The 144,179-nt window shown below is 41.0% G+C and overlaps 2 protein-coding genes and 1 pseudogene across 4 annotated transcripts; 2 read left to right on the plus strand and 1 right to left on the minus strand.

Annotated features, from left to right (window-relative positions):
* The first annotated feature begins 283 nt into the window (after positions 1–283).
* LOC123850732 (regulator of microtubule dynamics protein 2) lies at positions 284–83,874 on the plus strand. 2 transcript variants are annotated; one of them, XM_064572127.1, is made up of 12 exons: positions 284–773; positions 7,897–8,364; positions 34,201–34,375; positions 35,416–35,518; positions 43,814–43,874; positions 51,318–51,393; positions 52,269–52,346; positions 57,330–57,428; positions 66,588–66,641; positions 67,171–67,251; positions 77,307–77,356; positions 80,474–83,874. In XM_064572127.1, exons 1-12 carry the CDS (start codon positions 400–402, stop codon positions 80,475–80,477), a joined length of 1,623 nt encoding a protein of 540 aa, XP_064428197.1. In that variant the 5' UTR covers positions 284–399; the 3' UTR covers positions 80,478–83,874. The 2 variants fall into 2 exon arrangements, with proteins under 2 accessions (XP_064428197.1, XP_064428198.1); XM_064572128.1 differs by lacking the exons at positions 77,307–77,356; positions 80,474–83,874 and adding an exon at positions 72,010–73,730.
* LOC135361823 (uncharacterized) lies at positions 16,911–18,117 on the plus strand (annotated as a pseudogene).
* Positions 83,875–108,528: 24,654 nt separating the features above from the next.
* On the minus strand, positions 108,529–117,805 carry LOC123850994 (cytochrome P450 1B1). 2 transcript variants are annotated; one of them, XM_064572129.1, is made up of 3 exons: positions 116,561–117,805; positions 115,132–116,268; positions 108,529–112,281 (listed from the first exon to the last, which is right to left on the minus strand). In XM_064572129.1, the coding sequence occupies exons 2-3, from the start codon at positions 116,172–116,174 to the stop codon at positions 111,693–111,695; spliced, it is 1,632 nt and encodes a 543-aa protein (XP_064428199.1). In that variant the 5' UTR covers positions 116,175–116,268; positions 116,561–117,805; the 3' UTR covers positions 108,529–111,692. The 2 variants fall into 2 exon arrangements, with proteins under 2 accessions (XP_064428199.1, XP_045740394.1); XM_045884438.3 differs by having other exon boundaries at positions 115,132–116,175; positions 116,561–117,804.
* Between the last annotated feature and the right edge of the window lie 26,374 nt (positions 117,806–144,179).

The raw sequence follows: 144,179 nt of genomic DNA on the forward strand, positions 1-144,179 counted from the left end.
TGCAAGCCTAAATGTAAAGCTCAAAGTGGGGGCAATACAGAAAGAGTGTTTTTGTTTGGCAGTTTGTTTTCATCGTACAACCCACAGAAAAGTGAAGTTGGGTGAAATCTCTTATGTTAGGGATCTGAGAAGCCTGTGGTTTTCAGCTAAAAGCAACTCAGAATGGTGGGGGTATGAAGAGGTTGGGGATTTTAGTCATTAAGATGGAACCTGAGTTAAAGTTAAGAAACGTGGTTTCGGACACGATTACTTATTAGTGTAAGACGTCTGCGCTACCCTGTAATGCAGATCAAACTTCAAGGTTGTGCCTAGGAGGGCAAACAAAGAAGGGTATACAGGGCGAGGGGTGAGTGGACGCGGGAGCGAGCCAGGGGCAGGCGGGTTTGGGGAGCTGCAGTGATGGGACGAACGCGCTGGGCCGGGCGCCCGGGGGAGACGGGCTTGGAGGGACGGCGGCAGCCCGGCAACAATATGCGGTGCGGGCCGAAGCGCCGGCGGAGCGCATTCTCCTTCTGGAAAAGGTGCGCCGGGCGCCGGCCCGGGTCTGTCGAACCCCCGCGGGAAGAGGCGGGAGCCGTAGGGCGAGCGGCCGCGGGCTCCTCCCCCGGCGCCTCCGCTCTCTGGGTCAGGACGCGGCGGGCCGCGGGGCCGAAGGTGGGGACCCGCGGGCTCCGGGCTGCTGTCCGCCGTCCGCCGCTCCGCTCCCGGCCGCCCGGCCGCAGGTCCCGGGTCCCCGTTCTCCGACCGCGGAGAGGCCCGCGCGGCGAACTCAGGTGCGTGCGGAGGTGGGCACTGGGCGGCTCGGCGGGCAGAGGCCCGACGCGCCCGGGGTGCGGAGGGCTGAGGCGGCACTTCCGGCGGCCGCCGCGGCACTTCCGGGTCCCGCGGGCGTTCCCGCCGCCAACTCCCTGCGAGGCGTCCTTCCGCCGGCCGGCGCCGCGTTGCGCCCTCGCGGTGGCAGAGTCGGCTGGCGGGGGCTTTCCCCTCCCAGGGCAGCCCTGTCGAGCCGGCATCTGGAAGCTTCAGTCCTGGAGCTCGCAGGTGTTCCCACGCAGGCCGCCCGCCGTGGGTGCTTGGGGAGCTGGCGGTGTGCTGCCGGCCCGGCGGCCCCCTGCAGACCCGAGGAGTTGCAGCCGGAGACACTGGGTCGCCTCGTAGCCTCCGCTCCTGGGTCTTACCTTTCAGCCTCCGGCAAACATTTCCGTTGTGCTGTGTTTTGCTCTGACTCCGATCCTCTACCTATTTTACTACAAAAGGAAGGCCAAATTTTCAGTGCCACAAATATTTGCAAATAAGGCAAACACCAGCGAGCCCTGAGTTTAAAAGAAATTATTAAACAGGGAAAATAGTGAGAACCTGATGAAATAGGAGTATTAGAATTCACTTAGAAAGTACTAGGCTATCCAGGTCGCCGTGAGGAATCTGATTGCCAGTTCAAGGTCTCAGAGGTAATCCTTTGGGAAACAAACCGCAGGCCTGCGTGTAACCCATGATGTTCCTTTCCCCTTCTTGCAAAATTTTTCATACATCTTCCAAGTACCAGAGTTACATTTTTATGTGCTTCCCCCTAGGATTCTGCCGATGAGTTAAATGAATATATATGCTAGATATTGCTGAAAACATTGTAATTTGATAAAGCACAATTTCCATTTCTAAAAATTAATTTTAACGTAGAAATTTCTTTAGCGTTAACATTTTGGTGATTTATTACTTCAGTAGGATTCTTGGTTCTCATCTGCAAGTAATTATGTATTACCCATTAATTTTAGATGCCAATATTTTTTATTAAAATAATGTCTCATTTTCTATCATTACTAGCACCTTACAAACCAAACTTGTAAGGGGAATAATACTTAACATTTGATTATCTAGTCAATATATTTTTTAATTACCGTTTTTATATTAAAGTAGAGTGTACACTAATTTGATAATTAAACATATAAAAGTTACATAAAAAATGTAATATAACCTTTGAAATTATACTGCAGGTAAGCAAGTATTCTGATTTATTACTTTGCTAGCTACTTTTTTTTTTTTTTTTAAGATTTATGTATTTTTAGAGAGAGTGAGTGCAGGGGACAGGGGCAGAGGGGAAAGGGAGAGGGAGAGTCTTAAGGCTCCAAGGTAAGTCTGAGGAGGGGCTCGATCTCACTACCCTGAGCTCATGACCTGAGCAGAAACCAAGAGTCTGGCACCTAACCAACTGCGCCACCCAGGTGCCCCTGCTAGTTACTATTTTTAATGAGTGGCATTTTTCAGATTGGTGGCTTAGAAGCAGGTGTATTTTATACTGATATAAAATTGAAACATAGCTTGCTCTATTAGTCTCTAATTGTGGTTATTCAAAAGCAATACCTGCTCCACTGATTGATTGTTGTTTTTCCCCCAGTTGATTTTTATAGTTCTGAAATCCTGAACATCTCTGCCCAGTTCAGCATCCTCCTTCGTATCCTTATGGATGCTTTCTGAATCTTCCTCATGCAGCAGTACATCCAGGAGTTATCAGGGTAACAGTTTTCTTGTCCTAGTCAGATGGCCCCTTGACAGCTGTATGCCTCAGTTTGCTTACCTGCAATAGAGATAATAACAGGACCTGCCTCCAAGAGATAATTTGGAATCGGTATAATTCCTAAAGAAAAGGTCAAACAAAAATTCATGCTCCTGGCCACCTATTTATACCTGGGACAGTCTCAGGGATAAGATCACCTTCCTAGGTAGATTTTGACTTCAATTTATTTACTTGATTAAATGAAAATAATTTCAAACTAGGCTATGTTTTTTCATGTAAAGTTCAAGGAAGACCCAGCAGGAATGAGCCAAGAAAGCAATCAGAATAGGAAGATTTCTTTTAATAGACCTCCGGATCAGCATATGAACATTCTGCATTAATCTTTTTATTGACAAAAAGCCAAGAAGATCAAGTTTGATGCATGGTTATTAGATGTAATGCAAATGGAAGTCATGGGCACGTAATGACTTTTCTTAATATCTGTTGCCTTTTTGCAATAATCAAAATAATTTAGTTTGGTGATAAATTTTTTGTGCGTGGAAATAAGTATACAGCTAATAATAATTACCCACAACTTCAGCTGCACTGATCCCAATCTACTGCTGGCCTGTCTCCTGTTTGGGATAGGCGAGGACAAATGGTTAGACTTACAGTTCCGTTCTACCAATTAGGTAAAAATGCTTTTTGCTTAAAAAAAATTAATTCCAGGCAAACTTCCCTGAGGTCAGGCAGGCCAGATTAAGCACACAGCCTTTCTCCTAGAATCTTTGGCTTTAGAAGAAGGGATTCTTAATTCTCTTGGATATAATATTCACCAACATCTGAGGTAATTTCTGGAAAGTTACTATTTTAAAATCATTAGTCCTCTTTTACACTGAGACCTGTAATGAAATGGAGCATCCAAATAGGATCCTCCCTGCATTCAATGCATATCCTCTATTATATTACTTAAGGAATCTGAGAAGACATTCTCTTAGGCAGACTTCTTGGAAATAATCTTCTTATTCACTCTCCCATGTGGCACCATTTGAAACACCACATTTAGTTGCTCATTTAGAGTATAAGAAACAATGACTTGCTCAAGTATGTGAGATCATGGGATAGAGACCATAGGAAGGTACGTTTCAGGTATGCAACTGAATTCAGAATTCGCATCTTTCCAGTGCTCCTTCCCCTGTTCTCAAGCTCAGCTGTTTATTTTGTTTCCTAGTTCACTTGGAACAATGAAGCACCCACAGAGAACTTTCATAAGCTCCCACTGTCACATCTACCCACCTTCCTGAATCTGCTCACATAATCTGCCTTTTCTTTCATTCCTATGAATGAACGGTTTGTGTTTCCATCAAAGGTCAACGTCTGTGCCTGGGTACTGCAGACCATCTGTCCCTCTGCCTTCTCAAGGTTACTGCTGCAGTGATTCTCTGATCTTTTACTTCATCATTTTATCTTCCTTTTAAAAAAAAAAATTGGATCTTGTCCATGCCCAAATAGAAATGCTATTATTTCTCCATCTTTTTGGCACCATTTTCCAATATAGTCATGACATTTCTTCTCTCCTTACTTGCTGTTTGCCCGTTTGTTCTTTTTTCTCCCTCTTCTGACTTCTTTTGGACTAATTGAGTATCTTTACTATTACATTTTTATCTCCACTCTTGGCTTATTATTTATACCTTTATGGAGTTTTTTAAACTGTTCTTGTTTGTTTAGTGTTTGCCCTTGGATTTACAATTGTACATCTTTAACTTACTATTATGACACTGCATTATAATCCAAGACCCTTAAAACAGTATGTCCTATTTTATCCCCTCCCATACTTTGGGCTATTGTTGGCCTCATTTTTTACTTCTACATATGTTATAAGCCCCATAGTTGGTTAATATCATTTTTGCTATAATAAGCGAATGTTTTATAAAGAAATCTTAAAGTGAGGAAAATGACTTTTCATATTCACCCTCGTATTTGCCACTACTGATGTAATTCATCTTCTCTGTAGATTCAGGTTTCTATCTGTTATCATTTTCCTTCTGCCTGAAGAACCTCTGTTAGCATTTCTTGTAATGTGTGTCTGATGGCAATGAATTCTCTCAACTTTTCTTTGTCTAAAAAAGTCTTTGTTTGGGATGCCTGGGTGGCTCAGTCATTAAGTGTCTGCCTTGGACTCAGGTCATGATCCCAGGGTCCTGGGATCGAGTCCGGCATTGGGCTCCTTGCTCAGCCAGGAGTCTGCTTCTCCCTCCGCCTGCTTGTGAGCTCTCTCTCTCTCTGACAAATAAATAAATAAAATCTTTAAAAAAAAATAACCACTTTAAAAAGTTTTTGTTTTACCCTCATTTTTGGAAACTATTTCACTGGGTATAGAAATGTAAGTTGACAGTTTCTTCCAGTACTTTAAAGATGACACTCCATTGTTTTTTTTGCCTGAATAGTTTCTAAGGTGATTTGCTGAGACAATGTGCGCTGTAATCTTACCCTTTTTTCTCTGTACACATGATGTCATTTTTCCCCACTGACTACTTTTAAGATTCCTTCTTTATCACTGGTTTTCAGTGTTTTTGTCTAATTTGGAAATTTTTTGGCCATTTTTCTTTCAAATACTTTGTATACCCCTTTTTCGTCCCTATAACTTGAACTATATATGTTTTAGACTGCTCGATATTGCCATAGGCTGTGCTGGTTTTTCATTTTTTTGTTTCTTAGTCTTAATATGTGTGTGTGGTGTATGTATATACACATATTTTTAAATTTAATTTATACACATTTCTGTGTTTCATTTTATATGGTGTCTTAGTCCATTGGAGCTGCTGTAACAAAATACCATAGACCGGGTGGCAACAGAAGATTTATTACAGAACAACAGAAATTTATATATCACAGTTCTAAAGCTGGGAAATCCAAGATCAAGGCACTGACAGATTCGTTGTCTTATGAAGGCCAATTGGTTCATAGACGGCACCCTCTCCTTATAACTTTACAGAGTGGAAGGATGGAGGGGTATCTGGGGGTTCTGTTTTATGAGTGCCCTCATCTCATTTATGAAGACTCTGCCTCCTGAAGGCCCCACCTCCTAATACTATTACCATGGGAATTAAGATTTCAACATATGGATCTAGAGGAGACACAAACATTTAGTCTGTAGTAGATGGTTTCTGTTGCTTTGTCTTTGGGTTTGCTGACTTTTTTCTCCAGAATGCTTTTTCTTCTATTAATCTCATTCAATAAAATTTTATTTCAGATATTTTATTTTTCATCTCCAAAAGTTCTATTTGGTTCTGCTTAATACCTTCTATTTCTCTCCTCATCATGTTGATGTTTTTCTTTAACATATTTTTAATATTTATATTAAATAGTGAACATATTTGTAATAGTTGTTTTAACATCCTGTCTGCTAATTACATCATCTCTGTCATTTTCCTGCTTCTTTATGTATTGAGTAATTTTTGATTGGATGATCAACATTGCGATTTTATGTCATTGCATTCTGAATGTTTTCAGTTCCTTTAAAGAGTTTTGGACTTTCTCTTGGATGCAGTTAAATTATTTGTGAATTAGTTTGATCCTTTGGAGGCTCGTTTTTAATCTGTTTTAGAGCAAGTCTAAATAAATCTTAACTCTAGGATTAATTAGGCCTCATTTCCAAGGCATCACCCTTCTGACATCCCTACTGAAAGTCTCAGATATTTGGTAAACACTCTCTAGTCTGGCTGGTGGGAATTTGTGTAATCTTTAGGAATAGTTAGGTTTATAGCTTCCTGGAAATTGTTCATTTGCCTGGCCTGATGGGGTTTGACTGGTATTCAGTTAAAGATTTAAGGAGACTCCTATGCATATTTCTAGAGCTCTTTCTCTACATACTTTCCACATCTTCAGTACTGTGCCACACGAATTCTAGGTCCTTCAGTTTCTCTGAACTCTGTTCTCTGTTCAGCTCAATAGACTACCAGGCTTTGTTTGGTTTTCCCCTTCCCGTGCCATAGTCCAGAAATGCCTCCAATTAAAAACCCAGGGAGATCATAGGACTTCCCTCATTTGTTTCCTTTTTCTTGGGGATCATGGGGAGCAGTGCTATATCAGTCTGCTCCTTGAGAAAGTGTCAAGAAAAACAAACCAGAAATTTCATGAATTTAAATTCCTATAACAGACAGTTTACCATTATTTGTAACATTTCTCTCAAATTGCTAACAAAATTTAATAAGGGTGTTTGCAAACTACTGGATATTGATGGTAAGATAATTTGGGGAACTTCAAAGTCTGTAAAGAAGCCTCACTATATTTTATTCTAAACACAGATGTTTATTATAGTACTAACATACTTATTGCCATTTTAAAATTTTGGAAGGAAAAGGACTTTATATTATTATAAATATTATATTTATATTATTATATTTTATATACTTATTTATATATTTAATATTATATATTTGTATATAATATTATATATGTTTATTTAATAATATATTATGAATTATACTATTGTTTTCCATTAATGGTCTTCTGATTTTAAGAACAGAGATAAACAATAAAACTTGTGAAGATGGGATATACCAAAGAAAAATTATGGTGCATTTAGTCAGAGTAGCTGAGTTTATGTGGAATTAGGCAGGCTAACGCTTGAGCCTTGAATGTAAAACAGTGAAAGTTCAGATGGAGAGAAGAGTCAAAGAAAGGACATTTTTGCTACTTTAAAAAAGAGGAAAATTTGAAAGAAAATAAAAACATTAAGACCTCAGACAGAAATAGAAATGTAAAGAGCAGAGGCATTCTGGGTCAAAAGGAGAAAGGAGATGAAGCCTGCATGTGTTAGCATTTTTGCTCTGCGTGCTGAAAAAAAAAAGAGATGAGGTGGGTTATAAACTTGCCAGAGCTCTCTGATATATTTTATATTCCAAATCCTTGGGCTTTTAAAATGTTTATTACTCTAAGTATATGTGTGAACTGGGTACTAAGAAAAAGCTCCTTGGACTTAAAGATTGGATAAGACTCAGAAATCAGCATACTAATTTTATACAGATAAAGGGTGCAAACACAGTTAAGCACAATTTGAATTCTCAAATAGCTTTTTTTTTTCAGAAATGTATAATGATGCTTTTACCAATATACATCATACTCTTTAAAAATTCAGAACAGTCATGTAGAATACAAATTCTGAATTAAAATTGAAACTTTACACTGGACTTCAGTGATATCCTTAAAGTAAATCTTTCGATGGGGCCACATACATTTTAGGGGTAAATATATTATACTTATTTATAAATTTTAGTTTATGATTTATCGTGTGTGTGTGTGTCTATGATGTAGACTTGACTTCTCTTGATTGAGAAAGCTTTAATATTTTTGTCTTGGGCGAAGACAGAAACAACATTCATTTACATTTATGCTTTCAATTTTAGAAACAAAACCCAAGAAATGCCTCATTCTACAAACAAAGAACTGATACTTGGTATCATGGTGGGAACTACTGGAATCAGCTTGCTTCTTTTGTGGTACCACAAGGTTCGTAAATCAAGGACAACATTGAATTTACCTAACTTTCTTTCTCTGGGTAATAAGTTTGATTCTGTGACTTTTCAAGATGAAATGTGTAATGGTCAAGGAACAGCTGCAATCTTTCAAGGAAGGCAGCTTCAGATATTGGAGAAGTTAAACGAATTACTGACAAATATGGAAGAACTCAAAGAGGAAATCAGAGTTCTTAAAGAAACGATTCCAAAGCTGGAGGAATATATACAAGGTGAACTTGGAGGGAGGATAACTGTTCATAAGATAAGTCCTCAGCACAGAGCTAGAAAAAGAAGGCTTGCCACAGTTCAAAGTTCTGGAACAAGCAATAGTTCAGAGGAAGCAGAAAGTGAAGGAGGGTAAGTTTCTTGATGATGTTCCCATGCTGAATTGATTATTTATCTCATTATTGCTATTATTTAGATACCTTCATTATACATTTCCAGTTATGAATTTTGCTGCGAATAAGATTAAAAAAAGAAATGATTTTTTGGCTTACATCATAATTAAAACTATATTCAATAGTGGTCTGTATTTAAGATAGTTTAGACTGCAATGACAAAAAGAATATAAGTGACTTACTAGCACCAGGTGCCATCATGTGAGTAATAAAAAAGTCATTAATTGTTTGCCAAAATGTGTAACCTATTTTTATATGTGGCCATGGTGTCACCCCTTATATAAGAACTGTACAAGAAGTGCTCTCAGCTAGAACTTTCTGTGATGAAGGAAAAGGTCTAAATCTATGCTGCCAGTACGGTAGCCATTAGCCACCTTAGCCATTAAGCACCTGAAATGTAGCTAGTGCAAATGAGAAACTGAATTCTTAATCTTATTTAATTGTAATTAATTGTAATTAATTTAAATAGACATGGGACTAGTGGCTTACGGAATTGGGCAGTGAAGACCTAAAAAGATTTGAGAAGGTACAAGTGATTCAGTTTCATCCTCACCATCCTCAGTGGTAAACCTTTGGATTCTAAAACCAAGAACATAAAAAATATTCTTTTAGAAGAAAAGCAAATGATTTATGAGTTTAAAAAAACCTGTGCCCAGCTAGTGTTTCTGAGGTGTAAAATAGGCAAGTAAATAAAGAATCACTAGAGGTTCTTTAGGGCAGGGACACTATGTTTATTTTGTTATATTCTTAACACCTTGCTCTTGTACCTAGCACAGAGTAGATGCCAATAAATATTTCACGAATGAATGAGTGTTCTGCTAAATCACCATGGAATTGGGAGAAGAGAGGGGAAGGGAGAAGAGAGGAAACAAAGGGTAGGGATAAAAGTGTGATTTCATAGATAAAGAAATGTAAATGGTGGAGCAAGTCTTTGATATCATGCTAGGACTGGAATTACTTAGCATTTTTATATATGAACTGGAGACATAACCCTATGAAAAATCTTTCAGATAGGGAAGAGCCACAAGTGGTAGATCTAGATAACAGGAAGATTTTAAACATTTGTGTTCCTGAACAGTGACAAGTTGTAGACTGATTTTAAAATTGGCAGTGGAGTCTTTAAAAGGAATTGAAAAGAGTTCTAAATATTCCAGAACTGTAAATCTGAAAAGGCCCTGTAAATTATTAAGGGTATAGGGAACAACAGCTTTGTACTCTAATGAGGACAAAGATCCCAACACAACATTGGACATCGATGAGTTATTGAAGACCAGCAATGGTTATCATACCTTTATGTAAATCTAGGGCATTTCCTCATGAGGAATCCTGTGTGCAACTTTGGCAAGCACATCTTCAAAAGGACATAATGGATCTTAAGGACTAGCCAGAGAAGATCCCCTAGACTGGGAGGAGAGACGGCAGTCCCGGTAAAGGAGTGGAGGCCAAAAGGCTGAATATGCCCTTCATCTAAAAAGACCCAGGTTAGATTGAGCACAGGCTTGTTCAAGAACTTCTAAAATTCTAGGAAGAGAGGCAACCTTTCATAAGTTTAAGATAAGTTTGGGACAATCAGAGAAAGACAATTATCATATGGTTTCACTCATATGTGGAATACAAGAAATAGCGCAAAGGACAGTCAGGGAAGGGAGGGAAAACTGAATGGGAAGAAATCAGAGAGGGAACCAAACCATGAGAGACTCTTAACCACAGGAAACAAAACTGAGGGTTGCTGGAGGGGAGGCGGGTAGAGGGATGGGGTAACCGGGTGATGGGCATTAAGGAGACCCCGTGATGTGATGAGCACTGGGTGTTATATGCAACTGATGAATTATTGAATACTACATCTGAAACTAATGATGTACTATATGTTGGCTAATTGAAATTAAAATTTAAAAAAAGGTAAGTTTGGACAAATGAAAACAAGGTAACTGTGGGACTTAATTAACTTCAAGTAATGGTATAGGTATTCACTGTTTATGTGAGTTCAAGAAGGATTTGTGAAATTTCTAAGTAAGAGTCACAGATGGCTAATAAAAACTTTAAGACTGATGTCAGGTAAGACATTCCCTCTTCTTGCTCGATCCTGGGTGCTTTTGTTAGCAGTAGAATACTAGGATAGAGGCAAGGGAGCCCTAATGACTTGGACTAGATTACAGTGAATGGCCCTTAACACAGCAGAGGGAAACTTTTTCCTGTTTAGCTATACTTCAATAAAATAAACAAAACAAGCAAACAGACACTTAATGTGGATTTTTTTTGAGAGAGGAATAAGATACAGAAAGATTTAATACCTCTTTCTAAATAAAAAACCTAGAGACAAAGTTTTTAAATAAATAATGTACTTTTTAAAAACAAGGTCTCGGGGCACCTGGGTGGCTCAGTTGGTTAAGCGTCTGCCTTCGGCTCAGGTCATGATCCTGGAGTCCCGGGATCGAGTCCCGCATCGGGCTCCCTGCTCGGCGGGGAGTCTGCTTCTCCCTCTGACCCTCCCCCTTCTCATGCTCTCTCTATCTCATTCTCTCTCTCAAATAAATAAATAAAATCTTTTTAAAAAAAATAAATAAAAACAAGGTCTCTATAAAGTATATTTGTGTAAATTTTAGATTGCCTGTCCTGATGAACCTCCCAGGGGACAGAAATGACTGGTCATGGTAAGATACAGTCCTAGCCCCATTAACATATTTAAGTTGAGATGTATACATCTTAGTGTCCTTGACAGCAAAATTAAAACATCAAATGATAATTGCATGTTCCATATGTAAAGTTTATCTTTTACCAAAGGTTCCTGGAGCTTTTGACTTCTTTTAGTAAAAAAGGTGCCAGTCACAATTTGCTGACACTGTTCTTTTTACACAAAAAGAGGGAAGAAATGAATTATATCCTTAGATGGTATCCAAACCTTGAGTGGGTCGATCAGTAGAACGCGTTTTCTGCCAACAGTATGTTCTGCATGCCTGTCTTCATACACAGCATCATTGTGGACATAGGGATTTATGCCTTTTTTGGACTTAGCTAATTTCATCTACTTCATGGTGGAGGTGATGGTGCCAGAGGCTCAAATTCTCATAATGTGGCCATCAGAGGGCCTGTCAAGTTTTTCCTTTTCCTTCTTAGCACTAGCGAGAACATCTTGGAAGGCATCTGTGCTTCTTGGTAATATTATGTTTTGACGGATTTTGTTTTTGTCCCTGCTCCAAGACTTGGAGTCAGCCACTGCCTTGGCAGCGCTGGTTCCTTTCAGGGACAAATAGTACTAGACAGTAGCAGCTGGGTGTGCAGACACATACTGTCTGTGGGCAGGATGATACCAGAGCTTGTTTGGGCCCATTTAGGGTCAGGGTAAAGAAAAATAGTTTTAAATATTTTCCACATCATGAGTTCACATTGGTGTTTTCAGCTTAAACAGAAGTCCTTCCTTATTTCTGAAAACTTTTTAGCTTGTTTTCCTTTTCAAGCTGCTCACTGCTCTTTTTTCTGCCAACTTTTATCTCTATTGCTCTATCGAACCATGGGTTTAAAAAGTTATTTAAATCACAATGTTATGTGGAGGTGCCTCAAAAAATTAAAAATAGAGCTACCCTATGACCCAGCAATTGCACTCCTGGGTATTTACCCCAAAGACACAGATGTAGTGAAAAGAAGGGCCATAGCACCCCAATGTTCATAGCAGCAATGTCCGCAATAGCCAAACTGTGGAAAGAGCCGAGATGCCCTTCCACAGATGAATGGATAAAGAAGATGTGGTCCATATATACAATGGAATATTACTCAGCCATCAGAAAGGATGAATACCCAACTTTGACATCAACATGGATGGGACTGGAGGAGATTATGCTAAGTGAAATAAGTCAAGCAGAGAAAGTCAATTATCATATGGTTTCACTTATTTGTGGAACATAAGGAATAGCATGAAGGGACATGAGAAGGAAGGGAAAAATGAAGGGGGGGAATTGGAGGGAGAGATGAACCATGAGAGACTATGGACTCTGAGAAACAAACTGAGGGTGTTAGAGGGGATGGGGGTGGGAGGATGGGTTAGCCCGGTGATGGGTATTAAGGAGGGCACGTACTGCATGGAGCACTGGGTGTTATATGAAAACAATGAAGCGTGGATCACTACATCAAAAACTAATGATGTATGGTGACTAACATAACATAATAAAATTTGAAAAAAAATTTAAAAAATCACAATGTTATGTAAAGCTTTAGAAAGCTCTCTTTCAAAAGATCCATCTTGTTCCACTTTAGATTAAAGTAATATCCCATAATAAATTCATAGTTCTTCGTTTTAAGTGAGCTTTATGAAGAATAGATGTGTTTCAGGAAGCTTGGGTGGCTCAGTCTGTTAAGCGGCTGCCTTCGGTTCAGGTCATGATCTTGGGGTTCTGGGATCGACCCCCGCATCGGGCTCCCTGCTCTGTGGGGAGCCTGCTTCTCCCCCTCCCTCTGCCCCTCTCCCTGGCTTGTGCTCACTCTCTCTCTCTCTCTCTCAAATAAATAAAGTCTTAAAAAAAAAAGGACTAGATGTGTTTCAAAATGAAACATTTTTATTAGATAAATCAGGGTTGTATAAAAATCCTACAGGCCTTCTTTCTTTTTTTCTTGACGTAGGTATTTTCCTTTTAGTGTTAAGTTCATATGATAGCTTCAGATAGTATCAACAGACACACGATTATTTGAAAAGAAAAACCCCACAAATCTACCTCCAAAAGAACACCAAGCTATAATACAAGCCACAGTACCTAGTACCTTAGATATTACTCTACAAATAATAGAGGATGGTGATGCCGGCAAGACCACAGGCAGAAACGGGCTTTTTGAGATTTTATTTAAAACTACTTAAATTTTCAGGGCGCCTGATGGCACAGTCAGTTAAGCATCCAACTCTTGATTTCAGCTCAGCTTATGATCTTGGGGTTGTGAGATCGAGCCTTGCCTTGGGCTCTATGCTCAGCGGGGAGTCTGCTTGGGATTCTCTCTCTCCCTCTCCTTCTGCCCCTCCCCTGCTCGCTCATTTGTGCTCTCTCTCAAATAAATAAATAAATAAATCTTTTTAAAAATCCTTGAATTTTCATTTCATGAGCCAAAATGTAGTCTTTGCTTTTTGTTCATTTGCATTTTTTATTCTCACTATTATTTACTTCTGCCAAGTCAGTTTTACTGTTGGACTTCAATTTCTCAAGCCTTTGAAAGACAAATTCAGATATTCATGATGTACTTCTGTATTCTTTCATGTTGTAGAAGAGCACATTTGCACACAAAAAAAGTTTTCTGTTTATGATTTTTAAAAATAAAACCTTACCACATAAATGAAATCCTTTTTGTAGTCCTTTCTCTTGGAGGTAACCATTATCTTAAAGTTGGCACAGATTCTTCCTTTGAAAGTTTGAATGTTTCTCCTATATGTGTGTGATTATATCAACAATGAATAAATGGTGCTTGGTTCTTAAAATTTACATAAATGGCATTATATGGTATATAACATTTTGTAACTTGCTTTTGCATCAAATGTTTCTTTAAGATTTTTCCAGATTGACATATATAAATTTATTTCATTCTTTTCAGTTGCTATTTTGCATTCCATTGTATGAAATGCCTTAATTTATTTCCCTATGGATGATGTTTATTTAGGTCACCATCTTTTGGTTCTTCTAAACAATGCTTTATTGAACACCTTCATATTTCTTTAGGCACATGTGGAATAATTTCAAAGTTTACACTTAGAAGTGGATGCTGAGTTATAGATCAAATATAGTGTTATGATATATTACTAAACTATTCCTCAGAGTGTGCCAGTATATGAGAATTCTTATTTTCCCATACAAATTTTATAGTTAGACTTTTTAATTTTAGGCAACCTGATGGAGATGAAGTAGTAACTAATCATTATTTCCGTTTGCAATTCCCCCGAACACTAATAAGATTGGGCATCTCATCATAGTTTATTTGTATTTTGGTCTTCTCATCTATGAATTTCTTTTAAAAATGAAATAATAAAGGAAGGTAACACCAACAGTTGGTGTCCTCTTTATTGATTCCCTGAGAGTGTCCATTAAACCATGTAACAGAATGTTAAAGAGAGATACTGTGTTCTAATTTTAACCAGAGTCCCAAAGGCCAAGAACAGAGTGATAAGGGCCAGGTCCCCTTGCATTCTAGACCCTCCTGGGCAGAACTTGCCAAAAGATGGAAGCCATTGCCAGTGTGAGCATTCACCCACCAGTAGCCTGTGAAAGGAAGCATTTCTTCTGGGAAAGTCGTTCCTGTGCCGGGCATCCCACCAGTATGTGTATGATGCTGAATGCTGTAGGAACAGATGCCATTGCTCAGGCAGAATGTGTCGCACGGGAAGAGCGACAAGGTAGAGTGCAGAGCCTCTTGGCACGAGCACCGAGGGAGAGGGCAGAAGTGGGATAGCATGCCTTTGGTGTTCTATCTAAAAAGTCATTGCCAGACCCAAATTTATCTAGGTATTCTCCTGTGTTGTCGTCTCAGAGTTTTACAGTTTTGCGTTTTATATTTAGGTCTGTGTTCCATTTGGAGTTAATGTTTGTGAAGCGTGGAAGGTCTGCATGACTGACCACTCTTTGTCTAGGCCATATGTCAGGATTGTGGGGAGAAACCCTGAGGAATGAGGTGATGTTCCCCTCCAGGACCAACAGCACATTTAGCAGATTTGCTTCTTGGGCTAAGTGTAGTGGGTTCCCTAAGCTCAGCGTTCCTTTCTTTGTAACACAAATCAGTGCAAATGCAGGAGTCTCCAGGCCCTCTGCGTTGCCCTTGTGGGACCTGGGGTCTGGGAGAACCAGCACAAATATACCAGTGATCATACTGCTGGATTTGCTGTGCATAATAAAGTCCTCTTCTTCTGACCCAAGAACCATGTGTGAGACATTAACTGATTAAGGTATTAGCTTATATGTAGGGTAAAATCAGATCACCAAACTGACAATTAAATGATGAAAATGAGAGAGCATTAGGCCTTCGAAAACTAATTTGTTCAGAGGTTTCCCTAAGAAGATTGTTAGGAATGGAGCAAAATCAGAAGGTGGTAGCAGGGTATTTAGGATATCGAGAAGTAAAAACGTTTATATTTGAGGCAGTGTTTTATGTCATCACTGGCTTGACACACATACCTGTTATATGGATAGGGCTTCAAGTTGGTTTGGAAAAGGAGACGACAATATTTCTTTTCTGATAACTCTATTACCCTTGTCTTTAAATGGATATAAGTTGTTTCAAGGAGTTAGAAACAGTAACACAGCAGATCTCTGTAATCTGTGCATCTGGCCCACATGATCAGATGGCATGCTTTACTGCCAACATAGATAAAGCTTATCTCATTCTGGGGAGCAATGATGTTGGCTATTTCGGTTTGTTGGTTTGTTTTTTTTTCCTTCTCCACATATCTTTGGACCAAAGTCTGTAATGGTGACTTTTCCATATCACTGGAGGGTATAAAAACCCGGGGTGAAGAGTGTTCATGTGAAAGTAGAATGAATTAGTAAGCCAGGGGTGTGTTGGGCGGCCAGTGAGAGAGACAGTCCCAAGCAAAAGATCGTGCAGATATTATATATGTTACTGCCTTCATCCTGTTTTCTCGTCCCTTGATTTATTGGCTGACACCTTGAACAAGGTGAAGTCAGAATACGCATTCCCCCGTCACGTGAATTGCAGCTTTTCAGAAAGGCAAGCCACAGAACAGTTTTATCCAAACCTGATGTCATAAGATTCTAGAGTCTGCTGTCATCACATTCTGTGTTATTGCCATGTTAATTCCACACGCAGCTTGAGTGTTCAGTCTTCTGACCTGTTCCACCTACACAGGGCATTTTATGGCTTAAGGATGATGACTTAGGAAGGAAGGGAGAGATTTACTTTGGATTAAATTCAATATGGGAAAATGCTTAAGGTAAGCCTTTAAAAAGAAAAGAAGAACCCCCCACTGTTCCATATGTTTCATGTGCTAAAGAACATTGACATGTTCATGAACCCAGCTTTAATGCTTCCTTTAGTTGCCCACAATAACTGAGTATGAGGACTACCTGGATGTTTATCTGAAGTATTCTCTCCAGAGAGGTCCTACTTCATCCATGGTTAATATTTTAAAATGTATTAGTCAACAGGGCATACATTTGTTCTACTTATCTCCTTTAAATATAGTAGTTTGAGAGTCTCAAACAGATACTATGATTTACTATTTTTAAAAGAGGAAGCCCTCTCCTCTCCTTCAGGGGATATTTTGTTCTTGTGCCTTGTCATATGTTTCCCCTGGTTTCATCTGATCTTCCCAAGGTTTAATAGATTGGGCAGGTACTGTGTAGGTAGAGATAATCTTTCAGACTTGGGCATTTTGGGAGGATACATCTATGTGACCATCAATTCCACTGCCATAATTCTCTCATTCCCTATTGTTTCCATATTGATAAAGTGGATATTACTCTCCAGGAGGCTTGGCAGGTCTCCACCTCTGCTCCCTATTTTTTTTTCCTCATTTGACACTTTTCTCACTCTAGCCGCAGCAAACAGGACCAGAACGTGCAACCAAATTATCCTGCAGATCCAGTTACTTCAGACCCCCTGCAGCATGGAGCCTCTTCTTTCACTCATCGAACTCGATCTCTTGATCCTAAAAGAGCTCATCTGTCTGTAATATGTAGTGTCAGTTCACGTAGTGAAAGTAAAAATTTATCTTCTTCATCAAATTTATCTACTCACTCATATTTCTCTGGAAGAAGACATTATTTACTTGCTAAACTTCAGAAAAGCTGTATTTTCCCCAACCATCAACACAGTAGAGCTAACTTTGATTCTCAAGAACAAGGAATCTTCAGTGATTTAAAATCAGACCATCTTGGCCTTCGATTCCAAAGTTTTTTCTCTGCCCCTAAACTAAGTATAATTTCCTGTTACGAGAAAGCTAGTTTTTTTGATCTTCAATCAAGTGGTCGTAGCATCTGCGTTCATCATAATACAGATGAAATTGAAAGGGTTTGTAAAAACTCAAGTATTACTGGTGCTGAAAAATATCTAAGCTCTTGTTCTCCTGAATATAACATTACACATTTTATGAGTTTTGGAACAAAAGCTAATCCTTCAACCTATCCACACACCGTTGGTGGAAACACCTGTCAACACAGCACAGCAACCTTAGTTTCTTGTCCAGCTGTTCTTTCCTATACCTGTCAACAAAACGAAACAGCCACCGATATTGAAGAAAGAGGCCAATCAAGGAAAGTTACCCTTCATCCTGTTCTCAAAGTCACCATACAGATCATTCTCCACCTGTGGTTCAGCAGCATCCCTCTCAAAGAGTAACTTCCCCTGTTTTCTGTAATGTTGGATTTTCACTTTATAAAAAAATGCTAGTCACTTTATCCCACCTCAAAAGGACATTTCTTTAGATTCCTTTGGAGATGAAAACATTGCTATTCCATCTTATGATGAAGACACATCTTCATCCAAAGCAATTCCTAAAATAAGGTCGCCTCAGACTTTCCACTCTCTTAGAAGGGTAGCTCAAATCAGAAAATTTTTCCACAAGGCACACTCTGTAGAAATCACGGCTCAGCTCTCCTAGAAGTCTCCCATCTCACTAAGCTTCACTGCCTTTTCAGAAAAAAAACCCTCCACATTGCAGTCTAAATTTAACTTTAATTGCTATGTTTTTTTTGGAAAGATAGCTTATTGACATTATTGGAATTTGGAAGTCAAAGGTTATTAATCTTTTTCAGGCTTTTAACAGATTGACTGCTGACAGTTGACCAGCCTCAGATTTCTGGATGATTATTATAATATTTCTGTGGTCTGAAAAATACCATCAAGCATTGATATATAAGTCTTCTGGATGTATGACATTCTCTGAGAGTTTTAACATCTTCTTTTATCCTACTCTAGTCATTACAGACAGTATTCCTACCTATGTTACCTATAGAGTTATACTTAGCAATTTACAAATTTTCATTTGTATCAGCCTTGTTTAGCTTCATTTCTCATGCCAGATAGCCTGGGGACAGATGATACTTTTACTAATACAAGGATCAAATTATAAGTAAAAAATATTGTAATAGAAATATAGAGAATATATTGAAACCAGGTATTTTAACTAAATAATTTTAATACACATTTGTGTGTGCATGTCTGAGACTTCAGAGAACTCTGAGATCAGAGGTAATAAATGCGTATATTAGTCTTTATTTTTCAAAGTGAATATTTTTTAGATTTTTTTCCAAAATTTTCACTTAAAAATATTTTTAAATAAAAATTCTATTTTAGAGCGCCTGGGTGGCTCAGTTGGTTAAGCGACTGCCTTCGGCTCAGGTCATGATCCCCGGAGTCCTGGGATTGAGTCCCACATTGGGCTCCTGGCTCAGTGGGGAGCCTTCTTCTCCCTCTGACCCTCTCTCCTCTCATGCTATTTCTCTCTCTCTCTCAAATAAATAAATCTTTAAAAAATTTTTTATTTTAAAAAGTATCTCCCAAAACTTTATTCTTGAGTATCTTTCAATTTTCTCCCACTATATTAAAGTCTATAGATATATTTATCAGAATAACTAATGAATGAAAAAATGCATATAGACAACTAAAAATACTTGTTAGAATATAGTCTTTGTAGAGGAAAGAAATTGGCATTATGTTCAATTATTTATCATGATAAAATGCCTCCTAAACCTGTATCATTGGGCTAAGATATTACTTTTACTTTTGTGTTTTTCTCCAAGTTTTAGCATGTATCTTAAAAAGCTTTTTTTCTACTTTGTTTTTTTAAATTGTGGTAAAATATACATCACATAAAATTTACTGTCTTAACCATTTTTAAGTTTAGTGACATTAAGTACATTCATATTGTTTTGCAACCATTATCACCATTTTTCTCCAGAACTTTTTTCCTCTTCCAAACTGAATTCTGGACCCATTAAAATCACTCCACACTCCCCCCATTCCCCCCAGCCTCTGGCAGCCACTTTTCTACTTTCTGTCTGTGTGAATTTGATTCCTCTAGGCACCTTAAAGAAGTGGAATTATGTCTTTTTGTAACGGCTGTTTCACTCAGCGTAACATTCTCAAGGTTCATCTATGTTATAGCATGTGTCAGAGTTTCTTTTTTAAGGTTGAACAGTATTTGTATGTATAGACCACATTTTACTTATTCATTCATCTGTTGATGGACACTTTTGTTGCTTCTACCTTTTAGCTATTGTGAATAATGCTATGAACATGGGTGTACAAATATCTCTTCAAGACCCTGTTTTCAATTCTTTTGATTGTATATCCAGAAATGGAATTACTGAATTGTATGGCAATTCTATTTTTAATTTTTTTTGAGGTACTGCCTTATTTTTTCCATAGCAGCTGCACTATTTTATGTTCCTCCAAGAGTTCATAAGGATTCCAGTTTCTCCACATCAATGCCAGCATTTGTTCTTTTCTGTTTTTTGACAGTAACCATCCCAGTTGGTACAAGGTGGTTTCCCATTGTGGTTTGCATTTCCCTAATGTTTAGTGACACTGAGCATTTTTTCATGTGCTTATTGGCCTTTTGTATATCTTCTTCGGAAAAATGTCTATTCAAGTCCTTTGCCCATTTTTTAACTGGGTTGTTTGCTTTTTGTTGTTGAGTTGTAGGAGTTCTTTATATATCTCGGGTATTAACCCTTTACCAGATATATGATTTACAAATCTTTTCTCCCATCATGTGGGCTGCCTTTCACTCTATTGATTATGTCCTTTGATGCACAAAATTTCATTTTAATTTTGATATCTAATTTATCTAATTTTGGTGTCTAGTTTACCTATTTTGCTTCTGTTGCCTGTGCTTTTGTTGTCATATCCAAGAAATCATTACCAAACACAATGTCATGAAGCTATTCCCCTATGCTTTATTCTAAGAGTTAGAGTTTTAGGTTTTACATTTAGTAAATGATCCATTTTGAGTTAATTTTTGATTTTTGCATAGAGAGAGTCCAATGTCATTCTTTTGCTTATGAATATCCAGTTTTCCCAGCACCATTTGTTGAAGAGACTACCCTTTCTCCATTGACTGGTCTTGGCACCCCTGTCAAAAATCATTTGACCCTATATGTGAAAGTTTATTTCTGGGCTTTCTATTCTATTCCATTGATGTATATGTCTGACTTTATGTTAGTCCACATTATTTTGATTACTGTAGCTTTGTAATAAGTTTTAAAATCAGGAAGTGTGAGACCTCCAACTTTATTCTTTTTTCAAGGTTGTTTTGTCTATTCAGGGTCCCTTGAGATTTCACATGAATTTTAAGATGAATTTTTCTATCTTTACAAAAAACATTGTTGGGATTTTAAGAGGGATTGTACTGACTCTATCAATTGCTTTGGGTAGTACTGACACCTTAACAATATTAGTCTCCATATCTATGGCATGGAGTTTCCGATTGTGTCTTCTTTAATTTTTTTCAGCAATGTTTTATAGTTTTAAGTATACAAATCTTTCATCTCCTTTGTTAAGTTTACTCCTAAGTATTTTATTCTTTTTGATGCTATTATAGTCATTTTTTATTTGCTTTTTAAATTGCTTCTTGTTAATGTATAGAAACACGTCTGATTTTTGCAAGTTGATTTATATTCTGAAACTTTGCTGAATTTGTTTATTAATTCTTACAGTGTGTGTGTGTGTGTGTAAAATCTTTAGGATTTTCTACATTTAAGATCATGTCATCGGGCGCCTGGGTGGCTCAGTCATTAAGCATCTGCCTTCAGCTCAGGTCATGATCCCAGGGTCCTGGGATCGAGTCCCGCATCGGGCTCCCTGCTCGGCAGGGAGTCTGCTTCTCCCTCTCCCACTCCCCCTGCTTGTGTTCCCTCTCTTGCTGTGTCTCTCTCAAATAAATAAAATCTTTAAAAAAAAAAAAAGATCATGTCATCTGCTAAGAGATAATTTTATTTCTTCCTTTCTGATTTAGGTGTCTTTTATTTCTTTTTCTTGCCTAATTGCTCTGGCTAGGACTCCTAGTACTGTACTGAATAGTAGTGGCAAAAGCAGACACTCGTGTCTCATCCCTGATGTGAGAGGAAAAGCTTTCAGTCTTTCATCATTGAGTATGATGTTAGCTATGGGCTTCTCATATATGGCCTATATTATGTTGAGGTAGTTTCCTTCTATTGCTAGTTTTTTACACATTTTTTTTTAAGTAGGCTCCACACCCAGCATGGAGCCCAGCATGGAGACCAACATGGAGCTTGAACGCACAACCCTGAGATCAAGACCCAAACTGAGACCAAGAGTCAGATGCTCAATCTACTGAGCCATGCAGGGACCCCAGTTTGTTACACATTTTCATCATGAAAGGGTGTTGAATATTGTCAAGTGCTTTTTTCTGCACCAATTGAGATGGTCATTTGGGTTTTTTCCCTCCTTAATTCTGTTAATGTGGTGTATCACATTGATTTTCATATGTTGGACCATCCTTGCATTCCACTTGGTCATGGTGTATAATTGCTTTCAAATCCTGTTTGCTAGTATTTCTTTCAGAGTTTTTGTATCAATATTCATCAAAGATGTTGGTCTAGTTTTCTCTTATAGTGTATTTGTACAGCTTTGGGATCAGGGTAATAATGGCCTAATAGAATGAGTTAGGAAATGTTCCTTTCTCTTCAATTTTTTGGGGAGTTTGAGGAATACTGGTTAATTCCTTAAATGTTTGGTGGAATTCACCAGTGAAGCTATGTGGTCCTCGGCTTTCTTTTGTTAGGAGGTTTTTGATTACTGATTTAGTCTCCTTACTAGTTAGATCTGTTCAGATTTTCTGTTTTTTCCTAATTCAGTCTTTGGTAGGTTGTATGTTTCTAGGAATTTGTTCATTTCATCTTGGTTATCCAATTTGTTGGCATATTATCCTTCATTGTACTCTTATAACCCTTTTAATTTCTGTAAAATGGATAGTGATATTCCTCTTTCATTTCTGTTTTTAGTTACTTGATTTTCTGTCCTTTTTTCTTAGTCTAGCTAAAGGTTTGTCAATTTTGTTGATCTTTTTGAAGAACCAACTCTTGGTTTCATTGATTTTCTTTCTTTTTTTTTTTAATTCTCTATTTTCATTTCTGCTTTAATCTTTTTATTTCCTTTCTTTTTCTAGCTTTGGGTTTAGTTTGCTCTTCTTTTTCTAGTTTCTTAAACTATATATTTAGGTTGTTGATTTGATATCTTTTTAAAGATAGCATTTACAACTATAAATTTCCCTTTACCACTGCTTTCACTGCATCCTGTACATTTTGGTATACTCTGTTTTACTTTCTTTTGATTCAAGGTATTTTCTAATTTTCCTTGTGATTTATTCTTTGACTCATTTGTTAAGTGTGTTATTTAATTTCCACATATTTATGATTTTCTAGTTTTCCTTCTGCCATTGATTTATACTTTCATTTCATTGCAATCAGAAAAGATGCTTTGTATTATTTTAATCCTTTAAAATTCATGAAGACTTGCTTTGTGATGTAATAATATATAATGTATGCTGGGGAATGTTCCATGTTCACTTGAGAAGAATGTGTATTCTTCTATTGTTGAGTGGAGTATTCTGCATATGTTAAGTCAAATTGGTCTATAATGATATTCAAGTCCTCTGTTTGCTTATTGATCTTCTATCTGGTTGTTCTATCCATTATTAAAAGTGAGATATTGAAGTCTCCTACTATTATTATGTTACTGCTTGTTTCTCCCTTCAATTCTGTCAATGTTGGCTTCAAATATTTAGAACCTCTAATGTTTAGTGCATATATGTTTATTATCGTTAACATACTCATGGTGAATTGAATCTTTTATAATTATATAATGTCCTTCTTTGTTCTCTTGTAAGTTTTTGACTTAAAGTCATTTTGTTTGAGGCTAGTATAGCCAACATTATTATTTAGATGAAGCATCTTTTTCATCTTTTTACTTTCAATTCAGATGTGTCTTCAGTTCTAAAGTGAATATCTTATAGATAGCATAGAGTTGATCCTGACTTTTTAAATTTATTCTACTAACCTGTGCTTTTTTGATTGGAAAATTTAATCCATTTACATTTAAATAATTAGTAATTTAAATGAGTTACCAAAAACTACTACTAATTTATTTTGTTTTTTTAAAGATTTATTTGTTTATTTGAGAGAGCGAAAGTATGACTGGGGAGAGGGACAAGGGAAAAGAATCTCTAGCAGAACCCCCCCCAGCCCCCCACCACAGAGCATGGAGCCCAACATGGGGCTGGATCTTACAACCCTAAGATCATGACCTGAGCTGAAATCAAGAGTCAGATGCTTAACTGACTGAGCCATGCAGGCACCCCCAAATAATTACTAATTTAAATTTATTAATAGAGAATAACTCACTATTGCCATTCTATTTGTTTTCTATGTCTTATGGGTTTTTGGCCTTCATTTCCTCTGTTACTGCCTTCTTTGTATTTACTTGATTTTTTGTAATGACATATTTTGATTTACTTCTCAGTTCCTTTGGTGTGTATTCTGTAGATATTTTCTTTGTGTTTACCATGGGCATTGCATATAACATCCTAAGGTTATAGCAATCTATTTTAAACTGATACCAGCATAATTTCAATTGCATGCAAAAACTTCTTTAACAGCTCCACCCATCATTTAGTTACTGATGTCACAAATTATATCTTTATATATTATGTAGCCATAAACAGATTTATCATTATTTTATGCTTTTCTCTTTTAATACTATAAAAGAATAAAAAGTGGAGTTATGAACCAGAATTACAATAATGCTGGTATTTATATTTATCCATGTATTTAGCTATGTCAGAAAACTTTATCTTTTCATATGGCTTCAAGTTGCTGCTAATGTCCTTTCATTTCAACTTGAGGACTCTATCATTTCTTGTGGAACAGATCTAGAAGTAAAGAACCCCCTCAGCTTTTGTTTATCTGGGAATGTCTTAATTTCTCCCTTATTTTTGAAGGACAGTTTTTGCTGGATATAGAATTCTTGGTTGACAGTTTTTTTTTTCTTTCAGCACTTCAAATATATTATCCCACTGCCTTCAGGCCAGAAGATTTCTGCTGAGAAATCCATTGATAATCCTACAGGAGATCCCTTATATGTAATGAATAGTTATTCTCTTGCTGCCTTCAAGATTTTTAAGATTTGCCTTTAAGTCTCTACACTTTGAGGATGTGTCTTAGTGTGGATTTCTTTGAATTTATCCTAGTTGGAATTCACTGAGCTTCTTACATTTGTATATTCATATCTTTCCTCAAATTTGGGGAGTTTTTGGTCATTATTCCCCAAAATAAGCTCTCTATCCCTTTCTCTCTTCTTCTGGTATTCTAATAATATGTATATTGGTCTGGTTTATGTTATTCCACAAAGTTTCTTAGGCTCTGTTCACTTTTCTTCATTTCTTTTTTTTTTTTTAACTTTTCAGATTCAAGAATTTAAAATAATCTGTCTTCAAATTTGCTGATCCTTTATTCTGCTTGTTTGAGTATGTTGTTGATTCCCTCTAGTGAATTTTCCAAGTTACTTATTTTTTCAGCTCCAAAATTTGTTTGATTTTAAAAAATAGTTTCTAGCTCTTTGTTGGTATTCTCATTTTGTTCATATATTCTTTTCCTGATTTCCTTTTGTTCTCTCTTCCATGTTTTCCTTTAGCTCTTTGAGTACACTTACAACAATTTTTGTTTTAAAATTGTTTTAAGTCTACAGCCTGTATTTCTTTAGAGTCAGGTTCTGGAAATGTATTTTGTTTATTTAAATAGTCCATTTTACCCTGTTTCTTTGTATTGTTTGTGATCTTTTGTTGCACATTTTGGGGTGGCTGGGTGGCTCAGTCAGTTAAGTGTCTGACTCTTGATCTCAGCTCAGGTCTTGATTTTGGGGTCATGAGGTCAAGCCCTACATTGAGCTCCATGCTGGGCATTAGCCTACTTAAAAAAAGAAAAGAAAATTACACATTTGAAAAAACAGCCATATATCCTCCCTTTGTAGATTGGCTCCATGCAGTGGAAGACCCTCACTAATTAGCCCAGTGTGAGGGCTTAAGGATTTCTCAGGTCTTTTCTAGGCACTAGTTTTCCCTGGGCCCGTGTGTGTGTGTTTTCCCCTAATTATCCCATATAGCTGACTGTTTTTAAATATCTTAATTTCAGTGATCTTACCGCTGTTCTTAGATGTCTCATTGTATTCCTCTCCCCATAATCTCTTGCACAAAGGCACCCAGGAGTTTGCAGTCCCCCTCTAATTCTCACATGCCACAGTGCCTGCCACTGCTTTCAGTGACCTTCAACCTGATGTCCAAACGATACCTTCATTTCTGTCTGACCTCTGAGGCAAGCAAAACAGAAAACAGTCTCTCAGGAAGCCATTAGACATGCCAGAACATTGCAGATAAGATCCACTCTTTCCCTTCTGTCCCAAGGGAGGAGCTGGGAATTGCAAACTTCTCATCAATACTATATGATGCCAGGGAGGGGTGAGGCAAGGGTGAACAAATACAGCATGAAGTTTCCTACCATTTTGAGTATGTTTTTTTCTTGATTTGGCATTCACTTGGTTGCTACAAATCCTTGACTAGCTTCTAAATCTCCCATGAAGCTGTTTCATTCTGTCTATTGTCCATCTAGTGTTTCCATGTGGGAATGAGGGCCTATAGCTTCCTCTCCACCATCTTGCTGACATCAGTCTCTCTTGGCATGTATATTTTGAAAAGAAAAAAAAAAAGTTGGGGGAAGTGATGTATTGGATAAGGCTGAGCAAAAGGAACTGAATCAGGGTGCCTGATACGGCGAGATGGCACAGTACTGTAACCAGGCATGTTTTTGCCTGTTCTGATGGAACTCACTATGGATTGACTTTTGTAAATACACTACTTTATTTTCGTAGAAAATAATGTCATTTTCTCTTTAAATAGTGCAATGATACCTTCAGAGATGCTATTGTTGCTATTGAAGCAAGTAATTGATTATGCAGAAGAAATGAAGGGATAGGGGAAATGGCATAGTTCTTATTCAAATTGGGAGCAGAAAATAGGGCCAGAAAAGTACATGAAGTTGCAAATGTTTGTAAGTAAATTTGACATTTTAGAAAGGTGAATCTCTCCAGACCTGCTAAAAGAGTGTTGGAAAATTCTGTTTGACATCAGATAATCTATGAATTGCCTTTTTTTTTTTTTGCCCCTGTACAAATCTCTGCTTTAACCCAAAATTAATACATATGTTTGATTTTCCCGTGCCTATTTAGATATGCCCTATTTATAAAATTTGCTTTTAAAACTTCCTTATAATTTTTGATAAATGTCCAGTTATAAGTAGAAGATTCCTGTCCAAAGTAGGAAAACAGTTTCCCCACACTTGAGTGTTTCTAAATGTGGGGAAGAGACTGGCTTAATGTTCTCTTTTGTTTTATTGGCCAGTTTGTCTATTGTTAATGTCAATACCACTCTGACTTCTTATAGCTTTATCCTTTATGCTATAGTCCTGATAGCTATTATTTAGAAGTGTCTTTGCTCTTCTTGCACTTGCTCTTCCATATTAATTTTAGAGTCAGATAAGTTCCATAGGAAAAACCATTGTGGTTTTGGCTGGAACTGCATTAAAGTATAGTTAAATTTGGGGCCATGTGAAATTGGTTTAATGTTAAGTTTTTCTATCCATGGATATAGTATCTTTGTCCATTTATTTAGATATTCTTTAATGTCCTCAAATAATATTTTTAAATTTTCTATAAAAACGTAAAAAAAAAAAAAAACTATGGGGAATTTTTTCCCTAGGTACTGTGTATTTTTCCTGTAAATGTTACATTTTATGAAATTACATTCTCTAGGGTTTCCTGGGTGGCTCAGTCAGTTAAGCAGCTGCTTTCAGCTCAGGTCATGATCCCAGAGTCCTTGGATCAAGCTGCGGGTCGGGCTCCCTGCTTGGCAGGGAGCCTGCTTCTCCCTCTACTGCTGATCCTTGTGTGCTCGCTCTCTCTCTCTGACAAATAAATAAATAAAACCTTTAAAAAAAGAAAAAGAAATTACATTCTCTAACTTGTTTTATAGATATAAGGACATGATTGATTTTCAAAAACTGATCATAAGTATTGATTAGCTTTATTTACTTATCTGTAAATTTTGATAGGATTTTTATTCTATTGCATAAACTTCAAATAAAAATAGTTCTATTTCTTCTTTCCCAATTCTTATAATTTTTGTTTTCTTTTAATATTGTGCTAACCTGTAGTACATTGTTGAATAGAAGCAATAATATTCAACATCCCTTTCTATTTCTTATTTTAAGGAGAATGCTTCTAATTTTTCATCATTAAGTGTGAAATGTATTATAGTTTTGTCATATAACCTTGTGTTCAGAAGTCCCCTTCTACTCCTTGTTCATGGGTTTGCTATTTCTTTGTCCTAAAATGGAGCTGAATTTATTGAGAAAAAATCTGTAATCACTGAAATGATCATGTATTGTTCTCATTCTATCTGTTGTGCTAAAGAAATGTTCTAATGTTAAACTGTGCTTGTAATTCCTGGGAGAAATCCAGTTTAGTTATGATGCATTCTTTCATGTTTGTTACAGTTTTTTGATATTTTTGATGTCTGTGATATCTTTCGTTGATATTTTTACATCTATATTTACGTGTGAAATTGGTCTATATTGTTCATTTCTTATACTATCCTTATTTGATTTTGGTGTCAGTTTTACCAGCTTCAAAAAATGAGCTGAGGAGTATTCCCTCTATTTGAATTTCTTGGAAGAATTTGGGTAAATCTAATTCTTTGGATATTTGGTAAAGCCTGAGAGAAACTGACTGTCTCTAGATCTCTCTCTCTCTCTCTCTGTCTCTCTCTCTTCGTGTGTGTGTGTTTTGAAATGGATATACAGATTCTGGTTTAATTTATTTAATGGCTATAGGAATATTCACATTTTTGTTCTTTTTTCTTATAAAAATAAAGTCTTTATTGATATATTCTTCATATGCTGTATAATTCATCCCTTTAAAGTGTACAGTTTGGTGGGGTTTAGTTTATTCACAGAGTTCGTTGTATAGCCATCACCGCTATCTAATTTCCAAACACTTTCATCACTCAAAAAAAGGCCATGTACCCTGTATCCACTCATTCTCTATCTCTCCGCATCCCCAGGCCCTGTCAACCATTATTCTTACTTTCTGTTTCCATGGCTTTGCTTATCCTGTACATTTCATGAAGTGGAATCTTAAAATATGTGGCCTTTCACTAAGCATAATGTGTTCAAGGTCCATTCATGTTGTATCATCCAACAGTACTTCATTCCTTTGTATTACCAAATAACATTCCATTGTTTACTCATTTTGTTTACCCATTCATCAGATGAAGAGCATTTGGGTCATTTTCATTTTTTGGCTATTTTGAATAAAGTTCCTATGTACATTCCTATACAGGTTTTTGTGTGGACATAGGTTTTTCAGTTCTTTTGGATGTGTACTTAGAAGTGTAATTGCTGAGTCATATGATAACTCTATGTTAAACATTTTGAGGAACTACTGAATTGTTTTCCAAATTAGATGCACCATTTTATCCCATTAGCAATGTAGGAGGGTTCCAGTTTTTCCACATCTTTGTCAACGGTTGTTATTGTCTCTTTTATTTTAGCCATCCTATAAGGTGTGAAATGATAATTCATTGTGGTTATGATTTGCATTTCACTAATGACTAATATTGAGCATCTCTTCATGTGTTCTTTGGCCATTTGTCATCATCTTTTGATGAAATATCTATTAACTCCTTTCTTCCATTTTTAAATTGAATTATTTGTCTTTTTATTATTGAGTTGTAAATCCATCTGTATACTTGTTAGATATACATCAGTATATTTGTCAGTATACTTGTTAGATATATGTCAGTATATTTGATTTGTAAGTATTTTCTTCCATTTTTGAATTATCTTTTCATTTTCTTGATGAAGAAAATTTCCTTTAAGCACAAAAGTTTAAAATTTTGTAAAATCTATTTTATCTATTTTTTCTTTTGTCACCTGTGCTAGACCATTGCCTAGTCCATGATCACAAATGTTTACTCCTGTGTTTTCTTCTAAGAGTTTTATAATTTTAGCTCTTACATTTAGGGTTTTGATCCATTTTGAGTTAATGTTTATATATGGTGTGAGGTAAAGACCCACCTTCATTCTTATGCATGTGGATATCTATTTGGCCCAGAACCATTTGTTGAAAATAAAATTGTAATCCTCCACTAAGTTGTCTTGGTATTCTTGTCAAAACAAATTGACCATAAACATAAAGGTTTATTTCTGGACTCTAAATTCTTAATAGGTCCTTAATCCCTATTCCATATGTCTATCATCCTTATGCCAGTACTGTCTTTTTTTTTTTTTTTTTTTAAGATTTTATTTATTTATTTGACAGAGAGAGACATAGCGAGAGCAGGAACACAAGCAGGGGGAATGGGAGAGAGAGAAGCAGGCTTCCCGCCGAGCAGGGAGCCCGATGTGGGACTCGATCCCAGGACCCTGGGATCATGACCTGAGCCGAAGGCAGACGCTTAACGACTGAGCCACCCAGGCGCCCAGTACTGTCTTGACTATTGTGGCTTTATAGTAAATTTTGAAATCTGGAAGTGTGAATTCTGTAACTTTTTTCCTCTTTTACAACATTATTTTGGCTGTATTGGGTCCCTTGCATTTCCACATGAAATTTAGGATCAGCTTGTCAATTTCTGGGGGAAAATGTTGTCAGCAGAGATTTAATAGAAATTACTTTGAATCTGTAGATAAATTGGGAGAATGCTGCCATCATAATAACTAAATCTTCTGATTCATGCGCGTGAAACTTCATGTACTTAGATCCTATTCTTTAATTTCAGCAATGTTTGATAGTTTACAGTATATAAGTCTTGCACATATTTTGTTAAATTCAATCCTAAGAATTTTATTCTTTTTTTTTTTAAAGATATTATTTATTTATTTGACAGAGAGAGACACAGCGAGAGAGGGAACACAAGTAGGGGAAGTGGGAGAAGCAGGCTTCCCGCAGAGCAGGGAGCCTGATGTGGGGCTCGATCCCAGGACCCTGGGATCATGACCTGAGCCGAAGGCAGATGCTTAACGACTGAGCCACCCAGGTGTCCCAAATTTTATTCTTTTTTAAAAAGAGTATTTATTTATTAGAGAAAGGGAGAAAGGGAGAGCGAGAGAAAGGGCATGCACATGAGTGGGAGAGGGGCAGAGGGAGAGAATCTCAAGTAGACTCCCTGTTGAGCGTAGAACCTGACCCGGGGCTTGATCTCACCACCCATGAGATCATGACCTGAGCCAAAATCATGAGTCTGACACCCAAATGACTAAGCCAGCCAGGTGCCCCAGAATTTTATTTTTTTTAATAATATTGTAAGTGAAATTGTTTTCTTCATTTCATCTTTGGATTGTTCATTAATAGATGTATAGAAATACAATTTACTTTTATAAGTTGATCTTGTATTTTGCAATCTTGTTGAACTTGTTTATTAGTTCTAATAGCTTTTTATGGATTTATTAGGATTTTATATGAACAAGATGATGTCAAATGTGATTAGAGATAATTTTACTTCTTTCCAATCTGGGTACTTTTTATTTCATTTTCTGGACTAATTGATTGGCTTTTCCTTGAGCAGTTTTAGCCAATTATATTTTTCTAGGTGGTTGTCTTTCAAAGTTTAAATTTATTAGCATAAAATTGTTCATCATAGTCTGTTATTTAAATCTATGCTCTGTCTTTAGTAACAATGGTTCTTTGTTTCATTCCTGATGCTGTTAATAATGACTTCTGCTTTTCTTTCTTACATTCTCTTATGTATGAGATATATCTTTTTAAAATTCTTTTTAAACTTTATGACATACAGAGTACATGTGGAAAAGCATACAAATAACAAGTACACAGATGGATTTTCAAACTGAATACAATGGTAAAGTCAGCACCCAGATTTAGAGACAGAATATTATTAGTACCTCAGATATTCCCAACATGCTGTTATCCAGTCACTCCCTGGCACCAAGAGGATAACCCATCTTGATTTCCAAATGCATACATTAGTTAAAATTATGTTTCTACTTTATCTAAATGAAATAATACACTACATACTCCTTTGTGTCTAGCTTCTCTCAGTTGATATTAGCTTGTGATATTCATCCATTTTGTTGTGTGTGGTTGAAGGCCATTTATCCTCACTACTAACTACTCTTCCACTGTGTTAATATACCACAATATGTAAGCTTCCTATTCCTTTTTTTTTTTAAATTTTATTATGTTATGTTAGTCACCATACAACACATCATTAGTTTTTGATGTGGAAACTTCCTATTCCTAATAGGCATTTGGTACTTTCCAATTATAGACTATTATGATTGGATAAATATCTGTACACATTTCTTTTGTGTATATACCTAGGAGTGAAATGACTAGATCCATAGAGTATGTGTATGCCAGCTTAGGATATATTGCCAAACATATTTCCAAAGTGGTTGTTCTAATTTATGCTCCCATCAGCTATATATAAGAGCTCCATTGGCTCCACATCCTCACCAACTTTTGGTATTTTTTGTCTTTTCATTTTAGCCATTCTAGTGGGCATGTAGATGGAAATGTTTCAATTATTTTTAACTTTGGAAGTTTTCTCACCTACTTTTTAGTGGTGATTTCTGACTTAGTTGCATTGTGAACAGAGAATATGTTCTACACCACAGATTGCTACCATTTGTGGCTTGCTTTGTGGCCTTGTGTATGTGGCTGTTTTCATAGATATGTCATAGATACGACATTGTTTTCCAGGGGCTCAATGTCTAGTTCTATATATGTTAGTTGGATTTGAGCTTGTTAATTTTGGCATTTAAATAGTATCTTTACCTTTTCTTACACTTTATCAATTACTTAGAATGTTGTGTTAAAAATCTCCCATTCTGATAGTAGATTCAATTTCTCTTTGTATATGTTAATTTTTGTTTTCTGTGTATCTGAGACTTGTGTTTTTAGATGCATAGAAGTCTAAAACTGCTCTTTGTTTATCATAAATTGAACCATTTAGTGTTGGTGTCCCTCTTTAAATTTAATGCTTTTTGCTCTAAAGAATATTATGTCTGATGTTAAACTAGTTACTTCCTTTTGTTTATCATTTTTTAATTATATCTCAGGTATGTAGAATTGGATTAAAAACTACTTTTAGCTCTTACAAACTCTAAGGACTGGTCCATGCATGTGCCACTTTTATTCATTTAGCTAGTTATTATGAATAATGTAAAAGCATCCATGAAACTACCTCCTAAAACAAAGGATAGGACCTAGACAAGAATCCTCATCAAACCATTTGGCTCCCCTGCCTTCCCTCATCTGAAGGTAACGGTTACCCTGAGTGTATAATCTATATTGTTCATTCCTTCCTTTTTTAATAATATCATTTTATTGCAGGTGTGTGTATATTCCTTAAGATGCACATTTAATTTTGATTGTTTTTATGGAAAAGGGATTGTGTTGTATATAGTTTTAAGAGCTTATTTTTCCACTTAATAATAAGTTTGTTAAGTTTCCTTCATGTTTTGCACATCACTGTATTTCTTTCATTTTGACTGTTGTATAATATTCATTCACTCTTTGGTGGGCATTTAGGTTGTTTCCTGGTGTTTGCTATTTGAAAGTACTGCTGTCCCTATTATACATATCTTTTTTTGCACATATGCAAGAGACCGGGTTACTGGGTCCTAGGGCATGTGGAAGTTCACTATTAAAAGATAACTCCAAAGTGCTTTCCCAACTGGGTTCACCAGTTTGGATTCACATCAGATCCTGTGGATTAACTTCATCCCCAGCATTTGGTATTGTCAGACTTTTTACATAATATCTCTCTGTGGTCTTTATTTGTATTTCTGTAATTGCTAGTGAACATTGAACATCTTTTCTTATGTTTATTGACTATATGTATTTTCTCATTTGAGAAACCCTATTTATATCTCTCAAGCATATTTCTATTGAGTTCACCACGTCTTTTGTTACCTAATTTTAGGAAAGCATTTATGTGTTCTTGACATCAATGTTCTCCATGTGGGTGTGTTGCAAAACATCCATTCCTGGTTTTTAATTTGTGTTCTTATATTTTTGAAATTGTCTTTTGATTAGCAGCAGTTTTTCATTTTAATATAGTTAAACTGATTAGTCATTCATAATTAATCATTTATAGTTAATGCTTTCCTATCTTGGTTAAGAAAATTTTTTGCTCCTGGATGCCTGGGTGGCTCAGTCTGTTAAGCGTCTGCCTTCGGCTCAGGTCATGATCCCAGAGTCCTGGGATCGAGCCCCGCATCGGGCTTCTTGCTCCGCAGGGAGCCTGCTTCTCCCTCTGCCTGCTGTCCCCCCTGTTTGTGCTCTGTCTCTCTCTCTGACAAATAAAAAAATAGAATCTTAAAAAAGAAAAAAGAAAAAAGAAAAATTTTTCTCCAAAGACTGAAAGATATTCACCTATAGTTTCTACTTAGAGTTTAGAAAATTATTTTTAAAACTTAATTCCTTTTATCATCCAGAGATATTTTTATATTATTGTATGATAGAGATTCAATTTCATTGTTTTCCATAGGAATAGCCATTTTTTTTCCTGGCCATTCCCTGACTTTCCCAGTGATCTGACAGGCCAACTCCATCATGCACCACAGCTCCATATATATACAGATCTGCTTCTGGCCTCTTATTTCATCAGTCACTTATCTGTTCTTGTATTCATAGCATACTGGCTTGTATTTTAAAAGAATCACTCTGCCTATTATAATATAACTTTCAAGAGATTTGATCATTATTTATTATTTCTGAATTTTAGGTATATTACAGCTAATACTGACACAGAAGAACAGAGTTTTCCAGTCCCTAAGGCATTTAACACACACATAGAGGAATTAAATTTAGATGTCCTTCTTCAGAAGGCTGATAATTTACGTATGAATGAATGTAGCAAAATGGAGAGTTTTGAACTACTTTGTGATCACAAAGAAAAGGTAAGAGATATGAGACAATAATGTTTGTATAGTTTTAATTTTTAATTTAATCTCCTGTCCTATTCATGTTATGACTGTAACATTGTGTTACAGTTTACACAAGCTAAATGGTTGATGCAAATTTTTCTATAATCTAACTGAAACTTTTAAAAAGTAAATTATAAGAGTTTATTAGGCTCTAAGATCATGAAAATGAGAACCAGAGGTATGATTATACACATCTATTTTTATTTGATTATTAATTTGCCATATTTGATATGTACTTTATAACAAAGAATAAGACCTACTGCTTCTGTTGGGGCAGGAAAAGCTACATTTTAAGTTTACTGTCTTAGAGTTATTAGAATAACAGCCATCAGTTTCAATGTGTTTCTACCAATGGTCATTTTTCAACATTTAACGTTGGGCTGAATTGAGAAAGCCCATCCCTTCCACTACTACCACCAAAGAGAAAGAAAGAAAGAAGGAAAGAAAGGAAGGAAGGAAAAGAAGGGAAGATAAGGAAGGAAGGGAGGGAGGGAGGGAGGGAGAAAGTTCTCAGTATCCCAAAGAGCAATCAATCTTTCTTTCCTATGAGCAATTTAAGTCTTAAATCCTTTGTCTGAGGATTTAGCAACTCCAAACACAAGGATTATGATTATATTTGTAGGTAAAAAATGTGACTGCTCTTTTGAGTATATGTGATCTTTAATGCTCACTGAGGCATTATAATGAAGGTAAGTAACTTAGAAAGGAAAATAAAAAGAGGATACTATAATCCAGGGAAAACTCGCAGATTCTGGCCTATCAGTTCTCTCTTATATGTTGGTGTAGAGCTAATGTCTGGGTAACACTCCTTAGTTTTAAGATCTAAATGTAACACTATATTAAATCACATTTTGTAGCCATGAGTATTTGAATTTAAAATGTATGCACATGAATAGATTCAGTCATCCATAAATATCAGTTCACCTGCCTAATTTTTTAAAAGTTGCAGTGGAAAGCATTTATAGTCTGGTCAAGTTACTGAGTTAATCTAATATATTGTTCTATCTTTTCAGTTTAGAGATGAAATAGAGTTTATTTGGCGGTTAGTTCGTGCTTACGGAGACATGTATGAGCTATCTACTAACGCACAAGAAAAGAAACATTATGCTAATATCGGTAAGTATTTTGTAAAGATTGATTATCCTCAAGTGACAATCTATCCTCAAGAGACAGGCATTATCTATAACAACCCATTAATGAATTTTAATTAAAGTATCTTAGCTAAAACCAATATGTTTAATCCATTTTAATATATCCTAGTACTGAAAAATATACATAGTCTAAGGACAGAAAGGGTTTTTTAGGACTAAAGTATATATTCTTTAAAAATGTTTGAGCATATTAGAATAAGCAACTGGGGCACCTGCGTGGCTCAGTCGGTTAAGCGTCTGCCTTCGGCTCAGGTCATGATCCCAGGGTCCTGGGATCGAGCCCCATATTGGGCTCCCTGCTCGACAGGAAGCCTGCTTCTCCCTCTCCCACTCCCCCCTGCTTGTGATCCCTCTCTCGCTGTCTCTCTCTCTGTCAAATAAATAAATAAAATCTTTAAAAAGAAAGAAAGAAAGAATAAGCAACTGAAAAACTCAAATTTCAGATATTAAAGTTTATAAAATCACAGACAGACAAAACATTCAGAGGTAATATTTGAGGAGCAAAAGAGGCAGAGGATAGTTGTCTTCAGCACAATTAAAATAACCCTCCCTGATTCCTGTAAGCTAGAACTTCAGGTGCCACAGAGAAATAGCTACTCAGGGTTCAATGCTTTTTTTCAAAATCCATCTTGATAAAACAAGATTAGCCTTGAGTCAGTCCTCATTTATGCTAAGGGATACAGCATATGGTGGTTTATTATACTGTCCTCTATACTTTTTTGCATATTTTTGAAATTTTCCATAGTAACAACAAAAGTATAATAGCTGGAATGTCAAATCTTTTATATATATCTCACCTTGACTCTCACTGAATATCAAAACCCTTTCTTGCAAAAAGCCCCGTAGCTGCCATTTCTCTGAGCTTCAGCATAGTAATCTGACATCAAAACTTCTTTAATTCTTCTTTTATTCCAAACCTCCTCTTTTCCAAGCTTTCTTTCTCTAAGATAGCATAAGGAAGAAACAGCAAAACATAATGATACCACAGACCTCATTCCAGTCTTGTTCACTGTCATTTTTATTTCCAAGAAGGTAGTATCTCCAAACTCCTTGTAATTACATTCCTTCCACTTGTCGATTTCCTTGCCCAGTGACTTTTGCACAAAGAGAAAAAACTGATTTATGTTTGTATCTACTGAGAAAATCACAGGATATCTATGTAAACTGTTTCAACATTCATCCATATTACTTTTATTTCCCATAGACATCATGGGCATCAGGGCTCCTCCTGTGTGTGATAGGAGGTAGAAATGATAACAAAATCACATGTTCTGGGGTGCCTGGGTGGCTCAGTCGTTAAGCGTCTTCCTTTGGCTCAGGTCATGATTCCAGGGTCCTGGGATCGAGCCACGCATCGGGCTCCCTGCTCGGCAGGAAGCCTGCTTCTCCCTCTCCCACTCCCCCTGCTTGTGTTCCCTATCTCACTGTCTCTCTCTCTCTGTCAAATAAATAAATAAAAATCTTAAAAAAAAAAAAAAATCACATGTTCTCAGCCTCTACACAAGCTGATGGCTTTGTGGGGAAGCAGTATTATTGAAATAACCATACATATAAAGAAACAGACGGAAATCCATTGTGAGGAAGGAAGAATATGGGACATTAAGGGTGATAACACCAAGGATTTGAAGGCAGGGGCTGGGGGCTGATGAAGAGAAGGCTTTCCTGGGGAAGTAAGAGTCTCACAGAGGTGAAATTACTGGGGATCTCTATTTTTAAATGGAGTAGAATTGTAATTGAGTTAATGTATGAGGTGGTAAAAATGGAAAAAGAAATAGGCTGGAGGAAATTGGCAGACAAAAATGGAGCGTAGATTGGAATAGGATCTATTTAAAAAAGAGAAACGTTTAAGATGTCAAGAAAAAGGAGTGAAAGCCTCAGAAGCATTCATTCATATATTGAAATATATTAAAAAAGAATTATTTTTCCTCTCCATTTAAGAAATATTTATTTGAAATTACCGTGTCCAGGAACAATGTTAAAATGAGGGGTGGAGGGAAGGAGAGAAGGGAGAGAGGAGGGAGGTGAAGGTGATTAAGACAATTCTACACCAAGGAACTTGCTAGAAAGATCAACATAGAGACAGCCCATCATACCTCAGGGTTCCGGTAGTAAGTGCTTGGGAAAGGTGATGACAAAAATAGGTTCGAGCTGAGCCCAGTGTTGGAGGACACTGGAACTCAGCATGAGGGAGGAGGAAGTGCGAAATATTATTCCCCATAATAGCATACTTAAAATTCTTTAAAAAAAAAAAAAGAGTGGGGGGTGGCACCTGGGTGGCTCAGTCAGTTAAGCATCTGCCTTTGGCTCAGGTCATGATCTCAGGGTCCTGGAATCGAGTCCTGCATCGGGCTCCCTGCTCAGCAGGGAGCCTGCTTCTCCCTCTCCCTCTGCCTGCCACTCTGCCTACTTGTGCTTTCTCCCTGTCATTTAAATAAATAAAATCTTTAAAAAATAATAAAACTAAAAAATAAAATTGTTATGCCAGGGGAAGAAGATGTGATCGCTGAGGAGTGCAGAATTCTTTCAGGGTACTCATGCTGGGGTGGAGCATTATGCAGCACATCTTTTGAAGTACTCTGATCTTAATTTGTATTCCAAATAAAATATGAATCCTATATCTAAAGGAACATTATTATACTTTCCAGAATTAAATGATCAATACAAGTGCCTCAAATAGACCACAAAGTACAGTGTTGTAAAGGAAACAGCTTTCCTTTCAGACTTCTGGTGCATGGGTGAGGCTGCATGCTCCCCAGCTTCCTTTTATAGTCTCAGGGTAATGGACTCTCTGTTTTAGGCTCGAGAGTGTGCACCCAAAGCTATTTTTGTTCATTTGGCCAAGTAGCTAAAATATTGATTTTGTTTCTTATATTTAAATGTATGTTTAAAATTATGTTTTTCAATCATTTATTTAAAGATTACTCTTTTAAGATATGTGTACGATAAAATGTCAGTTAGTATTAAAACACTTCACTTTTTTTTGTTATCTTATTAATAGGCTCTATGAGCTAATTTATTTATTTATTTTTAAATTTTATGTTATTATGTTATGTTAATCACCACACAGTACATCATTAGTTTTTGATGTAGTGTTCCATGATTCATTGTTTGCATATGACACCCAGTGTTCCATTCAGTACGTGCCCTCTTTAATACCCATCACCAGGCTAACCCATCCCCCCACCCCCCTCCCCTCTAGAACCCTCAGTTTGTTTCTCAGAGTCCATTGTCTCTCATGGTTTTCTCCTCCTCCGATTCCCCCCCTTCATTTTTCCCTTCCTACTATCTTATTTTTTTTTAACATATAATGTATTATTTGTTTCAGAGGTACAGGTCTGTGATTGATCAGTCTTACACAATTCACAGCGCTCACCATAGTACATACCCTCCCCAGTGTCCATCACCCAGCCATCCCATCCCTCCCACCCCCCATCACTCCAGCAACCCTCAGTTTATTTCCTGAGATTAAGAACTCCTCATATCAGTGAAATCATATGATACATGTCTTTCTCTGATTGACTTGTTTCGCTTAGCATAATACCCTCTAGTTCCATCCACATCATTGCAAATGGAAAGATTTCAGGGTTTTTTGATGGCTGCATAATATTCCATTGTATATATATACCACATCTTCTTTATGCATTCATCTGTTGATGGACATCTTGGCTCTTTCCACAGTTTGGCTATTGTGGACATTGCTGCTATAAACATTGGGGTGCACCTTCGGATCACTACATTTGTATCTTTGCAGTAAATACCCAGTAGAGCAATTGCTGGGTTGTAGGGTAGCTCTATTTTCAACTTTTTGAGGAACCTCCATATTGTTTTCCAGAGTGGCTGCACCAGCTTGCATTCCCACCAACAGTGTAGGAGGGTTCCCCCTTCTCCACATCCTCGCCAACATCTGTCATTTCCTGAGTTGTTAATTTTAGCCATTCTGACTGGTCTGAGGTAGTATCTCATTGAGGTTTTGATTTGGATTTCCCTGATGCCGAGCAATGTTGAGCACTTTTTCATGTGTCTGTTGGCCATTTGGATGTCTTCTTTGGAAAAATGTCTGTTCATGTCTTCTGCCCATTTCTTGATTGTGTTATTTGTTCTGTGGGGGTTGAGTTTGATAAGTTCTTTATAGATTTTGGATACTAGCCCTTTATCTGACATGTCATTTGCAAATATCTTCTCCCATTCTGGCAGTTGTCTTTTGGTTTTGTTGACTGTTTCCTTTGCTGTGCAAAAGCTTTTTATCTTGATGGAGTCCCAATAGTTCATTTTTGCCCTTGCTTCCCTTGCCTTTGGCGATGTTTCTAGGAAGAAGTTGCTGCGGCTGAGGTCAAAGAGGTTGCTGCCTGTGTTCTCCTCTAGGATTTTGATGGATTCCTGTCTCACATTTAGGTCTTTCATCCATTTTGAGTCTACTTTTGTGTGTGGTGTAAGGAAATGGCCCAGTTTTATTCTTCTGCATGTGGCTGTCCAATTTTCCCAACACCATTTGTTGAAGAGACTGTCTTTTTTCCATTGGACATTCTTTCCTGCTTTGTCGAAGATTAGTTGACCATAGAGTTGAGGGTCCATTTCTGAGCTCTCTGTTCTGTTCCATTGATCTATGTGTCTGTTTTTGTGCCGATACCATACTGTTTTGATGATTACAGCTTTGTAATAGAGCTTGAAGTCCAGAATTGTGATGCCACCAGCTTTGCTTTTCTTTTTCAACATTCTTCTGGCTATTTGGGGTCGTTTCTGGTTCCATACAAATTTTAGGATTATTTGTTCCATTTCTTTGAAAAAAGTGGATGGTATTTTGATAAGGATTGCATTAAATGTGTAGATTGCTCTAGGTAGCGTTGACATCTTCACAGTATTTGTTCTTCCAGTTCCATGAGCATAGAACATTTTTCCATTTCTTTGTGTCTCCCTCAATTTCTTTCATGAGTATTCTATAGTTTTCTGAGTACAGATTCTTTGCCTCTTTGGTTAGATTTATTCCTAGGTATCTTATGGTTTTGGGTGCAATTGTAAATGGGATCGACTCTTTAATTTCTCTTTCTTCTGTCTTGTTGTTGGTGTATAGAAATGCAACTGATTTCCGTGCATTGATTTTATATCCTGCCACTTTACTGAATTCCTGTATGAGTTCCAGCAGTTTTGAGGTGGAGTCTTTTGGGTTTTCCACATAAAGTATCATATCGTCAGCAAAGAGTGAGAGTTTGACTTCTCCTTTGCCAATTCGGATGCCTTTGATTTCTTTTTGTTGTCCGATTGCTGTGGCTAGGACTTCTAATACTATGTTGAATAGCAGTGGTGATAGTGGACATCCCTGCCGTGTTCCTGACCTTAGGAGAAAAGCTCTGTTTTTCCCCCATTGAGAATGATATTTGCTGTGGGTTTTTCATAGATGGCTTTTATGATGTTGAGGTATGTACCCTCTATCCCTACAGTGTGAAGAGTTTTAATCAAGAAAGGATGCTGTACTTTGTCAAATGCCTTTTCTGCATCTACTGAGAGGATCATATGGTTCTTGTTCTTTCTTTTATTAATGTATCACATTGATTGATTTGCGGATGTTGAACCAACCTTGCAGCCCAGGGATAAATCCCACTTGGTCATGGTGAATAATCCTTTTAATGTACTGTTGGATCCTATTGGCTAGTATTTTGGTGAGAATTTTCACATCCATGTTCATCAGGGATATTGGCCTGTAATTCTCCTTTTTGATGGGGTCTTTGTCTGGTTTTGGGATCAAGGTAATGCTGGCCTCATAAAATGAGTTTGGAAGTTTTCCTTCCATTTCCATTTTTTGGAACAGTTTCAGAAGAATAGGTATTAATTCTTCTTTAATTGGTATTTGGTAGAATATCCCTGGGAAGGCATCTGGCCCTGGGCTCTTGTTTGTTGGGAGATGTTTATTACTGCTTCAATTTCCTTAGTGGTTATGGGTCTGTTCAGGTTTTCTGTTTCTTCCTGGTTCAGTTTTGGTAGTTTATACATCTCTAGGAATGCATCCATTTCTTCCAGATTATCTAATTGGTTGGCATATAGTTGCTCATAATATGTTCTTATAATTATTTGTATTTCTTTGGTGTTGGTTGTGATCTCTCCTCTTTCATTCATGATTTTGTTTATTTGGGTCGTTTCTCTTTTCTTTTTGATAAGTCTGGCCAGGGGTTTATCAATCTTATTAATTCTTTCAAAGAACCAGCTCCTGGTTTTGTTGATCTGTTCTACTGTTCTTTTGGTTTCTATTTCATTGATTTCTGCTCTGATCTTTATTATTTCTCTTCTCCTGCTGGGTTTAGGCTTTATTTGCTGTTCTTTCTCCAGCTCCTTAGGTGTAGGGTTAGGTTGTGTTTTTGAGACCTTTCTTGTTTCTTGAGAAAGGCTTGTATTGCTATATACTTTCCTCTTAGGACTGCCTTTGCTGCAAAGATTTTGCAGCAGTTGTGTTTTCATTTTCATTTGTGTCCATGATTTTTTTCAATTCTTCTTGAATTTCTTGGTTGACCCATTCATTCTTTAGTAGGATGCTCTTTAGCCTCCATGTATTTGAGTTCTTTCCGACTTTCCTCTTGTGATTGAGTTCTAGTTTCAAAGCATTTTGGTCCGAAAATATGCAGGGAATGATCCCAATCTTTTGATACTGGTTGAGACCTGATTTGTGACCTAGGATGTGATCTATTCTGGAGAATGTTCCATGGGCACTAGAGAAGAATGTGTATTCTGTTGCTTTGTGATGGAATATTCTGAATAGACCTGTGAAGTCCATTTGGTCCAGTGTGTCATTTAAAGCCTTTATTTCCTTGTTGATCTTTTGCTTAGATGATCTGTCCATTTCAGTGAGGGGGGTGTTAAAGTCCCCTACTATTATTGTATTGTTGGTGGTGTGTTTCTTTGATTTTGTTATTAATTGGCTTATATAATTGGCTGCTCCCATGTTAGGGGCATAGATATTTACAATTGTTAGATCTACTTTAAGTATGATGTAGTGTCCTTCCTCATCTCTTATTGTAGTCTTTGGTTTAAAATCTAATTTGTCTGATAGAAGGATTGCCACCCCAGCTTTCTTTTGATGTCCATTAGCATGGTAAATTGTTTTCCACCCCCTCACTTTCAATCTGGAGGTGTCTTTGGGTCTAGAATGAGTCTCTTGCAGACAGCATATCAATGGGTCTTATTTTTTTATCCAATCTGATACCCTGTGTCTTTTTTGGGGGCATTTAGCCCATTTACATTCAGGGTCAATATTGAAAGATATGAATTTAGTGCCATAAAACACTTCACTTTAATTTTTTCCAGTTTAGGTAGATTTCTACACAGGATGGTTCTCTTAATGGATAGAGCTATAAAATACAGAGTGTTCTGCTGTAACAAATTCACAAATAGAATAATTTTAGAATAAAAGATCCTTATTTATAAAGATTATCTCATCCACTTATTTAGAAGAACATTTTGCAGATCACTGGATATTCTCTTCAAGGCAACAACAACAAAAATGTGGAGCAGGGTAAAAGGAGATGGTATAAGACAAAGCAGCCCATTTTTTAAAAAGATTTTCATAATGTTGCTCAGTTTTGTTGCAAGCATTTTGACTTTTCAGGCCAATAGACAAACCTATCCAAAGTAATTATGACCTTATGAAAAGTTATCCTAAAACTAAGGGAAATGATTTGGGACGATTATTTATGTACAGAGCCTGTTCATTGTTGTGCATGATTAGGTAGGCACTTCTCTGGGAAGCCTTCTCTTTAGATGGACTTAGTTACTCTGTTCTCTGCCTTGCTCTCTCTTTCTTCATCTCGCTTTTAGTTTTTGCATGCATTTTGTTTGCTTCTATACCTCCTTTCTACTGAAATGTGAACCCTTGGAAGTCAAAAACTGTCTTAATTTGACTTTTTATTCCTAGAGGTTATGATGTGGCACTTAGAAGGCACACAGTAAATGTTGGTTAATTACAGAACAGTCTTTATTAATGCTTTCAAATAACGATTGAATGACTTTTCCTGCACTTGGTTACATCATTTAATCCAGTGAGCTTAAAACTTGAGCATACATCAGAATCTCTAGAGGCTAGTTAAAACAGATTGTTGAGCCCAGACTTTGTTAGGAAATGGGTCTCCCTTGTAGCCCCATATTTGCTTTTCTAACAAGTTCCCAGGTGATGCTTCTGCTTTGGGGACCATATTTTGGGAACCACTGACTTAATTCAGTAATTCACCTCCCACCAACTCGCATGAAGGTACTAAATGTAAGAACATTTGTCTTTCAGGAAAAACGTTAGGGGAAAGAGCGATCACTACAGCACCCACAAATGGACATTGTCATCTGTGGTAAGTACATAGAACTTACGCAGTCTTTTAAAATTTTCATATACCTCTATATAAGTTACAATTGATTTTTAAGGTATAATTGACTCATTTTACCTGTCACATTCACTGAAAAATCTATTTAGTAGATAGCACAGTAACTGTTCTTATTCTTATGTATTTTGTAGTATGTACATTTTAAATACATTCACTGAAAATTTCATAAGTGAATCTACCAAGTGCAGCACCTTTGAACATGATAAATTCTAATTAAATATAATTTAACGTTTTGTTTGGAAACAACTACTGAAGTGATATCATGTTCCTAAATGAAATGTTGGAAGAATGCTTCAAAGAATAAAAGCATGTCACTCATTTCTTATACCTTAGTGAGTCCATGTGTACAAATTCTACAGGTCAAAGAGAAGCCACTTTTAATATAAGAAATATAATATAAAAAAGCTCAAAGGGAATTTAATTTGTGGGGTAGGTGAATATCCTTGGGGAAACGAAATTATTCTTGAATATGTTTTGTTTTAGATCCTTTGTATATTTAAAATTATAAAACACAAATAAGAAGAAATATATTGTTTTATTTTTTTTTTAAAAGATTTTATTTATTTATTCATGAGAGAGAGAGAGAGAGAGGCAGAGGGAGAAGCAGACTTCCCGCAGAGCGGGGAGCCCGATGCGGGACTCGATCCCAGGACTCCAGGATCATGACCTGAGCCGAAGGCAGACGCTTAACCATCTGAGCCACCTAGGCGCCCGAAATATATTGTTTTAAATTAACACTCTGTGGTTGCATTTTTTTTAAAGATTTTATTTATTTATTTATTTAAGAGAGAAAAAGAACATGAGCCGGGTGAGGGGCAGAGGGAGAAGCAGACTCCCCACTGAGCAGGAAGCCCAGTGCGGGGATCATCACAACCTGAGCCAAAAGCAGACACAACCAGCCGAGCCACCCAGGCGCCCCTGTGGTTGCATTTTTATATCTTTTAGTTCCTTACAGCAATACTGCTACTTCAGGTGCTAGGAAGATAACAATAATAAGTTAATTTGTGACCCTTCTCTCAGACCTAGGCTTCCAAAAATCTACCTCTCTTCGGGATTATTTTTATTCTTCTGGAGCACTTTTAGGCAAAAGTCTCTCTCAAAATGGCTCCCTTTCTGCAGGTCCGCATTTGCCCCATAGGAAATTCATTTTCATTCCACCAGCTAACTCTGAAATGCAAACGATTTTCCCAAAGCAGACCTGTTTCTTTACTCTGCCACCAGCAGGGGGAGCTCCACTCACACGCTCATCTTAAAGCTTCTCTGGTTCGGAGTCCCGTAAGGGACACGGGCCAAAATAATCAAGTCTTTTGATCTGCCCTCACTTGGCTTAAGATGAGGCGCAAACCTCCCTCCTGCCCCGTCCCATGAGAAGGTGGGAGGTAGAACCCACAGTCCCCTAACAATGCTATCCACAGGAATCCTTTACTTTCCCTTCTATAGCCTGGAGAAGGGTGAAGGGCTGAGCCTGGCAGAACCTATGAATCATTTCCTTAGCATGTCATGTACTGGCAATAGAGCATCTTGCTTTAGGAATGGGAGCACCTAATAAAGTATTGTTCTATGCCCCTGGTACCTCTGCCACAACTCTAGGAGAAAGGCAGTTTTGCAGTTAACATCCTGGTACATATCTTTAAGATCATTTTCCCAGGATGCAAGGGTCTTGGCTATTATTTATATAGCCAAATATACCTTCCCATCTAATTTGCACATTAGTATTAATAAATTAACATATGTATGCATTAAGGTACTTCTGTTCTTCCACTTTTAGTCGTAACTAATGAATTTGTGCTGATAAGCCACACGCTCTTCATCTCCTTTGATGCTGGAGCTGTTTGGGAGCTGGTTGGCCAGGTTTCGATGCAGAAAGAACCCCCAAGCCCTACTCTTTTTTTTTTTTTTTAATTAAAACATAGGCTTTATATTTTCATCACAAAGATGGCTGATATTATTAATTTTCAACAGCTATCCAGGAAGAACAACAGTTTATATGCTGTTTCAGTGAGCTATTGTCACAATAATGCTGAATGGTGCATATGGTTTTAAACCACAGTCATCTATCCTTCGGGATGTGCATGGCTTGCACAGCCCTGCTGTACACCTCTCAGCCTCTTTCTGAGATGAGCCACCTGGATGGGGCATGTTCTTCTTTTTTTTTTTAATTTTTTTATTCTTATATTATCCCCATACATTGCATCATTAGTTTTAGATGTAGTGTTCCATGATTCATTGTTTGTGCATAACACCCAGTGCTCCATGCAGAATGTGCCCTCCTCAATACCCATCACCAGGCTAACCCATCCTCCCACCCCCCTCCCCTCTAGAACCCTCAGTTTGTTTTTCAGAGTCCATCATCTCTCATGGTTCGTCTACCCCTCCGATTTCCCCCCCTTCATTCTTCCCCTCCTGCTACCTTCTTCTTCTTCTTTTTTTTTTTTCTTAACATATATTGCATTATTTGTTTCAGAGATACAGATCTGTGATTCAACAGTCTTGCACAATTCATAGCGCTTACCAGAGCACATACCCTCCCCAGTGTCTATCACCCAGTCACCCCATCCCTCCCACCCCACCCCCCACTCCAGCAACCCTCAGTTTGTTTCCTGCGATTAAGAATTCCTCATAGGGGCGCCTGGGTGGCTCAGTTGGTTAAGCGACTGCCTTCGGCTCAGGTCATGATCCTGGAGTCCCTGGATCGAGTCCCGCATCGGGCTCCCTGCTCGGTGGGGAGCCTGCTTCTGCCTCTGACCCTCCTCCCTCTCATGTGCTCTCTCTTTCTCATTCTCTCTGTCTCAAATAAATAAATAAAATCTTTAAAAAAAAAAAAAAGAATTCCTCATATCAGTGAGGTCATATGATACATGTCTTTCTCTGTTTGACTTATTTCGCTCAACATAATACTCTCCAGTTCCACCCACATCGTTGCAAATGGCAAGATCTCATTCCTTTTGATGGCTGCATAATATTCCATTGTATATATATACCACATCTTCTTTATCCATTCATCTGTCGATGGACATCTCGGCTCTTTCCACAGTTTGGCTATTGTGGACATTGCTGCTATAAACATCGGGGTGCACGTACCCTTTCAGATCCCTACTTTTGTATCTTTGGGGTAAATACCCAGTAGTGCAATTGCTGGATCATATCCCCAAGCCCTACTCTTAACTCTGAGCTCCTCCTCCTCCTCCACATCCTCCCCCTCCCACTGCATTGCTCTTCCTCTGTTGTCCTCTTCCTTGTCCCATACATAGATCTGCATCCATGAAGAATCACATTTAAAATGTACAGTGGATTTCAATCCTTAGTTTGAGGGCATTTATCTGTGTAAGCTTCAAATTTTCATAGAGGAACAATGTTGTGTCTTCTCTGGGGGCTTCATAAGTACCTTGAAATCTATCTTGTAAGAAGAAATTATACATAACTCTGCCCTAGTAGGCTACCCAGTCTGTCGTACGCTAGTCTGGCTACTTTTCATTTGTTCATCTTCTTTCACTTTTTGTTGTGAATGGATTGCCTTGTTTACAACTATGGTATTTGACTCCAAGTTTAAATCTTACATATACACACACACACACACACACACACAGTAATGATCTGTGTTGCACATGATATCTTATTCAGTATCAGTTTTAAACTAAAAAAGAATGTTAAAATCTATTCAGTTGATAAAATTTAACAAATTCAAATGTCAATTTATCTTAGTTCTTAGAATGTATTATAATGTATGTAGTGAATACAAGAGTTTTCATTCAGTTACATAGGAGAGGTTTAGGGTCATGATAAAAGAGAAATTAAAACTTTGACTTGAGAAGCAGTGGTTAAAATTTAGCTTAACTGATTCCATGATTAATTGTAGTAAAATATCATTTAAAAATCTTTTTCAGGATGTTAAGACATATTCTCATTCATTCAGCACAAATGACAAACTACAGTCCGGGGCCAACTGCCTATTTTTGTAGTTTTATTGGTGCCCAGCCACACCTGTGCATTTGTGTATAGCAATGAGGTTGAATAGTTGCGACCTTGACTATCTGACCCCAAAGCTTAAAATGTTTGCTACAAATTCTGTTGTTTTTGTTGTACCCAGCCTAAAATACTTCTAGAACCAAGAGAGTAAAGTCACTGTGGATTTACAGTTTGTTAGCACAATAGGCCTGACCTTAATTACAAATAATGTCTTACATATTTGTTGTGCTCTACTGTTCACAAATTATATCCACATGCCTTACAGCACATGAGTCACAGAACAACCTGTTTCCATTTTATAGATAAGGTAGTGTGTCTAGGGGGCGTATGGGGGGAATATGCTGATTGGTATGCAAGAGTCACACAATAAATAGAAAAACAAAAACCAGATCTTTTATTCTTACTCAGTATTTTTTCTATTACATTATTTTTCCACTGCTTTCCCACAGTATAAATAGCATTTGTGCTGAATCAGAAGTATGCAGGGAAACTAACGGGGTTATTTTAGTAATTGTTAAAACAAGAATGTTGGTCATTTATTAAAGATATATTCAATATCAATGCAAAGAAAATCAGAATTTTTGTCAAAGCCTGTATGGTGAGAATGACCTCTAGGTGGAGGTAATAAACCATATTGTGAATTAACATTCTTCAGAGTTCCGGTCCACTTGAGATGGTTCACAAAATAAAATTTTAAATTACATGTTTAAAGATGAACAGCATAAAAGAACAAAAACACAGAGATACACAGAGACATAAGTGGAACTGATCGCCAGAAAAGAAGTGATGATGCTTTGAGAAAAAGTGGTCAGATGAACTTTGAACTTAGGCTATGTAGGAAGATAGACAATATTTTAGACTTTAAAGAAACAGACTTCAAGGGGTGCCTGGGTGGCTCAGTCGGTTAAGCATCGATTCTTGATCTCAGCTCAGAAAAAAAAAGAAAAGAAAGAAACAGAGTTCAAAAAAGATTATGAAAAGCATTAAGACTGATTATTTATAAGGGAAATACTCATATTTCATATAATGGTATTCATAAGTCCTAGGGGTTTTTTTTCCCTTTTGTCCTCACTCGGAGTAGCTTAAAGAGAGTTTGCTGACAGAGCAGTGTCTGTGCCTAATGCTGCGCACGAAGTCATTCTGACGCTGACGTTTAGCATCAGTAGATAATGGATCCCACCACTCCAGATCAGTGAACATACATTATTTTCTTTTGATTCCAGCACAGATATTTGAGTTGTTCTATAAATCTCTGGATTAGAAAGTTCAAATAGATCCTTCAGATTTTTCTAAAAATGTGACATGATTTGGTTTTTATTTCTTTGCCAGCATGTAGAGTAGGGAAATTGAGCTAGTATATCTGGATTTAAGCAAGGCATTCATGTAAGTTTACCAATAACATTCTTGTGGACAAGATGTAAAAATGTGGGCAAGCCTCTGGGTTACCGACATAGAGAGAAGGGTTCAAGCCTCAGCTATTCAACAGAATAACTGTTGGCAACATCATTGTCAAGCTGGAGGTGATTCTAGGGTTTCAGATCTGTATCTTAGACACTAGAGTGTTCCATAATTTTGTCAGTGGGTAAAGATATAATAGGTATGTTTATAAAAGTTGCAAGTAACACAGAACTAGGAGGAAGAGGATGTATGACGAATGACAATAATAATTCAAAAGATTTTCACATGTGTGAATTAATAGGGATAAATGTGGAAGGAGGGATGGAGAGAGAAGTGTCAACATTTAACTTAGGGAAAAACAGACAAGAATTTGAATAAAGCATGGAGTTTAGTTAATAATAATGTACTACTATTGGTACATTGTAAAAATTATGTATCAGTATTGTTTGACAGTATTGGTACACTTGTGATAAATGTACTCTAGTAATGTAAGATGTAAACAGTAGGGAAAACCCAATATGGGTATATATATGGGAACTCTCTGTAACATCTTTGCAATCTCAGGCTATTTTAAAATAAAAGCTTATTTTTTTTTAAAAGTGGCCTAAGGTTTTAAGTCCAAATGCGTCAGAAAATGATAATGCCCATAACAAAAATGGGAGAACTTGGGGAAGTAGTTGTATGGAATTTTGCTCCACTTTCTGGAACTCCCCGGGAGGAATGATAGAACAAAATGCCAGAGAGCATTTCAAAAGAACATGGTGAGGCTGGAGGTGACGATAGCAGTTTTACAAGGAAACTCATGAGTCTTTTTCCAGTCATCTTTTCCTACATGCTCGATCTCTGGTGGGTGCAGAGATGTATGTGTAATGTAGTCTGATTATGGAATTTGTGAATAGTAGTATCTCCTAATCTAGTTAAGTTCTCAGATCACTTTTGATAGGTTGGTTTAGTCATCATTCTTGTTTGTACTCTAGCAGATTTGGTTGATTATATAGAAACTGAAAATTCAGAGGTCAAACTAGTCATAACTGAAAAGTGACTGTTTTATTGGTTGTCGTAAGTTGTGTGAATTATGTGATCTTTTGTGTTCAGGAAGGGTCTTACTGTTCCAAATTAAGAAAATCGTTCACTTCATTTTTGTACTTGAAAGTTATGCTTATCTACAGAAATGATTGAGATAAATACCCAAAATTACATCTTTCATTTCAGTTATGACAATGCAAGTAAAAATTAATACTTACTCTTGAAATATTTAGGTAAATGAATATTTTGTCTCAGACAGAAACACTCTGAAATACTCTGGAGATTTTGCACAGACAGAAACATTCTAGATATAAAAAGTAATATATCCCCAGATTTTGGAGTGAGCAAATTGCTGAACAAATATTGCACTCAATTTATGTCAGATAATTATTGATGTAACTTTTGTATTCCCCGTGGGGGGGGGGAAGTAAACAATTAATGGGATGCGCTATTCTAATATGCAGTGTTTCCAAGGAAAGATTGAAGGTCATGGGGAATTTTTCGGGAAAGTATATTCTGAAATTACCTTTGACATTGTTTTAGTCATGATATTTATTTTTGTTTTCAGATGACGTTAAGGGAGGCTGTGAAATTTTTCTTTTTCTTTTTATTGAGGAGGAACAGGGATATCATGATACAATATATTTTTCAATTTATTACTTGTGTGACTAGACTTTTTCAGAGAGCCTCTTTGTGACTTTGCTGTTGATGATGGTGATAGCAGAAGCTCATATTTCTTGGAACTCACTATGTGCCAGGTAGTAGTCTAAACACTTATGTGTTTTGGGTGTTTTGCCCTCACGACATACATATGAGATAGATGGTGTTAGTCTCCCCAGTTATAGGTGAGGAAACTGGCCTCATGTTCATGTCAGATGTTTTTTATTTTTAGGGCCCTTGCATCTATATGACTACTTCTCTCAAATATTAATGAATGCTTTAGAGATATTTTTTAAATGTTACATTTGGTGGTATTTGATTAAAAGTTCACACGCTATCCACTGTTTTTACCCTTTTCAGGTATGCGGTTTTGTGTGGCTATGTATCTGAGTTTGAGGGCTTACAAAACAAAATCAACTATGGACATCGCTTCAAGGTATTTCTTGATATTAAAAATATTTTAATGTAGCTGTATGTTCCCTTAAAAGATATAAATCAAATTATTCAATGAATTAATCTTAAGGAATTTATCTTTTTTATTTAAATGAAGTGACAGTTTTTTCATCATACTGTGTGAAAAAGAATGAAACTATATGGGAGATTGAGGATTATTATTATTCTGGATCTTGACAGAAGTCACATAGTAGATGAGTATTACTTTTTCAAAGACTGAGGATTAGTCTTTTGGTCATGAACTCACCAACATCATCAACATGACTGGAACTAATTAGTTAACACTTCTTGCATATTGATTTGGTGGGAGGAATAGAATCCAATCTAAGACTTAAACTTAACATGATAAGTGAATAAAATAAATAATGTATATGTACATCATTTATAATGTACCTCTAGCTTTGATAGCTCAATATAAATGGTCAGAGTTTGCCTTCCAGCTCCCTATAACAATTATAATAATGTCAGGGGAATAGATTCCTCCACCACCTAGCTCTGCTATTCTTTCCCCCGTTATATCCCCATCACTTGATATTTGCAAACATGCTTCCTAATAGTAAGTATTAGCTAGGCAAGGCATGGGAAGACAAAAATGTCACTCGGATGTTTTCTATTTTTATAGTGACATTTGCCTTTAAATTATCCATAGTTTAATTAAATCATAGTCACAATCTGGTTCTACTTGTGAGCAGTCATTCCTGATAATTGAATTATTGATAAGACTTACTTGTATTAATGATAGGGATTGAGGAGGAGAACCAAACAACAGTGTAAAGCCCCTTTGAACTTACTAGGCATACTTCCATTCAATGCTGCCTGGAATCTGAGTGATGGTATTTGTTTTGGATTTTTTTTCAGGAACATCTAGATAAAGCAATCCAATTTTTACCTGAAGAACCCTTTTTGTATTACCTCAAAGGAAGATACTGTTATACTGTGAGTTGAATGTTTTGATCTATAAATCTTGTTTAAATATACTATGATTACAGGATATATTTCCAATGAACACTTATTCTTTAAGTGTTTTACCTAGTGCCTACTGTAGGGAAAATGATAAAATCAGTACATATTTTATGAGTTTATGATTGATTTGTTTATATACTGTGTTACATACAGTATATGATTTTATATATATGTGTGTGTGTGTATGTGTGTGTGTATATATACACACACATATATATCTGTATTTTTCGCCTGACCACCTCTCTGTTTCCCCTGGCAGCAATCACATGTCCCCTCTGTGCTCTCAGTTGGTGATCAGCCACCTACACACATGTGTACTACTCTTTGTCTTGTGAGAGGACTTTTTCATTTATCAGAGCATGTTGAGCATAAATTATGTGCCCACTGTTCTTGTCTTCAAAGAACTGAGTTTAGAAAGACACATGAAACATATAGAAATAAATCAAGGCAGCTAGCTAGTCTAAGATCCAGTGTCTTAAATGACGTTAGTTTATAGAGAATTAACAGAATGTGAAAATCTATCTTAAGAGATGCATGAAAAATTATTCTGAAGAGAAATGCTATTTCTGAATGAAAAAATTAGCATAAGCAAAAGAAGAAGCTTTTTAATTGAGGTTTGAGGATTAAGAATGGAGAAGGAAGCTCTTTTATTGAACACCTGCTATGTATCAACTGTGTGTCAAATCCTTAAAACATCCCTGTAAGCAGTTTTTATTATGCCAGTTTTAAATATTAGGAATCTGAGTCTTCATTAAGGTAGAAGACCCCTCAAGCTTAAAAACCATTGACCCAACCTCACATGAGTCTGGGGCTTGAATGTACATTATTTGTTTAGGCTTAAAAGAAATAAATCTGGAAAGACCACATCTACATGGAGGTTAAATAACATGCTACTAAACAGTGAATGGATCAACCAAGAAATCAAAGAAGAAATAAAAAAACACATGGAGACAAATGAAAATGAAAACACAATAATCCAAAATCTTTGAGATGCAGCAGAAGTGATTCTAAGAGGGAAGTGTATAGCAACACAGGCCTACCTCCAGAAACAAGAAAAATCTCAAACAACCTAAGCTTACACCTAAAAGAGCTAGAAAAAAGAAGAACAAAACCCAAATACAGCAGAAGGAAGGAAATAATGATTAGAGCAGAAATAAATGATATTGAGACTAAAAAAAAAATAGAATGGATCAATGATATCAGGATTGGTTCTTTGAACAGATAAACAAAATTGATAAATCTCTAGCTAGACTCATCCAAAAAAAAAAAAAAAAAAGGACTCAAATAAACAAAATCAGAAACAAAAAAAGGAGAAATAACAACTGACCCCACAGAAAAAGGATTATAAGAGAATATTGTGAAAAATTATATGCCAACAAACTGGACAACCTAGAAGAAATGGATAAATTCCTAGAAACATAAAACTTACTGAAACTGAAACAGGAAGAAATAGAAAATTTGAACGGACCAATTACCAGCAATGAAATTGAATCAGTAATCAAAAAACTCCCAACAAAAAAAGTCCAGATGTCTTCACAGGTGAATTCTATCATATATTTAAAGAAGAGCTAATACCTGTTCTTCTCAAACTTTTCTAAAAAATAGCACAGGAAGGAAAACCGAATTCATTCTAATAGGTAAGCATTATCCTGATTCCAAAACCAGTTAAAGACACAACAACAAAAAAGAAGTACAGGCCAATATCTCTGATGAACATAGATGCAGAAATCCTCAACAAAATATTAGCAAGACAAATCCAACAATACATTCAAAAAATCATATTCACCATGATCAGTGGGATTTATTCCTGGAATGCAAGGGTGGTTCAGCATTTGCAAATCAATCAGTGTGATACATCACATTATTAAGAGAAAGGATAAAAACCATATGATCATTTCAATAGATGCAGAAAAAGCATTTGACAGAGTACAATATCCATTCATGATAAAAACCCTCAACAAAGTTGGTTTAGAGGGAACATACCTCAACATAATAAAGGCCTTATATGAAAAATCCACAGCTAATGTTTTATACTCAATGGTGAAAAACAGAGCTTTTCCCCTAAGATCAGGAACAAGACAGGGATGCCCATTCTCACTACTTTTATTCAACAAAGTACTGTAAGTCCTAGCCACAGCAATCAGATAACGGGAAGAAATAAAAGGTTTCCAAATTGGTAAGGAAGAAGTAAAAAATTTCACTATTCACAGATGAGATGATACTATATACAGAAAACCCTAAGGACTCCACCAAAAAACTACTAGCACTCATAAATGAATTCAGTAAGATCATAGGATACAAAATCCCCATGTATAGAAATCTGTTGCATTTCTAAAAAGCAGAAAGAGATATTAAGAAAACAATCCCATTTATAATCACAAAAATAATAAAATACCTAAGAATAAACTTAACCAAAGAGGTAAAAAGACCTGTACTCTGAAAACTATAAAAAATTGATGAAAGAAATTAAAGATGACCCAAAGAAATAGGAAGACATTCCATGCTTATGGATTGAAAGAACAAATACTGTCAAACTGTCTATACTACCCAAAGCAATCTATAGACTTAATGCAATCCCTAGCAAAGTACCAACAGCATTTTTCACAGAACTAGAACAAACAATCCTAAAATTTGTATGGAACCACCCAAATAGCCAAAGCAATCTTGAAAAAGGAAACCAAGATTGGCAGTATCACAATTCCAGGTTTCAAGTTATATTACAAAGCTGTATTAAACAAAACAGTATGTTACTCACACAAAAATAGATGCATAGATCAATAGAACAGAATAGAAAGCCCAGAAGCAAACCCACAATTACTTGGTCAATTAATCTTCGACAAAGGGAGACAAGAATATACAATGGGAAAAAGAGTCTCTTCAACAAATGATATTGGGAAAACTGAACAGCTACATGCAAAAGAATGAAACTGGACCACTTTCTTACATCATATACCACAAAAACTCAAAATGGACTAAAGACCTAAATATGAGGCCTGAAACCATAAAAATCCTAGCAGGGAGCACAGATAGTAATTTCTCTGACATTGGCCATAACAATATCTTTCTAGATGTGTCTCCTGAGGCAAAGAAAACAGAAGCAAAAATAAACTATTGGATCTACATCAAAATAAAAAGTTTCTGCATAGGGAAGGAACCAACCAACAAAACTAAAAGACAACCTACTGAATGGGGAAGGTATTTGCAAATAACATATCCAATAAAGGGCTCATGTCTAAAATACATAAAGAACTGATACAACCCAACACTCAAAACCAAATAATCCAATTTAAAATGGGCAGAAGACATGAACAGACATGTCTCCAAAGAAGAAATACAGATGGCCAGGGCACCTGGGTGGCTCAGTCATTAAGCATCTGCCTTCAGCTCAGATCATGGTCCCAGGGTCCTGGGATCAAGCCCCACAATGGGCTCCCTGTGCAGTGGGGAGCCTGCTTCTCCCTCTCCCACTCCCCCTGCTTGTGCTCCTGCTCTCACTATCTCTGTCTGTCAAATAAATAAATAAAATCTTAAAAAAAAAAAAAGAGAGAGATACAGATGGCCAACAGACACATTTGGAAAGATGCTCAACATCACTCATCATCATGGAAATACAAATCAAAATCACAATGGGATATCTCGTCTCTCATTGTGAGATACCTCACATCTATTAGAATGGCTAAAATCAAAAACACAAGAAATAACAAGTGTTGGCGAGGATGTAGAGAAATAGGTGCCCTCATGCACTATTGGTGGGAATGCAAACTGGTGCAGACACTGAAGATAGTACAGAGGTTCCTCAAAAAATTAAAAATAGAACTACCCTATGATCTAGTAATTGCACTACTCAGTACCCAAAGAATACAAAAACTTTAATTCAAAGGGATACATGCACCTCAATGTTTATTGTAACATATTTTCAATAGCCAAATTATGGAAGCAACCTAAGTGTCCATCAATAGATGAATAGATAAAGAAGTGGTATATTATACCACATAATGGAATATTATTCAACCATAAAAAAGAATGAAATTTTGCGATTTGCAGCAACATGGACCTAGACTATAATGCTAAGCGAAATAAGTTAGTCAGAGAAAGACGAATACCATATGATTTCACTCATATGTGGAATTTAAGAAACAAAACAAATGAACAAGGGAACTAAAAAGAGACAAACCAAAAAGCAGACTCTTAACTACAGAGAACAAATAGATGGTTATCAGAAGTGAGGTGGGTGAAATAGATGAAGGGGATGAAGAGTACACTTCTATTGTAGAGCACTGAGTAATATATGGAATTGTTGAATCACTATATCGTACACCTGAAAAGAATAAAACACTGTATGTTAACTATACTGGAATTAAAATGGGGGATAAAAGGAAGCAAAAAATAAATGATAATATGAAATTTAATTTTGGTGGTTGCTGGTTAAAAAAATTTTCTCCTGGATTGTAAATATGTATACTGGGCCCTCACTCTATACTCCCTCTGGGTTAAGAATCCTTCTTCTATTTACACTTCTGAGATGCTGTGTTCTGGGTCAGGTTGGCAGGAAGGAAGCAAAGTTGGGGTCTCCTCCACTCTGTGCAAAGAAACTCTGTGCAAAGAAATACTGTGTGGTCATCTCAGAATCTTGAATCACATAAACAAACAGGATCAGCATTATTCCCCATCCCTTTCTCTGATTGAACACAAATCTTATCATGAGTATTTCAGATTGATTTGGTAACCAGTGCTTTTAGAGCTCATAGTTTATTAGAACTATAAAAAAAGGAAGGTAAAATATTAATACCATAAAGATGACCTCTGTCATGTATATTATGTATGGATATGTTTATATTTATATATTCTATGCATATACATACATATACACCTACACACACACGTCTAATTGAGGAGAGATGATTCTTTCAAAAGGGGAACCACTTTCTAAGAATGATGTCGCCTCCATGTTTGCAGGTCTCAAAACTGAGCTGGATTGAGAAAAAAATGGCTGCTACTCTGTTTGGAAAAATACCATCCTCAACTGTAGAAGAAGCTTTGCAAAATTTCCTTAAGGTATATTTTGTCTGTCTGTTATTTTAGTATCTAACTGGCTACTACCTGCACCAATCCCTCCTACCCTTCTCCGTGTGTAGATCTCTAACACAAGCCCCGGGTTGAATCCTAGTTTTGGCGTGTCCAGACTGCTTCCCCGAGCAGCTAGTTATGCCCTAGGTCCCATGTGCACAGCCCTTGCTACCAAATCCAAGAGCAGCTCTCCAGGTTGTGTGAGTATGTGCAAAAGCATTCATGCCCTGATTATTAGACTTGTTCCCCAGTAGTCCCAATTAGCCTAATATAGAAGCAGTTTGATCTTGAAGAACTAAAAGATACCAAAAGGGAGAGTTATATTTTAAAAGCCATTCCATAAGTTGCAGACAGTTCTATGGAACATGGGCATCAGACCAAACCAGTATTTTCATTCCTATCTTAAAATGTATAATTGCTAGGCTAATAAAACTCTAAACAGTAATAATGTATGTGTGCATATAATCAACTTCCTGATGGGCTAATCTCTTTATCTTTCTCTGGAAGCAATTATAGAATCTTATAGACACTAAGATGTCTTTTCTGTAACAATATAGACAAAATCAGGCTCTAAACTGTATTGTCCAACATATTATACATGCTCATACTTTTTTGTTGTATCTCAGGGTTTGATTTTGTAGAACTAAGAGGGAATTTAAAGAACATATATTCTAAGAGCGGAAATAGGTTTCATTGCACTTTCCATTTCTGAACAAATGAATGGTTAGCAGCTACCTACAATGCCCTGTGGAAAAAATAATTGTTCTGAGATCAAGCATGAGCCCAGTGGAAAAGATTGCAGGATGTAAAAGCACAGGGGCCAGACATGTCTTATTTTTTATTTAACGTGATCTTTTTTATTTTATAAAAAGGAAATCAAGACCTCAGGAACTTAATTTTTTCTAGTGTCACACAATGGCAGACCGAAGATATGCATGTAGTCCAAGACTGTATCATCACCATTTCATCACCTTTTATCTACCACTGAGAATTAGTTCTTTCATTTTACATTTTATAAGAATATAGATCATGGTATATTTAAGATAGTTCATAGATGGTGCTAAGCTAATTAGGAAAAATGTCATTTGGACTTGAAACTCATTTCTTCATAGTATCAAAGTTATAAATGGGAGCTCAGGTTTTCAGGATGTTACACAGAAGTTCTTAAGGTGCTAATGTACCTGAAATATTAGCCAGATAAGATAAAAAATGATCAGAGGCCCAGTATTGTAGAGGTAAGGATTGCAACCTCTAGAACCAGACCACCTGGTTAAATCTCAGTTCTGCTGCTTACCAACTGATTAACATTGGACAAGTTTCTGTTTTTTTAATTTAATTTTATTATGTTATCTTAATAACACCCAGTGCTCCATTCAGTACATGCCCTCCTTAATACCCATCACCAGGCTAACCCATCCCCCCACCCCCGCCCCTCTAAAACCCTCGTTTATTTCTCAGAAATCCATAGTCTCTCATAGTTCGTCTCCCCCTCTGATTCCCCCCCTTCATTTTTCCCTTCCTACTGTCTTCTTTTTTTTTTTTTAACATATAATGTATTATTTGTTTCAGAGGTACAGGTCTGTGATTCATCAGTCTTACACAATTCACAGTGCTCACCATAGCACATACCCTCCCCAATGTCCATCACCCAGCCACCCCATCCCTCCCATCCCCCCACCACTCTAGTAACCCTCAGTTTGTTTCCTGAGATTAAGAATTCCTCATATCAGTGAGATCATATGATACTTGTCTTTCTCTGATTCACTTGTTTCACTTAGCATAATACCCTCTAGTTCCATCCACATCGTTGCAAATGGCAAGATTTCATTTTCTGTTTTTTTGATGGCTGCATAATATCCCATTGTATATATATACCACATCTTCTTTATCCATTCATCTGTTGATGGACATCTTGGCTCTTTCCACAGTTTGGCTATTGTGGACATTGCTGCTATAAACATTGGGGTGCACGTACCCCTTCAGATCACTACATTTGTATCTTTGGGGTAAATACCCAGTAGAGCAATTGCTGGGTCATAGGGTAGCTCTATTTTCAACTTTTTGAGGAACCTCCATATTGTTTTCCAGAGTGGCTGTCATTTCCTGACTTGTTAATTTTAGCCATTCTAACTGACCTCATTGAGGTTTTGATTTGGATTTCCCTGATGCCGAGCAATGTTGAGCACTTTTTCATGTGTCTGTTGGCCATTTGGATGTCTTCTTTGGAAAAATGTCTGTTCATGTCTTCTGCCCATTTCTTGATTGTGTTATTTGTTCTGTGGGGGTTGAGTTTGATAAGTTCTTTATAGATTTTGGATACTAGCCCTTTATCTGACATGTCATTTGCAAATATCTTCTCCCATTCTGGCAGTTGTCTTTTGGTTTTGTTGACTGTTTCCTTTGCTGTGCAAAAGCTTTTTATCTTGATGGAGTCCCAATAGTTCATTTTTGCCCTTGCTTCCCTTGCCTTTGGCGATGTTTCTAGGAAGAAGTTGCTGCGGCTGAGGTCAAAGAGGTTGCTGCCTGTGTTCTCCTCTAGGATTTTGATGGATTCCTGTCTCACATTTAGGTCTTTCATCCATTTTGAGTCTACTTTTGTGTGTGGTGTAAGGAAATGGCCCAGTTTTATTCTTCTGCATGTGGCTGTCCAATTTTCCCAACACCATTTGTTGAAGAGACTGTCTTTTTTCCATTGGACATTCTTTCCTGCTTTGTCGAAGATTAGTTGACCATAGAGTTGAGGGTCTATTTCTGGGCTCTCTGTTCTGTTCCATTGATCTATGTGTCTGTTTTTGTGCCAATACCATACTGTTTTGATGATTACAGCTTTGTAATAGAGCTTGAAGTCCGGAATTGTGATGCCACCAGCTTTACTTTTCTTTTTCAACATTCTTCTGGCTATTTGGGGTCGTTTCTGGTTCCATACAAATTTTAGGATTATTTGTTCCATTTCTTTGAAAAAAGTGGATGGTATTTTGATAAGGATTGCATTAAATGTGTAGATTGCTCTAGGTAGCATTGACATCTTCACAATATTTGTTCTTCCAATCCATGAGCATGAAACGTTTTTCCATTTCTTTGTGTCTTCCTCAATTTCTTTCATGAGTATTCTATAGTTTCTGAGTACAGATTCTTTGCCTCTTTGGTTAGATTTATTCCTAGGTATCTTATGGTTTTGGGTGCAATTGTAAATGGGATCGATTCCTTAATTTCTCTTTCTTGTGTCTTGTTGTTGGTGTATAGAAATGCAACTGATTTCCGTGCATTGATTTTATATCCTGCCACTTTACTGAATTCCTGTATGAGTTCCAGCAGTTTTGGGGTGGAGTCTTTTGGGTTTTCCACGTAAAGTATCATATCATCTGCAAAGAGTGAGAGTTTGACTTCTCCTTTGCCAATTCGGATGCCTTTGATTTCTTTTTGTTGTCCGATTGCTGTGGCTAGGACTTCTAATACTATGTTGAATAGCAGTGGTGATAGTGGACATCCCTGCCGTGTTCCTGACCTTAGGAGAAAAGCTCTGTTTTTCCCCCATTGAGAATGATATTTGCTGTGGGTTTTTCATAGATGGCTTTTATGATACTGAGGTATGTACCCTCTATCCCTACAGTGTGAAGAGTTTTAATCAAGAAAGGATGCTGTACTTTGTCAAATGCTTTTTCTGCATCTACTGAGAGGATCATATGGTTCTTGTTCTTTCTTTAATTAATGTATCACATTGATTGATTTACAGATGTTGAACCAACCTTGCAGCCCAGGGATAAATCCCACTTGGTCATGGTGAATAATCCTTTTAATGTACTGTTGGATCCTATTGGCTAGTATTTTGGTGAGAATTTTCACATCCATGTTCATCAGGGATATTGGTCTGTAATTCTCCTTTTTGATGGGGTCTTTGTCTGGTTTTGGGATCAAGGTAATGCTGGCCTCATAAAATGAGTTTGGAAGTTTTCCTTCCATTTCCATTTTTTGGAACAGTTTCAGAAGAATAGGTATTAATTCTTCTTTAAATGGTATTTGGTAGAATATCCCTGGGAAGGCATCTGGCCCTGGGCTCTTGTTTGTTGGGAGATGTTTGATTACTGCTTCAATTTCCTTAGTGGTTATGGGTCTGATCAGGTTTTCTATTTCTTCCTGGTTCAGTTTTGGTAGTTTATACATCTCTAGGAATGCATCCATTTCTTCCAGATTATCTAATTGGCTGGCATATAGTTGCTCATAATATGTTCTTATAATTGTTTGTATTTCTTTGGTGTTGGTTGTGATCTCTCCTCTTTCATTCATGATTTTATTTATTTGGGTCATTTTTCTTTTTGATAAGTCTGGCCAGGGGGTTATCAATCTAATTAATTCTTTCAGAGAACCAGCTCCTAGTTTTGTTGATCTGTTCTACTGTTCTTTTGGTATCTATTTCATTGATTTCTACTTTGATCTTTATTATTTCTCTTCTCCTGCTGGGTTTAGGCTTTATTTGCTGTTCTTTCTCCAGCTCCTTTAGATGTAGGGTTAGGTTGTGTATTTGAGACCTTTCTTGTTTCTTGAGAAAGGCTTATATTGCTATATACTTTCCTCTTAGGACCACCTTTGCTGCATCCCAAAGATTTTGAACAGTTGTGTTTTCATTTTCATTTGTTTCCATGAATTTTTTAAATTTTTCTTTAATTTCCTGGTTGACTCATTCATTCTTTAGTAGGATGCTCTTTAGCCTCCATGTATTTGAGTTCTTTCCAAATTTCTTCTTGTGATTGAGTTCTAGTTTCAAAGCATTTTGGTCCGGAAATATGCAGGGAATGATCCCAATCTTTTGATACAGGTTGAGACCTGATTTGTGACCTAGACTGTGATCTATTCTGGAGAATGTTCCACGGGCACTAGAGAAGAATGTGTATTCTGTTGCTTTGGGTTGGAATGTTCTGAATATACCTGTGAAGTCCATTTGGTCCAGTATGTCATTTGAAGCCTTTATTTCCTTGTTGATCTTTTGCTTAGATGATTTGTCCATTTCAGTGAGGCGGGGTGTTAAAGCGTTGGACAGGACAAGTTTCTTAACCTCTCTCTCAATTTAATCAATGACATGGAGATAATAGTACCTGACTCATAGTGTTGTCAAGATTCAATAAGTTAATACAAGGAAATTGCTTAGTGAGTGCCCATCACCTAGTAAGCTCAATAAAAGTTCACAGAATTTTAACTCCATTAAATTGTAAACATGCTGGCAAACCATCTTGGGGACCTCTCCATTCAGCATGACTTAGATTCTGTCTGAAAATGCATTTTGTGGTGTTTGTTGAGGGAGTGAGAAGGCATCAAGAAAGCCTCCCCCTGTACTGACTGCCACAGCTAAGAGTCCTTAGGAGCCCAGGGTGCTAAGGGCGAAGGCTGGGGAGTACGTAAGAAAACTGGGAGGTGGAGGGGAAGGAACTTGGCTCCCACACTCAAGGGGAGTCTGCAACCCTTGGTCCCAGCAGGAGGTTGTGGTTTTGGACCCGACTCCTGTCTCCAACTCTTTCCCTCCAAAGAGTGTTCACAGGGGCCAGGAATGTGTCCCCAGGCCATCCAGCTCAGTTCTGTAGTGATCCAGAGCACTGGCTTTAGAATCAGTTTGAGACCTGAGCCTTTTCCTGTCTATATGACCTAGCCATGTTTCTTTATTTCTCCTAATCTTAAATTCTTCATCTGTAAAGCAGGCATAATAATACCTACTTTATATGGTTTTTGTGAAGATACATAAAATAATACATGTAATTTTCTTAGCCCAGGGCCTAGCACATAAAGTACTCTAACTAAAAGTAAATGTTAGCTGCTATTATTTTGCTCTTATAACTGGTGAAATCTGATCCTCCACAGCATCACAGCATCTGGGAATGTGGTTTTAGACAGGAGTCATCTGTGAATCCCCTGTGGGAATTCTTTCAAACTATTGTATGCTTCCCACCTCATCCAAAATTCTGGCATGATTCCCTCCGGCAATGGTTCTCAACTTTAGGTATACATTAGCATCATCTGGAGAGCTTTAAAAAATGCCAGCCCTGGCCACCACCCAGACTAATTATTTCAGAATCTTTAAATATATTAAGGTATAGTTTATATACAATAAAATGCACCCATTTTAAGGATACAGTTCACTGAAGTTTGACAAATTTATATACTCATGTAACCACCACCATTTTAAGATATAGAACATTTCCATCACCCTCAAGAGTTATCTTTGCCCCTTTGCTGTCAATTTCCCTCACCTTCTGCCCCTGGCAACCACTGATCTGCTTTCTGTCACTATAGATTAGTTTAGCCTATTCTATAATTTTATATAAATGGGATCATAGAGCTTGTATTTTGTGTGTATCTGGCTTCCTTTGCTCAATGCAATGTTTTGAGATTCACTCATTTTATTGGTGTATCAGCAGTTCCTTTTTACTGCCTAGTAATATTCCATTTCATGGATATACCGCAGTCTACTTATGCATTTGCCTATTGGTAGACATTAGAGTTGTGTCCAGTGGGCTGTTGGAGTTATTATGAATAAAGCTTCTATGAACATTCATATGCAAGCTTTTATGTAGACATGTTGTAAATTTTCTTCGGTAAGTTACCTGGGAATGGACTTGGGTCATAAGGGAAGTATTTTAAAAGCTTGATCAGCATTTTTAAAGCTCTCAAAGCTCTTCCTGTGCAGCCAATGGCATGGTAGAGATCCCAGTGCCTTGAGTGTGTGTAGAAGGATAACAGGTGTAGCAGTGTTGGGAGATCGGTGGCCCTGGTGTCCCCCCACTGTTTGCAACATATGATCCCTGGATCCCCCTTAGTGGTTTTACCACCTGCAGAGCCTTCATCTATGTCCTGATATGATGGAGGGCTGCTGCTTGAGGTTATGAGATGTTCTTAAAACAATGCTAATTTATTCAGTAATGTTTATTAAGCACATACCTGGTAACACAATGTCAAATACAGGGAATACAGAAATGGTCAACACAGCTCCTGCCTCCAGGGAACTTGTACAGCCATGACCAATTTAACAACTACAATATTCTCCACCCTATATTATTATAGAGTGTTCTAAGAGCCTAGCTAGAAACTGCTGCCTAACTAGAACATTCTACTGAGCAACACTACCTTCCTTGTTATTCAGGTAAGCCCTTTGGTAAAAAGTCAGAATCTGCTCCATTTTAGGAAGTTGGTATTGTGAGTAGCCTATGTTCCTTTGGCTTCTTCTTTTTTTTAACCATGAGCACAAAAGGAGATATTCTAATTTATAGTTATTATAGTTAATTAAATATAAGTGCTAAGGTGTGTATGCAGAATTAAAATGCCAACTTTAAAAAAATAAGAGGCTGCTTGTGCTCAGCAAGTTCTCCAGACAGGATTTGAAAAGAACTGGGCAACTGTTGGACATAGAAGAAGGTACAATTGAACAAAGTTTAATTGAGGTCTTCCTTATTAGAGTGATTTGAGAAATGCACTTAGTAGACTGAAAGAGTTGAGATGGAAATAACTGGACAAGAGAGAAGCAACAGAACCAGAATCCATCAGCACTGTGGATGGCTCTCTAGGCTTTTCAAGGCTCTGGCTAGGACTGGACTTGACAATGTCCTTCCATCTGTTGGCAGCCTTGCAGTCTCACTAACAGGTTCTTGGCCAGATCCACACAGTGTTCATCTATTTGGTCCTAAAGAGTTACACCCAATCTGGCTCCCCAGCCCAAGAGACTTTCTTCTCCTCCTCCTCCTAGGACCTTTGCCTTTGGATTTTATAGAGAGTAAATGTCCTTTACCAAAGATGTGCACTCCTCAGCACAGGAGTGCCTAGGTCTTAGATTTCCCTCCATTAGTATCCATCTTTAAAATGTATGTATCCTTTTACTCAGCAATTCAACTTCTAGGAATCTCTTCTACAGACATAATCACACGTGCACAAGCATATAGGAGCAAATATATTCATCAGCCATTATTAGTAAGAGTAAAAAAATGTCTAATAGAGAATTCTTAATTTAATTATGGCATCTGTGCAGTATGAAATACAGCTCTTAAGAACAATGAGGTAGATCTGTGTATGCTGACGCAAAAATGTATCTGTGGTGTGTTGTGGGAAAAAAAGTTTTGGACCAATATGTAGAAATGGTCCCATATTAATTTTTTTTTCAAAAGCGAATTTTTTTTATTTGTGTATACTTGTTAAAGGTCTGGTGGGATGCATGTCAAACCATTGATCATGCTTACCCCTGGAGAATGAGATTGAAATCGAAAATAAAATTAGAACAAAGAAACTATCACTTTTTAATTTTGGAAATGTCCGTATTATTTGTACCTTGTAAAATAAACATATCTTTGTAAATTTTTTAAAGTAACCTTCTCTTGGGTTCTGCATCTCTCTGGGTTGGGTTCTGGAGTCAGACTGGGAGCTTATATTTGCATAGGCCCTTACAACTGCAGAAGATGACTCTGACAGAAGATTGACTTAGGTTCTAAGAAGTGCTTTCTAGTAGCAATGCCAGATGCCTGAAAAAAATTCTTATTCACCAGAGATATAGAAAGGGAACTGATGCATAAGAGTTTAGTAGATGAGGAGTAAAGTGCCTGCATAATACCCACTTATTAAAATCTGCGAGTAGGTCTGCTACTTGGAGTGGTTGTTTCACGGGTCAGTATTTGCTTTAAAAACACTTGATGCAATGGACTTCGGATATGATTCAATTCATGGGATGTGTTGAAATCCTAAGAAATCAAATATTAATGCAATGGAGGATGCTTGTCATGGGATACCAGTCATCCTCTCCTCATTTCCTAAATAGATTGTGAATTGGATAGGACTTGTCCTGGGAGATGTATTACCAATTGTTTTTGTTCTTGAAAGGAAAAAAAGAGAAAGGATAGGTTGTACAAAGGAATCCCGAAATCTCAAAGCATCGCATTGTTTCGTAAGCTTTATGAACATAATAATAACTTGATTTTAATAGATAATCTCAAAAGTTCTATTTCCACTCAGAGGATACTTGAACGGATAAAATGATTCTGATGTAACACAATCAACCTAAATTTTTAGGACAATTTGGTTAGTATTTGATTTATTGAAATATGTCCTCTTTATTGGTGGTGGTGGTGGTTGTTTTAATATTGTCCCATTATTCTCTTTTCTGTTTTCTCTTAAAATCAGGTTGAAGAACTACACCCTGGTTTTTCTAAGTCCAATTACTTGTTCTTGGCCAAGGTGAGGAAGACCACTGTTTTGGGTTGTTGTTTTTTTTTAATATTTTATTTATTGGGGCGCCTGGGTGGCTCAGATGGTGGAGCACCTGCCTTCGGTTCAGGTCGTGATCTCCAGGTCTTGGGATTGAGCCCCATGTCAGGCTCCCAGCTTAGCGGGGAGCCTGCTTCTCCCTCTCCTTCTGCCTCTCCCCCTGCTTGTACGCTCTCTCTGTCTCTCTCTCAAATGAATAAATAAAATCTTTAAAAATATATAATTTTTATGTATTTTTTGAGAGAAAGAGAGAGAGTGCAAGCGGGGTGAGGGGCAGAGGGAGAGAGAGAATCTCAAGCAGACTCTGCACTGAGCGGGGAGCCCTACTTGGGGCTCGATCCCGTGACCCTGAGATCATGATTTGAGCTGAAACCAAGAGTCAGACGCTTAACCAACTGAGCCACCCAGGCACCCCAGGAAGACCACTGTTTTAAGATCACTTTGAGTCCATTACATAAAAATGTGCTTGCCTTTCATATTGACTATTTTTCATTTCTAGTGTTACATCGATCTTGAACAAACAGATGACGCTATGAAGTTTTGTAATTTGGCAGTGTTGCTTCCTTGTGTTACCAAAGAGGTAAGTCCCAACAGTGACAATGAGGGCTGTTATTTTATTAGTCCTTTTCTGGCTTCAAAGATAGCTTAGAAACGTCTGGATTTTTCTTCCATACTAAAACTTTGGATTTAACATGTAGTATGAAGTTTTTAAAATTGCTTCAGGTAACCCTTCACCAGCAGACTCCCTGTATCTTTCAGGGACACACAAATCATGGGCTAGCAGTTAAAACATCCTAATGCTTGTTAAGGGATTAGGCTAAACCCCGCTGGGGGAAGGAAGGAGGGCAGCCTAATTCTGGGGAGCTGATGATGATGAAGCTGTGATAGGCAGCAGACAAGTAAGCAGGCTGCCCACCTTGGAGCGAGAGAACTGTCCACGTGGCTGCGATCTTCAGGCCTAGCTCGCAGCAGGGGAGGGCTATCCTCTAGCAGGAAGAAGATTAAAAATAACGTATTAGCATTTTCTCAGTCTTTGAACACCTACCACTAATAAAGAAGAAACTATCGCATTGCTTCTTGCCCTTTTGTTCACTAATTCAGGGTTCTGGAAGTACTCTGTTTTAGGAATTTCAGAGTTAACAGTCCAGCCTACGTTCCTGTGAGCTATATATTGGTATTGTGGGAACAAAAGAAAATAGATAAATGTTTTCCTTCTCCCTTCTCATACCACCAAACATTAGCATCCTCTGAATCACAGCTAAAAGAAATGCCTCAAGGGGCGCCTACGTGGCTCAGTCAGTTAAGCGTCTGACTCTTGATCTCAGCTCAGGTCTTGATCTGAGGGTCGTGAGTTCAAGCCCCACGTTGGGCTCTGTACTGGGTATGGAGCCTACATTTAAAAAAAGAAAAAGAAAACAAATGCTGCCTCAGAAATAAGAATCCCTCTTCTTCTCTGTTGGAGCAACACTGGCTCCGATGTTTGTGATCTCAAATATAAGCATGTAAGGCATGCCCACAGCCCTCTAGAATAGCCCACAGCCCTCTATAGCCTAGAATATAAGTTATATATCCAAATAACTATAGGTCAGGGTGGAAAGCCTGAAGTGCTAAGAGAGGTACAAATAATTGGTTATGGAAATAGTGAAGATGGAAATTATTTTCACCTAGAAGAGATTAAGTAGCATCAGAGGTGGGTTTTGATGACATGGAGGTGTGAGTGAAGCACATCACAGATCATGAACAAAGGCGCGGTGGTGGAAAAGCGAAGATTTGTGTGCTTGGAGGGAAGGGGGTGTTCAGGACAGTCATGGGAAATATGGATGATGGAGAAGGGGAACAAGACCTTCCTGGAGCTTCAGGGTTCGGGAGGGCCGTGTCTGTAGACAGGGCTGGCCAGCCTCCCCCGGGCCTTCCCAGCAACTGCCAGCACTAGGTCTCGGATGGCTTCTAGATGTGGGCTTTCCTATGAGGTTGGTTGTCCTTCTCCCTCAGATCCCTCGGTGGGTTCCGTTGGTCAGTTCTGAGCTCAACAGCACAGACTCAGTAGCAGCACTTCCCCACGGAAGACACTTGATGTAATTTTGGGGGCAGAAAAACAGATTTTGTACCTCTGGCTGCCTGCTCCATATCGGTCATGGGGACCCTACCATCTTTCCCATCTCTCCTGAACGATGTCACTTAGGTTACATGCAGTCATCTTAAACTGAGTATCTATGTATTCTTATTAGAATTTGAGATTAGACTACAGTATGATAATGAAGTTTAATACCTGGTGTGACATGCGAACATTTGGGCACGGAATTTAGTGCTCTCACACAAGGGCTAAATATCGATGACCCCCAAGGTTTGGTCCTTGGTCCCTAAATCTCCCCTCTCCTCTCCCCTTTCCTCCTCCCTACCCCACAAGCCTGTTGTCCATGACTTCAAATGCTATCTCCCTGCCGGGAGTCCTCAAATTTATATCTTTAGACCTCCCTTCTGAGCTCTAGACCTGATTGTCCACCTTCCCATGTGCCATCTCTACCTGGATGTTTCAGAGACATCTCAAGCTTAACTCGTCATCAGGCCTTTGGATCTGTTCCTCTCCATCTTCCCATCTACTAAACAGCACGTTCATTCATCAATTAGGAACGCTGGGAATCATCCTTGACCCCTCCTTCTACCTCGGCCCCCAACCCAGACACCCACCCAGCCCCCAAGTTCTCAGAATTCCTCTTCTAAAACATGCCATGAGCCACCCAACGGACCTCTCGTTCCGCTGCCACCACTCCAAACAGGAAACCACCCGAGTTCACCCAAACTGCGCTGTGGGAGCCTCCCACTGGCCCCACAGCTTTCTTCCTCCCTCCAGGTCATTCTTGGCTCTCCATAGCAACTGAGGCAACAGATTAAACAAACCTCAATCTGTCCCTCCCCCTACTTGAGAGTCCTAAGTATGTAGCATGTCCTTCACGGCTCTGATGCATGTTCTCCACTCTCCTCACCTCTGCACCATGCTCTTCCCTGCCTCACACCATCAGGCCCTGTTGTTGCCTCTTCTGGAAACACTCCCACCCAAGTCCTCCAGCCCCTTCACCACCTCTATTCCCACTCACCCTTTAAGCCTCACCACAAATGTCATTTCCTTAGGAAAGACTTCCTTGATGCTCCCAGGCAAGAAAGTACTTTGTGCTTTTCCTTCAAGTCATTGAGCAGGGCTGTGGTTGCCTCGTTATGTGTGTGATTGTTCCACAAGAATCTCGGCTAGGTGGGTCTCATCCATACCTCTATTCCTAGTGCCAGGTGCCATGCCTGGCATATAATAAGCACTCATGAGTCCTGGTAGGAAGAATCAGAAGACTAATAGCACGCAAATAAAAATACTAGTGCTAATAGTGCTAATAAGTAGGACTGGATATGAATGTAACTAAGAGAGCTGGGCCCTGTGGAAATACTTATGTAATAAGCAAAATAGCATTAATGAATATTTCCCATGTTACTTTTTTTTTTTTCCAGTGATGTTTCCATTCGTATTTTCTAGGAGGTTTGGTTTTGTTTTGTTTTTTTCAAGGAATTAAATGTACTGTCAGGAATATCTCCATTTCTTTTTCAGTTAGCAAATAAGCTGAGGAGAGTAATCTGTAGTACCCCTTATCTCTGTAAGGTTTTCCTGATGGAAATATGCCTCATTAGTGATTCTGCTGACCCGTCTATTAATTTCCAAAATGTCCAGCAGAGCCACTCATTACAGTGACGGCCACCAGGCCATTGGCACGCTCTCCCTCACGTGAACTTGCCTGACCTGTGTAACTGCTTCCTGGCCATTTTGTCACTTGTGACCTGTCTTCCGTCCCTTTCAGGGAGTACTAACTCATCACACTGCACTCAATATTGGGAATGTCAGCCCTTGGGCTCTAGGGCCCAGATTCATGCATGTGAGCAGCTTTATATTCCCAGAACTTGAAACTACAGTATTTTATTATTCATGTGGACTTTTCTTGACCCCAGGGAGGTAATCTCAGGTCCTGAGAAACATTCTGTTTTTAAAAAAAACACAAAACCAAACCAGGATTCCTATGTCTAAGGCAGTGTGAGAATGCTTGATGAATGAAGTCATGACCACACAGCAGCCTGGGAGTTCTTTGCCTGGAGGAAGGGTCCAAGTGACTGACCTGGACTAGGCTGCAAGCGCTCCGGGCGCGAAGTAGTATGTAGTATTGTGTGTTATGACAAGGGGTGCGCTGGTCTGGTAAAGAAACAGACTGTTCTTAAACGGTTGTAATATTTTGAAGTGACATGAATTGCTCTTCTAAGACAAAGTCTTATAGGACAGTAAATAAAATATATGAGAAACAACTCCAGGAAGAAGAGGACACCAGAAGCGCTCAAAGTAAAGATGACTGTGTCCCAGCTCACAAGTTCTTGGAAGTTACCTGTTGTTTAAAATCCTGGGCTGTACCTCCATGCTGTTACATAGATTAAGAATCATCCTCTCATTAGTCACCACGCTTAGCAATAAAATCCTAAGCCTGCTTTTAATTTTCTGTCTTAATTAAGACCTCATATTTGATTTTCTTCATTAAGAGATTGGTTTTTATAAAATAAGTTTATAAAATAGAATTAGTCTACAGATGTTCACCCTGCCTTCCTGTTAAGGGAACACAACAGCTCAGAGTGATGAGTGGGTTACTTACTGAAAGCCAGCAATGTTGTTCAGCATCTCATTTTTTAGAAATTCTGATTTACCTATTTATTTCTGGTTTGGATTTATTTCTTATAGATTAACTCATCCGTGCCATCCATGCCTGGAGAATTCATTCTTCCTGGTACATTTTAAAAGAAAGTAATAAGGCCACTAAAGGATAGACAGACTTTGCTCACTCTCTGAACAGACATTTTCATGAGCTTCCGGCTGGGGGTGCTACTCTGTTTACAACTCCCTATTTCTACTCTTTTGGCTCTTCTCTTATGTTTTTTGGCATTCCAAAATATATTATTCGTTCAGCTTTCTTGATATATAATGGCCTTGGTTGTATTTTTTAAGTTGATCTTGAAAAACACCTTAAAGAGATTTCTTAGACCTCCTTTTAATAATTTTCTTAAAGTAACTGATGACACAACATTGGTTTGGAATCAGTCATTCTTAAGCAGTACCCAGTCTAGTCAAGTTGATGTTTGACAATCATTACCCAAATGCCAGCAGTATAACAATGTAATATAAGTAGATCTCTCTCTTACTTATCCAAAGTCTTCAGCAGAGAGTATTGATATATTTTCCCATATGTGCTTCTTTCTTGTGGCACTTGTAATCTCTTCCTGGCATGATAGTTATTTGTGACATGTCTTCTGTCCCTTTCAGGGAGCTCTAAGCTCATCACACTGAACTTGTTATTGAGAGTGTCAGCCCTTGGGCTCTGGGGCCTAGATTCATGCATGTGAACAACTTTACATTCCCGGAATTTGAAACTACAGTGTTTTACGGAGAGAAAGTGTGCTGTCTCAGCAGAAAGGTTTGGATAGTTTGAATCTGGGGAAGAAAGGAATAACCTGAACTCAAAACCATAACCCGAGTCCTCAGCAGACGACGTTTACACAAATATGGCCAATATATCGAGTGCTTGAAACATAATGAAGACCTCAGAATTAATCAGATAGCTGTGCAGTTGACATGCTATGAAGGAAAAAACTTAACATGCAGGCGAGTATCACACCATGTGAATATAACTCATGTGGCAAAGTCTTCAATTGGAGATTATCACTGAAGGGTCAGCATAGAATTCATATGTAGAAAAATGAATTGCTGGATGGATGTAGGCAGACGTTTAGCAGCCTCTCCTCTCCCCCTTAGTAGCAGAGATTTCACACTGGAGAGGAGCTCTTTGACTATAATGAGAATGGGGAAATAGCCACAGCTCAGCTGACTCAGTCTGTGGTACTGGAGAGAACCCCTACAAATGTAATGAATGTGGCAAACTCTTCAGCCAGAGAGCTAACTTTTGTTTATATGAGAGAATTCACACAGGAGAAGAACCCTTTGCCTGTAATCAGTGTGGAAATGCCTCCAGTAACAACTTATCCTTTAAACAGCATGAGTGAATTCACACTGCAGAGAAACTACATGAATGTCATCTATGTGGTAAAGCCCTTAGCTGATGCTCTAAGCTTAGCCATCATGAGAACACATACTGGAGAGAAACCCTATACATGTAATGAATGTAGAAGAACTTTCAGCCTCAGAGCTGAGGCTTAGCCTTCAGCCAAAGCTCAAGCCTTGGAAGGCACAGAACACTGAGCAAAACAAGAAGGAGAACAGCAAGTCTTTACCAGGAGGAGGAAGCCATTTGAGAAATAACAGATAATTCATGTTAGAGAAGCAATTCAATGAAGTAAATAGGAGAAACCCTTTCCTCACAGAGTAGCATTCCAGGACATGTGAGGATTCTCACTGTATTAAACACTCAGTATCGTGAATGAAGGAAAGTCTTCAGTGACCACACATACCTTAGTCAGCCTTCAAGTTCTCACACTGGGGAGTCCCTCAGCCTTCAATCCAAGTAGAAATGCCTTTAACTGCAGTTTATATAAGAAAACTCAGACTGGAGAACAAAACTATCAAGAACCCTTAGAATACAATTCAACATATAATTTAGACTTTTGGCAAATGACATGGCACTGAAAATAATGTAGTGTAAAAATGCAGAACTGTAACGCATTCTTGGAAATGTAGAATGCAGAATTTGGTAAAACGTAATAGGCAGTAAGATAATCCCTCCTCAGCGGATTAATAAAAGTTGTTGATAAAAAATCTGATACATTGGTATTTGTCTTCAAAAAATCATGAAACGTTATGCTGAGTAATCAGGCCATTTTCCCTTTGTTACATCACTGTTGAAAGCTGATCAGTTTCTATTCTTTATGCAGCTCTAAATGTATTTACAAAGACTGTTCAATCAGAAAACAACTTTTAATGTAACTGAAAAGTGTAGAACACAAAATAATGTGTTCTAATGATTATATTAGTGTTGAAATATGTATCTACATGGCAAAGGTGAATGGAAACATGGACAAACACTATGTGATTCAGATATCTCAGGTATGTGAGTGGTATACATGCCCTACTTTATAAGACACTAAAAACAAACAAAGGCTTGAAATAGAAAAATATGCCTAAAAGGATTGAATCAAATGTCCAATATGGCTGAAATGTTGAGTCCTAGAGGGAGAAAAGAGATGAAAGCCTTGTATACCTTTTTCTTAAAGGCAAGGGGAAACTCTTACAGGGTCTTAAGCAACAAGTAAGACAATGAGATTTGGGGGAGGGCACACTAGCTACCATGTGGAGACTGACTTGGCTTGGAGGGGAATAGAACTAGAAGAAGGAGTACCATTTAGGTAACTCCTGCAATAACACAGACATGAGCCAGTGACCCAGACTAAGATGATGACAGTGAGGAGTGAAAGGAGAGCACAGATTTAACAGATTTGTGGATGGTAGTCTCTACAAGACTTAGACATTGAATTTCCAGGAGATAAAGGACTCAAGAATGAGATCTCGGTTTCCGGCTTTAGAAACTGTCCAGGATAGAGGGAAGTACCCTTTAAGGATCCAGGGAACATTGGAGAACCAGATTTGGTAGAGAAGGTGAGTTCAGTTATGAATGTTTTGAGTTTGTGTCTGTTAGGTTTTCCAATCCATAAAGTGATTATATATTTGTCAAATAACTGATGTCTGAAGCCACAAGATGGCAGAGACCACCCAGTAAAGTGAGAGTATTTGAAAGCCAGTGGGCCAAGGATCAACTCTGAGAAACCCCAACATAAGGGAAGGGGAGGAGGAAAAGGAAGCTACAGGTGAGATGGAAAGAAGTGGCCACAGGAGACGGGGCCTCAGAAGCCAAAGGATGGTGGGAGTGGTCACCTTGGTCAGACACTCTGGAGAAGTCAGGATGGAATGAGCTGAATTGCATGATGTCTGTGTTACTGGTGATCTTCACCCAGACTGTTTTAGTGGAGCAAGAGAAGCAGAGACAGTGCAGAGCACCAGAGGTGAGAAAATGCAGTCAGTGCATGTCGGCGCCCTTCCAGTAATTTGGTGGGGAAGAGAGGAGAGAGGTCAGGTGGCAATTAAAGTGGTGCTGGAGTTGAGAAATGATGTTTTTTTAGATGGGAAATGGGGAAGCATACTTAAATGATGAGAAAGGGCCAGCAAAGAAGACCCGGTTCGAGAAAGACTGGGGAGAGAGGAGATAATTGATAGAATAAGGTCCTGAGGAAGTCAGAAAGGGATCTAGAGCACATCATGGTCCTCTTTTTTTTTTTTTGTCGTGGGCTCAATAGAAAACTTGATGGGTTTGTAGACTTGTGGGTTCGTAGAGAACCAGGGCAGCTGCCACAGAGGGAGAAAGGGTTTTGATCTTTTGCTAAGAGGGTAGTTGGATGTAGAACCTAATGTGGGTTGAAAATAAGTCAAAGCAGGAGAACGCTGATAGAGAACAATAAGGAAAAAATCACTTAATAAACCTGTAGAAGTTGAAAAATTGGTGTGATTGGATAAATGACCCAAAAAGATAGGCAGTTGTGTTCAGAGAGCAGGCTGCCTGTTTCAGAGGTAGAGTAGTTCTAGGTCATGACGCAGCCCAGGGTGTGCTCACGGGGGTGGTGGGGAAGGACATCGGAGATGAGGAGACCAACTCCTGGGATGCTGGGATCCACGGGCCATGGGGCAAGGATGTCCCAACAGTGATGGCAGACGGTGTGGAGAGTGACCCAGGTGCCGAAGTCATAAAAAAATAAACGTAAAAGGAGAGTGACCAGGAGTTTAACAGCTAGAAGAAATGGTAGAGGGCAATTATCTTCTACCATTGGCTCCAACCCCTCCACCAGTAATATCCCTCATCCTCTCCTCTTCCCCCCAAAATATATTCTCTCAGCAAATGCATTACCGGTTATGCAAAAGTGACTTCAAAACAAGTCTACTAGCAGGAGTGCTAGGAAGCTATGTAGAAATGTCTGAGAAAAAGGGGTTAAGTGGGAGGTTGAGTCAAGGAGGAGAATTCATAGGAGGGCAGTATTGGGGGGAATACCAAAGAGGATTGATGGTGTAAAGGATGTATATTTTGGATGATAATAGAGGAAAGCATAATTGGAGGTGGTGGTTTTAGCTGGCTTTTTGGGCTAAAAAGCCCTGCCAGTGCCCTCTATACATAAAAACATAAATAAGTAGAATACTTGGATGGAAACCCTGGGAAAGAGGTGAAATGGGAGGCGTGTGGTGTGAGTGTGTGAGTGTGAGTGTGTGGGTGTGCACATTTGCTGCCAGTCGAATTGGGGTGGAGGTTAGAGGAACTCTTCTTTGTGGTGCATGAGTATAAATATCGCTATGCTGTGATCTTAATTTTGAATCTTTCATTATGGCTTATGCATTTTCATTTCTTTAGGCATCTAATTGAAATAATTCTCTCATTGATGTCATTGTTCTGTAAGAAATTGATTCCTAGAAATTGATGGGAAATGTTACTGTATGTTCTAGCATTAAGCCACTAATAGTAGACATCATCCATTTCGGGACTTCTAGGTGCCAGGCACTCAGCTAGCCATGGGGTTACGAAGATAAACATGGATTACAGCTTATTTTGTATAAGTTCTTTTAAATAATACATTAATACCCTAAATTCATTAATCACATTTTCTCACAACCTTCAAAAAATATTGATTTGATAGAAGTAGACATCCTACTGACCAGACACTACATTATGATTAAAACTATTGAAGAGCTTCCAGGTTTAAAAAAAAAAAATCTAATAGCTACTTCCAAATATTACTTTGTTCATTTTTCCTCATCTGTTTATTTTCATTTGTTACATCCCTTAAATTCTTTCTGATTAGGTACTTAATACATATTTGGGGTTTTGTTTTGTTTTTTTAAGATTTTATTTATTTGAGAGAGAGAGAGAGCACGAGCAGGTGGGAAAGGCAGAGGGAGAAACAGATTCCCTGCCGAGCATGGAGTCCGATGGAGGACTCCATCCCAGGACCCGAGATCATGACCTGAGCTTAACCAACTGAGCCACCCAGGCGCCTCTCAATAAATGTTTGTTAAATGCAAAAGTGTAGAGGAGTACCCTGCCATCTGAATTTATCGCCACTGTTTCTAACCACCACACTTGTTTTAAAGAAATAACAATACATGTGCAGTACTAGAGAACATATTACATGGTTTTTCATCTTAAATATAAACTACTTGATAAAGTCAGTAATGAAAAGTATATTTGCTAGTCTGGATCATGCAGTGGAATCTCAGATTTCTTCAAATCCTGCTGCTAGGGCTGGGACTTCTTCCACATGGTACAGTTGAAGAAGAAAACAATGTTAACCATTAACACACTAGTGAGATCGAATGTGTCCACTTACACGAAAGGCTCTCTTCTCCCTGTCTTCCCACCACTCCAGACCTGGTGGGGGAAACCCTGGAAATAGCTCTCCACATGACACGTATTCTCAGAGATCTGAATCATGCCTGGATCTAAGAAATGTGTAATTTCTTTGTAATGGTCCTTCAGAGAGTATCGCCTCACTCCACCAAAGATTGCTTCAAAGTACCCAGAGTAGCAGGATCAATGTGTGAAATTTCATTGTGTACTTATATTTTCTTTATAGGATAAAGATGCACAGAAAGAAGTGAAAAAAATAAGCACTTCCTTGAAGAGGTAAATAGAAGAACTTACTCTTCAGCAAATCAGATGTGGTCTACTAAACTTTAATCCAAGTTGTGTTTTTTTATTATCCTTTTTTCTTCTTTGACGTAAGGGTAGTATGCTCAGATTTGAAGGTAAAACCACATTTCTGCAGAGTGCATTCCAATAGTAGCATGACAAAACTAATCATGTTGTTGGCAGAAATCAAGTTCCCATAATGTCAGTACAAAATTATCTTTAAACATGTATGATTTATATTTTTCCTATCAATTAGCTACAGTCTTCAGAGTATTTCTTTAAATAAAATATTTAAATCAATTCAATAAAGTAAACTGCTTCAATGGAGACTTTACAAAACAAAATTTCATTAATGTGGATAAAAAAAGGGAAAAACGGGCAGAGGTCATGAACAAGTTGTTGACAGAAGAGGAAAAACGAAAGAGTAAACACATGGTAACTAGTAATCGGAAATGTGAATAAAATTACAGTAAGATACTGTTTTGTCATCAAATTAGCAAGGATTTTTTTCTTTCAAGAGATATTCAGTGCTGGTAATGATGCCCACAAGTTGGAACATTCTCAACCACAGCTGGTGAGAGGGTATTTTGACACAAACATTTGGTAAAATGTGTCCTGAGCCTTAAAAATGTATTAATTCTTGAATCTTGTAATGTCATTTCAGGGGAATAGTCCTAAGGAGAAAAGGACAATTATTTATGCACAAATGTTTATAACAGCATTATTTATTATAGCAGAACACTATGTCCAACAATAAAAAAGCAGTTAACCATATTAGAATCTAACCATATTAAAATATAACTACAACAGGATATTATTTTGGCATTGAAAAAATTACCGAAATTGTGCAATGCACAAAGCATCTTAAGTGCAAGTACAAGGCAAAGTAGTGTATACATATCATCTCAGCTATATGAAAATGTGTGCAGAAAAACATCAATTGGAAAGACACTAATCTGGTAGCAGTTCATATTTCTGTGGAGTTGTGTTTTATTTCTTCTATTTCCCAATTTTTAATAAACTAAAAGGATTTTTTTCATTGAACTTAGCTAGCAGTGATCTGTAAAGATTCCTCACTACACTTTAACCAGCCTCATCCTGGAAATCAGATCAAAACTTGAAATTCCTTCATGCTATCCCAAATATATGCATGCATTTATACACTCAAGATTTCAAGCCCTGGCCTAGAGATGCCATTTAATCAAACTGAGCTAGTTCCTCTCTCTTTTACACTGACCCATGGAGATACCTGAATCGGTTTGACTGATTCTTGTCCAAACTCTGACACCTGGTCTAATGTTGACAGCGCTGGCTGGAAGGGACAGGAGTCTGGCAGTTTCCTGCACAGATAAGCGGTGTCCACAGGCTATAGGATGCCTCTGGCTCTCTCTGAACAGCTCCAAGAATGTGCCAGTTGAGACAGGTGATTGTCACTAACAGCAAATGAGAGAATCAACCACGTTGTGGGAGCAGCTCATTCCAGCAGAGAGCAGTGCAAAGACTTCTGCTAGGAATTATGAGGGACATCTAACCGATCTCCGTTTGTTTTAACAAAATTCCTCTTTGGTCCCTGGAGTCAATATGTTACAATGGGAGTGTAACACTCCCAAAAGTTACTTGAACCTTTAAAGCATTAGGAATTGCTGGCACATTTGACAATTTCTCCAGTAGGATGTTAGCAGAGGAAATCTCCCTCCCCATCATGGTTATACTGGGTCCCCTTCAAATGAACATTAAAGCCCGGCTGTCTAGGTCACAATGGAACAGTCTCCACATTAAATCTGCCCCCTTTTAAAAGCTGAGTATTTTTCTCAGATGGCAGCACTATTTGTAGTTTGGTATACTTACTCCAGGGAATTTCCCACAAAGTGAGTCATGTGAACTGACTGTAGCTTGCTTTCTATGGTTGCTTCACTCGCCATTTGTGCTATTGATTTGGGAGAAGACACTATGTCTCCAGAGCACTTCCGAAACGATCCTGCGGGGTCTCTAAGGCCAAGCCAGTGGTGCGCCGTCCACCACAACAAAATACACCAACTCCTAACCTTTCAAGAGACTTGCCGCACAGCTTTGAAAAGGGGAGGTTCTGATCCAGAACTTCAAATATATTCAATTTCAGAAGATAATAAACTGCATGTTAAAATTTCTCATAAAACGTTAAAGAAGTCAGCGTTCTGCTAAAATTTTAGCAATCGTCCTATCAATGTAATTTGCAAGCTTAGTTATCTTTCTTACTAAATAACGAATGACCTTCGCTGGAACATGAAAAACTCCATTGTGCCTAACAGTGGTCCAAAAGCCTTTCATGTGATAATATGGGTATAATTTTGAATTATAAAAAGCAGTGTTAACAGCTGGATGGGACCGTGGAGACAGTCTTCTAGACCAGCCTTCTCATTTTCCCCCGGAAACAGTCTAAGCTCTGATGCGTAAACCACATGGAAGGGGTCAGGGAGCTGGGGACTGGGGACTGGCCGAGCCAGGACCAGGTTCCAACTCGGAATCTCGTGCCTTCTGCCCTCTTCTCTGAGCCCAGGGCTTTTTATGTTCAATTGATTGAAGCCCAGCATGTCTGTTGTAGATTAGGGGCTCTGGGAACAGTAATACTGCTTGGCATTAACCCATGGTTCTGCCTGTTTTAAGTGCTTTACCTACATCAACTCACTTAAATGTCACAGTGGCCCGAGAAGAAGGAACTTTTGTTTCACTCTATTTACAGACAGGGCAGCTAAAGCAGGAGATATTAAATACGATATGGAGCACAGCATGAGATTTGAACTTGGGCAGTCTGCTCCAGTCCGTGCTGTAGTCTGAACCACCGTGCAATCCTGCCAGCAAATGGGGGGTCAAGGGGATGTGGGGTTAAAAGACAAAAGGTGGAAGGAGAGAAGGGGGAAAAGGACAGGAAAGGAAGAAAGGGTTTATTAAGAAAGGAATGGTAGAGAGAGATGGTAAGGAAAGAAGGAAAAGAAGAGAACAAAGGCAAAGAAAAATCCTTGTATTTTTTGGATATTGATACCCATTTTCTGGTTTCACATATATTTCCAACAACCTGTTGTGTATCTTGCCTTATATTAAGTCTGTTTTCATATTCCCCCCTTCTTTCCCAAGATAAGGAAGCAAGAAAAAAGGAGGTGGTGAAACCTGCTTTCAATGACTCGCTCCCCTCGATCTGTGTGGCGGGAGAGCCTCAGGAGAAACTTTATGACCTATTGTTGGGCAGTTAACAAGAATATTTCATGTCACAGTTAAAGACAAGGTCACATTTTAGAACCAAGTATCATTAATATCTTGATGCTCCATGACTTTTGCAGCTCCCAAACCAGGATTTTGCTCTAGGTGCCCGAAGTCACATCATTAAGTTCTAAAAATAGCTTTACTGAGGTGTAATTGACATACCAAAATGCACATATTTAAGGTGGATACTTGATGTGTTTTGAGATATATATAGATATAGATACAGATATATAAATATATCCCTGAAACCATCATCACAAGATAACGGACATTTCCATCCCCCCAAAAGTTTCTTCACACCCTTTGCAACCCCTCCCTCCTGACTCTCCCTGTACCTCCCATCCCCAAACAACCGCTGACCTGCCTTCTTGTCATCATAGATTGCGTTTTCTGGACTTTTATATAATTGGGATTGTACATTATGTTTTCTCTTTTTTTGTCTGATTTCTTTCACTCAACAAAATTATTTTTGAGATCATTCATCTCGTCGTGTATACTAAGAGTTCATTCCTTTTTATTGCTGGGGGTATTTTATTACATGGATATACCAGAGTTGTTTCTCTCCCTTCACCTGTTGATGAACATTTGGGGAGTTTCCAGTATTTGATTATTACAAACAAATCTATGAATATTCATATAAATTCTTTAAATGGACATATGCTTTCATTTCCCTTGGATAAATACGTAGGAATAGAATGTCTGAATCATGTGATCTATGTTTAGCATTTTATTTTTTTATTTTTTTAGCTCTCAAGTTATTTTATTTATTTTTTACTTTTTTATAATTTTTTTTATCGTGTTATGTTAGTCACCATACAAAACATCATTAGTTTTTGATGTAGTGATCCACGATTCATTGTTTTCATATAACACCTTGTGCTCCAAGCAATATGTGCCCTCCTTAATAACCCATCACCGGGCTCACATATCCCCCCACTCTCCTCCCCTCTAAAACCCTCAGTTTGATTCCTGGAGTCCGTAGTCTCTCATGGTTCATCTCCCTCTCTGATTTCCCCCCTTCATCTTCCCTTCCTTCTCCTAATGTCCTCCATGCTATTCCTTACGTTCCACAGATCAGTGAAACCATATGATAATTGTCTTTCTCTGTTTGACTTATTTCACTTAGCATAATCTCCTCCAGTCCCATCCATGTTGATGTCAAAGTTGGGTATTCATCCTTTCTGATGGCTGAGTAATATTCCGTTGCATGTATGGACCACATCTTCTTTATCCATTCATCTGTTGAAGGGCATCTCGGCTCCTTCCACAGTTTGGCTATTGTGGACATTGTTGCTATGAACATTGGGGTGCAGGTGACCCTTCTTTTCTGCATCTGTATCTTTGGGGTAAATACCCAGTAGTGCAATTGCTGGGTCATAGGGTAGCTCTATTTTTAACGTCTTGAGGAACCTCCATACTGTTTTTCAGAGTGGCTGCACCAACTTGCATTCCCACCAGCAGTGTAAGAGGGTTCCCCTTTCTCCACATCCTCTCAGACATTTGTTGTTTCTTGCCTTGTCAATTTTTGCTGTTCTAACTGGTGTAAGGTGGTATCTCGATGTGGCTTTGATTTGAATTTCCCTGATGGCTAATGATGTTTAGCATTTTAAAAAAGAGTCAAACTGTTTTCCAAAGTGGTTATCCCATTTTATATTCCCACCAGCTATGAATGAGAGTTCCACTTCCTGCACCTTTTTTTTTTTAATTTTATTTTTATTTATTTGAGAGAGACAATGAGACAGAGAGCATGAGAGGGAGGAGGGTCAGAGGGAGAAGCAGACTCCCCGCTGATCAGGGAGCCCGATGCGGGACTTGATCCCGGGACTCCAAGATCATGACCTGAGCCGAAGGCAGTCGCTTAATCAACTGAGCCACCCAGGCGCCCCTCCTGCACCTTCTTAACAACATTTGGTATCGTCATTCTCCAAAATTTTAGCTACTGTTCTGTGTGTAGAGATATCTAATTGGGGTTTTAGTTTGCATTTCCCTAATGGCAAATTACATTGAGCATATTTTCATGTGCTTATTTGCCATTCGTATATCTTTGGTGAAGTATTTTTCAAAATTTTTGTCCATTATCTTAATTGAGATACTAGTTTTCTTTTTTATTGAATTTTGAGAGTTCTTTATATATTCTGTATGATAGAAGTCCTTTATTAGATAGGTAATTTGCCAATGTTTTCTCTCTGTCTGTGGCTTTTAATTTCCTTAACAGTGTCTTTGACAGGACAAAAGTTTTTCATTTTGATGAGTCAATTTATACTTTCATGTATATTGTTTTTGGTGGTGTATCTAAAGATCCTTGCTTAATCTGAGGTCATAAAAATTCTCTCCTGTATTTTCTTCTAAAAATTTTATACCTAGGGTTTTACATTTAAGCCTGTGGTCCATTCTGGGTTAATTTTTGTATATGGCATGAGGTAGGGATTGAAGTTCATTCATTGTGTATGTGGATACACAATTGTTCTAGCACCATCTGTTGAAAAGACTTGTTCCCCCACTGAGTTGCCTTTGCACCTTTGTCAAAAATCAGTTTTCCATATATGTATGGTTTCTATTTTGTTCCATCGATCTATTCATTAGTATTACCGCCAACACCACACTGTTGATTACTGTACTTTTATATTATCTTGAAATCAGATATTGTTATTCCTTCAGCTTTGTTTCTTCTCAAACTTGATTTGGCTATTCTAGCTTCTTTGCATTTCCATCTGAATTTTAGAATCAGTTTTTTAATTTCTAAAAAAAAAATCTAGCTAGAATTTTGATTGGCATTTTGTTGACCAGTTTGTCTCCTCAACTCAAGGAGATTGTGGGACTCCTCTCAGGCTCCCCTTATGTGCATTGTTGCCTGGAAACTCTCTCAAGGCAGTAACCCCGGGGAATTGTAGGGCTCACCTTGTTTGTTACAGTCTCAGGAATTACTGTCCTTTCTTTCCCACTGTCCAGTATCTTGAAAACCATTGATTCATACATTTCGTCCATGTTTTGGATTTTGAAGAACAGAAATTGTAACTTCAGGGACTTGTCATTCTGGAGCACTTTCTAATCCTCTAAACCATTATTTTGTATACAACAAACTCAAACATATTAAATTGCTTTTTAAAACAAGTTTCTATAATGTTCAAATGTATCCATTCTATAATATAAGACAAGTTGAACAATTGTACTATGAAATTAATTATTTAATTAGACTTTGGTTACAACTCAGATAATTTGTTTTTAAACAGCATTCTTAAGCGTTGGCAAATAAAGTTTGCATATGAAGAATTAAATTATACCTTTCTTCCTTCTTCAATACTTTACATTTACACAACCCAGCGAATTTAAATTTGGGAAATTTGACTGGGGAAAAGAATCTGCTAAAAATTATAAGTAGAAACAGCATTAGGAATTATTAATGTCACTTAGCCGTGCTGTTCACAGAGCCCTAAGTGGGCAGCCACTTCCTGTCAGGTGGACTAGTCGCACCGTGGTGTGTATGAAATTCATCTGGAGCCCAAAGTTGGCTGTCCTAATTTTTTTTTTTTTTTTTTTTTAGATTTTTATTTATTTATTCATGAGAGACAGAGAGAGAGGCAGAGGGAGAAGCAGGCTCCCAAGGAGCAGAGAGCCCGATGCGGGACTCGATCCCAGGACCCTGGGATCATGACCTGAGCCGAAGGCAGACGCCCAACCATCTGAGCCACCCAGGCGCCCGGCTGTCCTAATTTTTAAAAGGTCCCAGTCAGGGGCACTTGGGTGGCTCAGTCGGTTAAGTGTTCAACTCTTGATTTCGGCTCAGGTCATGATCTCAGGGTCCTGCAATCAAGCCCCGCATTGCGGACATCTCTCTCCCCACTCCAGGCCTGGCTCAAGTGACAGAAACTCCACCATAAAACCTTCCTGATCCACATAACTAGATGTGCTCTCTCCTTCCTCAAAATAACAAGGCACTTTTTGTGTCCTTTGTGAGCCTGACCAGCCATCAGATCTTCAGCAAGGCGAGGACAAGAACCAGGTATTCGTCACTTTTGTATGCTCTGTCTAGCCATATGCACTCAATTAACATGTGTTCAACTAAATCAAACAACTCAAGGGGCACCTGGGTGGCTCAGATGGTTAAGCGTCTGCCTTCAGCTCAGGTCATGATTCCAGGGTCCTGGGATCGAGCCCCACATCGGGCTCCTGGCTCAGCGAGGAGCCTGTTTCTCCCTCTCCCTCTCTGTCTCTCTCCCTGCTCATGCTTTCTCTCTCTCTCTCTCTCTCTGTATCTCTGTGTCTCAAATGAATAAATAAAATCTTTAATAAATAAATAAATAAATAAATAAATAAATAAATAAATAAATAAATAAATAAAACAACTCAAGAAACACAAAAGCACTTCACAGCTCCTACAGTTCCTAAAAGAGAAAATTAAGGGTCATTTCTACCCTCGGAGATGATGTGGGAGCGAGCAGAAGGAAGGAGGGGCAAGCAGGGCAGGAAATGGAGCCACCCTGCAGCTCAGGGGCTAAGCCTGAGGCAGTAAGCTCGAGGCAATGCCAAGATCAGCCCTTGACTTCAAATTCCTAGTACTCTCTTTCTCCCCTAAAAACAACACAGACACGTGGACGTTCCATTTTATTTTTTACTACTGCCTGCATTGAATGGAATATGGACCATATACTAGACTTAATCATTGTGGCATTTCTAGGACCCAGTTGTTGTTTTTTTCTTTTTGAAATTTTAATTCATATTCCATTTCCAGGCTTCAGTTTGTAGTCTCTTGGTTTAGTAATAAAGTAACTCCTGCCGTCCCCCAGTGTGGAACTTAAAACAATCTAGAGAGGTGACAGAGGACTGTTCCTGACAACCTAGTGACAGTGAGCACTGCTCTTGGAGGACACCTAGCCCTTGAGCTTGCTGCTAACAGATTGGAAAATTTTAAAATGAGATGATTTTTATTGCTTTAGGGACCAGTCCTCCTGCATGTACATCTAGTGATAACACATATACTATGTTTATAACATTGTAAAAGTTGTCTTTTAAATGCAAAAAAGTCTCTGCTTTATATTCATATCAAACTTCCGCTTTTTCAAAGTGCTAGCACCAGATGTAACATTTCAGTGCAAACTTATTACTTGCTGAAATTGGGAAGGACATGGTGCCATCTTAACTTGCCTGTGAGGGAACTGGAACGAGGTTAGATTTGCTGGAGGTCACATACCTAGCTCATGAGAGAGTGGAGCCTGGACCCAGTGAGGGAGGAAATCATATTCAGATCCATACAATCAGCCTTAAACCATTTTAGATTTATTGTACTTAGGAACTCTTTCTTTTTCCTTTGTTTTTATTTACCTAAAAAGTGCCTATAGCAGTCTCCTTTATTTGTAAAAACAAAGACTTCTGGAAGTTCGTGTAATTGTTAACTTAGCCAACGACACACAAGTATCTCCCACAGTGGGGGAAATGGTTCATTGGAAAGGAAAACAGTAATTAAGGTGGGCTTTGGATAGGATTTGGATGTCCATAGAATATAAATTCATGGGAATGTCCTGGAAAGGTGCCTTACTCTATTTAGGGAACAATTTGCATACATCTGGTTGTGGTAATTTCTCTACAAGATGCTGCTCACAGTCACACTTTGTTTCCGGTTTAATTTCAGTGTAATTATGTGAATCATCACTGTTCCACAACTATAATTTACATTTCAGAACAGACTTAGTGGAGATTATGATCTGTCTCACAGTTGCAAATCTCCCCTCCCCAAATCTAGACTGTTCCAATGTGGCTCACTGAGTTGGCTGAGAAGCTTGGGGGTGAGGGGAAGTTTATTTGGATTTTCCCAAACTCAGCCATGTATTATGAACAGCCGGTATCTTTACAAAGAGGATAACTTGCTGGGGGTGCAGACGCAAAAGCTGCCCACCTCCTTCTGACCTCCCACCTTGTCTCAGACCGGAAATGCTCTCCAAGCAGGGACCCTCTTCAAGATGCACAGGGCCCCCGAAGAATGCTCTTCCGAACCACAGTTAGCTAGACTCCCAACTTAAGTTTCTTGTCCAAGGGAGGAGCCAGTGAACTGAGTTGGGTCTCAAAAGCAGCATCCAACCAAGCACACTGTGCACCGTGCCTGCCAGGCTCTGACTCAGCCTCCACCCTTGAACAGCACTGTAGCAGATGTGGGGCCGAGCTGCTCACTGTCCATCACCCCCAGGCATTTCTCACAAGTGAGTGTGACCTCTCACTGGTGCCCCTGTCCTGAAAGCCCATTCATCAGAGGAGGGGCCTCCTCCTTCTCTTCTTACATCAGCGTCATTGAGGTATACATTACATACAACCAAATGCATTCATTTTAAGTGTCAAGTGTGATGCATCAGGACGAATTCATACACCAGTTTAAGCCCTACCACATTCGAGATATAAAATAGGTGCATCTCTCCAGAAAGTTCCCTTGGGTCCCTTCCCACTCCATCTCTGGCCCGCACCCCGGTCTCAGGCAACCGCAACCACTTTCTGGTGCTATAGGTTAATTGTTTTTGAGCATATCACATAAATGGAATCATTCCTTCTCTGAGCACATTTTTGAGATCCATCCACGTTATTTGGTGTATCAGTAGTTCATCCCATTGTGTGGCTGTGTAATACTGCATAACCCGAATGTCATAAATCGCTTATCAGTTCACCTATTCGGGATTGTTTGCAGTTTGGGGCTATTATGAATGAAGCTGATGTGAACATTCATATACTAGTCTTTCAAGGACATGTTTTTATTTGGAAGGAGGAGGCAAAAACCTAGGCATGAAGTTGTCGCATGTTCGATTTATGAAAAACTGCCACACTGCTTTTCCAAGGGCAGCGCCATTTTGCATTGTCCTCAGAAATGAAGGAGAGTTCCAGTTGTTGCACATCCTCACCAACACTTGGCACAGTCAGCCTGTCGTTAATTTTAGCCATTCTAACAGAAGTGTGGTGGCACTGCATTGTGGTTTTAATTTGCACTTTGCTGACTAATGACTGAGCATCTTTTCATGGGCTCATTGGGTATCTTTCTTCCTTGCCTCGCTCTGACTAGCAGATGGCACTAAACTCAATAATCCTACAGCCAAAAACATCCTTCTCACCTGCTGGTAGGTTTCACTTTTTCCTTCTTGCCCTAACACTGACAGCACATAAGGAAGCTGACAGGAGCTCTGATTTGCCTCCCATCCCGGGACGAGGTCATAAAAACAGACCTTCAGAAACCCCACGGAAATAAAGGTGAGCAGCCAGATTGAGCCTGTGACATTGGAACAAAGTTGGGAGAAGGAAGATGAATTTACGTCCCTCTTCCCCCCTTTGCTCCACTATACTTACAGGAACCCCCACTGATACAATCCTGACAACCAGTCATGAGTTTTCTGACCTCTTGTAACACAGTCCACGCTTCTGATTTCGTTATTCAATTCTGTATTTTTTAAAAGATTTTATTTATTTATTTGAGAGAGAGCAAAAGCGAGAGAGAGCACAGAGGGAGAAGGAGAAGCAGACTCACCGCAGAGCAGAGAGCTTGATGCGGGGCCCGATCCCAGGACCCAGCTCAGGTCATGAGCTGAAGGCAGATGCTTAACCGACTGAGCCACCCAGGTGCCCCACAATTCTGAATTTCTTTGAAATGTTATTGAATCCGTATGCACATGTAGTCACTCCTTAAATAGATTAAAAGGCACTCCATTTTATCTTGCTTTTGTGTTCCCATGGTGCTCAATGAGTACTTTTAAAGTTGAATTAAATTTGCAATTTTCAACATATATGTTTATTTTATATATATATATACACACATATATAAACATGTATGTATATGTAAATGTATATATTTAGAGAGAGAGAGAGGAAAAGGGAAGGAGAGAGAGAAAAGAAGGAAGAGAGGGAGGGAGGGAGGGACATGGAGAGAAGGAAGGAGACTGAGATTGAACTTACTCTAGATTATAGAGTATTCATTCTATGTGGACCCAAACTTTTTATCTCCAGGACTTGACAAGATTCCTCCCCCAACTCCCTACTCTTGTTGACAATGTAAAACAAACCACAGTTAGCCTGGGAATTATCTTTATGGAATAAATCAGCATATTGTTTTGAGTTTTTGCACTGCATGTATTAATTTAAAAAGAACACGTCTTGGTTCAGTAAAAATTTGCAGAAAGCCAGACATCCTATAAAAAGAATTTGTTGTTTCAGATGTTTATCCCTCTAACCATCTTTTTCTTTTTTATGACTACAAAGAACAATTGTGTTTCTTTACTTGTCAGTAATCATCTACTCAAGAAGACTTCTGGCAGTGGCCCCGACAGGAAGTCTCACTGTGCTGAAGCAATGAGTCTTTATGAGGTCTGGTTCCTTCCCATCCTTTGAGTGGTCTGCCCATAGATATGTCACCACCTTGCCTCTGCCAGAAAGAGCGTCTTTCAACCAGGACACTCTGTTTGTCCAAGGCATGCTTCAGAGTAGCAGGACCCAGGCTACATAGGCCCACCCTCCATCCCTCCTCTGTCATATTATGGTGCCTCCACGATGGGGGGTGTGGCTGGGGAAACCCAGCATGTCGCTGCTTCCCTGAAACTATCTGATGTAGAGGAAGACATTCAGAGGGCCATAGAAATCAGACTTTTTCAGAGGTGAGCTAAGACCTTCCAATGATTGATGCTTAGTTAGCCAATCTTCCATCAACTAATAAGATAACCAGTATCCATAACGATGAACCTAAAGCATTCAAGATCCTCAAGTGCCTTCTGCATTTAAAAAAAAAAAAAAGGCTAAACTATATGTGGTAAATGTTAATATTTTAATATAAGTAATTTTACTGCAATCTTGTAAGCCCATTGGTGTCCAAACTTTTTTGATTGCATGCTTGATTCAATCAGTTTTTAAAAGTTGGCATCCCCCAACATATTTACATTCATTTATTTATAAATTACAAATATTAAAACTCTATTAAAATATTCAGGATAAAACATACACACATAGAACTTTTCAAAGTATAGGATAGCCTCCTTTCTTGATTAAAAAAGAAATTCTTTAAAAAAAAGAAATAAAAAGATACTTTCTTAAAATGATAAAAGATATTTATTTGAGTCTATCATGCTACTAATTTAGAATTTAGAAACATTTGTACTGAAGTCAGGGATAAGACAGGATGATATCATTACTATTATTTAATATTATTCTGGAGGCACTAGCTCTAATTTTTGAAGATTTTATTTATCGGGGCTCCTGAGTGGCTCAGTCAGTTAAGCAGCTGCCTTTGGCTTGGGTCATGATCCCAGGGTCCTGAGATGGAGCCCCATACTGGGCTCCCTGCTCAGCAGGGGGCCTGCTTCTCCCTCTGTCCCTCCCTCCCCCAGCTTGGTCTCTCTCTCTCTCTCTGTCCCTCATTCTCTCTCAAATAAATAAATTAATCAATTAATTAATTTAGAGAACATGAGCAGGGGATGGGCAGAGGGAGAGAGACAGAGAATCTCAAGCAGACTCCAGGCTGAGTACAGAGCCCCATGTGGGGCTTGATCTCACCACCCCAAGATCATGACCTGAGCAGAAATCAAGAGTTGGACACTTAGCCAACTGAGCCACCCAGGCGCCCTGGTACTAGCTCTAATTTAAAAAGGCAAGTAAATTACAGAGTCCATTTGGAAGTAATATATTAACAGAGTATAATAAATATCTTATTTATGTAGGTAAATCAAACTATATACACAAAAACCTGAGAAATAGCTGCAAAACTATTTTCAAACATAAGAGAGTTTACTAAGACAGTGCGGTGTGTAGAGATCAAGAGCCAGGTCGGAGATGTAATGGAAGGTGAGGCATTATCTACCACAACCACAAGACCGAGTCAAATCTCTAGGAGTCAACGTAAGAACTGTGCCTGATACACAGCAGAAATCTAAGGGCCTCAAGGGGGTGAACAAGTAGAAAGACCTACTATATTTTGACTAAGAAAACAGCATCCTGAAGTTCCCAAAGCTTCCTCAGTTAATCTACAGATTTAGCGTAATTCCCATTAAAATGCCAACAAGATTCTTTTTGTATCCTAAGATTCAAATAGAAAAACAACAGCAAGAATAATTGTGGAGACTCTGAAAAGACAAGGAAGGAAGGGCAAGCATACCAACCCGATAAAAAAAAATGTAGTATGAAGCTCTAAGAATTAAAGCAGTATTGCATGGAGCCCTGGGTGTTATGCACAAACAATGAATCATGGAACACTACATCAAAAACTAATGATGTAATGTATGGGCTGTGAGCTCCTTGCTGGGCCTGTCTCTGCAGATACTCGCTCAACAACAGGCACTGACCGCATTCTTACATGTGGGCAACGTCAGGGACACGACAGGGTTATGGGGATAAAAAGCAACATGGAAGCATCTCGGGAAGTTGTGAATAGCCCGTAGAAGCTCTGTCTCGGCAGGAGGGAAAAAATATAAATATAAATATGTAGATTAACATAACAATAAAAAGATTTTTTTTTAAAAGCAGTATTGTGAGTGAATAGCTGAACTGCTCAGGGAAGCAGAATAGAGAGGCTGTAAGTACACCCAGATCACATGCCAGTGTGATAGAGGATCAAGAGGGCACGTCAATGGGCGCCTGGGTGGCTCAGGTCATGATCCTGGAGTCCCGGGATCGAGTCCCACATCAGGCTCCCTGCTCAGCAGGGAGTCTGCTTCTCCCTCTGCCCTCTTCCCTCTCATGCTCTCTGTCTCTCATTGTCTCTCTCGCAAATAAATAAAAAATCTTAAAATTAAAAAAAAAAAAAAGAGGGCACGTCAAATAGCTTAGGCAGTAAAGGAGCCCTTGGAAGAAAAAGAGGGTGGGAAAGATGGATGAGACTGTAAACTTGTTTCCCAGCAGGAGGCAGCGGCATCCTGAGACCAGTCCCCCCGTGGCACGGTTGTTCACTCTGGGCATTGCCCATGTCATAGGGATCCTCCCATTCCAAGCACACAGGACGCGGTAACTGCTCCCTGAGGTCCGGACGCTCGTTAGCCCTGAACACCACAGCCGGGGAAAGTATGCCAGCCAGGAAGGAATTCAAGGCTCAGAGGCAATGAGGACAAGTGGAAAAAGAGCCTCGCTGGGCGCACACCCAGGGGACCCTTGCTGACGGGCCCAACTTGAGGATTAAAAAAAGAGGTGCCTGTGATGGAGAATTGCGGAGATCTCATCACAGAGAGATTGAGGTGTCACCCAGGAGCATCCATCCCCTGCAGGACAGTCTCACCAGGAGGCTTACTAGGAGCACAGCTCAGTGTGCTCAGCAAGCCAAGAACGTGTTGTTGGGGATACTTCTTCCTGCTGTGCCCAGCTCATAGGCTTCCCCCAAGAAGGGCACGAAATGACAAATGTGAGTGCACTTTGCAAACTCTGGTCAGAGGGAAGTGTTCCCTTTGTGCTGAACCTTGCTTGTAACAAGCACGCCCCTCACCGTTGTCACCTTTCCTGTCCCAAGGAGCCATGGGCTTTGTAGACCCAGCAAGAATCCAGATACTCTCCCTCTGAGGGAAGGTTGGGAGCCACAGAATAATCAGCACCCTGTCCAAAGGCAGGGCCCCGGGAGGAGCGTTCCCCACCCCCCGCCCCCCGGGAGCGTCCTGCTTCATTTGCCTTCATCTTGGCAGGCAGCAAGGTCTCTTAAGGAACTTGATGAAAGACACAGAGCTCCGGCCTGAGCAGGGGAGCCGCGAGACTTTCCTGGACGCGGAGCCAACATCAAAGTTCTCTTCTTCTGTGCTGACATGTGTAACTCTTTAGCCGGTCTGATAACACATACAGAGACAGACTCTCAGGTTCCTGCAGGGAGAAATCAGAGCCAGGATGTGCCGGACTGAGCTGGCAGATATGCCAAAAATCCACGGTGCTGATGGCCACGGCCGCCTCGGGGGTCCTGGTGTCTCCATGATCTCTTTCCAGAGAGAGAGGGTAGGAAAGGGAGTGCAGAGCAAAGAACTTGGGGAAATGTGCCATTTTATCCCTGGAGTTCATTTATTTTCCATAAATTGAGGCTTCCAGGGAAAGGTGGCATGATATAAAAGAGAAACAAATACTGCATTCAGAATTGGATTCAGGTCCAGACCCGCTCTTGCTCCATGTGCAAAGTTGCACCAGTGACTTAAGCTCCATGAGCCTTCATTTCCTCATCCCTAAAACGGTGCTAAAAATTCCTACGATGCAAGATTTTGTGAGAAAGATTGAGTAAACGCAAGTAAAATAATTGGCATAGGGACATGGAGAGGATTTCTCAGCTTCCCTCCTGCCGGGACAGAGCTTCTGCGGGCTATTCACAGCTTTCTGAGATGTTTCCATGTTGCTTTTTATCCCCATAACCCTGTCGTGTCCCTGACATTGCCCACACGTAAGAATGCGGTCAGTGCCTGTTGTTGAGCGAGTATCTGCAGAGACAGGCCCGGCAAGGAGCTCACAGCCCAGAAGCCCAGAGGAAGGGCCTGGCGGCATCCACGGACTCGGTGCAAGTCCTGGGGGAAGACAGCCCGTTGCTGCCAAGACTGTGCCGCGCGCACACTCGCTGGGGAATCCGTGTTGGTGTCCTTGACTTAACTGGGTCTCAAAATGAGTTCAGAATCCTGGTGAGTCTTTCCTGGACCCACATATTTTGTTCGATCATCCTTTCAGGTTCCCATTGGCTGCTGAGAGCTTGAAAGTAACTCAAGGCCGGAAACCCCCAAATGGCTCACTGCGTGAAATGCTTTACCCACTCCGGCTCTTGTCCTTCTCCCCCACAAGGTCATTATGCCCATTTTATTTATTTTGTGATAAAACACAGGCCCCCCAAGGCAAAATAACAGACCTCCCGCAGGCCTGAGCGGGGAGTCACATCCAATGCGGCCAGAAAGAGAGGTGAGGGAATGAGAATTTCAAGAAAAGATTAAATGAAATACTTTGGAGTGTTTTGTAAGCCTGTAGAGCTCGGGAGCCTGGTAGTTTTGACTTCGCTTGCAAGTCTGGCGTCCAGGACGCTGGCTGTCTTCCGTCCCTTGTCTCATCTCTCTTCTCCTTCGTTCCCTTGTTTCCATTTTTTTCCCCGCAGTTAGACCACGGAAGGCACTTACTGGCTCCGCTGAGCCAGTGGAAATCTCCCAATCCCCGAGGGAGGCCTTCAGGGACTTTCCACGGAGGGCCTCAGCCTGGCCTTGCGGGGAGCCCTGCGCGGAGGCGGCCTGGTCCGCGGGTGGGCAGGGAGCCTGTGGGCAAGGCCGCCGCTAGCTGCCAGTCTCTCTGAACCAGGCACTTTGGCCTTCCTTCCCTTGGGGTGTTTTTGGTTTTTCCCAACAATCACATAAGCCGAGTGTTCTGTGTAACTGGTTCAGTTATCTTGGTACATGGGGGAAGGAGCCAAGGAGAAAACTGATACTCCGTGTTGTGTAAGCTGTTTTCTGGGAAATTCAGCACTGTCTCCTGCGTGGCTCAGGGCTACAGCCCCTCGTCTGCAGCCTGCGCATTCGGGGCCGTGGCTGGTGGCTTCCTTCCATCTTCCTGCGCTGTGGTGCAAGCGCAAACCTTCAGTCTTTGTACCCACAGCTTCTAGAATGAAACCTGCCACACAGCAGGCACCCGGCAAAAGTCTTTTGAAATCAAAAGGGAACGTGGGTTGATGACACTGGGGGCTTCTTGGAACCCCACAGGGTTGAGACTAACAGGTAGACCTCGGACAAGTAGAGGCAGATACTTTGGTCTCACCAGACCCGATTGTGGAGTCCGTATCTGAGGACCGTGCGTCATGTCTCAGCATCGCCCATGCCAGCCCTGCCCTGAGAAGTTCTGCCCCTCTCAGCACCAGGAGGGTCAGGCCTGTGTTTCCGGTTCGGCTATGTCCCCTAGAAGCCAAGCAGGGTTTTTTTGCACCCAACCTTGATTTGAAATGTTTAAATGATGATGAAAATACAGTAATGATTTTTTTTTAAGCAACGGTTAAAAGCCAGATGCTATTCAGCATTACATATATATACGTTAATTCATATATATATATATTTTCTAATGCATATGATTGTCGTAGAAAACTCAGTCTTCATTTTAGGATTGTCCTTTAGGGTTTTAGTCATCTGGGCTTGTTCTCATTTTACAAGTGCAAAATCTATTGTCCAGAGAGGCTAACGAACTTGTCTAAGGTCATAAAACTAGTGAGTCACAAAATGTGATTCTAATTCAGAACTGTCTGGTTCCTAAATCCATAGATCGGCCATGGCGTCGATGGCAGGTGACATGCAGTCTGTAAAGTTTTTCCTGAGCATCCGCAGGCACTCCTGTTTTTTTACTTCTTCCTTGGAAGCCGTGACTTCCTTTACTTGAGGGATACGGTCCCTCCAATGTCACCCCCCTGCCCCTCTGCTACGTCCGTCATTTCTGTGTTGATGAAAACGTTCCCCCTCCCTTTCACTCCTCTTATTACCAGAAGGCCCCACCTCCACTCACAGAGGAATTAGGTTTACAGACAGATGAGGGAAGACCCCTCTTCCTCCCTTGCCACAAAACCACCCATTGTCTAAGTCTGGACCGTGTGTTTCCTAAGGGGTCAGGAAGGACAGCAGGGAAGGATGCCAGGCTGGGCCTGCCCTCCCAAGGCCCTAATGTCTCCTGTTTCACCCCCTGCCCCCAGATGCCAAGGATCAGGCCTTGCTGTGAGGATTCAATGAGACAAGGAATGGGAACACACCCAGCACCATGTCCAACAAACCCACAGCAAGCCCTTCTCACCCCCCGCCCACTTCCCGGCAGCCCCTCCTCTCCCCAGGCTGTCCCCCCACCATCATCCTACCAGGGGGCTCCCTGCGCTTCCAGCACAATCCACAGGCATGTCCCAGGCAGGTGTAAACCCTTGCCCTCCAGCACCCAGTGGACCAGCAGTAATCGGCGTGTTCAAGTTGGGGTGAGGGCCAATGTGGGCTGGGAAAACAGAGAAATTCCAAAGGCAAGTTGTGGAAAGACTGAGGACGTAATCTTTCTTCACATATGAGTGATTTGTATGCAAGTGAGTGTGTATGCGTGTGTGTGTGCGTGTGTGTGTGTGTGTATGTGACTCAGGGGGAGGAATTTAAATTTGAGATCTTATTCCTCCATTTTACACATGAGGGGATGGCTACTTAAAGAGGTTAACTTGCACAAATTCACACATTTCTACAAACTGACAGAGACTAGATTTGAACCCAAGGTTTGATGAAAGCGCTTAGCCCCGATTACATGGACTCCACGTCCCTGGCCCAGCATCCCCATGTGCTGTGCATCCCACGTTCTGCTGCCTTCTCAGGGACTTTGCCCCTACAACAGGCTCCTTTCTGTCCTGCCTCATCCTCTCCTCTCCCTGTAGGACCACTGTGGCCAGCATACACACCTGCCTAAGCATTACCTACTTTGACAAAATGTGTCCCTTGACCGTACGTCTCCTTCCACACGTCCCCACTTACAGCCCCAATTTCTCTGATTCTCCTCTCGTGTTTGTGAAAAGGCAAGCAACATCACCAGTCCATTATATTGTTTTCAGATCTCAGATGTTCTCGTGGAGTCTTTAACAGTCCATAGGCCTCTGCCCTGGCTGACTGGGATGCAGTCTAGTCTTTAATTGGGCAGAACAGATGCCCTGGATATTCCACCATGGTTCAATTTCTAAGAGAGCTCCTGGTCACCTCATTATGAACTTGGAAACAAGAGAAAACATGACCCTGCATGAAGGCCACATGTATTTCTTAAAGTAAGATCAGAGGACCATTCACTACATGGCTCTGAGTGATGACCATAACCTCCTCATCTACTATATTGGTATAATAACATGTTGTTCTATTGAATTATTGTGATTTGTGTTATTATCTATAGGATCTATGTAGACAAAAAACCAGGATCTCAGGCTCACTCTGAGAGCAGCTGCTCCTTGAAAGACATGAGTTTAAGAAATTGAAATCAGTTCTTATTTAATTTTGGAAGATTATGCCTAGGATTGTTATTTATGGTTTCCCCCCAACATGCTTAATAGAAGCAACATAATTTGAAGTCAAATAGCAATTCTTAATCTGAGTCTAGCTTCCTGACTGTGAGAGAGATTCGCCCAACTTCAAAACTCAAGTTGGACAACCCTCCCACCCCCAACACCGTGGCTGATGCCTAAGTATCAGAAAGAAATGAGAGAGGGCAGCAGCATCCAAACAAGGCTCATGGGTAATCCTGTGCTTTTGTGAATCTTCCACCTAGAAAAATTACCTGGAAAGTATCATAAAGGGCTTGTTATTTTTAAGGGCCAGAATCGGAGATGGAGAAAGGGAGAGCAAGTTAGAACATGGCCTCGTGGGGCAGGCTACGCCCCAGGGAGTGAGCCTCTTCAGGAAAGACATCCCCAAGCCCGGTGACAAGGATTAAGATGTCCTTCAGGGCATGAAACCTCATTAGCTCAGGCTTCACCAATCTGGAATTTATGTAATTAGACCAAGTCTGGTTTGATGTTTATCTTTGAGTTGCCAACCCCTTTCTTCAAGGTCATGCAGAGTCATAGCAAAACCAAATTGCCAGGGGAGTGTTGAAGATATAATTGACCCCTGGCAGTCAGGTGGGATGTGTCTGGAGGTGTTTGTGAATGGCAACAGAGTTTTACATGCCCTCTGTACCATGCAGTCAAGTGGAAATGGAAATTCTGAGTGACCTTCATATTCTTAACAATTCTCCATAGGCACTGATGAACCCGCCTAAGGATCCTTCTTTGTTTGATGACTTCTCTGTCTTTTTATTGTCATCACCAGCAGTCGTTGTTTGTCCTGGGGACATGTTCTACAAACTTTTTTTCTTAATCAGTTCCCAAGAATTACAGGACCCTGAGGTCAAGTAGAAAATGTTAATGCTATTTTGACATGGGCAGGTGGGCAGTGGACTGGGTTGACCAGCTAATGGATTCACTCCCATCCTCCAGCCTTGCTGGCCATGGCATTCAAATCTGTGCCTCCGAAAAATCACTGTATGGAACAGATCCTCGGTCACTAACTCCACGATTGCCAAATCCATAAATGTCAAGGCTCTTTGTAGAACAAAGCACTGGTTCTAAATCCCAGTTGTGTATTTTAATCACTGTGAGATTGAAAGTCATTTATTCATAAAAATAAAGTACCAACAAGTACAAATAATAATGTCCCTTAAAAATAAATGGCTCGGTTAAGCAATCAACTCTTGATTTTGGCTCAAGTCATGATCTCAAGGCCGTGAGATTGAGTCCCACATTGGGCTCCAAGCTGAGCGTGGATCCTGCTTGGGATTCTCTCTCTCCCCCTGCCCCTCCCTGGCATGCTCTAAATAAATAAATAAATAAATAAATAAAGCAGTTGATTTAAAATTATTCCTATAATAATATAACTTTCTCACTTGAATCATGATATGCTTTTTTGAGTGAGAGAATGAATAGTGCTTTCCAAATACAATTGCCAGAGACACACAGTCTGTCTTACCTAAGACCAAACAGCCCACAGGTGGCTGTTACTGGCGTATTGTTAACAGCTGGATATCTCAGCACTATTAGCTAAAATGTCCTGGGCCGTGTGGGAGGTTTCATGGGAGTGCCAAGTGCGTACACAATGTCGACCCCATGTGCCAGTTGAAGAGAGAGTACAGGCTGTTTCCAGGGGCTCCAAGACGAGCTATTTATTTATCCACAGATGCATGAAAAATCAAATTAAAAGTCAGTCTCATCTCATCCCTGCAATGGTTCCCAAATAGCATGTTACTAAGTATACAAGCAAGGCCCCACTCTATCTGGATTATCACTTACCCCCAAGCACGTCAGATTCATTCATCCAGCAGGTATTTACTGAGCACGTACGAGGGGCCAACACCGTCGCAAGCACTGGAGACCCAGCAGGGAACCAGGCAGACCACCAGGACCTTCCACACCTCAGCGCCTATCCAGGACCTTTTCAGCCCCCTTTCCCAGTATCTTGTCTCTCTGGTCAACCCTAAGCATCTTTCGAGGCCCAGTTCACATGGAACCTCCTCGGCAGAGCCAGTCCCAACCCTCATCTCCCCACGTTCCTTGGGGGAATTGGGTCTTTTCTGATCTTTATTCCCCCCTGGCACTTCATCCGGAACTGTTGCTGCGTCCATCCCACTGTGTTCGGGGTGCTCGAGTGTGTCTCCTTGAACAGAGAATAAACACCACTGAATCAGGAAATGTGTTTGTTTTTATAGTAGTTTTCTCTTATAACAAAATCTAACAGTGCTTAACAATTCTTAGAAGCATAAGTTGTGGGGCGCCTGGGTGGCTCAGTCATTGAGTGTCTGCCTTCGGCTCAGGTTGTGATCCCAAGGTCCTGGGATCAAGCCCCACATTGGGCTTCCTGCTCTGCGGGGAGCCTGCTTCTCCCTCTCCCACTCCTCCTGCTTGTGTTCCATTTCTGGCTGTGTCTCTCTGTCAAATAAATAAATTTAATTTAATTTTAAAAAGATCTTAAAAAAAAAGAAGCATAAATTGGATGTGAATAAATGATCTGAATGGACATAAAATTATACTTGATTTACTCCACTCTGCATGGAAGATCCTATGAGAGTTGCTCAAAAACACGCTTCAGAGTGTCCCCTGTGACCATGTAAGAGGAAGAATTTTCGTTTATTTGATTGGTTCAATTATCTCAGGCTATGCATAGTAATTGTGAAGGGCACTTTTTCAGATGATATAAACCTACAGAAACCAAATCGTTCGGGGAAGAGGAAAATAATTGAGCAAGAACTTCAAGTCCTGACGCCACGATCTGGTTTTTTTTTATTTTGTTTCAGTAATGTTACCACACTGGGTGGGTCTGAATGTTGCCTGAAGTGACTGCTATGTTCTCTAGTCTGTCATTCAATGCCTACATTTTCAAACAATCTGGAATATTGCCTTGGTAAAAAAAAAAATGCCTGTCACCCATTTCTGCTCCTGAATACCCTCATCTGGGGTGTTGGCTTTGTGGACTCATGTCTACCTGCGAAGCAACCTCAGCCTCCCAGAGCTGAGCCAGAGCCCAGGACAATTCAAGACAGAGGGGAAAATGGTGCACGGGGAAGTGTCCTGTCAAACATAATGTGCTTGAGGACCATGAAGAAGTTATTATCAATACTCGCTGGTGCCTCCAGAAGTGGATGGTACAGACCAGGACTGGCACCCTTTTTCTGTTAGGGCCAGAGAGTAAATATTGTCGGCTTTTCGGGCCCTGTGGTCCGTGTCACAACTTCTCAACTCTGCCTCTGGGGAAGGAAAGCAATCATAGACAAAAAGCAAATAAATGGATGTCATTGGGTCCCAACATAACTTAACTTACGCATACGGAATTTTGAGTTTCATGAAATGTTCATGTGTCCCTAAATACTATTCTTCTTTTTTTTTTTTTTAAAGATTTTATTTATTTATTTGAGAGAGAGAATGAGAGACAGAGAGCACGAGAGGGAAGAGGATCAGAGGGAGAAGCAGACCCCCCGCCGAGCAGGGAGCCCGATGTGGGACTCGATCCCGAGACTCCAGGATCATGACCTGAGCTGAAGGCAGTCGCTTAACCAACTGAGCCACCCAGGTGCCCCTAAATACTATTCTTCTTTTGATATTTGCCAACCGTTAAAAAATGTAGAAACGAGTCAGAGCTCACAAGCTGGAAAAAAATAAGCCATGGGCCGGATTTGGTCCGTGGGCTGTGGTTTGCTGACCTCTGGTGCGAACCACAGAAGGTGGCATCTATCTAGATGGCCAGTGGCCCACGGAGCCCCTGAGGCTGTCTCCGTGGTGTCAGAAGAAGCACTCCGCAAGTATTCAAATCGTAGTAGCGGCCTTGGAGAGCTAGAGCAGCTCTTCCAGATTTAATTGATTTCTGTGGAAATAATTGTGCTCCTCACATGCCCTCTTCCTTCGCCCTGAGTTTATTTTCCTGCTGAAGAGTGTGGGGTTCTCCACCTGTGAGTGAGGTCCGGGCTAATGCGAGTGAGCACCTACGGGCTCAGGGGAGAGGGTAAATGAGCCCAGGCAGAGAATCTCAGATATCCGAAAAATCACATTCGATCACTCATCAACCTGCAGTAGAGCTCTTTAGGTCAAGACTTCAAGCTTTGTCCCACAAGGGGAAGCGGCATTAGGAGAAGGGTCTCCCTGCATTGCCGCTCCCAGGCAGAGGGGAAGCATCGGAGAAGGAACCATTCAAGTGTTGTCAGTCCCAGCCCTGTGCAAGCAGAGGACGTCAGCACCGGAAGTCTTTGTTTCCAGGGGACTCAAAGGGGAGGGAGAGGTAAAAGCAGAACGCTAAAGCGTTGGGAACTGTCACTGTTAATCTCCTGGTGTGGAGCTAACTTTCCCATCAGGTTATGACTGTATACAGGCCCTCTCCTCTAGTTATCTCAAGGTGTTGAGTCCTGTGCTTTCACACTGAAGTAATGGGCAGTTTTCTGTTTCAGATCCACCTCCTCCAAGAAGTCTTCCTTGATTTCTTACCCGAATTGGAAAATATAAATCTCTCCTTCCTTCAAATTCCTGCAGTCCTTTATCTATATCTACCTCAAGGCTTTTGATACATATCTTTTCACATTATATTTATCTTCAGACCCACTTGCTGAAAGAAGCAAGTTCTCTGAATTCAACCTGTGTAGCATGCATTTCTTTTCATGGTGCCTTACTCCAAGTAGACACTAAATAGATAGCTACCACTTGGATAAAAGAAAAAAAAAATCCAATACATTGACAAACTGATTCATCTACAGCAGTGCTGTCCAATAGAACTTTCTGCTGTGATGGAAGTGTTTTATATCTGTGCTGTCCACGGCAGGAGCCACGAGCCACACGTGGCTATGGAGCACCTGAAATATGGCTAGTATAACTGAGGAGCTGAACTGTAACTTTTTCAATCTTAGATACTTTAGATTTAAATAGGCACATGTGACTAATGGCTATCTTATTGGACAGCACAGGTCTATACGACAACAATTAACTAATTGTGTGTGTGTGTGTGTGAGAGAGAATGGATTATTTCGGGCAGTGATCAGATCACACAGATGTTGTGTAGAAAACCTAGCGGGATGATTGGATATTCTACTTCCCAAGCAATATTAAGATGTCCATTCTTACATTCTGTGGAGTGAGGTCCGTTAGAGACAGACAATAAACTGTAAACAAGATGGAAAGGTTAGGCTTATGTTATATTAGCAGGAAATATGTGCTATGAAATAGGAAAAAAGGAACACAGAAAATGTAAAGTAAGATAAGGTGAGCTGAGAGTGTCTGGCCGGTGGTCAAAGTAGGTAGGCTTCATCAAGAAGGTGAGGTCTGGGGCACCTGGGGGCTCCGTCGGTTAAGGGTCTGCCTTTGGCTAGGGTCATGTGATGGTCCCAGGGTCCTGGGATCAAGCCCTGCATCGGGCTCCCTGCTCAGTGGGGAGCCTGCTTCTCCCTCTGCCTGCCGCTCCCCTTGCTTGTGTTCTCACTCACACACACTCTCTCTCTCTTTCTCTGACAAATAAATAAATAAAATCTTTAAAAAAAAAAAAAGTGAGGTCTGAGCTCAGACTAGAGGGAGGGCCGGAGGAGAAGGTTGGGCAAAGAAAGTGATAAAGGAGCTGAACTCCGCAGAGCCCAGTGGCAGCTCTGGATCATGGACTGAACCCCCTGCCACGTGGTCACAGAGAAAATGAGCCTGGTGGGGCCCTGAGGAGGGAGGACAGTTTTGGGTGGGTTTTGTTAACAAAGCCTTGATAGGTATTTCCAGAACCATCTTGTGAAGTTAAAAAAGAAAACTAAGTGGCAAGCAGGCTTGCTCCACTTTTTACCACAATGAGTTTCTGGAAACCACGTTGGAAAACACAACAGTAAAAAACCAACCTTATTCTTCCACCTCTTCGTCCAGCCTGTGTTTCCCCACTTTTTCCCTCAATGTCAATGCCAAGTGCTGGGAAAGCAGCGCGCCAACTGAATCTGCTCGGAGGCTATGGGAACTGCAGAAGCAGAGTCTGAAGTTAAAATGATGATTGATGAAAAGGGAAGTAGGAGAGCCGAGGTGCCCCGTGGCCCCCTGGAGTGGGGCAGCAGTGAAATGTGGGGGGCGGGGGGGGGGGTGGTGAGCACCCGAGGAGGCGTCAGAAGGCCCAGCACAGAGCCTGCCAGCCCCAAGGGAGCTGTGTAACACTCTCAGAGCTGGGTGTGACCCGCGCTCTGGTGTCCCAGCGCCTGGACAACAGCCAGAGCTGAGTGATACAACAGCAAAGCAAGGCCCACAAAGAAAGCCTCGCCCCGCGCAGTACGATACGGGGGATGGGAGACCCAAGACACAGCAACCTCAGACTGCTTGCTCTTCTCCGCAAGCCCACGGAAATCAGGGTGGAAATCCTTTTCAATCAGACACAATAAAAGTTTCATTCAAGGGCCAGAGATAGTCTGTGAAATATTCCAGAAGAAAATCCCTTAAGTGTTCCGAAGAATCAATTTGAAATCCTTTGCTGCTCGTAAAGTTGCAGAATCTGCAGGCCATTTTAATTTGTACTTTTCAAGTTTCAAGTACGTTGTCAAGTCCATTAGCGCCAACAGCCGTATGTACACAGAGGGCCGACTCGCTGGTGGTTCTCCAGGAGTTGCTTCCGCGCTCCCCAGGGAACAGGATCGGGAATGAGTTTGGGAGTCAGAGGCAGGAAACGGTCTGGACCATATCGACGCCATGCGGCAAAACCAAAAGCCAAAGCTGATTAAGGGCTTGCCTACAACATCTGTCACTGGGCGTGCTGAAGTGATTTTATTTCAGACTGTGGCCTGTGACTCATTAGTGACCATAGAATCAATTTAATGGCTGTAACCAGCTTTTTTTTTTTGTAACTAATTTATTGTCTGAAAACTCAGTGCAGGTTATTTCCTTCACAAAGGGTGGGAGGAAGAGGATGCTTGTCCTTAATTCTACTCCTTGCCACCTCCTTCCAAAAGGCTACTCCTTCTAGACTCCCCCAACACGCACACGCATGCACATACACACACTCCACTCTGTTTCATTGTCTTTAGAGCACCAGGGCACTTACTACTAACTGAAGTCTTCTTTCTTTTCTCTCTCCATGTCCACTCCACTAGAATATCAGTTCCAAGAGCTCAGAGCCGGGTATCTTCCTCACTGTTCTATCGCCAGTGCCCAGAACGGTGCCTGCCACACAGTAGGTGCTCAGTTAACACTCACAGCATGCATTTAAATTGCACCAAGTGGCAGGTTCCAACTCACGACTTTTAGCTGCTGTTGTTCATTGCAAACGCTGGTGTCCTACTTTCCGGTTCTGCTCTGAGGGCCTGCTACCACCCGTTCCCCTCAGCCTACAAGGACTCAACGCAGGTGACACTGGTTCACACCCCTGGACTTGACCTTCTTTGTTCAGTGCTTCTCTGTCTTCCAGCAGCTTCTGTCCTGTCTGCCTGCCAACCTCCATTCAGCTTCACTGAAGCTCATTTGCACCAACTCTCCTTCAAAACTATTTTTCAGCCTATTTTAATGTACAGTTTTATAAATTTTAACACATGTATAGATCTGTGTAACTATATTGCCACAGTCAGAAACCCCCCCAAACTCCAAAATGTTCTGCAGTCACAGCCTCCGTCCACCCCTAACCCTTGGCAACCAGGGATCCACTCTCCATCGCTTTATTTTTGTCTTTTTGAGACCATCACAAAGCTGGATTCATACAGTATATAACCGTTGGAGGATGGCTTCTTTGGCTCACTGGTGTTCCCTCGAGATTCCTCCAAGCTGGTGCATAGATCGGCTGAGTTCATTGCTTTTTTATTGCTGGGTGTCACCCCTCTGCGTGGATGTACCAAGATTTGTTCAGCCAATCACCTGTGAAGCACACTAGGTTGTTTCCAGTTTGGGGTGATTATAAATAAAGCTGCTATAGATATTAATGTAAAGCTTTTATGTGAGTGAATTTTCATTTCCCTAGGATAAATATCGAGGAGTGGGATGGCTGCATCACACCGTACCTTTTTGCACTCCCCACCAGCAATGTTTGAAAGCCCTAGCATCTTCACATTATCTCTAGCACTTATTATGATGAGGTGTTTGTTTCTGAATTTAGCCTCTATCAAAGGTTTGTGGTGGTATCTCATTACGGTGTATTTTTAATGAAAAATAATAAAGTAGATTTGAAAACAGATCACATCACAGAAAACAATGGTGAATGCGATGTTTTTAAAGATTTTACTTATTTATTTGATATCGAGACAGAAAGAGAGAGAGAGAGAGCACAAGCAGGGGGAGCGGCAGGCAAAGGGAGAAGGAGAAGCAGACTCCCCGCTGAGCAGGGAGCCCGATGCGGGACTCGATCCAGGGACTCCAGGATCATGACCTGAGCCGAAGGCAGTCGCTTAACCAACTGAGCCACCCAGGTGCCCTGGTAAATTTTATTTTTATATAAGTATGTGAGTACAGTCACACACATAGGTACATACTAAGTCATAATGCAAAATATATTTTATACTGCGGATTATGGTAAAAAAATGTTTGAAAGCCACAGTTCATACCACAGAAGGCAGACCCAGGATTGGCATTTCTGCTTGCTTCAGAGTGAGTTAGAACCTCAAAACCTTAACTAAGCTCCACATTATGGCAGGGAGAAGAAACCGAGGTCAGACTTCAAGGGCACAGATTGGGAATGCAGTCAGGAAAGATGGTGCCATCAGCGCTGAGAAGCAGGTTTAATAGAACTCACTCCTTTGTTCATTCATAACTGTATATGCAAACCATCATTCAGTAACAAGCTGTTGGCACCCGGGGCCTGCTTTAATGATTGTACCGTCGAAGAGAGATGTGATAGAACTACAGATGTATCTACAGGACGTATTGAAAAATGAGGGTAGATGGTTCTTAAAAAAAAAAAAAAAGGCTATTTAATGCATTATACCTCCCTAAACGGTATATTGCATGTATAAAATAATGAGGTCATTTCCATGTGTTGGTGGGGACGTAGGTGTAGAGGGACCGTCGCGCGGCTGACGGGAGTGTGTCTGGTTGCATCCTGGAGAACATGCTTACAGTCCCTAAATCACGTAGACACAAACTTGCTGACCTGACAGTTCTGATCGTGGGTATGGTGTCTATTACAAACTTCTCACAGGTCCACAAGGGAACATGTACAAAAATGTTCCTTGAAGCATTATTTGGGGACACATGAAATCGGAGGCCATTTGGGTGCCCATTCCCAAGACCTGGATAGAGAAAATGTGGTGGATGAATGCCCAGAAGCACAAGGCAGTGGGCAGAAGTCACGGGATTGGACAATATTGAAAGTATCGTACGAAGAGAAGACTAAGCGACAGGATGAGATATAGAGAGCACTTACATAAATTAAAACCACATGTATACAAAACAATAATGCAAATTTTGCTGGAACACACGCAAACAAAAAGTACCCATGAAGCACCAAGAGAGGGAGAGAAACAAAAATAGGCAGGTAGGAATAAAAAACAGAATTAAAAATTTTTAAGAGAGCCTAGATTTTCCAGGCTGCTGGAGTGACTCTTAGCTCTGACCTGAAGGGATCTCAGTGGCTGTTGGGTTTGTGCTGTTATATTGTGCAATTTGTACAATATTGTGTTATTTAGTATAATACTTAGCTAGTTAGTTGATTTAGACTCTCATCACCTAGAGGGATCTCAAGTCATCCAATACTAGTTCCAGTAGCTCCAGGAAGCTGTTTTCAAAGGCAGGCTTCCCGTCAACATGCCAATCTCCTTCATGCCTTGGTTTTGTACTCTCGCTGGTGGATGTTCTGTGTTTACCCTACTCAAGTTCGCTGAGAGCAGGAAACGTTCTGATTGGTCACATTAGCCAATATCCAGTGTGGTGTCCCCCTATCAGAGAGAATTCTTGCATCAGGCCACTTCACAGGCAACTGGTCCTACCTATGAATAGCCTTTGGCTCAGGCAAGGATCCTTAGCCCAAACAGATTATGGAAGTTTTAGGATTATAAAACAAAGCATGACCTTTCTCTCTTTTTCTTTCTTTCCTTTTTTTTCTTTCCTTTTCTTCTTTCCTTCCTTCCTCTTCCTTTCTTTCTTCTTTCCTTCTTTTCTTTTCTTTTTCTTTCTCTCCCTCTCCTTCCTTCCCTGCCCCCCTCCCTCCCTCCCTTCTTTTCTTTCTTTTTAATAGGAAGTTTAAGGATGCTTTTCTCAGAAGAGAGGAGTGTTGTGAGTCTTCCTGGCACTTCACAATGTCAGTTACACCCTGATTGCCGTGGGGAATGTGCCCTAGACAGAGGAGATGCGTGGTTGTGAAACCCAAGGATCAGAGGGATTGAAACAGACAGACTAGACTGTCCCCCCAAACACAGCCAGGTCGGAAAGTGACACTGCAGCACGAGGACAACAGGTTTTGGAGTCATGTCTGGGGACCATCCAGACACTGCCAAATACTCAGTGTAAGGACACGCTTCATTACTGCCCCCCACACAGAATTCTTGCGTGGTTATGCTTAGCGTGGTGATTCAAACATAGTACATGCTCAGTGTGCTCTGGTTGCGGGTCTTCCCCTCCTACCCGCCTCGTGTTGGGAGGTGTCGGTGTAGACCCCGCAGCCTGTGTGTGAGCATCAGCAGCTCCAAGCATCGGCGGTCGTTTGCCTGTAGCTTGCCCAAACCTACTTAAACCAGATTTTCTCCAATCTTCCCCGTTCAAAATAATTGCTTCTGAATGTATTCTTTTCTTTTTCTTCCCTTCTCTGAGAATTATAGCTCGTAGGTCAGAACTGGAGAGCAGGGAGCGTGTGAGTCACTGAGGCGGAGGGAGGGAGTGTCAACAGCCCAACTTCTGCAGAAAAATGGACTGGCTTCAAGGTCAGAGAAATAACCTCTATGCGTTTGCAGCAATCATGCCTGTCTTCTGTCTAAAGCTACATCTATTTCCCACCCTGCACTCCAGCCTTATATTTTAGTGGATTGATTGGGTAGAATTCAACTCTCCTTGACATTTTTGCAAATGCCTGACCCCACTTAAAATTTTGTTAAAATTTCTCCTGTGGAAAAATGTATTTCACTCGTCCCAAAACTTTATGACCATTCTGAAGATCCTATGTTAGCACATTTGGAGAACAAGTGGGTTTTCTGTTAAACTAATTTATAGCCATACCTTTTAGTTGCTGCAATGATGTTGTCAAGGCAAGTCATCAATAACACTGTGTGCAATTTTACTTCCCAATTTCTTTTTCTGTTTTCATGGTAATGGGAGCTTCAGGCTGGACGAAATGAGAGCCCTTGGCACTCTATACCCTGTCATCTGGGCGGGTGGGGAGGAGAGAGCCTGGAGAGTCCCAGCAGCTGCCCTGGGAAGTCACATCTTTCACCCAGTAGAAAGGTCAGCAGGAAATATTTCCACAGAGTATGTGACAGAATGCTCTCCTCTATTCTATTTTTATTGGACATTAATTGCATTTATTAGTTAAGGCACATGTACCTTAAAAATGAATGAACGAATGTGTATCAACCAAATTGAAAACAAAAGCTTTCAAAACACACACACACACACACACACACAAAAGCTTTCATGACAAAAGGAAACAAATGAATGAATGAAGTACTAAAAGAAAGGACTGGCGTGCTGCTGAGGGGTGGGAGCGCATCCTGCATTTTTTAGATGAAGCAAAAATAAAAGGTCGGGGTCTTAAAAGTCTCAGTCTAGTCAGTCTTTCAAAATTAAAAATCAACTCCCACTTTGCTAGGTGTTTGCCACTGAAATTTAACTTCTGTGTTGGTTCTCATAAACTCAAAGATATAGAGATCAGGAATTTGATAGGAAACTGAACGCTGAAAGCCTATTTTAAAAAAAAAAAAAGGAAGCAGCCTAAAATGTCAAATGACCAAATAAAATGTTTACAATGCAACATTTTAATTCAAGCACTTATAAGTAGTAGTTGAAATGAATGGATGCATGCTGAAAAAAATGTAGCATATTAGCCACAACATAAAGTAAAACTTTGTAACAAGATTATGAAAGTGATTTTTATTATTTTGGTAATGGTGTCCAGTTATAGGTAATTACAGATACAGAATGTTTTTAATCTGGTATATGAAATAGTAAAAGATACATGTTAATGCTGTGTCACCAAAACGTATTGCAGTTACAACTATATATGATGGTTGCTCTGTACATGTTAAAAGCAAACATGATAAAATACAAAAATAAGAAAAGGTTAAATAAAAAGTTATCGTTGAGCTATAAACATCTACTAAAGTACCACACAGTGTGTCATAGCTAAGAACATACAAATTCATATAAATGCTATGCACCTACTTGATCTAATATAGATCTAATAAGGGAATATTAAGGACATAATAGCATTTCACAGGTGAAGGCTAAGTTCTGAGACGTGAAAGCTTTCAGAGAAGAAAAAAAAAAAAGCTTTCAGGTAACCCACAAAACAAACCTGAGACATCTTTTTGTTTGGAAAAAAGTAATCTTCTTGCAAAGTCAAAGCTTCAGTATATAAAGGAAGCATTTAAGAAACAATATACTTTAACTATCATCATAACCTGGAGTAGATATTCTGACTACAATAGTGACCAGCAAATACATTCTTTCTCTGGAAGAAATAAAATAAGGTTTTCTGATTAAACCAGTAGCTGGATTATTGTAGCCTCCAAGTTTGGTTATTTGTATTTGTCTGTTTTGGGTTTTGCTTTCCTTCCTTTAACTAGATTATAAAATACAGAATAACCTAGTTGTATTTAAATAAGCCAGGCAGCCTCCAAGAGCCCACCTCACTTCCTATATAAGCACAGCTTCTCCATTGCCAGAAGTCCCAGACAAACTGAGCCTACATCCGTACAAACAGATTCTAGCACATCTGGACTTGGTTGACTTAATGAGGCATCCAGATTGGTACATGATTACTCTTGGTACCACACATGTCTCAGAGTAAGTGGGCTAGGGCAGCCTAAAATTCCTGTCTCGGCCCTGCTTAGGGGTGGAGGGTAATCACGTTTTCGAAGACCTGGTGACAAAAAAAATTTAAATGTAGTGAGTAAGCCCGATTTCTATAGTTGGCTTTGGTGCCTTTAAAAATACTGACACAGTTCTACATCCTCAAGAGGTAGAGCTATGAGATCTTATTGACTAAAATTATACGAAATGTTTAATAAAAGAATTCCAAATTACAAAAGTGATCTTCTGTGTTGTAGATTTTTTTAAAGTCTGCTTGGGATTTAACGTTGGCCCACAAAACATTTTTCTAAATGTTCGTATTTCAAATTTTGTGCTTCAGATGAATTAATTTGGAATGAGTGGGGAAAAGCTTAACCATATTTCTTCCTTTTCCTCTCTTTTCTCACCACCCCTACGCACAGCCATCAGACACTCTTCCCTTTGTAATTTTGATTAAGAGAGTCCAAAAAGCTTAACAGAATGTAAGAAGCAGTAAGCTTTCAGGACATGGTACACCTTCCTCTGCAAGTTCACATGCAATGGAAGTTAAAGCTCCAACCTTTACTTTGAACTTTTGCCATCTTCCATCATGCATTTGTGTGTGTGTGTGTGTGTGTGTTTTAAGGTTTTCAGGCTCTTTACATAAATGGAACATATGTATTCCATTCAGGCTTCAGGTTTTCACAGTTACCAAAGTGACTGCTCACCGGGCCGGGCATCCTGAACAGCGCGCCCGATCTGAGGGGCTCCAATGGAACGTGATGCAATCCTCAAAACAGCCTCCTAACACTACCTTCTGACTCTGACTTTCCAAAACACAGACATGAACACTATTTTTTAAAAAATCATTTAAGAACCTAGGCCTATCATGATGGGAATCTCCCCCCTGGTTCTCTAATAAAGAGAACATCTAGATAATTCATTGCATTTTCCCCTACTCATCAGGCAGACACAGGTTAAATTTCTCTGCCTTGCCCAGGCTAATGGTCAGATTTCCAGTAACTTCAACTGGAACTCAACAATCAGAATGGCTTTAAAATCTAATTAAAATTTAAGCATGCCAAGAGTTTGGAATTGTAACATATTAACTACATCGATTTCACAAAAAGATTCTAGATTATGAATATAATTTTAGAAAATATGTTGTAAAGTAATAAGGAACACATCTTAGAGATCCAATTTTGAGACTTTTTAGTTCTCATTCAAGTTGCAGATGAGAGAATGGACTTCGCTTTACCTTGGTTTCCATCATGTTAAAATAGGATCATTTCATGTATTTGAGCCCAAATTGGTTGAACTGTACTTTTTGATTGGTCTTTCTTTTGGAAAAGTGTACATTATTCAAACTTTTCTTAACCAAAATAGCTAATACTATTTAATAATCTACTAACTAATACATATTGCTTATGAATAATTATATATGTAAATATATTGACTAGTATTTGGTGACTTTTTTAACCTATGAAACTTCCTGAAATCAGTGCATTATAATCATATACTGTAAAGCTTAGCTGGGCTGGTAAATCCTTTTTTTTTTTTTTTCTCATCATTGAAATTCTGTACTTTGGCAACAACAGAGGTATGATTTCGGCTTAGAATTTTTTTACAATTTAACAACTTACACTTTAAAATTCCTGATAAATCATTGAAGCCTACTATAATCACTGAATCAACCACACTATTAATTTCTTTATAAGCAAATGACTTTATGATTTATGCAAAAAAAAGAGAAAGCATATCACTAGGCAAAAAGACAAATCCATCCCTAGATACTACAGCCTCCCTAAACTATTTTTCACTGAAGAGGTGAGAAAGGAATTTCTGGTCTTTACCCTTTTCCCTTATCACCCTCAATCCCATGTCTTACACTGAACTTATTTGCCTTTGCATATTCAACAATATATTCTAAAACTTTGCTTACTACGATTTTCCTACGGGGCAGATTTCAGCAGCGGATCATCCATCTCGGACCCCACCCACGGAGGCATGGTCACTGAAACTCTTCTTCACTCGGTCATTTAATTCTTTGGCTCCAAAACCCTTCCACGAGCTCCTTCAGAGCCCAGCGCTCCTCTGAGCACATGTGTGAAGCGCATCATCTGCCGGTCAGTTGGTTTATGCTCACTCTAGAGGCTGAGAAAGTGGCGCCGAGGAGCTAGCAAAGTCTACTCCCCATCCCCCCGCCTTGAGTACTTCTAAAATTCGAGCTCGCTTCTTTGTGGCTTCTCACTGGCAGTCTTCCTCGGCTTGAAACTTTTGGACAGCACTATCGAGGAGCTCCATGGACTCTCTGAGAGTGACGTTGATTCGAAATGACTTGGGTTTAATGGTCAGACCGTAATTAAAATCCATCTTCGAGGGTTCGTCTGGATTGGCCTTGAAATTGCACTCGTGAGCCAGGATGGAAATGAAGAGAAACAGCTGCGTCTTGGAAAGCTCTTCCCCAATGCACCGCCGTTTGCCCACGGAAAAAATCATCACGCTGCTGGCCAGGTCCTTGTCGATGCAGCCGTCTTTGTCCAAGAACCGGCCCGGATCAAAGTCCTCTGGGTTAGGCCACTTCACTGGGTCATGATTCACAGACCACTGGTTAACAAAAACCACCGTGTCCTTGGGAATGTGGTAGCCCAAGACAGAGGTGCTGGTGGTGGTGGCGTGAGGAATGGTGACGGGCACGAAGCTGGAGAAGCGCATGGCTTCATAAAGAAAGGCCATGACGTAGGGCAGGTTGGGCTGGTCATCCAGGCAGGGTAGCCGGTCTCTACCCACGACTTGATCCAGTTCGGCCTGGACCCGAGCCTGCACTTCAGGATACCTGTTGGGTTGTTAACGCAGGAGAAAATAAGTGAGGAAAACGAATCCTTCTTTCGTCTAGAAAGCACATGACCATTTTAATTTCACCTTCTTTATCTGAATCAGTGGCTGAATTAACACTACCAGCCCCCCTAAAAGAAAAGAATCCCAAACAGCTTCCTAATTTCTCACTAAATTACAGGATGAATAAACTAATAGTTACATTTCCTGGAATAAGCCTCACCTGGCTAATGCTCTCTTTCCTTTCGTAAGTCAAAAACAGTCTTAAGTTTTCTAGCCTGAAAAAGCTCCTAACGGACAAAGCCAACTTCTCCATGAGCACAAGAACCCACAAAACTTTCCAGGGGCCCATGAAAATGTTTTCATTTCATTCAAAATCAAAAAAAAAAAAAAAAAAAAGAAGAAGAAGAAGAACTATTAGGTCAAAGAAAATGTTTTAATATGTAATTTTAATATATTTATCTTTATTCCAATTAGTAATAAATGTCATTAAAAATCTCTTATGGGGTAAGCTGTCTATAGAGGCAAGAGCACCCAGGACCCACAAAGGTAAAAAAGCAGCCCCAAAAGTGGATCCTTTTTTTCTTTCATCTCCCAGGATAATTCTAGCACATACACTCCTCTCACTTCACACAAATTGGTATCCTGATAGATAAAGCTACACATCTTCTAAACATAAAAGGAAATTCCCAGCATTCAAGAGATGATGGTACAGGCTGTAATGCTTATTCACTGTTGGCAATACAAAAGTACTGTCTTTTTGGAAAACAAAATCTGAGTACAAAGCAAGATGCAGAAGGATAACTCCTCCCCACTCTTTTTAAACCCAGTAATCCATGCCTAGAAATGTATGTGCAGGAAACAACAGGTACAAAAATATATAACTACAACAACAGCTGAAATTTTAAAAATGCAATCAACACTATTAAAAGAAGTGATCAAAAATAATGGGGATATTATGACAAAAATACTAGGGAGCCATCAAAAATCACTAAAATAAAGTTTAAAAGACAGGGAAATGTCCATTACAATAAGTGAAAACGTCAGAAGTTAAAAAAAAAAGTAAAAAATTATTGCATCTCTGAAAAAAACTTAAACATGTATGGTATGAAATTATGGGTGATTTAAAAAACTGCTTCATGAACATCATACTTCAGGGGTCTGCAAACTTTTTCATGAAAGGCCAGATAGTAAATATTTTAGGCTTTGCTGACCAACCCCCCGTCACAACTATCCAGCTCTGCCTTGTGCTAGGAAGGCAGCCACAGACAATACATAAATGAACGGGCATGGCTGTATCTTGCTAAGAAACTTACATACAAAAATGGGTAGTGTAATTTGCCAACCTCTGTCATACTGTCTTTTCACTAAAAAGAAGAAAAACGTATTCATCAGCTATATTGAATTGAAAGTGACTCCAAAATTGTTTAATTTACTTTTGCTGCCCAATTCAGTTTCTGATTTAAAAAAAAAAAAAAAAAGACGGTTTCAAAAGATGATATGCTTCTGGTGGGATGCAAAGGACCTACTGATCTCCTTTTGGGATGTCTTTTCCCGATCTATTATTGACTTCTTTGTATTTGATTTCTGCTCATTGCCCATATGTGTTTCTGTGCTCTTAATACTGAAAAGCAGTTGTTAAATATACAAAAAATTCCACTGATAAAAGTAGTTGCACAGGATCTAAGGACATAGAGGTTGCAGGATTCTAATAAGAAAAGAAGCAGTCTTTGCCTTCCCATGTCTGGATTGCCAGCAAATTCAGCATCCCCCGCCGCTTCCTTCTGCGCCAAGAAATGGTACCAACCAGGACTTCAGGTCTCTCAAGGCAACCAAGATGTGCCTTGAGGGAGCCATGTGCCTCTGGAGCAGGGTTCCCAGACAAAAACAGGCTGCTCTGTTAAATCTAAATTTCAGATAAACGATGGTTAATCGTTTAGCAAGAGCATGTCCTGTGTGAATTTTCTTTTTTATTTTCTAAGTCTGGCAACACCCTATACCAGCAACCCGTTTGCGTCCTGCGTGTAGAGCTTCCCAGAGGTCTGCGATCGTAATCCAGGTGGGCACTGCCGACCAGCCTGCCAACCGAGCCGGGCCCGGGGACCAGAAAAGTCCGTCCGCAGGCGCCCCCTGGATACCCTGTTTGCCTTCCGAGGCGCCGCTGTGCGCTCGGTAAAACTGACTGCTTCTGCGATTTTCTTTACCCGGACGCTACTAACACAACTAGCGCGGCGGTTTCGTAAACCCAGCACAACCTGCTAATTTCTGGCCGCCTTCCTAAAGCTTCCGTGCCGGGTAAGCGCGGGCGGGGCCGGCCTCCGAGCGCTCCCTCCGCCCGGGAACAGAGCCCGGACGCGCGGCTGGCTGGCAACGCCGGGGCTGGGCGGCCTCTGATCTGCGCCCGGGACTCGCCGAGCCGATTCGCTGCTGTGTTTATTGAACAAATTGCCCGTTACCCTTTCTTTCGGAACCGTGCCAATTTTGCTTCTGCTGTGCCAAGGAGGCAGAGATCGGGGCTGATCTGCGGACACTTAGAAGATCTTGCCTTTCAGGGGGCTCTCACAAATTTGTCCCCAGTTGGAGAGGTAGCGAGCGACAAGGTCAAAGACGCGGGCGGTCGGGGCCCGGCTGGGTTGGGTGCGCGCGCGGTCTCGGCCCGCACTCTGCCTTCCTTCCCGAGCTGAGCTTTCGCGCCGCGATCTCAGCTTCGAGAGGTGCAGAACCTTCGAGAGGTTCTGGCGCAGAACCCCAAACCCTGGGCGTTCGCCGCGACCTCAGCATATCCTAGTCCCGCTCCGTCTTTTACAGGGGAGGGAAGGAAGGCCCGGCCCACGCCTGCTGGAGGCTTTACCTGGTGAAAAGGACGAGCAGCCACTGCAGCGCGGTGGAGAGCGTGTCCTGGCTGGCGCCGAAGATGTCGGTGACAGTGGCCGGCACGTACTCCAGGTCCTGCCGCGCGCCGCCGTCCTCCGAGCCCTCCGCCGCCTCGGTTCCCGCCGAGATGATGAAGGCGTCCATCATGTCGCGCGGGCCGGCCCCGGGCTGCAGGCTTTCGCGGTGCCTCAGGAACTTGTCGAGGACGAAGTTGCTGAAGTTGCGGTTGAGCTGCTCGAACTCGCGGAAGGCGGTGCGCACGGGGTTGGGGAAGCGCTGCAGCCAAGGCAGCACGTCCACCAAGCTGCCCGCGCCCACCGTGCGCCCGAACTGCTCGTTGTGGCTGAGCAGCTCGCGGAACTCGGCGTCGTCGTGGCTGTAGCGGCAACCGAAGCACACGGCGCTCATGACGTTGGCCACGGCCACCACGGTCAGCGGCCGCGGGTCCACGAAGGCGCCGCCCGCGCTGCCGCGCACCAGCAGCGCCACCAGCTCCCGCGCCTCGCCCAGCACGTGGCCCTCGAGGACGCGCCGGCTGCGCGGCTGGCGCGTGGAGAAGGCCCGCATGGTGCTGTGCGCCGCGCGCCGCCGCACCTTCCAGCTCTGCGAGTACGGGCCGAAAGCCAGGCTGTGGCCGCCGGACACCACGCGGAAGGAAGCGAAGCGCGGCCGGTCGGCGAAGGCGGCGCCCTGCTGCACCAGCGCCTGGCGGATGGCGCGCTCGCCGTTCAGCACCACCACGGGGCAGTTGCCCAGGCGGATCTGGAAGACGTCGCCGTAGCGCCGCGCCAGGCGCGCGAACGAGAGGTGCGGCGCCGGGCCCATCGCCGCCGCGTTTCCGATCAGCGGCCACGCAAACGGGCCGGGCGGCGCGGAGCCCGGCTGCCGCCGCCGCTGCCGCAGCAGCCAGTGGCCCACGTGCACGGCGGCCAGCACCGAAAGGAGCAGCAGGAGCGTGGTCTGCTGGGACGACAGCGCGCTCGGCTGCAGGGGAGCGTCGGCACCGAGGCTGGTGGCCATGCTGGAGGGAGAAGGGCGGAGGCGAGACGCTCAGGTGTGCAGAGAAAGAAGCGGGCGCCCCACGCCCCCACCCCTGGCGTCCGGCTACGGTGCGCTGTTGGGAAGGGAGGAGGTCGCGCGTAGGTCAGGGCGGGCTCACTGGGGAAGCAGCAGAGGACGCTTCTTCCCATCCCAAACCCATTCCTCGAAGGAGACGGGAAAGAGCGCGTTTCCACCTCTCTGTGCCCCGGACTCTCCGTCCCCACCTCAACCCCCAGCTCCGTAACGGTTCCAGCAATTCGGGGACAACCCGGAGGGCATCAAGACGGAGGCGCTCAGTTCCCTCCCAGTGCCTACCACCCCGGCCCGGTAAGGCCGCGGGAAGGCGGCCCCGCGGACAGACTGACCTGCGAGGTGGCGCGGTCTCCAGCGGCGCGGGATGCATGGCTCCGAAATCGGCCCGGGGCCTTTGTGGAGGGCAAGACGTCTCCAGGAAATCGGAGGCCTCGCCTGGACACCTGCTGCTCTGGGAGCTTGAGCACCCACTCTGGGGCCTCTAGACGTCGTCCGAGCCAGGGGCGCTGGGATTGGGCTGGGGACCGAGAAGGGTGTCTCCTTTGCCGAGCCCCGCTATACCGGGGGCCTCGGCAAAGCGAGGGTTTTCTCAGAGTGCGGACTGAGACTGGGGGTCAACGAGTGCGGCCAATTCCCAGCCCTCAGGACCCCCGCGTGTCTCTGACAGCTGGTGTCGCCGAGGCGTGGCCCGTTTGCACGCAGTCACGCCGGAGTCAAAACGCGCCATCCCGCCCGGCTTTTAAGGTCTGCGGAGGGTGGGGGGAGGAGACGGCCGAACCTGGCGGGGCGGGGCTTGCGAGGGGCGGGGCGCCGGCTCGCTTCCAGCGGCTCAGACCCCGACCCCGGTCGCCGGGCTCCGCGGTCACGCTAAACGGCCGCGATTCTCCCGACGGCCTGGGCGCAGTGGCTGGCGGCTTTGCTAGAAGCTGCGGTGTGAATTTCCCGTTTGCCGCAAAACCACACTTAATCTGTGGCTCCCCATCGAAGCCGCAGTTTCCCGGAAGCGCGCTGGGAACAGAACCTGCGGGTCCCGCGGCGCTCTCCGTGGGAGCGCGCCCCCCGCCCGGAGCGCACGACCCCCCTTCCCTCTCGGCGACTGAGCTCCGTCCCCGAGACAAACCCGCTCGGGCTTGTTGGGCGCCCGGGCCGAGAGAGGGAACCTGTCGGTTTGGGAACGCGGAATGCCGGGTGGTGGCGGCGCTTGCCTTTTACAGCATCCCTAGTTGTTTTATTTATTGGAACTTCCGTGCAAACAAATGAGGCTGTTTGGCGCGCAAAGTTCTGCTTCCCCCTCGCGCAGCGAGATCAAGAATCCCCGTAAGACTCCGCTCCCAGACCCCGGGCCCCGGCCGCGCTTTGCACACAAAGGCCGGTGCTGGCCGCGCGCAGCTGGTCGCGAGGTTTCCCGCTTCGCAACCCCCCAGGTGGTGCCGCCCACTGCCCCGCGCGGGGTCGCGCTGGCCGCGTCCGGGACCCTCGGCGGCCCAGAGCCGGGAGCCAAGCTGGGGCGAACGCGCGGCGAGGAGCGGAGGGACGGCGCTCTGGTGATCCCGGAGGGAGGGACGAGGGGGAGGAGGAGCAGGAGGCCGTTCTCCTCGCGCCTATCAATTTTATCGGGTCGAAGTTTCCTCAGCTGTCCCTCCCCCTTGCGTGCAGAGCAGGGCTTTGCGTGCGCGGCTTCTGGAAAGTCTTGGGCTCTGGTCATATCCTTGGGCGCTTCTCACGGCACCTGCCACGCCGAGGCGGCGGGGGCGGCGGCCCAGGGCGGGGTGCCGGCCGCCACCACCCTCCGCGGCGCACGCACGGCCGCACCCCGGCTGGCCACCGAGGCGGACGCCCTTGACCACCCCATCCGGGGGCGGATGTGGGCGCTGTGAACTCGAGATGGGGACGCTTCCTTCGAAGGGGGGAAGCCGGAGGTGCTCGCGCCCCGGTAGCTTCCCCGGCCGGCTGCGCCCTTCCTTACAGGCTGGTACAAAGCATTGGCAAGCCCCTGGGGAGCAAAGGTCTTCTCCGCAAGGCTGGGGAAAAGGCGAGCCCGGGGAAGGGTGGGATGTATGGTAGTTGCCCATGCTGGAATTGTATCTCCGGGCCTCTGGGATCCTCAAGCGTCAATATAAAAGTTGGGCGCTTAACACGTGACAACTCTGCGCTTTGAGTATTACCCATGCTAGACATCTCTATTGTTCTGTTGCTTCTCAGTTTACAGATGTGGAAACTGGTGTTCGGAGAGGTTATGTGACTTAACGAAGATCACACACACTGCAATACAATTACAGTCATACAGTATAATCTTGGGGCGCCTGGGTGGCTCAGTCTGTTGAGCCTCAGACTCTTGATTTCGGCTGAGGTCATGATCTGCGGCTTGTGAGATTGAGCCCCATGTCCACCCCCCCGCTGGGCGTGGAGCCTGCTTAAAATTCTCTCTCTCTCCCTCTGCTCCTCCACCCCTCTCTTTCTCCCTCTCTAAAAAGTAAAAATTTAAAAAAAAAAGTACAATATAATCTTAAATGATTTCTCTCTTTTTTTTAAGATTTTATTTAATGATTTCTCTTTTCAAGGAAGTGATTGAAATGCTTGATGGTTTTCTCCCCTTCCCACTTCTTACCAGCTATCAAGAGGTGAAGCCAGAATTTGAACCCCCTGAGTCCCATTCTAGATCCATCGTACCCGTTTGTGTGGAAGGAAATCCTCAGATGAAAAAAGCACAAACGCTATCTTTCCTGACTGCCTTTAAAAAAAAAAAAATTCAGCTGGAAGAATTTTTTTAAATAGTTGTTTTTGTTTACAGAAGTGAGGACTCTGAGGATCAGAAAGAAGAAATAGTGTGGTCACCTTTTGCAATAAAATTGGATGAGGGAGGCCTGTGGGCTATGCCTCATAGCTGACCTGGAAATAAGTGGTTAAATTTTAAAGAAGCCTAAAGAGGTGTCTGAAAAGAGACACCTTCAGTGAGAGACTGAAACCAACAATAAAACATCTGACCCGATAAGAAAATGCTTTTTGTAAAAGTCTCCGTTCAGCAGTTTTTGAGAGGTTCTCTGAAAATGATTTCATACACTGTAATGGAGCAAATCCATGATGAAGCTATTTTTGAGCAACTAGGTAAATAAGCATTGGTTTCCCAGAGCTGTGTTGGCCTGCACATCCTTTGAAATGAGTTTCATAACCTTACAATATCCAGCTTTAGCAAGACCTTGCCTAATAATTCAGTTCAAGACGACTGCACGCATCAATCTCTCAGTAGGCGTTAATTTAATAGATGGGAATTGTCTGTGGGCTTATGCCAATTCTGAGCCATCAAACATTCCTGAAAGCCTCTATCCCAGCATCCCTACCAGAAACAGAGCAAATGGGGGTTGCCTTTAAATCGAGTACGTTACTGTTTTCAAAAGTATAACCCAAGGCTATTCCTAAGCTCTCTTGTTAATAATTCCTGAATAATGCTGTATAATTTTTAGATAAACTAGATGCATGCCCGCTTGCCATAGACAATAATTTTTTTTAAAGATTTTTATTTATTTATTTGAGAGAGAGAATGAGAGACAGAGAGCATGAGAGGGAGGAGGGTCAGAGGGAGAAGCAGACTCCCTGCCAAGCAGGGAGCCCGATGCAGGACTCGATCCCGGGACTCCAGGATCATGACCTGAGCTGAAGGCAGTCGCTTAACCAACTGAGCCACCCAGGCGCCCCATAGACAATAATTTAAGCATATCCGCCAAGCTATGGTGCCTTGGGCTCAGCTCTTGTTCTAGGACATGCTCTAAAAAGCAGAGTAACCAGTTGGGCCCATGCTGTCAAAAAGGCAGGTCCTTATCGATTATGACAAACCCAAATGACCGGCTATGATAACAGCTTCTTCAGAATTTGCAGGTCTCAGATTCTCTCAGACTTTGTGGTGGAGGATCCATCTGGTACTGGACAGAGACGTAGGGTAAATCCTAGGTGGCCCGTGGGGACCCCCGACCCAGCTCAAGGCAGGGCCCCCTTGCTAGTGAGAATCCACACCAGGCTCTTTAGTTACCAACACAACTTCTCAACCAAAGCCAGTAGTATTTAAGGCCCTGGGATCTCCTTTCAGTCAACAGCACAGGATATGGGCATTTCGCCCTCCCAGATCCCAAACTTGAATTATGTGGTGCAAATAACTTTCAAAAGAACAGCTAAGCTAGAGAGAGAGTTTAAAGTGGAGGTTTAAAATACCTTATATTATACTGATTCCAAAGACCAGAAATTGAGCACAAGCTTGTTTAAGCAGACCAGGAATGCACTGGCTCATGTGCAGAGAAGGGTAACTGTGGTACCTTACAGGATGGAAGGATCTGGGGCTGCTCTCCCCTATCTCTGTTATGCCGGTCTCTGCTTGGGCTTTGTTCTGGAGACTCTCCTTATGTGCTGGGAAAGCTGGCCAGAGGCAGCCCCAAATGAACCACCCCAAGAAAAAGAGAGTGTCTCTCTTCCAAGGTCATTATACAAGACCCTGGAAGGACTCTGACACGCCAGGCCAGCATCAGGCCACCCTGTGGCCAACAGTCTAGGTCTGATATCAGGAAAAGAGGTATGTGGGAAGAGAGAACATGCTACGAAGCCAGAGATAAAAGCCCCCTCAGTCCTCATGTATCTCACTTCTGTCCATCACTCCTATACCCCAAACCTATTGTCATCATCATCATCATTTTGTTTTGTTTATATTTTATTTATTTATTTGGGTTGGGGGAGGGAGGGCGGAGGGGTAGGGGGAGGGACAAGCAGACTCTGCACTTAGCGTGGAGCCCAACATGGGGCTCCATCTCACAATCCTAAGATCATGACCTGAGCCGAAATCAAGAGTCAGATGCTTAATGGACTGAGCCACCCAGCCTCCCCCTTCATCGTCATTTTAAATCAGCAAATCAGATAGATGCGTTACACCTGGAGCCAATAGCCAGGAAAGTCAGCCCTTATGTCATCAGGCTAGAAGTCGGTTTTCTTGATGGGCTTTCCCTCTGGCATAATCCTCCAGCATAATGTCAATTTTGCGGCTGCACACCGTGCTCTCCCAACCCCCTCCAAACACACATATGCACATGCACTGAGCGGAGAGAGGAGTAAAGTCAACAGTCTCTCGCAAGTCTTTGACATATAGGATGCGCAAGAATCCATCATCAGACCCATGATAGCAGGCAGAGAAATAGCAGTCGGGATACAGCAAGTGTCCCAGGCGACTGAGAGTATGGCAGAGAGAGGAGTAGTAGGAAGCTACAGATCATGTGCTGGGAAGAGGATTCTTAGCAGGTAACATCAAAACCCTGTGCCCCACCTGACTTGATTCTGCTTCCTTCCTCCTGGTCCACACAGGCTAAGAAGCACAGAGCTAACAAATCTTTCTTATTTCATCTAATCTAAGAAGTTATCATTTGTGGATGCACTGTTGTTTTATGCATTAATGTAAACACAGGGGGCTGCCATTTCTAATTATGCCACCGATTAATAAGACATAGTCTAATTTCCCAGAGGTTAAAAACATTTTCAGTGTGTTTTAGAATCGACAAAGATTCCTTCAGTGAGAGACAAAGCACCGTGGGCGCTGGCGGTGATCCTCTGGGTTCTCTGCCTTTGTATTCAGTAGTAGTGGTCCTGAGAGCTCTTAGATGAGGACATTGGAGCCCGGAGTGTTACCTACCAAAGCCATAACCCCTTTCATTTTTTTTTTTTTTACTTGATGTGAACAATTGATGTTTTTTCAATTCCATGTAAAGCATAGGGAACAGCTTTGCTTTGGAAGATTTTGCTAATTTTATTGACCTGAATAAACCCAAGAAAATGGTCACTTCTAAATCAGTGCAGCTTAAGACCATTTTCTTAGCCCTCCTCTCCTTCTGACCCGAGCGCCCCACTAAGCTCTGCCCCACTAAGCTCTTTCCATATAGTCTGGTATTCATGAAAGCCACAAAGCTACACTGGATTATTCCAGTTTCCCACCAGAATACTTTCATGTGTATTTAGAAGTGAATGGGCATCCGCGTTTGCAACATACTCTCAAATAGTTCAAGAAAACAGAGAGGGAGGGAGGGAAGGAGGGGGAGAGAGAGAGACAGAGAGAGAGAGAGATGAAAATCATAAAGCAAATATGGTAAAATGTCCATAATTGGAGAATTTGGGTAAAGGAGAGTTCCTTGTGATGTTCTTGCGACATGTCTGTAAGTTTGAAATTGTATCAAAATTAAAAGTTACTCAAAAAAAATTAAAAGTTACTGAGAATAGAAACTAGGAGCATGAGAAGGAATTATCTCCCTGACATTATGATCTAACATTGTCTCCTCAGTTTTGATTGAAAATCTCTTATGAGAAAGGACAGTGACAAGAACCGGGGATTGGCGTGTCCATGGGGCTCCTTCATCTGTTGCAGCTCCTGGAGTTCTGGGCTAGGAGAACGTATGGACGTGCTCAACGGGGATGGTTTTCCCCAGTTTCCTCTCTGATTTGCCCCTTCCCTTCTTTGCTGTCCTTGCTCTTTGAATGCTCTAAGTGTACTGGGTTTTTGATCTCCTTCAAGTCCTTTTGAAAGTGAAAGGAATATAGTATGTAAACAGCCTCTGCCCCTGGTCCCACTGTGTCTTGTTTCCAGGAGATAAGCCACTTACCATTTCCCCGCGCTGCATAAAAGCCACCAATGGCGTGGTTCTCGGATTGCTTCTTCCCGCTTCTGTCAGTTTCCTTCCTCCTCAGCCTTCTTTCTTCCCCTTGCTCTGCATTTTTCCTTCTTTCCTGCCTCCCCTTCTCTCCCCTTCTCCCTTTCCTTGGGTCTGTCCTTGCCTCACGTCACCTGCATTCCCTCCAAGACCTCTGTCCTTTCTGGAGCGACCACCGTCTCTGCTCTCCTTTGTCTCCTTCTCTCTCTCTCTCCATCCTCCTGCCCACCTTTTCTCTCTCCCCAGACAGTAAAGAGTTAGGGGTAGAGGAGAACAGAGAAGAGGAGTGAAGAAAGTAAGAAAAGAGATCAGGGAGATAGAACAACTAAGAAAAGAAAAAGGGGCAAAATATCAAAGGCTGGGGCTAGCAGAGAACCCAGTGATGGTTAGGGTAGTCTCCCACCCAACGGGACTCTCCTGTTCCGTGTTTGTGGGGGGAAGCAATCACTAACTCAGGACGGTGATGATCCAAAGGAAGGGAAGGGACGCCAAGGTCTGAGGTTGCTTCTGTACCTTTGTTCCCTGAGTTTTTACTACCAGCCACCCAGTTCCTGAAATTCACCATTCTCACAGTGGAACTAAGCCTGCTGTCCACTACTTTGGTCAACAGAATGCAGGTGACGTGAGGCAAGGACGGACCCAAGGAAAGGGGGAAGGGGAGAGAACAGGAGGCAGGAAAGAAGGAAAAATGCAGAGCAAGGGGAAGAAAGAAGGCAGAGGAGGAAGGAAACTGACAGAAGCAGGAAGATGCAATCTGAGAACAGAGCCATCGGCGGCTTTTATGCAGCTTAAATGTCCTAACTTCGGTCAAGCAGAGAAAACCTTTAGGCAGATGAAGGATATTGTTTTTCATTTTTGTTTCCTAAAACTGAATATTTACCAGGTTACCAAGAAAATGCATAAAGCAACAATAAGTAAAGTGCAACCACCAAACAAAAATGTACATTGGGGTTCAGCGAAATCAGTGTCTAGCCGTGGGCTGCTGACTGGTACAGCTTCCAGATCTGGGTTGGATTCTTGGTTGAGGATCCAGATTCCAGTCTTCTTTTACTCCATGAACCTCTTAGCATTTAGGGTTAGATCTGTTTTCCTTAACAGGTTTTCTTCTCTTTCCTCAAAGGGACAAAACTTCAGGTCGAAAACTGCAGTCATATGCAGGGCTTAAGAAAATATTGGGCAGTTAAATAACTTACGTGGTTATCCCTCCCCTGCCCATTCCCAAAAGGGAACGCGAGGGCTGGATAATTATACATTGGCTTTTTGACCATCAACCCCCGCGGGATTTTTCTGTTCTCCAAGGGGAGTATTCATTTCTCAGCCGTCGCCTGGCCTGTTGGTGGACTGCTCGGGTTAGAAAGCTCCAGATGTTAGAAGGTTCTTTCCAACGTTACCAAAGAATCTGGAGTGAACATTCTTGTCTTCTGCTGAACTTAGAGCTACCCTTCGGAGAGACATGAAGCAAGACTAATGTCCTTTCATGTAACAGTCCTTCACGTGTTTGAAGATGGCTGTTACACTGCCACAGAGCCATCCTTTCATCAACCAAGAAAGGCTCCAGCTCCTCAAGTCATTCTGGGTTTCTAGAGCTTTATCCAGCTTGTCTGTGCCTTCTAGACAATGTAGTCCTTCAATATGCTTAAGTGCGTACCTGAAACCGAACACCATACCCCCAAAGGTGTGGGTGACATCCTGTCCAACCCAGAGGGACGCAGTTACTTCCCAGAAGACTCAGTGTTCCTTTTAACGCAAACTAAGGTTTTTGTACTGTTTTAAAAATCTGCATTCCACTGTTGTGCCCATACTAGGCTGGTGATCAACCAAAGTCTTCAGCTTTCATTATAAGACTTGATACCATTCTGAGCCTTTAAGTGCCCTTAGGCAATCAATTTTTTTTAAAAAAAAACTAAGAATGAGGTTTGCATTAATTCCTATTAAATGCATCTTGGGGCTTTAAGACAGTGTTCCGGTCCATGGAAGCTATGTTACTCTTGCTGACCCTCAGGGCCAGAGATCAGGAGCGGGAAAACAACATGGGGATAAATATTTATTTATTTTATATAAATATATATTTATTTTATATTTACAACATGTATTTATTTTTATATATGTATGTATATATATAAAGTATATTTTCTTTTTTGGTCAGATAGAAATTTTTAAAACACACAAGTAGCACATAAATAGATTCTCGCTGCAAATGATTTAATCAGAATATAAGAATATGCAGGAAAACGGGAAAGCCCATACTCCCACCCCTTCTCAGATGTGATCCCGGGAACCATATACCTTCTCTTTACATACATGCATATGTTTGTACGTATGTATGTATTTTTAATACAAATGAGATTGTAAATTACTGTTCGGTGACTTTTTTTTTCCACTTGGTGACCACAACAGAAGGTATAGACCTACCTCACGCTTTTGAACTATTGTATGGTATGACTATAGCATAATTCATTCCACCAACTCTTAGATGGTCATTCGTGCTGTGTCTCACTTGTTATAGACTTCACCGGAGATCCTTCACTTTTCTGTGCAATTCTATGTACACGTGCAAGTGTGTCTCCAGTAGAGATGTTTAAACCATGGGCATATGCATTTTAAAGGGTCTTGTTACCCCCGCTTTGTCTTCTGGAAAGGTGCACCAGGTTTGCATCCTCAGGAACTTGGGGTTTTATGCCGAGGAGTCTGTGCCAAAATCCTCTTCCTTTTATAAAGAACCATGCTTTCATTTAGCTTTGCAAATGTAGAAAGAGAACAAACAAAACAAAAAGCTTACTTCTCTTTCAGACCTCTTCCTTATTTTGAAGAATATGTGTGCTTGTGTTTGGATGTCTCTTCTTGACAGATGAGGGAAATCCCCAGATTAAAGCCTGTGAAGTGTCAGAGGGGGAACATTCAGGATCTCCACATCCCTGTGGAAGACATCACAGATGCCTGGGTGGGAGGGTGACCTCGCTGTGCCTTGATGTCCCCTCTGGGATAATGGCAAGTCTTTACAGGCTCCTGGGCTCAGGCCCAAGTGCCTTCTAGGCATGTCTCATCCTCCCAAGGAGATTAAGAACAGTAAAGCCAGCACAGCCCCCTTATCAGGAGTTTGGCTCCAGGGACCAGGCACTCTTGGGTGTGAGGCCCAGCGTGTTAATTTATCAGCAGTGACCTCGGCCAGCTTATTGAACTCTGCTGAGCCCACATTTCCTCCTCCGTGCAACAGAGGTAACACTATCTTATCCCCACCTCCGAGGGCACTCGTGGAGATTAAATGAGATACTGTGAGGGAACCAGTGAGCGAAGAGCGAGCTGTCGGTAAGTTAGCCCTTACTATTACTGATTGTTGTTGTTTACTACTACTACTACTAAACCTATATATATTTTTTCTGTTTTGGTCAGATATAAATTCTTGCTCCTTTCCATTAAGTCAGAGTCCTGAACGTGGTGCTCACAGGGATAAAGACACACGCCCTTACCCACCTGCAAGCTTCTGAAAGCCTAAGGTGACGCCAGTCACCCGCTCCTCGTATTCCTGAGGCAGCACGGTGAGCAGAGCCAGCCGGGGGTCCGAATCCGGCTCGACCACCCACGTCTGCGTGACTCCAGTTGCTGCAAATCCAATCAGTTCCCGGGCCGGGTTCCGCTTCGGTAACACGGAGGTGATAGCAGGACCTAGTTCACAGAGTTCATACCAGGGGACTCACTGAGCCAACACGTGTAAGCTTTAGAACGGTGCCTGGCACCCAGCAGGGGCTCCGACGGTGTCAGCTACGGTCCTTATTCTGTGGGGGACTGTTACGGAAGCTGGACTGGATCGCCCTATGGAAGAACCAAGCGGCACCCGCAGATCTTGGAGGAGGTTTATTTAACACCGGCAAGCTCAGAAGAGAGTGGTCTCCAAAGGTCTGAGCCCCAAGCACAAACAAAGGGGCAATATATACACTTCTACTTCCGCATACGTGGCACCTTTGGCGCGTGCGCGAAGCGGGGCCGGGAGAAGGACCCGGATTGGTTTGCGCGGGAAGCAGAGCAGGGAGAAGAACCCGGAAGAGCCCTGGGGCAAGGACTGGGACTCTCCCACTGGCTCCGTGCTCCATCTTAGGACACAGATTTTCCTTATCAGAGCCGGGCGTACCCTTCCTCACCTCGTGTCAGCTCACCTTGGACATGCTTCACCTCAGGACCCTAGTACAGAGGCAGTTCTTTAGGTGGGAGGATGCCATGCTCCCGAAAGATTGTGACCCAGGCCGTGCTGGGTTCCTTCCCCTCAGCTCGGCTTGGGGCCAGTCCCACCATGGCTTTTGTGAATGCTTTGCAGCCCTTAGTAATGAGGCTCCGGGACAACACTCATGCGATTCCCTGCCAAGGACAGTTGAGAAAGCACCACTCCACGTGGTGCAAATTGGAGAGAACTCCAGCGACCTCCCGGTGATTTGTACAAATGAGACAGTGCTATCCAGCTTCCCAGAAGCTCCGGCCTTTTTTTCTGAAATTACAGGTGGGGCTGAAAGCACATCTAACAACTATGCTGGAGGGGCCAAGGCCATGCCCAGGAGCCAGAACCGGAAGGCAGGGCAGGGCGGCTCTCAGCTCCCCGTTCTTAAATGCCAGGGAGGAAATTGGCCAGAATGCTCCCCCATCCAAAATGGAAAGTTAAATTTAATAGTCCAGACTTCGGCGGTGACTAATCTCTGTTTTTCTTTTCCCCATTGCGCTGAGTCAGTCCCTGGTGGCCCGTTCATTTTAAGGGTTTGGATGTAGAAGGAAGGAGGGCTCTGGCAGTTTCTGGGCCTTGAAAGCATGGCACCCTAGTTTGTTCAGGTGTGGGTGAGGCCCCTCACCACCAGCTGTGCCCTTAGGCCCCTTGCTCTCTGTTCACTATTTCAAGGACTTCTTGATGCCCTAAGAATGTGACTGAGCCCTGAGCTCCCAGGTTCCGGCGCCACGCCACAGAGGCTTACGTGGGGCTACGGGGTAAAATAGAAATCTACCTCCCCAGCAAGGACTCGGGAAGGATCTGACTCCCAGAAGCCCTCATTTCTGTTCTCTTGTACTGCTGGGCTCTCAGCACCATACCTGAGGCAGACCAGAGAGGTAAAAACCCAATTATACACATCACTGAATTCAACAAGGGGTAAACACGCCAACTGTGAGGGCCACGTGCGAGAGCACTGCGCCCAGCTTGGGAGGACGATCCTCCACTCTGATACAACAGTCATAAGGTCAGGGCCTGTGCTTTATGGCCCTCTATGATCTTAGGGTGCCTAACATCACAAAGCAAGTTGAGACAGAGAAAGACAAGGAGCTAATATCCTCCCCAGTGCCAGGAACTGTTTTCTGTGCTTCACATCTACTATTTCATTGACCTCTCCTAATCATCCTAAAAGTATTGCTAATTTTAGCCTACTTCACATATGAGGTGATTAAGGTTCAGAGACAGTGAACTATTTGCCCAAAGTCACACAGATCGCAAGAGAGGGGGGTCAAGATTTGAACTCAGGTTTGCAGGCTGCAAAACTGATCCATACCCCAGCAGGAAAGACACATTAAATTTGCCTAGGATCTTGAATCTTGTAACAGCCCTTCCCTCCCAACTCTATGCTGAGTTTAGACTTCTCTGGCACGATTATGGCTGCTATAATATATATATATATATATATATATAATATAAAGGCAACCCCAAGCCTCTCCACCCAACCCCATCCTGCCAGGGAAGGTTGACTCCCTCCAATGGGCCAGGACCCCAGCAGGCAAAACCATCTTGGTTCCAGTGAGGGGTGCGATTCAAACCCCGTCCCTCCCCTCCCAGCAGAGCCTCTCCCTGGTATCTACCCTACACAATTTAATCTCTGTAATTTACAGTCTGGTCTTGGGAGAGCTTAGAAATTTTTCCTTTAAAACAGTGGCTGGAACATGCCAAGAGCTGGAATGAGAATTCCACATGGGCTTCATGACTAGATCTGCTACACTCAAATCCATTACACTGAAATTACTATAAAATTCACACAATTCCAAATCTCCAGAAATGATGGTTTTATTTAGAATAAGTGAGCAAGGGATGATTTCATAGACCCCAATGCCAAAATACTAGCTCAGTGCTTCTCAAATGTTTTGTTTTCAGGACGTCTTTATACTCCAAAAGATTACTATTGAAGCCAAAGAGCTATTGTTCAGTCTAAGTTACATCTACCAATATTTACAATTTTAGAAAGGAAAATGCACAAAATTCAAAATATTTATTCATTGGACAAGAATAAACCTAATACATTTATGTTAACCTAAATAACATGTTTTTAGGGAAAATAACTATATTTTCCAAAATCAAAAATATTAGCAAGAGTGGCATCGTTTGGGCGCCTGGGTGGCTCAGTTGGTTAAGCGACTGCCTTCGGCTCAGGTCATGATCCTGGAGTCCCTGGATTGAGTCCTGCATCCGGGCTCCCTGCTCAGCAGGGAGTCTGCTTCTCCCTCTGACCCTCCCCCCTCTCATGTGCTCTCTCTCATTCTCTCTCTCTCAAATAAATAAATAAAGTCTTTAAAAAAAAAAAAGAGTGGCATCGTTTTACATTCTTACAAATCACCTTAATTTCTGACTTAACAGAAGACAGATGAATGCTCATATCTGATTCTGCATTCAGTCTGTCCTGATCGCAAACATCATGCGGCCCCCGAAAGGCCCCTGGAAAGGTGAGAGAAAGAGAGGGAGAAAGGCGAAGAATAGCCTATGACCAGTCTGAAACTTGGGAATCCCTTGGTAGGGTCTTAGGGACCACCCACCCTCTCAAGGAGTCCCTGGACCACACTTTGGGAACCGCTGTTTAAGCTTAAAAGGTGATTTTTTTCTTTGGACTGTCTCTCCATTCCAAGCAATATCTAAGGGGCTGTAGTCTTGATATAGGAAGTTGGTGGGAGTGGGGGTCAATTTCAGGGGAGTGATGGCCCAGCTATTGGTTTGAGGAGGAAAACCTTGGAGACACGTGTGGACACATTCAAATGGTGTGGCAGCCCGGCTGGGCTACCCAGAAGGACCATCCACAGGTGTCCAGCTGGGACGATGCATCTTAAGTCCCAAGTAGGGCCAGGAAGAAGAAGCAGGCTGGTAGCCCGAGCTCTGCTGCCAGAGCCCAGGCGATGTCTGAATTGGGGGGCTGGGAGAGCGCAGGGGAAGAGGTGGAGGGTGAGGGGTCCTGCTCGGGTGTGGGGCCAGGACGGCATGTGAGCCACAGCCTGAAACGCAGCAGCTCTTCAGAGAGCAGCTCTGCCAATCATAACAATGACAACAAAAAGAATATACAGCCAATAACATAGAACTACCATTTACTGAGCACTTGGAGCCAGGCAGTGTGCCAAGCACTTGACAGAAATCCTTTCATTCTCTCACAACCAACCCTTTGAGGTAACTATTAACCATAATCCCTTTTCTACGGACAAGCAAAGCAAGGCCGAAGCGATTAGAGTTATCAAGGTTGCACAGCTCCCTGTGGCGGCTGAGCCAAAATTTGAATTCAGGTCTACCAGACCAAAAACTCTCTGCCAGCTCCCAGCCACACCAAGCGGGCAAACTCCTGATGGAGAAAAACCCAAGTTTGAGGGCAGGAAGCCTGAATGTTACTGCTTCCCATGGGATGAAGCATGGGGACAGAGTCGACCCCCTTTGCAGCTCCAAGCATCCTCTCGGGGGCTTCGGAGCTGAACTGTATGGGGGTCATCAGACACTGAGGACAGTGAGGAGCCAAGGTGACAGCTCTGGGTGTACGGCCCCTGGCTTTCAGGAGCCCCCCAATGACCCTCCCCACCCGACTCTGCCCCCGCCAGCCCCCTTACCATCGTTTGCCACCAGCGGGGCAAGTGTGGGAATTGGCACGCCCCCCACCCCAAGCCTCCTCCCTGAAGGTCTATAAGAACTATACCCCTTGAAAGCCTTGCCTTGGGGTCCTTCAGAGCCCCATTCCCCAGCAGACCGCCTGGCACAAAGCCACCTCCACAGCCCGCCCCTTCTGAGCTCAGGCTCCCAGAGGTGCAAACTTCTCATAAACAAGCGCTAGGAGCCATTCCCTGAAAAAATAAACAGGGAGATGGTGTGAGAATTCTCTTCCAAGGCATCCTCCCCTCTCCCTAACCAGAGGCTCCAGGGAGTTCAGCTTTGCACGAACTTTTAATTTGCGTGCAGACAAGCACAAAAGGCCCAACCGGATATACCTGTTATTTCCCAATGACCTGAGAGTCCGAAGTTTATGTTAAGCCTTGGGTTATGGCTCAGCTTGCACGCAAGGCTCCAGGACTCCTGCAGGCAACTGAGAGGTGGCGGTGGGGAGGACAGAGGAGCAGCACTGAAGTGACAGCACATAATTTAATTCCCCCTAAGCTTTCCAAGCATGCAGACTGTTCCTTTTTTGTCAGCCTATAACCTAAGTGATTTGTTCTACTCAGGCAAGAAATGTCTAATTTAAACCATATTGCAGCTAAGCCTTAGTAAAGAGAGTTCCCTGCAGCTTGGAGTGTGTGTGGTTAGGCTGCATGGCAGCCGAGGCGAAGCAGGCTCCCCACAGCCCCTGGGTTTCCTACCCAGGTCGTGACTGGCAAAACAGGCATTCTTGGGCTCTCATCACCACGCTCACTCGGCCTTCTTGTGCTTCATCCCTCGTGAATGGGTTTAATTTTAGTAAGAATGTTTCTAGGAAAGCGTGGGCTCATCGTGCCCTGTGTCCTGGGTTAGAGTTCCACGTGAGCCCCCAGTGGCTGTGGGACTCCAGGCAAACCTCTTAAACTCCAGCCATCATTTTTCTTCCCTGAAACATAGCCAGGAGCGGTGCAGATGAGACATTCTAGTGGCAAGTAACCTGGTTTACTTGTTTAGGAGGGAAGAAATCTGTGCCCCAAACCTGGCTTTGCCCCTAACCTGCCAGGGATTTGAGACAAGAAATTTTCTCTGGGCATCAATTTCCTCATCTGTAAAGTAAGTGACTTGGATGAGGTGGTCTTTAAAGTTCTTTCAGCTCTAAAAGATTACATATGCCCTAAATCGCTTCCAGTTTGACAAAATAATAATAGTAGTAGCTATTATTACTATAACATTATTATTATTATTATTATTATTATTATTATTATTATTATCTGCGAGTCCCTTCTATAATTCCAAAGAATTCACTAGCCAGGGAAATCTTCTTTTAAAGTTTTCAAAAACTACTTTTATATGCCTTACTTCCACGAAACAAGGAGGATATTAGCCCCCGACCCCTCTATGGCGAGATCTGATGTGAAAGTTCTAGTCCAACTCCTTCCTGTCAAATTATTGAATTTCCCCTGTAAGCTTGCCAGATGGCTAAAAATGGTCTCTAAACACAGCCGACATTTCAAGGCTGTTCCCTCAGCTAAAAATGCCCCCTCCCTTTCTCTGCTGTGAAAAGCCTCATTCCCCTTTTACTCTCCTCCCCATTATGGAAGGAATTGTTTTCTCCTCTGAATCCCTTGAGCACTTTGCACTATTATTCCATTGACTTCATTCTATCATGTTATTTTTGGTTTCATATCCAATCTATCTCTGCTTAACTAGACCCTCAGGACCTGGGGAGAGGGGACCGGGTCGTCTGTACAGCTCAGCCTCGCTGCTCCCCTCCTTCCTCCTCCCTCCCCCAGCACCTGGTATATATTCCGTGATCGTAAAAGAATTAAACTGTTGAGCCCTGTGGATTTTATCACAATGGGATAAGAATGCTCCAAGGGTTAGAAGTTCACAAGCCTGGGCTGAGCAGCCCTGATTCCCCACCACTGATTAGGCTGGTGAACCGAAGGAGGCTGTGGGCTTGGGGGGCTGGTTGGGATCCCAGGAGCATGTGTTGTGGGGCCCAGGAGAGAGCTGGCTTTTTAGTGGCGGGCAAAAGTTGGTCTGGCCTCACTTGATAGGAGGGGCTGCCTATTGCCTCTCTTTAGCCAGCTTTAGAACCAGCTGGTCGACCCTCCTGTCAGAATGTTTTGTAAATAGCACCCAACTTGGATTACATGGGAGCTTTTCTGAAATTTGAAGAATAATTGCTATTTAGTTTTACTTGCCCCAGGCTTTTCTTTTTTCCTGCATATGGTAACTCTCTTAGGAATGTGTCCATTTGCCCCAGTCTTTCTCCAAGGTGGACCCTTGCATGCATTGATACCTTCCTTGCCTTTAGTGTAAAGTCATGTCTGGAGGCTTCAAGCCCTGTGGGGTCTTCTCATTTTAAAATAAGCAAGGACTTAGGGCGCCTGGGTGGCTCAGTTGGTTAAGCGTCTGCCTTCGGCTCAGGTCATGATCCTGGAGTCCCGGGATCGAGTTCCGCATCAGGCTCCCTGCTCAGTGGGGAGCCTGCTTCTCCCTCTGACCACCCCCCCCACCTCATGTACTCTCTCTCATTCTCACTCTCTCAAATAAATAAATAAAATCTTTAAAAAAAAAAAAAAAAAACTAGCCCTCCCACAGTTAATAATTATAAACTCAGGATAAAACATTAAAAAACTATCTGAAGGGCGCCTGGGTGGCTCAGATGGTTAAGCGTCTGCCTTCGGCTCAGGTCATGATCCCAGGGTCCTGGGATCGAGTCCCACATCGGGCTCCTTGCTCGGTGAGGAGCCTGCTTCTCCCTCTGCCTCTCTCTCTCTCTCTGTCTCTCATGAATAAATAAATAAAAATCTTCAAAAAACAAACAAACAAAAATAATAAAAAATAAATAAAATAAGCAAGGACTTAAAAAAATTTTTTTTCTAAATGAACAAGGATTTGAAGTAAACCTAATTAAGAAAAGCTTAGATGAAGTGCTTTTAAACACCATGGTAGAGAGATAAGGAAGAGCTGTGCTACTGGAAAGGTGATTTTACATTCAGCAAGGTTTTTTACAATGAAAATGAACAAACAGAAAAATTTTGTAATGAAGAGTGGCAACCCCCTAGAAAGTTCTGAAATCTGCCCTTGATTGTTGCCCTCTCGTGGGAGAAGGAATCATGGGTGCTGCAAACTTCGAACAATTTCTTCAGAAAAGGATCCATTTAATTGAAAAGCTGAATGTCTCAGTAAAAATAGTCTAAGTATTGAAAGAATTAAGAGCTAAAATAATTGTGTCCTTGGAGGTACATTTTCCTTAAAATATGTGAATTATCTTACCAAAGACATCTGAAGAAGGATCTGTGTGGTTGTTGCATGCAGGTCACTAAGGGCAAAGGAAATTGGGGATTTCATTTCCCCTGGGCTGAAGAAAAGCCAGAGGAGGAATAGAGGTCATTTCTGGTGATGGGGAGAGCACTGGGTTGGGAATTCAACGGATGGTAGGTTAGCGTCCTTTTGCTTTAATAATTGGGATAAACATGACAGATACAACTTTACAAAACATTCCTAGATAGTGAGAGAGCCAGGGAAGGCTGAGACCATTTACATGAATGCTTGGGAAGCAAAGCAGCTAAAACCTGTTTGCTAGCAAAGGGCAGATGGGGGAGCAACATTCCAGAAATGGAGGGGAAATGAATGAAATCTCAGGTCCCAGAGGGGAGAAGCAAGGCCTGGAATGCCAGCTCAGAAGAAAAGGAAGGGTCGGGGGTTTTATTTTTTAAGAAGATGTCTCAGCAGTGAGAGTGAACGTGGCGCAGGTGGCTTTCAAGGATGAGGAGGGGGGTGAGACAGGTAGCTGTGGCCTGTGGCGGATAGGCAGGGGGACCTGGGAGAGGAAAGAGGGCTCCTGAACAGCATCTGGCAGCTTGGGTGGAAGGACTGGCGGCCTTGAGGTCCATAGACCGAGTGGAGAAATGGAAGGGCAACAGGAATGACTTTGGGCGGGGGGGGGGGGGGGGGGGGGGCAGCAGGGTGGGGATGGGGTTCTCCTTTCTGAATCTGAGGAGGGGACTTCACGCTGAGGAGAGCCACGCAGGAGGAACGGGAAAGCCACCAGCAATGCCAGGAAGGCGTGTGGTATCGGACCTGACCTCCAGCAACAATTTCTGCAAAGATGGTGACACCACAAGCCTGTGTCCCTTCACCTCTGCCCTAAAAGTGCCATTAGCTGAATGTCTGTTTTATCAACACTATGTGAAATTGGCTTTATTTGTGGAATTCTGCTAGACAACTTGCAGTCATGGGAGGGCACATGTGACCCAAGGAGAAGCAGGCCCTTCTCTGAGGCCCCAGGACCCTGGAGGCAATTCTTTGGGTTTCAAAACTTTTCTTGGAGATTTTGAGAATAGTGAAATGGGAGAGAGTGTTTACCTTAGAGTAATGTCAGGGAGCAAGAATTCCTGTCCCCTCCAAGGCTCTTCTGGCTGGACCAAGAATCAAGTTGACATGAGACAGATTTATAGGAGAAAATTAAATTTCATAGTGTACTAATGGGGAATCCACACAGACGTGGAAATTTCAAAGACGGAAAGGCAAAATGAGATATCTATGTCCTCCTGAACGAAGGAGAAGGGGTAGGAGTCTGGGACTTTGAAGGGAAGAAATGCAATTCATAGGGCAGTAAGAAAAAGAGCAGATGTTTGGTTATTAGATGTTTGCCCTGCTCTACAGATGGGTCATTCAGATAAAATTTATCTCTGGTAATAACCATTCTTATGGGAAAGATTTCCAATTTAGATTCCTCTGTGTAGTTAAAGGAGGGGCAAAGAGTTTCTCTCAACCCACAGGGTCTCAATTGCTTTCAGCTCAAGATCATCTTCAGGCCAAAGTGGCCCATCTTGGGGAGGCCTGTCTTTGGCCCCTTCAGTTCCATCATCTGAAACTTCCTGAAGTTTCACACGTTAAAACTTGAGATGGTAGATTGTTTTGTCTCACTGAACCACTCTCCTTGGTCTAGACAATAGGTCAGTTTAGTTAAACTCACCTCAGGAGGTGGTGATGCAGGTATGCTCTCCAAGTTTGCCTATGGTCCGAGTAATCAGGTATTAAAGAAGAGGCCTATCTATGGAAACAAAAGAAAAGCAGTGGCTAATGATTAGATCAAGTTATACACCAGTCTCTGAGTTCTGAGGGTAGCCGGTTGAGAAGACTTCTAGGTGTCAGCCTCTTTAGATAGAGTGAGGGCAGGCCGTGGCAATCGGACAGATTTTCTTGGTTTGTCGCTAAATGTCTCTGGTGATCCTTTGAGTGGCCATAGAGCAAGAGGCACAAAGATCATCTACACATGAGCTACTGTGGCGATTTCTCTGAAATTTACATCACATTGTTTATATTAAGTTTGCAAGCCCTAAAAAAGGGAAGTTTTAGTTCTCAAATGATTCCAACTCAGAAAGATCGGAGAACATTCAAAAATGTTAGTTTGGAGAGCTGGAGCCAGGCTTTGGAGGACACTAGAAGAAATCAGGATTTAGTTCAGCGTATAATGAATAGTTGTTAAAATCTAGTATTTACAAAGGTGTGTTATGGAAACATATTCTCTCTATAATCACCCTCATTTTTACCGAAGTTAGCCAAATTAACACTAATTTATTTGCAAAATAAGTCTCATTTCAAAACAAAACAAAAACAACCCCCCCCCCAACTTGATCTGATTATTTACATAAATGCAGCAATAGTGGTTGACCATATAGGCTTTTTAAACTCTGCTTTGCTGGAACTTTTCATAAGGAATCCCTAGAATGAACTTTTAATAACCTCTTGAGGTCAGAAGCCAAGCCAAATACTTGCCATCTGATTTCATCTGCAATACTTATAGATTTGGGTGAATTCCTCTCTTCTCAAGGTTCCAAAATATCCTGAGCTCCCTCCACCTATCAGGCAGTGACCTTCTTTACTCACCTGGTAAGCCTGCTGGGAACTCTGTAAGCAAGGCACCATGCTGATATTTCCAAGGGGCCTTATTGGCTCCATAAAGTCAACCTTAGTTCCTTAAAGCTGTCTGTTTATATCTGAGACTATGCGTGTCTCTCTCAAATATGACATTGCTGCCAAAGCCTTGGTGACATAACCAAGATTTCCAATTGTGTCCTGTCATAGAGAGAACAGATTCTTTATTGAACTTAGGCAAATAAATACATTGACGTAAAAATAAAAGACTACTCATTGAGAGTTTCTGAATTCTGGCGGGTAGGGAGAAAAGATAAACGTTTCAATTTAGTCATGAAGGTATATTTTATCAAATTGCTGTCAGTTAGCCTAAGAGAAAAAGTTTTCTTCAATCTGGAAAAAAAAACAGTATTTTTTTAAAGGCAGCAATGTTTCAAACAAAAAGTCATAAAAATTATAATTATCCTCCTTAGTTTATTCAGGTCCCATGTGATTATTAACTCTTGTTCTGCTTGAATCCAGTTTTTTCACTAGTTCTGGATTTTTTTTTTTTTTTTTACCTAGTTCAGTTTTATGGTCTTGAGGTTATCAGAAACCTGTACTCAGAGTTCTTTCCATGCACCTCCCTGAAGATAAAGCACTTTTGCAAGAAGCTTTTATAAAAAGCATCTGAGTAAAAGTATAACTGTTGGGAAATAATAAAAGACTTAAAAATGGCCACAGTTAAAGATCTGATTAGAGTTCATCACAATGCAATTGACAAGGAAATTTGGTTAGTTTTATGACCCACAACAGGTCAAGATAATAACATACCAGGACATCAGATTTCTAGGCATTTACATAGTTTTTAGAACACTGATTTAAAACACACACACAGACTGATTTTAATAACATATCTACATAAATGTCATCTAAGTGGCTTTACTATCACTTACTAGACAATGCTTCCCATGTAATTTAACACACCAAATAAACCTAATTATCTTAATTTCTCAAAAACTTGTTTTTTTGTTTTTTAATATTTTACTTATTTGACAGAGAGAGAGATAGCAAGAGCAGGAACACAAGCAGGGGGAGTGGGAGAGGGAGAAGCAGGCTTCCTGTGGAGCAGGGGGCCCGATGTGGGACTCGATCCCGGGAGTCCGGGATCATGACCTGAGCCGAAGGCAGACGCTCAACAACTGAGCCACCCAGGCGCCCCTCAAAAACTTGTTTTTAAAGAGTTCCAGGGGCCCCCTGGAAAGGTTCAGTTAGATTGTGGTCAAAAACCTTCTTTCAGAATTTGATTTTTGGAAATATGTCAAAAAATATCCATCAAAATTGATTAAATACGATCACAAATCCCTATGAAACAATATCAAGTGATCCATGTAAACAAAAATAAGAGATTTCAAACAGGTTACATAGCTGTGAACAAAATTTAGCTCTTTTAATAAATACTAAGACTCGGTTTTCTTAAGTAATCAAAGAACTGATAAATTTAGGAGATTAGTTTGGCAATACAGATCATTGCTTTTTAGGCAGATAACTTAAAAAGATAAAGAAAACTTTTGTTTACAGTTTCTCTTTAAGCGCAGACCCATAGTTTAAGGAAATTCTGTCCTTTTCACAGAGAGAAAACAAAATTTTAATTTTGCCTCAGTGTTTATTTACTTCAATTTATCTTAATCTTACCCAGTACTGACCATGCACAAAAGTTTTTTCCAAAGATTCTTTTTCCATAAACCTTCTGCAACTTTCTTTTTTACATTCAGATTTTGTCCTATGTTTTCCCTCTTTAAACAACTAGTCTCACTTTAGGACAAAATTATTTTCTTTTCCTTCAACAAAGATGGGTTGTTGTTTTTTTTTCTTACCGAAAACACGTATCTTACCTTCCTTGTATACAGAATTATCTCCCTTAACTCCAGTAGTCTTAATTACATTTATCAGAATTCTTCATGCTTAGAAACCTTAATTTTTAGTGAAAACCAAATAGTAAGAAATTGTGCATTGTCTCCTCTACCAGAATTTTTCAGATTGGCAAATTTATTAATATATTTCATAAATTTCAAGAACATGCACTTTTTCATAATATAATCTGTTGATAAAGCATAAAACATGTTTACAAACAGACCCAAATTTATCTTGAGTTTCTCTGTAATAAGACAAAAGTAGGTAAGTTATTTTCAGTATTTAATGTTTATTATTTGATCTCATTTGAAATGATCAGGATAATCAATGAATTTAAATTTACTCTCCATTTAACTTAGCAACATTTTAAAGTTACCAAAGATTTCAGAAGCTATTTTAGAGTTTGCCTACAAACTTTTTTATCTTACTGACACCTACTTAATTCACTGGCTCCTAACAATTATGCTTAGACTACCCACAAAACTTCATGAGGCATTAGACAGAGTCAGCCATTATTCTAAGGGTTTTTTTTCTTGACAAATTTGGCAAGAGAGTTAACATGTACTTCTCTGACTTTTAGTAAACACAAGCAGAATGAAAGTTTTATATTTAATGCTGATAATTCTAAAGATATGTCTGTCTTAATTAAACCAGCAACCTTAAATTAGCTTTCGTTTCAGACATTTTCCCAAATCACACGAACTTGGAAAACACTTGGGTTAGTTTCTAGCTTTCTGAGTTTTAGAATGCCCAATCCTTACAAGTGTTTGCCTTCAAACCAGCTAAAGTAGACCTCTTTTACAAATTAATTTTAGCAGTACCATCCGGAGATAGAGAAAATATTTCACATTTACAATATACAACACACAAAAATACAAAGACAAGATGCAAACAAAATCTTTTACAGCTTTTGCTCTTTTACTAATATTTGTGGAGAGGTCATTATAGGCCCAGTTTCCAAATATTTCCCTCACCCCGTGAAAAACTCCTCCCTGAAGTTTGCATTTCAAAGACGGGCTCTTAGGTTCTAGAGAAGGAAGGTGGAGGGAGGTAGTTTACATCACAAAGACAGAAAGTATCCAAGTTTTTTTTTCCAAAGTGGATATTGGGAGCATATCTGCCTATCCTCAGATGTGCTAGTTTGGACATTAGAGCCTTTTGAGCAGTTTGGATTTTAAAAGGGCCTCTTCCCCACACCCCCGCCCCCTTCTTTCCTTCAATCTCAGGAGACTGTGGGCTGTGTTTATATTTCAAAGACATGATAAGATTTATAATTTCAAGGGACAGAGAAAGAATGTAAAAAAAAATTTTTCCCCCCTAGAGTTTCAGGATAATTGCTATTTAAAATTTACTTTTTTTTTTTTTTTAAGTACAGGACAATTTTGTTTCAGTATCCTGATATTTTATAACATCCACAAACACTTTGAGAAGACTAGGTGAGTTTTGGAGATTGGTAAAGATAGGTGGGCTTTGACTTGTTTCTAAATCGCATTTCGGTTTTGTAGAGATTTGTTTTTGTTTTTGTTTTTTTTAAAGATTTTATTTATTTATTTATTTATCTGAGAGAGAGAGAATGAGCGAGAGCAAGCACATGAGAAGGGGGAGGGTCAGAGGGAGAAGCAGACTCCCTGCTGAGCAGAGAGCCTGATGTGGGACTCGATCCCGGGACTCCAGGATCATGACCTGAGCCGAAGGCAGTCGCTTAACCAACTGAGCCACCCAGGCGCCCGGGTTTTGTAGAGATTTGTAAAATAAAGACAGTTGCCCCTAAGTCCCCAAAGATCAAAAAATTACAGCCTGAATATCAAAGGACTGGCCCACCTTTTATTTTTTTATTATTTTTTAAATTTTTTTAAAGATTTTATTTATTTATTTGACGGAGAGAGACACAGAGAGAGAAGGAACACAAGCAGGGGGAGCGGGAGAGGGAGAACAGGCCCCCCGCTGAGCAGCGAGCCTGATGTGGGCCTCGATCCCAGGACCCTGGGATCATGACCTGAGCCGAAGGCAGATGCTTAACGACTGAGCCACCCAGACGCCCCTTGGCCCACCTTTTAAGCTACATTTGCTTCTTTTATCAGGGAGATTTTTAACTAAAATGGGAACCAAAAGATTTTTGCCTATATAGTCAATATAAAGCATTTTAATAAAAGCCTTTTTCCTGGGTATGCAACTAACCTTGACTTCTGTTAGCCCTGATTATTAGTCTTTTGCAGATCATTTGTAGGAGGGCCTCTGAGAAATTCTGGTCGTTTGTTTCCTCTGTGAAGGGAAGGTTGTGTAAATATAGTCAAATATTCTTTGTAATTTCTCTCTAAATTTGGTAGTATCTTCTAGATACTAGAGGTAAAAGGGCTTCACGGTTTAAAAAATCTGCTGCTGTCCAGGAGACATGAATTCTTTTGTGATAAGCAGTCTAGGATACACCAGCAAAGCACACTGTGTAGGAAGGCCTGAAGCAGGCAGAGGCTGATGATGGAGCCCTGGGAGGTAGGAACAAAGGGAGCTTTATAGCCAGTCTCAAGGGCTTTTGTTAAATTCCTTTTCTGGCTTTCAGCACTTACGGGAGCAACCTTTATACTTAGAACCTAGAGATTAGGCCAGAGTGCTCTCCGTAAATCTTATAGGGAAAGGGAAGTTAAAATAGGCACATGTGCCTGGATTTTAAGAAGGGGAGTTTACGTTGGATATGGACATTTATTTTTAAGTCTTAAGTCTAATTTCTGTTTGTTTGTTTGTTTTTTTTGTCAAAGGAGTCCCTAAGACTAGTCATTATACTAATAAGACAGTTGGAGCTCTTCATTTTATATATTTATATATATATATATATATAAATTTATATATATAATTTAACTTATATATTTATTTTATTACATATTTAATTTACATATTATAATAATTTTATAAATAAATTGTATATTTATATATATTCCATATCTATATAATATATATATAACTTAAATATAACCAATTTAAAGGATCCATTTTCTGGTCATTGGTGAGTAGCATCTATTAACAGCAACCCTAAACAATAAGCCTAATGGCTTAACTGAGGATGCAAGAGGTGTCCAGAGAGGGCATAGAGGATGCAGGCCCCATGATCCAAAAGTTTACTCCTGAAAGTAGTCTAAGAAAGCAAAAGCTTTCACTGCAGAGGTGGTAAGGATGGTGTAGTAAAAACAGTGTCTCCAGTCTCCCCCCAGATGGTGAGCTGCCTCCAGCCACAGACCTGCTAATCTGTGACATTGAGCAGGCACTACTAAAATGGGACTTTCCAGCACTAACAAGCAACAAAGGTTGAGATGACGAAGGTTCCTATAGGCTGCCGCCTCTCTTGACAAGCTCCATGGCTGGACAGAGAGAGAGAGAGACTTAGGTCCCTAGTCTATTTGACTGGCCACCAAGGTGTAGCCCTGTTAGTGCATTCTCTGGATGGTGGAGACCAAAGAGAATGTTCTCACTGGTCACAAAGCCAAGCTCTTAGGACATAAACCAAGACAAAAGGAAGTCTTATCCAGTATACACACATTAACAGCTTTTCTAAGCCTTGGGTCTCCTGGAGCCAAACTAACACCTAGGAGGGATGTGCCACAGAGTGGGGGGTTTTGTGATGTTTTCCAGTGTACCTCATTGCATGGGTGTTTTGTTGATGGGTGACCTTGTGTCGATCTAACCTATTCCACGATCAACTGATCCTAACACAGGAGTCCGCTTGAGGTGCCAAGTGCTCTAATGGTGTTTAAATGCTCAACCCATGCCCACCATTTTGTGGCTTTGGCTAAGATGTCCCTTAGCAACAGACTTTACCTCACGTGCCCATCGGCCCACAGCAAAGTTCGTATGACAAATAATGTAAAAGAGACAGGCAAAGGAAAACAAAGACAATCTCTGGGAGGAAACGGATCAGCAGCCAAAGAGTATTCTATCGAATTTAACCGAAGAGTCACTTAGCCCAAGGAACTAGTTTTGCAAACATTTGCTCCTGCTAATCTAAATTTGGGAAGAGAGGAAAAGGACTCTGATCTCATCATTCTCACTTCGTCAGACTCTGCACATAGAGATTCTGGGAGGCTGACACGGTAAGAACTCTTGCCTTCCGTCAGCTGTGTGTCCCATGTGCCGAGATCTCTCAGCGGCAGCAGTGTCGGGGGCAACGAGGTCCTGATCTTTTATAACATCCACAAACATTTTGAGAAGAATAGGTGAGTTTTGGAGATTGGTAAGGATAGGTGAGCTTTGACTTGTTTCTAAATTGTTAAAGCATCCTGCTGACTATGCCAACTGTCAGGGAGCAAGAAATCCTGTCCCCGTGAAGGTCCTTCTAGCTGGACTAAGAATCACGTTGATGTGAGACAGATTAACAGGAGAAAACCAAATTTCATAGTGTACTAACGGGGAATCCACACAGACGTGGAAATTCCAATGACAGTCAAGCAAAATGAAAGTACCTATATCCTCCTGAACTGAGGAGAAGGAGGTTGGGGTCTGGGACTTCAAAGGGAAAAAATGCAATTCACAGGGCAGTAAGAAAAAGAGCAGATGTTTGGTGATTAGATGTTTGCCCTGCTCTACAGATGGGTCATTCAGATAAAATTTATCTCTGGTAATAACCATTCTTCTGGGAAAGATTTCCAATTTAGATTCCTCTGTGTAGTTAAGGGAGGGGCAAAAAGTTTCTCTGGAACTCACAAGGTCTCGACTGCTTTCAGCTCAAAATAACCTTCATGCGAAAGTGACCCGCCCCTAGAGTAATAATAGCACCAACCACTGCTTTGGTGCCCAGTGGGCTTAAATCTACTGGGATAATTAGCCTAGAAAATTCATGAGTCAAGATGTCCACACGGTGGGCCCCACAAAGTCTGAAGAGGAGGGACAGATAAAGCCAGAAAGCCAGTAGACTAAGTGTGTGTACATGCAGAAATGTTCATCACTGTGGCTATTTGGGGGAAAAAACAATTTATACATATATAAATGTATTGTTTTTTCTACGTATTTAGTCCAAATGTTTGTTAAGATATCTGAAAACAACTCCAGACCAACCCCCACCCCATCTTACTTTTACCCAACAGGCAGTGTTACAGAGATATCCAAATGCTCTGAGAGGAAGATCTTAAATATACAAGGATTTCCTAATTTTTTTCTTTTCTTTTCTTTTTTTTTTAAGATTTTATTCATTTATTTGAGAGAGAGAGAGTGTGTGCATGAGAGAGTACAAGCATGGGGAGGGGCAGAAGAAGAAGGAGAAGCAGGCTCCCCATCAAGCAGGGAGCCCGATGCAGGGCTCGATCCCAGGACCCTGGGATCATGACCTGAGCCGAAGGTAGACGCTTAACCGACTGAGCCACCCAGGCGCCCCAAGGATTTCCTAATTTATCACCACATGCATGATGTAAATAATCACCCACAGCGCTGAGTTGGGTAATGTCCTTTTAACTCTAAATTATAAGTTAATCCAGGACAGGGGTGTTAGATTTCAGACATTAGTTGCAGCAAATTGTAGAAGAAAGGCAGGATGCTATGATTCATGACCTAGAAAGAGGAGCAACAGCTTCTAATTTCCACTCATCCTTGGTGTCATGTGATATGTTTCAGAAACTCACTTAAAATTGAGAAAATAAGCTATTCCTAATTATGCTTAAGGAAATAGTTCATTTATGACTC

The sequence above is a fragment of the Mirounga angustirostris genome, unplaced genomic scaffold (genome assembly GCF_029215605.1).
Source record: "Mirounga angustirostris isolate CCGP_5_RB_7025 unplaced genomic scaffold, mMirAng1.0.hap1 SCAF_10, whole genome shotgun sequence".
NCBI classification, from domain to species: domain Eukaryota; kingdom Metazoa; phylum Chordata; class Mammalia; order Carnivora; family Phocidae; genus Mirounga; species Mirounga angustirostris.

Coding starts and splice junctions, on each gene's coding strand:
- LOC123850732 (XM_064572127.1), top strand. CDS start 400: ATGGGACGAACGCGCTGGGCCGGGCGCCCGGGGGAGACGGGCTTGGAG. Junction 8,365..34,200: donor GAAGCAGAAAGTGAAGGAGG/GTAAGTTTCTTG, acceptor TCTGAATTTTAG/GTATATTACAGCTAATACTG. Junction 66,642..67,170: donor ATTACTTGTTCTTGGCCAAG/GTGAGGAAGACC, acceptor TTTCATTTCTAG/TGTTACATCGATCTTGAACA.
- LOC123850994 (XM_045884438.3), bottom strand. CDS start 116,598: ATGCATCCCGCGCCGCTGGAGACCGCGCCACCTCGCAG. Junction 116,176..116,560: donor GAGACCGCGCCACCTCGCAG/GTCAGTCTGTCC, acceptor TTCTCCCTCCAG/CATGGCCACCAGCCTCGGTG. Junction 112,282..115,131: donor CTGCTCGTCCTTTTCACCAG/GTAAAGCCTCCA, acceptor ACAACCCAACAG/GTATCCTGAAGTGCAGGCTC.